The following is a 121,017-nucleotide window of genomic DNA, read 5'->3' on the forward strand; positions in this document are numbered from 1 at the left end:
TGATGGTGCCACGGTGCAGCTGTATCAAACCCCGGTGAAGGTTTCTTAGAGTTAATTAAGAACCTTTCAAAATATTCTTCCTTCCCTCTTTGACTCAAACCATACAACTTACTTTTTATCTTTTCCTGTTTCTCTGCGAGTCTCTTGACAGCCCTGTCTTGCTGCTGGATTTTTATATAAGAATCCAGGGTTTTGCAAAATATTGCCTTCCATTCTCGTCAGCCTCTTTGACTTACTGTGTGAGTAAGTTAGTTTTCATTCCAAGCATGTAAAATTTATGGCTTTAAGTAATAGCAAGAGGATCTGTCACTCCTAAATCGTTACATATGAACACTTGTTAATATATTTGTTTTTGGTAACACATTGGGTTAGTGTTATCTTTCCACATCCACTCTTCGTGCTGAGAAAGGAGCATATTTCAACCCAAACCACAATGTTTTCCTAAAGCTAACCAAGTAAAGTAAGAATTTGTTGAGGATTTTATACTAAACTAACATAATTTATATGTACAGACTTGGATGAAATTCCTTTGTCTTCACTGATGAATGCCTGGAGTCTGGAACCCATGGACATCCCAAAATGCTCCGTTTTCCATCCCTTGAGATGACCTGCTAAGGCTATAGCCACCTTCAGTTGCTGCTTGTTTATGGGACTTTCTGCATTGATTTTTGTCTTCAGTAGCTGGAAAGCATGCTGTACTGGGTTGAGATCAGGCGTCTGATTTGGTCATTGAAGAAAACCCATTTGTTTGCCTTGAGAAACTCCAGGTTGCTTTTACAGATTGCTTTGAATCAATATCCATCTACACTGTGACGCTGTGGCTGATCTGTTCTGCAGCATTTGGCTGAATCTGAGCAGAGTATAACTCTGTATACATCAGAATTCATCCTTCGATCTGTGTCATCCAGTTCCATGCAGCCATACATGACCAGTCCATAATAGTTTATTAACACCATGTTTGACAGATCATGTGTTGGGCCGTGAGTTGTTCCTTTCCTTTTCTACACATTTTCCCATCATTCTGGTACAAGATGACCTTGGTTTCATCCCTCCAAAGTATTTTTTTCATGACTGGATGGATTTGGTTTTCTGGCTAGATCTGATCTTATTTCCTAATCTTGAGTGTAACCAGCAGTTTGCAACTTGTTGCTCTTTTTAAGAAAGTACAACATTGCTGATTTGGCCACTTCTAACATTTTTGCTGTCTCTTTAGTAGGTTTATATTTTATCGTCTTATATTTTCAGTCTCAATACAGAGACAATTCCTTAGGTTTTCGTATGTAAAATAACACAAATTCAACAATTTGAACCAACTCCAGATTTATTATCTGCCCAGTTTGCCACTGAATGATGAGGGAGCTGGTCTCACCTGACCATGGAACTGCTTCTCTGTCAATTATCCAGGTCCCTTTGAGCCTCTAAAAGTGGGGGACTACGATTCTTACTGCAGTGCTTTTCAACAGAGGTGGGTGGATCAATAAAACAAATATAGATAGATAATAAAATATAGATATGCATAGATAGGTTTATACTTTTTGTATGAACTTTTAGACACATTCTTTTGAACAAAACGAACATTTTATGTCACTTTAATGTAAATTTATTTTTTAAAGTCACATAATAAGAGATAAACCAATGATTACACTGGGAATAGATGATGTTTCTTCCAAATTCCCTACAAATGTCATTAGCATGGAGAACAAAAAGTGCATGTGTGTGTGGGAGTGATGGGGCGACTCACCTCACAGCTAGAAAATCCCGGGTTCAAAGAGCAGTTTGTGGGTTTTCTCTGGGTGCTCCAGTTTGTTAGGTTAATTGGTGATTCTAAATTGGCCATCAGTGTGGTTGTGAGCGTAAACGTTTGCCTATTTGCGTTTCCCCCGCAATGGATCGGCAACCTCTCCAGGGCGTCTTATAATTCAGTTTAATGAACTCATTATGAATTAACTTCACGTCTATGTTTGTAGTTAATAAAATGTAGGTGTTACTGCTTTGTGAGCACACATTCTAACATCCGTTCCCATATTTCAGTTCAGTTCCATTCAGTTTTATTCATATAGCGCCAGATCACAACAACGCTGACCTCAAAGCCCTTTATATTGTAAAGTAAAGACCCTACACCATTACAGAGAAAACACAAGAATCAGACAGCTCTCTATGGCCAAGCTCTTGGCAACAGTGGGAAGGAAAAACTCCCTTTTAACCAGAGCCAGGCTCGGGGAGGGGGATGCATCTGCTGCCACCGGTTAGGGGTGAGGGGGGCAGGATACACTGTGGAAAAGAGCTCGAAATCAAACTGTCAGGTTCCTGGATGCTGTCTGAGCTCATATCCTGAGGAGGTAAATGACATACATCCTTGTGGATTTTATTATTCTTTTTATGTACCCGATCACTGTCCACCGTATGGAGAGTGATTCATCTCTCCTGACTGTCTCATACTGCATGATTTCACAGCAGATGCGTTGAAGTGATAAAATGCATTTAAAAGCAACACACAAACACATGTCATTCGCAATTCCCCAGCTCACTCAGAAAAATTATGGTTATAGTTTTTACACAGAAAAACATCCACTTCTGTGTGCGTTCTTCTTATTTTTGGCTTCCGGGACCTGTCTAAAAAACTACATATGAGTTAATGGTAAAACAGGTCATTCCGTCAAAGTACATAGTAGCAATAACTAAAAAAGAACCCACATGAAACCATAAATCCACTTTTCTTAATATCTACCAGGGTTAGCGCGGTAATCTTAATGATCAGTCATGCAAGTCAAGGTCAGAACAATCGCTCTCAATACGGATGCCTACTTATTAATTTAAAAGAAAAGCACCAAAAAATGTTGCTGGGCTCCAGTTTCACATCTGCAGTACTTTTGGGGTTTTAGTTTTAAGTTTTATTGTGAAAAATCAAAGTCCCAGAGGGCACGATTCGACAATTGAGCGTTCCCTTTTTTCCACTGATGTTGAGACACAAACATGTGGTTCAGCGATTCTTCCTGTTTATCCAGCAGCTTGTTCTCTTTAATCCAACATGTGCAAACACAGTCTCAGCACATGCTGAACTCGCTGGAGCGATGCCGTGCCTCCGAGGATCGTCACACCGAGCAAAAAGATGGAAAAAGTTGGCCATGTTAATGTAGGTCAAGTACATGGTTTTTGTGTGTGTGTTCTTTTTTGGCAAGACGTGAATGAGATGAATTCTATTGTTATGTGTCAAATCTCATATAGAGGCAGTATCAGTCTGCTTGTAAATATTGGCAAGCTGAGGTGGAGTTTCCAGACTTATCGAGCAGGTATGACCATTTTCGTCTCCATAGTGAGACAGCATTGGGATCGGCAGCGCTCGCAGGAAGCAGAGGAGCCGCCTCCTTATCAGTTAATGGGTAAGTGCACCGGAATGTCGGCCTCTTCTCCACGCTGACATTTAAACTGATGAGTCCCTCAGTCCAAGCCAAACACTGGACTGTCAAACCATGTGGGGAGGGGAAGAGCAACACTTTCATCCCAACGATAATAAAAACACATGGAGGTAGCAAAACAGGTACGTGATCAGATAATCTCCAAGGAGTCTGTGATGCTGGTGGTGGGGCAACCCAGAATTGATGCTATATCTTATAGTTTGCCTTGCATGCCACATTGTTATCTCCTATTAAAAGAGTGTGCACGGAGATTTGTACCCAGACATAAATCAAGAGGCTTGGGTTCGGTCAAGCGTAAAGAGCTTGGAGTCATCAATTATACTCTACCAGACACAGAGGGAGAGGCTGAGCTTGCACCCCTCATTATCATAATCATCCCTCATAAGTGATGCAGACTGAAGAATGGAGACGAGAGAGATTCATGAACTATCCAGACTGACTAATAATACAAACTGAAGACAGCACTGCCAGTTCATAAAGGAATTTTAAGTCAGTCTTTTTGTGATAGGCTACAGAAGGGAGGAACATGTACACCGATAAGGCACAGCATTATGACCGCCTGTCTGCCCGCCCCTTTTTGCTGCCAAAACAACCCTGTAGCTGGCCTCCAAGATGATAGCAGTAAATCCTGTAAGTTGTGAGAGGGGCCTCTATGGATTGGACTCATTCGTCCAGCCCATCCCATCCCACAGAGGCTCGACTTGATTGAGATCTGGGGAATATGGAGGCCAAGTCAACACCTCAGGGTGAACTATCCTGCTGAAAGAGGCCACAACCATCAGGGAGTACCAATGGTAAATAGACTTGTTCCTTTATACTGCTTTTCTACTGTTCTCGAGCATTTCATACAAGCTTCATTCGCCCAATCCCTCCAAGCAATTTTTCTATACCTGAAGTCCTCACACACATTGATGCCGCCAATGAATGCATCAGAGAGCAACTTGTAGTTCAGTATCTTGCCCAAGGATAGTTTGGCGCTACTTTGGAGCTGCCAAGAATTGAACCACCAACCTTTGGTCCTTGTCAAACTTGTTCAAATCCTCACGTCTGCACATTTTTCTTGCTTTTAACATGAGATTTGAGGACAAAATGTTCATTTGCTCCCCCATATATTCCCCCACCTCCACCAACAGGGGTCATGATGTAGAGATAATCGGTATCATTAGGTTGTATCAGTATCACCATGATGTGCATGTTTCTGTTAGCTTGACACACTGACTAAGCAGGGTTTGGCAGGACGTACTATGGGGTATATATGAAGTTTTGGAGCTTGACGAATATTTGATCCCCTAACAAAAAGAAGATATTACAACCTTTGTTTGCAGTTTTGAGCACTCTTTTATACATATTTGTTAAATCTCTTGGGACCAGCACAACAAGCTGAATGTTTGCATATCTAAACCCAAATGGAAGAAATTTCTTTAAGTTATTGTTTAGATGAAGTCTCCTCCAGCTGCTTTGACTGTGCCAGAGGTGTCATAGCTTTGGAAGAAACAGTGGCGAAAACACACATACTCAGTATTTTTTCTAAATCATGTAGTCTACGTTCATCAGACAAGACTGTATGTTTATTAGATACTTGCTGCACAAAACAGCTTACAACTGAATAAATATCTACATTTTAACAAAGCGAACAGAGTTCAAATGGCAGGAAAATGGGCTCTAGTATTCACTTTCAGACCCTACACAATAATTAATTGACCTGCTAAAGTAAAAATATCTACATATTGAATGTCCAAACCCTCAAATTGATCAGTCTTTAAATGGACTCATCTGTGAGTAAACACGTTAAATGCATGTTACTCCTGCCCTTGTTGTTGTCGTCTCATTAAAAAAACAACGGTGCACTGAACAACTAAGGTGACGACAAAGTGGATCAGCAGAGGGTGAGCTGCTTTTGTCCTCGGTAACGAGGCGCTGAGCTGATAATTGAAGGATCATACGGGACTGAGGCGACAAGGTCTCTGTAACAGATGGTAGGAGTCCGGCGTCAGATAAATAAACCATCAGCCCAGCATGGGGACATCACCATAAGACAAAGCTTATTGCCAGCATTACAGACAGCGTGAAACGACCCATCAGATCTGAGCTACGAGCTGATGGACCACTTTTCTTTGGCTGAGGAAAAGATAATGGAGGGAAGCCACTGTGAGATATGTAGAAAAGGCTGTCAGTATGTAAATCTTTGTTGTCAACCTTGAGCCCTGTCAGACTTGGACAGCAGGGATCTCTACTGACTGGACTGTTTTATGTTAATGCCAGCCTGTCATGCTGTTGCCCTACTTGGGTTCTGATATGAAACGCAGACACAGCCAAAACACTTTTTGCCTCAGGACTTCTGCTATCATTACTACTGGCTGGCAGATTAATGGATGCTTCTGTGATACCAGTAAGACTTCATCCTAGATTGAAAAAAAAAAATGTATTCCAAGAGAGGGAGGGTGCCTTTGATACCACATGCTAAAATCAAAAACGTGTTACTCGAGATATTGAAACGGACTAAGCAGCACAGCAAAGAAATCTATTTAAAGTTGGATTTGAACTGAATGAAATTCAGCAGCGTTGCAGCCTGAGAGATCTGATGGATTATTAAGCTCTCCAGCCTAAATGCACTGCTGTGTGCCGTGAAGTTGAAATGTCTCTGATACTCTTTGTATAAACATCAAAATGCTATCACTATCATCGCTAATATCACAAGGAAAAATGTAAATTACAGTTACTGACTAACAGACGCATTGTTCACAAATCATTAACAACTTTAGTGAAATAGCTACTCAAGCTTTTAGGAGCAGATTTGTAGCAACATCACTCTGTACTGGTGAGAAATTAGGTTGGGCTGAGATGTTTTAAATAAAATAAAAGTCATGTGCTGTTTAAACAAACTATTGTAGCCTTTGTAGGTTACAGTCTCCAAACCAAAAAACTCAACTAAACAAAGAACAAACGTAGTGCTGCCAGTCAGACTTCTAGCCGATGCATGTGTGGTATAAATCTGAAAATCCTACGTGACTTCCTTTAACACGATTTTTGGAAAATGCAACCTCTGACCTCGACGTCACTGAGATTCAAACCTGTCTGAGATTTTTAGTAAACGGATCTATGGTAGGATTTTCAAAATCCTACATCACCTTTTGTTGAGTTATTGTTTTCACAAACTTTGATCTCCACACCACCAACCTGTCCGCCCGTGTGGTGGGGTAACGACAATACCCCATCAGTAAAAACCTCAAAAACTAAAAAATAAATGAATAAAATTAACAAAACATTTCTTGTCAGAGTGTTTTTGCTATACGTTATTAATTAGTGGACCTTTTAATAAAGAATATCACCAAAACAAAAATTCTTTGCTTCCACAAAGAGAGCTGTGTAGAGAACTGGCTCTACACAGGAAAAAAAGAGGGGGAGACAAAAACGAGCATGAGGACGGGAACATCCAGGCTCTAGTTTGAGAAAAAAGATGCCTCGTTAATTTTTCCAAATGGTAACTTTTTATTGAAAGGCACCTGTAAGAGCCAGAAAGGGAGTAGCACGTACTGTTGTGTGGAAATGTCCCGTTTTCTTTCATGTCTTTGAACAAAAACACTTTCTGTGCATTTTCAAACTTGGTTCAAAAACCTTAATCGACATGAATATTTTGACTGGAGTCTTGCACCATCTACTTTGGTCCAACCTCCCCTTATTGAGTAAAAATACTTAAATGCTAAAATGCCAGAAGGAAATAAACAACATTTCTTATAAATGACAAAATTCTCACAAGTTTTCAAAGCTCGTCATATATAAAACAATAATTTATTATTTCTCTCATTTTACAAGACATCAAATTGGGTGGTTAACTAAAGATTTGCTTAAGCTGTTATTCTGACCAATACATGAAACCCTACCAAAGCAACTACAGTGTGTGCTTGAACAAACAGACATTTCAGTTTCAGCAACGTGAGAAATGTCTTTCTCTAAATATACGTACATACATGGTGATATCACGTTATGATGTTCTCTACATTATGTAACAGACGGTACATCGCTGGTGGCTTTAAACTTTGGGAGATCAGCACCATTCAAGGGAAAGCAAAACAACAAAGTGAATTTGATACAAAAGTTGGATTTTTTTTAATTTACAAAAAGTCCTTTTGAAAAGGTTAAGCGTTTCACCTCGCAGGAAAATATTGTTTTGGTAAAAGCATTACGTACACATTACAGCAAAAATACTGAAGAGATATATAGTACGAACAAAATAATGTAAAATAGTGTAAATGCTGGCTTTTTAATGTATGGCACACTGTCTTTACACACTTTCAAAACCTTCCAAAAAGTCAAATATTGTATTTGTGTTTCAAAAAAATCTTCAAAAAAGCAGGCACAAAGGTAGAAGAGATTATTGAATTATGCTTCCAAAATCTTCCTCATACACGGTCTCCTAATCCAACTCACTCGAGGTCCAACCGTTGTTTCAGGAGCCCTCTTTTCACTGCAGTGGGGAAAATGCTCACACAGAAAAGGTGTTTATTTCCTATTTACACGTGTTGCCACCTTGAACGAGGCAGGAATCTGTACCCCAGCTGTTAGAGTCCTATGTACAGACCATTACACTCAAGTCTCTTCTCCTCTAGCAGGCCTGAACGGGACTTAGACCGTAGTCACAGACAGGAGGGAGTTGTACACCCTCGTGCCATCTGGTGACTTGGTACCATGGGTGAGAAGTTCTTGAATGGTCATCCAGTTGTCAAATATTTTCTTATTCCTCTTTTTCATCATCTTTTTGTGGCTGAGTTCGATGATGTTCGGCTCCTTTTTGTCCTCCAGGGTGGCCTGCTCCTTCAGACAGTCGGCTCGGCTCTGCTTCATGAACTCGCGGCGCTGCCTCTGCTCCTTGGCACGCACCGCGTGCTGCTTCCTCTCTTCCTTGCTCCAGTAGCGGCCCATCTTCAGCTCGCTTATGGCGTCGTCATCTGTGGTCATACCGCTGCGCTCCTCGTGAATCCGGAGGGCGCGTTCCCTCAGCAGCTTGTCCCGGACGGGCCTCTTGGTGATGTAACGTGTGCCGTCGCTGCGGATCTTCACCTTCCACTCCATCTTAGGCTCCAGGTCGCTGGGGGTAATGGGATCCCGACACATGCTGACCAGGCTCATCTGGCTCTGAGCGTACTCTACGGCTGACTTCTGCTGGATCAGCTGCATGTAGCTCTGGTAGTGCTGGGCATGGGCGGGGATGTGAGCGTGCTTGTAAGGTGAGTGCGGCTGAGAGAAGCCTCGCCCGCTCTTACTAGACTCTCCGGGCTTTCTCTCTTTGCCCTCTGCCTGCAGTGCTCCATCTGGATCCTTGGATGAGCTTCTGCTCCGGCTCGGGCTGCAAGCTTCCTGCACAGGAGACAGGAGGGGCTTCAGCATCCTGCCGCTGGAGCCCGACGGCCCAGCTTGGTTTTCTGCTACTCTACGGAGCGAATTATCTGGAGACAGTTCCAGAGTCAGAGGGGTGCTGCGGCAGCTCTCACCAGTGTTATAGGCACTGGAGCTGTCCTTGTCAGACTTCTCTGGCAGCTCCGTGATGTCTGACAGCTCGTGGCGGCGAGCATCTATGCTAGTGTTATAGTTGCGGAAGCCGCTGTTGTGCAGCATCCAGGATTCACGGCACTGCTCCCTCAGCTGCTGCATCTTGTGGGCGCGGACGATGTTCAGGCACTCCAGCTCTATGGTGCGCAGCTCTTCATTGAGCATCTCAAGCTCCTTGTCCACACCCTCCTGGTCCTGACCCACCGCTCCACCGCCCTGCCCATAGAGGCCCTGGGCTCCACTGCTCCTCATCTGGCACTTGAGCTCCAGGAGTTCCCTGAAGCGCTCGCACTCGTCAACCGGAATGCCCAGGAAGTCGGCGTCGGCGTAGTCGACCGACATGAACGACTCGCTGCTGAAGGGCAGGTCGGTGCTACCGAGCGTGTCCTGGCTGTAGGTCAGCTTTCTGCAGCTGCCCAGCGTGTTGGAGGCCGTGGTCTGGTCATCGCCGAGGTTCTCCTGCTCAGAGCTCTCGTCGTTTCGCGTGCTCTCGTCCGTGCGGCCGACGCCGCTGTCCTTCTCGTGATGGTTAGAGAGCAGCGTGGCTGTATCTGTGGTGCCCCCATCCTCCTCGTGCTTCTTCTAAACAAAACAAGCAAACAGCCCGCACAGGGGGAAGAAATAAGCGTAACTGTTTCACAACTGTTTTTCACATTTGGACAAATATGTGCAAAACTGTTAATATCACATCTGCTTTAATTATGAGCATTCACTGCACTTTTAGTCACAAATGGACGAATAACAAAGGCTGTGTCGCTGAGCCTGAGGTTCTCCATAACAAAGACAATTTCTGTTAATGGAAAAAAACAGTTGGAAACCGCGGAGCATCTGTTCACCTCGCCAGAACGGGCTCGGCCGACATAATCTATTGATGGACATATGTGTTAGTGGAGATTGATTGTGCGTGCTCACGCTCTTCACGCTGCGCACATGTGCGCGTACCTGCTGCAGCATGCTGGCAGTGAACTGCATGGCCTGATGGTGCTGCTGCTCCAGCATATCCATGTGGAGGTCATCCAGGAAGTCGTTCCTGTCATCATCCATCCAGCCCTCATCCAGCTGAGACGCGGCGGAGAGAAGAGACGCCTCATTAGATGCAAAGTTTTACACACACACACAAAAAAGACCATCTGCTATTCAAAGTCCAAGTGCTGTTTTCAGATTTGAATCAATTTGATGTGAAATCACATTTGGTTCCAAACTAAAACCTTTATTGAGTTGACACCAATAACAGTTTGTGAAATTACCTGGATCTCTGGCCTGGCCACCAGCAGGGAGATGTTCTGGTTGCTCTCACTGGTTAGCAGTGCCACGGCATCCTCTCGATTTTGGATCTCAACACCGTTGATCTTATTGACACAGAAAGAGCCATTTAAATTAAAAAAAGCTGTTTTTGTTCACTGTCATGATATGAGATCACAGAAACATGCACACACACACACGAAATCATACCTGTATGATTTTGTCACCTTCTCTAATTCTGCCATCTTTTGCTGCAATGCTGTTTGGATCAATCTAAAGAGAGCACACATTACATTTGTGAGTTAAAGTGAGCGTTATTGACGCCGACAGGCAAAGAAATCGCTGTCCGCCTGCGCCACATACCTCACTAATGTAGATCCCAGCCTCATCCTCATCGTCAGTCCTGTAACAGATAGTCAGGCCGAGCTTGTCTTGAATGTTGTCTCTGTACAAATCCACCTCCTGGAAGGACACATGCACAGATTAATAACCTACATAGCTGGAATTATTTTGGCCCATAGAGCAGAGAAACACTGTATTTATACGTCTGTGTCCCAGGACTATCTAAATGGGATCAAAACTGGGACACCAGAGAAGGAGTGATCCATCAATCTCTGTAATGAATCTTTCAGCTGGAGGCAGCAAGGCCACAGGCTCCTGACAAAGCCCTCTGACAGAATGAGAGATGATGCAGTGGACTGCATTTGCTGAGAGTGCCATTTTTCACTTGTCAACACGTGTAATCTCACAGATACAGATAAAGATATGAGCAGCGCTCGTTTTTGGGGGCAGAGGGCAGATTCTGAAAGGGGTTAGCACTCTAAAAAACTCGCAGCTAAAAAATGGAGACCATCTTTGAGGAAAAACCTCTGGAAAACACCAAGAATTAGATGATTATTCTTATTCAGTAAATATGATGCTATAGTGAGGTATGGTAAGCAGGGGTGATCCTCGTGAATGACTGAAACCGACACTAGAAGTTTAGATTGTTGCTTCTAGCTGTTTGTAGCAGTCTTTCTTCTGGAATTATTAAATACCTGCAGCTTCTGCAGAGGTTTCTTCCTGTTTAAAGGGAGTTTTTCCTTCCCAATGTTGCCAAGCGCAACATAGTGGGTCGTATGACTGTTGGGGTCTTCATCTTACGATACAAAGTGCTTCGAGGTGACTGTTGCTGTGATTTAGTGCTAAATAAAACTGAACTGAATCACAGGGATACCTATAGGATTCATTAATTTGGATTATATTATACAGGATTCATAACACTGACTGTGTGAATCTATTATTTTAACTAGCAAAAAAACAACTAAACAAAACAATAAATATGATTTGGGAAGAAAAGTAAAGTAAACAAAAAAGCTTCTGGTATTAATATAAACAAATTAGCGGTCAACCTGTCGGATTTGATTTAATCGCTAATTTGCTGTTGTGTGAATTTAAACATTATGAAGCAGAGTCATTCTTCAAGAGCACCTCCACAGATATTATTAATATCAGGCAGGTGGTCCCTGAGGTTTAATAAGAGGGGGAGCGAGGGTTGGCAGAGGTCAACGAAGGTGCACGATGGAGGTTTGATCGTGGCCTCTTCCAGCCTCTGTTAGCATCGTCAGATTCATCACCGCAGCCCTATTATCTTGTGCCATCTAATTATCCGCTGGGCCTCATCTCCACTGCGTAGGAGCAGAGGAAGACTTATTAGGCCCTGTCACTAATAAGTAATGATGTCACCGTTGTGCATCTGCTGGAACAAACCAGCAACTCGATTCCTGTCTGGCATGCATCTCAGTGTCTCCGCATAGGGAGACTGCTCCATCAATAAGTGCAATATATCAGGGCTTGGGGTCGCTAACAAGGCCATTGGAGCGGAGACGCCGAGACGACCTCAGGTCTGCTTATGGAGCAATAATGCACTTCTGCCCAAAAGTAGAGCTTCATTGAGTGGACGACTAAGAACGGAGATGGTGTTTTTACCTCATATTCCAGCTCCTCCCGCTCTATGTCCTGCTGTATACCCTCAAGGAAATCAGGGTCAAAGTACACGTGCCCAGGAGGATGCCTGAGGAAAGGAAAAAAAGAGAATACGATAAATTGGAAAAGAGTGGAAGTCAAATTGAACACACACATTAGGAAAGGAAACAAGAAGTAGTGACGCGTTTGTCAATCTGGATTTAATTTTGCCCCAGAGTTGGAAAATTAAATGGAGAAGTAGTGGGAAAGTAATAAGAATTCAATGAAGAAATCACTCTTGAATCAGATTCATTGAAACTGCAGCCTGAAGCTAATCACAAATTAACGCCGTGTTATTAATTTGTCTCGGAAATCAATTAAATCGCTATTATTCATTAAAGGGCGACTCCTGCTGCCACAGAGTGGAAAGTATAGCCAGGCTCCAGGGCTCACACACACACACGGAGTCAGAAACAAAAGATGCATTTTGAGAATGTGCAAATGAGCACGGCCATCATTTTAATGTGGCTGCGTGCCCCGGAGGAGCTGTTATCTCCCGTGAGTGACAGGGACATTTTCCCTTCAAACTTCCACACTGGTGTTACACGATCGCAGCGGTGCATTCTGCAGAGCAAGATAAGCTCTTTCAATTAGCATTTGAGGTAAAACGTTGGACGGTGACCAAAACTGGCATGACCTTTCCAACACTGCCGAGTTCTAACAACAAAGATTTCGACACTCTTCTCCATTTGGCAAAAGGAATTTCTGAACAAGCAAGTTGTGAAAAAGGCGTGAGGGGTCTTTAGCAACTGAGGGTGAGTGTGCTTAACTGCAGCTGGCCTTGCTTTAAACTAAGGAAACAGGAGAAGCTTAAGAAGCTTTTAAGAAGATGAAGAAACGTGGTCCAGAAAGGCTGGCGACACATAAAGGCTTATGAGACCCTTTCAAATGTGTCCTTTTTTAAAACCACTGGTAGACGGTTTAATTAACCACCTCAAATTTGAGATTAGTTTAATGTGTAACTTGAACACTTTGAATCGGTGACAGGGGAAGAGATTGTTAGCAACACAGTTTCATTGACATGTACAGTTATTTAATGTTCAAATGTGTGTCCCACACATAATTTACAGAATAAACTGCCTTCTCTATATTTAAAACAAGAGTTCTCTGACTACTCTTGAAATAGTCTGCCTCCAGTTGTTCTTGTGCCGTTCTGTGCTCACTAACTTGCAAGGTTGAACTCCTTGAGTAAAAAAAAAAAAAACCGAGCTGGTACTTACTCCTCTGGAAGCAGATACTCCTCCAGCTCTGAGATTGGGGGTGAAGAGGGGGGCAGATTGGTGAGGGCCATGATGTGCTGGAGGGTGATGTCCGTCTGGGTGCTGATGTCTGTGACTTGGGTGTCAACGGCAGGGTTGGCCACTTTGGGGTAAGGGGCCCGACGCAGAACCTGGACCACGATGGGCTCCTTGGCGGTGCGGAAGGCCTCCACCGCCTGGTCGTGTGTGGCCTTTGAGAGGTCCTTTCCATTGACCTGGAAGGAGGAAGGAGACACCAAGGTCAATAACCATGATAATAATGGAGAAGGTTATTTTTCTATTTGCCGAGCTCTCTCTGTGAAGCTCACGTCACACTATGCCCACACAAAATCAGAAGCAATGTTCTGTTTGAGAAATGACTCATTACCGCCTTCAGCTTGTTTTACAGGGTCACAGTTGGACCACGCAGAGTAAGACCTTAATTAGGAAGAGTCTCTCGTTAATTAATCGAGGTTATTATCCGTGGCTGCATGAAGAAGCCCTTGTTTAGCTAAGTAATTTCTTAGCAGAGGATAAATTTGACCTCCCGTCAGAGACAGTGGAGTGGGTGCCAGGCGCTAACCTGAGAAGATTAATTTGAGCAAAAAAGCTGCAGCGAGTCGCGAAGAAGAGGCTAATTAAGTGTGGCTGAGCCACTTAAAGTGTCTGAGTGCTGATGAGAGATGAGCACAGACCCTCAAAAGAACATGTCACCAGACCCAGTGTGATTTGCACGCAGATCTACGCTGTCCAAGAAGGTCACGGCTGGGTGTACAAATTAGATCTGTGGTTTATCGCTATAGGCTAAATCTTACAGGAAATTTACTGGAGGATCGACACTGGGAGCGAATCCAAAACAAGCGGCGGCTCGCTAAACTTTATTAACAGCTGAGGTTTCTTGCATGTAATCCGCAGCCTGGGTCAGTACACTTTATCGGGGTTTACACACAGCTGCCGTTCCGCTCTCAATCACCACGTCATGTGGAATTTTTGGTCTGTGATTCCCGGATGTGTTGAGAGCTTTGATAGAATCTGAGCCTGAGGGTCTTCTCATTTCACAGGTCTCCTCCTCCTGCTTCTCTGCTGCGTTTGCACACACACGCACACACATGCTCATTTCTACCTAGAATGAAGGTACTTTCTCACATCAGTATCTAGTTTGCAGGTCATTAGGCATGTCATGAATCTCCAGCATCCCTTCTTCACTCTTCTTCACATCTGACACACGTGCAAGTCCCCGTCTGAGGATTAATTTTCTGATAAACATGTAGGTGGTTGCTGTGCCTGCCCCCAGCTATAGTAGTCTCATTCCAATTCATAGCACAGTTTGCAGACTTAACTGTAGTCCGACACATCAGAAGTAGCAGCAATATTAAAACACCTCCAGGGGGATAACGGTGGTATATACACACAACCCGACTTTGACCCACAGAACGTGAAAAGTGAAGGTATATTTTTATAAAAGGAGGACGTATACCAAAAAGCGCTAGGCTTGAGTATGTGCTGAAAGAGAAAGGCTGGAAAACGGAGGAAACGCTGTGGGGAGAGGCCATGTGCCTGCTAATAACCAGAGCAGATTAATGCTAATCCTGGGTTTGCAGGATAATTGGATCATCACAGTGGACTTTAAACTTTTTCTACATTAAAACTTGGCCAAAAAAAAATTCTTATAGCTAATTTGGGTTTGCTCAGAATAATTCAACAGTGAGAAAAGTTTTATCATAACAGAAAATGCTAATGTAAGAAATTCAATCAGTCCAGACCTGATGTCTGGACTGATCTTTGTTTCCCACAGCAGGCCACGATGTTGCACATCAGCTGAGGAAAACAAGCGCCTTTGTGCCTTCTCCCCTCTGCACGCAGGCTCCAGCAGTTAAACCTGGTTGCCAGGAATCCCGAGCCTACTTGAAGGCAGTGAACCAGAGACAAAGCCTTTAGTCCCCTTCTTGTTGTGCCTACAGCATTCTGCCTCAGTGCTCTCAATGGGGGAGGGGGGGGGGGGGGGAGAGTGTCCTCCCAACTATGGAGGGGGTCCCACAGCCTCCATTCACTAGGCTCACCTCTGACACGGAGCGACCCTTTGCGGCACACTGGGAAAAAACCCACAACACTCTCCCGACACAATACACAATGCCTCGGCACCGCTGAGACCCCCAAACTGCGCCGTGTCAAGCCCCAACTCAGCCGCAGTTCAGAGCGCACAACTCCGTTTACACGCACAGCCAAACAAGCCAGACTTTAACAGGTTTAGCAGCTGCTCAGCTGCAACTGAAGGCCAAGTTCGCCTTGAGATGTGTTCTTCACGCTGACACCACGATGACTGACATGCAGAAATTACTCCGTCATCCTCCGGCGCATCCTCTGAGAGGCCTGGCTTAAATCCGTTTTAATGACAAGAGGGCGGCAAAGCCCCACTTAAAGGAATACTAATTAGTTTGAAATCAAACGACCGTTGCAGTGGTGGAATTTACACAGCTGTGGCTTTGTTATTCACCGATTTTCCTTCAATAAATGATCACATCTGAAGCAAAAGCAGAGCGGACGACCTGTATCACAGGACTTTCGTGCTCCGGAGCGCTCTTCCTCGGTGCTTCGTGTGGTAGCTGTGTCAGTCTTCAGCCTGCTGGGTAATAATAAGGGGCAGCAGGTGTGAGCCATCGAGCTCAGATGCTCTGGAAGGCAAATCAGGCTGGATTGAGATGTTGATGTGGGACTCTGTGTATTGTCTCTTCAGTGATTGGCAACCTGCTGCCAGAAATGCTTATCTGCCAGGCAGTGGGCTTCATCTCTTTGATTATTATATTCATATTACACTGCATGGAGCGAGGCGGCCTCTGTTTTCCATTTCTACTTAGTTTTTATTTAATCAGATATCCCCAGTGAAATCGAGCTTCTTTAAATACGAGAATGATTATGATGAAAAACAAGGGAAATAACTGTAATCAAGGATAATAAATGTAATAGACAGGACGGTTCTCTAAGCTCTGCTGTAACTCAAGCTTTTAGTTCATGCTTGCCACATGTGTACTGCACCACATCATCGCTCATAAGGTGAAATGGGTTATCTGCTAATTGAACGGTGGGTGCTTCTGCAGTCTAAGTGTTGCCGGGTAAGATACTAAACTCCAAACTTTCCCATATGCATCCATCAGTGAGGGGTGTGTGTGTGGGCTTAAAGACACAGAGTAAAAAGTGGCTTTATGAATTTTTGCTGTGGTGGAAAAAACATAAAGGGCACTCCACCGCAAATTATAGTCGTAGTTTTGAATCGGACACTGTTATCACTCATAATTTCAACTCGCCAATCATGTTGATGTGATGTCATAGCTCTGCAATTCAGGGAAAAGGCTGGAAAAATACTAAATGCTTGCTTGTCAGCGTTGCCTTCAGGGGTTTTCGCTTTAGGGGAGTCAGCTCAGGGAGTTTAAAGAGTGTCAAAGTTTGCATAAGGAAGAGGGCAAGGTGGATAAATATGTCAATAATAATATTAATGAGCAGCTTGCTCTAAGTGGCTGGTTGCAATGACATAAATACTGATGTTGTAGGAATGACACCAGTAGTGATGCTTTTTTTCCCCCTTCCTGCAGGCTCACATTACATTCAGCCGATTTGAGTTTGTATGTGGGAGGAGGAAATTGATATTATTATTATTTTTATTGCACAAAAGAACAGGAGTGTGATGCTAACTGCAACCTGCATCCAAGATAGAAACAACCGCATTAAGATGCTAACACGACTTTGGCTCTTTGCAAGCTTCTGCACAAACAGCATGCTAACACTTTGTTACTTTTAATAAAAGTAACAAGAAATGTATAATACATTACTTTTTTTTGAATAATAATCCCAACACTGGACACCAGCATGGCAAAGTCTACTGCAGCTAATGATAAATGGAAACGCTATGCTAACAGTATGCTAACAGGAGCATTTTGAATCAGCTAAAATGAGACTAAACCAGCCCGATACACTACAATGCCAGTAAGACAGCCCCCCTCCCACCAGTTCTAATCATCATCATACAGGAAAGGCTTTGCAGGATATTAAGTGAATGTAGCATTAGTCTTTGATATGGCTATTGAATCACCACATAATCCTTTAATAAAGAGGACAGCCAGTGTTTCTGTTCCTCGGGGAGATGCGGCAGGTGAGCAGAGTGGAAACTCTGCCAGACACACGGTGCCTTTGACAGTGTGGCAGAGGAAACCCTGGGAACTTCACTCTATAGTCGAGCATTTTCAAGCAGTTTGAAAGCCGGAGCACTCGTCTTTCTGGTTGGGTACACTTCTTAGACAAATTCTTCCAAATCTCTATTTCCCAACAGAAAGGAGCGCTGACATTATAGAGATCATGAAGGCTTATATTCAGTGGGGCCTATACTACGTTTGAGTGGCAGCCTGAATGTAGGTCATTCTACTCATAAAGCACAGCTAATCCCTCTTTTATTTCACTTTAAAGCATCTTCATAATAATAATAATAATAAATTTTATTTATGAGCGCCTTTCAAGTCACCCAAGGACACTTTACAATAGAATAAAACACTTAGTAAAACAATGGCAGAATAAGAACAATAAAATAAAGCACAAGATAAAATGAACAAACAGTGGATTCACAGTGAATATGCAGATTTGAACAGATGAGTTTTGAGTTGGGATTTAAACTGGGGGAGAGAACCAATATTTCTTATTTCAGGGGGCAGAGAGTTCCACAGCCTGGGAGCAGAGCAGCTGAAAGCTCTGCTTCCCATGGTGGTGAGGTGGAAGGAAGGTACAGTAAGCTGGACAGAAGAAGAAGAACGAAGTGAACGGGCAGAACAAGTGGTGGTTAACAGGTCAGAAAGGTAAGAAGGAGCGAGGTTATGAATGGCCTTGAAGGTGAGCAGGAGAAGTTTGAAAATTATCCGGAATTTCACAGGGAGCCAGTGAAGTTCCTGAAGAACAGGGGTGATGTGCTGGTAGGAGGGGGTTCTGGTGATAATGCGAGCAGCAGAGTTCTGAACCAGTTGAAGCTTATGGAGGGATTTTTGGGGGAGACCATGCAGAAGAGAATTGCAGTAGTCAATACGGGAGGTAACAAGACTATGAACAAGAATGGACGTAGACTGGGTGGAAAGAGAAGGAAGCAATCTGTTAATGTTACGTAGATGGAAGTAGGCAGAACGGGTGAGGTTATTGATGTGTGATTTATAAGAAAGTGTACTGTCTAGGATGACACCAAGGCTCTTAACCTGAGGAGAAGGGAAAACTGTGGAGTTATCGATGGTAAGTGAGAAATGGTTTGCCTTCAAAAGGTTGGATTTGGTGCCAATAAGGAGGATCTCAGTTTTATCCTCATTGAGCTTTAGAAAATTAGGGGTAAACCAGGATTTTAACTCGGATAGACATTCTGTAAGGGAAGAAGGTGGGAGGGAGGAATCAGGTTTGCAAGAGAGATATAACTGGGTGTCATCAGCAAAACAGTGAAACTGAAGATCAAATTTGCGGAAGATGGTACCTAGAGGGAGGATGTATATTATAAAGAGAAGAGGGCCTAAAACTGAACCTTGGGGTACACCAGAGGTAACGGGGAATAGGCGAGAGCGGAATGATCTTAGTTGAATAAACTGGGAACGGTCGAGGAGATATGATTGAAACCAGGCGGGTGTGTCAGAGATGCCGAGAGAGGAAAGTCTGCTTAGAAGGACAGAGTGAGAAATGGTGTCAAAGGCAGAGCTCAGATCTAAAAGGACAAGAATGGTGAGAAGACCAGAGTCAGCTCCGATTAAGAGATCGTTAGTGACTTTAAGTAGAGCAGTTTCGGTACTGTGACATGAGCGAAAACCAGATTGAAATCTCTCGTAGATGTTATTATTAACCAGGTGTAAATGAAGTTGAGCTGCAACCACTTTTTCGAGTATCTTAGAAATGAAGGGTAGATTGGAAATCGGACGGAGGTTGTTAAAGTTGTTAGGATCTAAAGAAGGTTTTTTCAGTATAGGAGTGACTAGAGCAGTCTTCAATAAGGAGGGAACGATACCGGTGGTGAGAGAAGAGTGAATGATAGCACAGATGAGTGGGAGTAAAGAAGAGAGGCAGGATTTCACAAGCCCCGTGGGCATGGGGTCAAGATGACATGTGGCAGGCTTTGATTTACATATTAACTCGGAAATATCAGATAAATCAGGAAGATGAAAAGTGGAAAACGGCTCAAAAAGGAGAAAAGGTTCTGGAGAGGGCGTAGACACAACATTCGATCTGAGTTGCTGGTGGATGTTATCGATTTTCGTAGTCCAGAACAGCATCAAGGAGTTGCAGGTTTCAGAGGAATAGAAGTGCGGTGGTAAAGCGTTGGGGGGTTGAATTAGTTTGTTGAAAACTGAAAACAGAGTCCTAGCATTACCCTCACAAGAACTGATAATACCAGAGTAGAAGCTTTGTTTGGCCTTGTTAATGGAGTTTTTATACTGAAGTACGTGGTATTTATAGATTTCTGAATCAACAGTTAAACCAGATTTCTTATATTTACGCTCTAGCTGCCGAGCTTTGGCCTTCAGAGCTCGGAGGTCAGAGGTAAACCAGGGAGCAGAGCGAGTGAAGGAAACAGAGTGGGTTTTTACAGGAGCCAGAGAATCAAGGACAGTGCGTAGACAATTATTATAATATAACAACAAATCATCAGGAGTAGAATAGAAGTCCGGAATCTGAACATTGTCCAAACTGGTAGTGAGAATGTCCATATCAATGTTCTTGATGTTGCGGAACGAGATGAGACGGGTTGGCTTGGTAGAAGAGCAGCAGAGAGTGAGGTTAAATGAAAGGAGGAAGTGGTCAGTTATGGGGATTTCAGTAGCAGAAAGATTCAAGGGAGTAAGACCAGAACAGCAGACCAAGTCCAGGGTGTGTCCTTTAGAGTGAGTGGGGAAGTCGATAAATTGTTTAAATTCAGAGCCTTCGAGACAGGAGGAAAAGTCTCTGGTGAGCAGAAGGTCATTATTGTCCATGTGAATGTTGAAATCTCCCACCAAGATCACATTTGGGGAGAGAGATGAAAGATGGGTTAGTAGATTAGCAAAGTCACTGAGGAAGACAGGGTTAGGTTTGGGGGGGCGGTATACAGTAGCTATGATAGTGGGAATGGGTCCAGTCAGCTCACATGCAAGGACATGACAGCTCACATGCAAGCACATGCAAGGACCTCTTCATGAGAGGAAAAACCTAAAAACTGAGAAGCAATTGATGATTTTTGTGCACACTTAGTGTTTTTTTTTTTTTTTTTTTTTTAAGTCTTTAAAAATCTGCATTTTGTTTTTTAACTGACCAGGCAGGAAACTCTCCACAGCAGGAGGCTTAGAAACACAGCAGTCTTTATTTACAGCAGCCTGTGAGCTTACAGAGGATTACAGAACAAACAGCTAAAAACTTAATGCTGGCTGAAAGAGATACTGCTGTTTACTTTCACCTAATCTGATTGAAGCATGGGACATTGACTTCTTAACTGATCAGCTGTGGATAAAACAGATTACTTCAGTACGCTTTCTGCTCCCCATCTCAGGCCTAATGAGCCCAAATGAAGGTGTGATGTGTGTCTGATGGAGATGCTGAACTTCACCGCACTCCATTTGTCTTCTGCTTTCAATCTCTTTATAATAAATTCTTTTCAAATAGACTATTAGACATAATTTTTTAAATAGCTTTTGCACGCCTGTATCTCCCACTGTGTGCTTGTGTAGCCCGGCCTGCCTGAGCAGAGTGTGGGGAACATCGCTCTCTGCCCCTCAGCACATGTATGAAATTACAGGTATAAGGCAAAGTGAAGGGTCAGGTTCACGGGGCTGCTCATATCAGCAGTCAGGTTGAAACCTAAGGATTGTGCCATATTTCATTTACGCACTTATCTCACACCAGTGCCTCAGGCGCCCCCTAACTGTCCAGCTACACAGATGTCGACCCACACTATAAACACACACTTACCCCATCACAGCTCTTTGCCAGGGCCAAGTCTATTTGTCCATGGCAGCAAAGACATTTTTGCTCTTAGGGGAGAGGAGGGGGTGGGGGACAGAAAAGTAAATACGAAAAGCCACAATCTGCGTCGAGATAGGACATACTGGAGCCATCCACGGCCATAACTACATTATACTAGGACACTAAATCAGAAAAAGAGCTCTTAGTCAACGTCATGCTGGGAGAGGCCAGATAATGAAAAACACCCAGAAATCAAACATCTGCTTCCAAGGTCCTGGTGCTGGATACCAAGACACCTCCAGAGGATCTGCGTGACCCTGAGGGGATCAGAGCTGTTTTGGCTAACAGCATTAAGTGGGTATTAACTGTTGTGGCTGAGTGCTGTATATAAGTACATGAATAAAGCTCTGCTTACAAGGTTCATGAACACTTATTATATAATCACCAATCTTTTAATCATGTACCCGCTGTGACAATCAGGGTGAAGCACTGCTGCTCCTATAAAACAACAGCTGAGTGAAACTAATTAGGAGACCTTTACTATGAGCACACACACCTAACTAATTAGAAGACAACCTATTCAAAGCTGACTAGGACCTATTCTATCGTCTTATAATGGCATCGGGTCTGTGGCTAGTGTTTGTCCATAACAATGACGACAGTTTAAGCCAGTTCAACTTGGTAGGTTTTACTTTAAGTCATTATTGAGTGAGCAAAGACAACAGTCATTTAAAAAAAAGAAAAAAATTACAAAATTGTTAAACTTTACCTGTTTGTCAAAGTCAGTATCAATTTTCTTTATAGAGCAAACGTCACTGTACTAAAACACAATGTGCTTGAAATATAAATCTATGTAGGTTTGTGTACTCTGTTATATTTTTATATAATGTGTATAGGTTATAGCTTTTAAGTACCATATGGAGTTATAGTTGTGAGGAATTTGTCGAAGCTTTTGGTAACTGGTCCTTGTCTTTTTAAATGAGAAGAAAAAAAACATCATGCCACTAAAAGAGAAGAGTATTTTTCTGCAATTACAAACTGTGTAAAAAATCTTTGTATCAAAATAAAGCCACACTTGTGAGACTTAATCAGAGGTGTAAATATTATAGAAGATGCTACTCTGTCAAAGTAACTGAGGATGGAAATAAGATTTTTCTTGCCTAACTTCTTTTTTTGGATTTTATAGCATAAAAACTCTGAAAATATGCTGCGGTAGACAGTAAACTCCAATAAAATTGTGAATCGACATATTTACACTATCTGTGCAAAGACTGATGCTGGTGAAGTGAAACACGGCAAAGTTGCAGTGAAGACATAGCCTGGTGTTTTGCACGACACTCGCAGTCAATCAGTCAATCTTTTAACTGTAACTGGGCAGAAAATGCTGATTTTCTGACAGGAAATAGATCTAAGCCATTGTGGGAGATGGGAGTTTTTCAGGAAATGAGACATAAGCGCGATTTTTAAAGTTTTGGAAGCCTTGCTACCCTGCTGTTCAAACCTTCTGTTTGCAAATGACAAACAAATAACGTATACTTGCTTTAAGGCATTCAGAAGGAAGCTAAAATGGGCTCGTGGCTGAAATGAGAGACTTCACCCTGACTGCAAATAAGATAAAAAAGGATTATTCTGAACTGTGAATCACACAAAGCCACTCTAGTAGGGGTTGGCAAAAGCATAAGAGCATGACTTTAATTAGTACTTACTTGTCAGTTATTTCCACTGGTGGAAAAGCTACATCAAAGTAATGATAGCTTTGTAGGGGATTAGCTTGTAGGTTCAGTTTCAGCTAAATCTGAAGTTGGCAGGCTAATACATCCCTTCTGGTTTAGTCAGACCACCAAGAAATCAGCTAACATAACAACGATATCAGGTTAACCCAAGACTGTGCGTTTGTTGTGCTTCCTTTGACAATTGCACCTAAAAAACAAAAGAAAAATTGTTTCGGCAATTGTGTGGCAGAGACTGGTTGAGTTAATCTCTCAAGAAATATCTAACACCATCTCATGCTACACCTATTAAGTGTGCCAATATTCTGTCAAAGTCCATTAAAGGTCTGTTTGAGAGACTCGCAGCTGGCTCGCAGTGTTATACTGCTGTACTGTCAGCATCGTGTTATGTCTCTGTGATCCCTCTCTGCCATTTGCTTTAGGCTCACACTAAGTACACAGGCTCCTGTGAGCGCTCCACCGTGGCAGTCAGCCACCTGCTCCAGTGTGTAACAGATGTGACGGCACACCGGGACCGATCTTCGCCGTTATTAAAAGCCGGCCATGCTCAAGCGCTGGCGGTCCCTGCTTTGTCTCTGCACGCTGTCCGTGTCAGGCTTCGTTACGGGGTGCCAAGGAGCAGGCAGAGCTGGGTCTTTGAAGACAGAGGGGGTCTCTGACAGCGGGACAAGGGGGGCGGAGGACTGACTGGATGAAGAAAGTGTTTTGTACAAATATTTCCATCTCATTTTTTTGTCTGCTTGGTGGAGAAGATGTCGCACTGAGACCATCTGGCGCTATGACAACTTGGCTTCTTGAGCCGAGCGTGACATCTTAGCAGCGTTCAATCAGAAATGTGGCTAATTAGGCAGCGGTGCGTGGAAAGCTCCGGATAGGAAATGTTCCAGCGGACTCATTTGCAAACTTCTTTTGCTCAGCAGATCAGTCGCTTTTGGTTTAACATGCATGGAACAGAGGAAAATAAAAAAAATACAGAAAGCGAGAGCTAAGAAAGCAAAAGATTTAGCAGGAAAACAACAGTCCAGATCAGTTCAGCATGGATCTGAGCCACAGTGGGCAGTTTGTGCTGAGGCTCTAATTAAGCTCGGGTCTCATAAGAGCTGCTGCACGGCGCCACAGCCATTACGGAGCGCTTCTGAGAGATTAAGTGCCGTAGGACTGTCAAACAGAGTTTCCAAGGCCTCTACCTTCTAGTCTCTGACAAAAGCAGCTGAGCTTACATCTCCACACGGCGCTTACCTTGAAGCTTTGAAGAAAGGGGCCGAGGGTTCAGCGCTGTCAGAGGGGTCAAGTTGAAAAGGGAGCGCTGAGCCCACTGCAGCTCAGGCCTTTAATGATCGTGACGAAAAGGGAAAACACTTCTACAGACTGCAGCGTTGGCTGCGATTGATAGACCCTAACCGTGTTTGATCTCCAGAATGGCTCTATTGACAGTCAGCACTGTAAACAAAAAAAAAAAATCTGCAATTCCTTGGAGACGGTAATGTATGCAGATCCTCTTAATGAATTCTTCCCAAACAGATTGCTCGAGTTACCAAGTCAACTGAGTGTTTCGAATCCTGCCAGGACTGCTTAAAAATGCCTCGAGGTAGGAAAAAACAAACAAACAAGCAGAAAAAAAAAGATGTGCAACTCTGCTGACTTTTATAGAACAGTGCAAAACCATATTTCTCATACTCCCAACATGGGATTTAGAGCTAAGGTGTTTAATGAACTGGAAAGATTTCAAGTGTTCATGGATTATTAAGTCCTTGGAGAGATGACGAGCAGAGTGGAGCGGGCGCCGTGCCAGGGCCGCTGATCAAGAGGATCTGCCTGTGTGTTATCAGTGAGGAGAGGGAGGAAAAAAACGGCTTCCCAGAATCGCCCCCAGAGGTACAAGCTGAGAATTTGCTCACATATAATATTTCACTCATCGCCTTCTACTGTACTATGAAAGAGCATGCAGCGCAAACATGCACTACATATTCATTTTACCGAATGGTTTATGCATGAGCGCCAGAGCTATGTGCCCGCCTTCAGTGAGACTAAGCTCTAATGAGCTCGCAGCCACCATCAGACTGCAGAGACAAAACATTCAGAAACCAGGCTTCAGTGCAATCTGCACACTTTACATCAAATATTGCAATAAATAAGTAAATAAATTGAAAAAAAGAAAAGAAAAATTAAACAAGTTGCACAGCAGATAATTATTTCAATCAAAAACAAAGTCCACTTGTGGTCTGATCCCGGTGGAGATGTTTACCAGAGGTATCATTACTCTGAGGAGAGGAGCTGAATCACTGAATCAATACCGAAGCAGTCTGAATCACTCGTTTTGACAGCTAGCGTTTCTCAGACCGCCTTTCGGAGCTCATCGTCTGTGACAGACGTAATTCTTCTCCGCCCGACAGATTTTACCCTCTCTTCATTTCTGCAGTAAAGGCGTTTCAAGAAGCTGTAAACTTGTTTTTATTAGCTGTGAATTGATTTACTCAGTGGAAGCAAAACAAGTCATACAAGCCTTCAGGAAAAAAGCTGCAGGTTGAAAGAGACAAACACAACACCATTTTAGGGCCTGAAACGCTCGCTTTTAGTCAACAGACTGAAAACACTCTGATACAGCGACACTCTCTCCTTCCAAAAGTGATATCTGATGTTGTAAACCTGACATTTTCTGGGCCTTTAAACCTAAGATGACACTAGATAATCTGATCTCACAGCGAAAGACGAAAATGGTTATTACAGGGACGCTGCAAGCATGAAATACCATTCCATTACCAGTCTATGCATCACGCTGGGTAGGTCTCATGAGACACTGTCACACTAATTGGACTGACACTAAAAACTAAAAAACACTGTTAACCACATGAGGTAACAAGTGACAAGTAAGCTTAAATTTACAATATGTTTTGAAGAAAACCAAAAAGGACAAAACAAGCCCCCCAAAAAATCGTGCATTCTGACAGTTTAGGATTAGTGTGATGATCATTCATGCAGCAGATCATCACACTGATGCATATTTAATGATTTAACCCCTGCAATAGCCTGCAGTCAGGTAGCATGTGTCTCAGCTTGGCTATCATTAACTAATGCTAGAAGGAAAGTTAAAGACAGTGGATCCCCCCACGCCAGTAGGACACATGTAATGATTAAACACTAAATGTGTCGGGACGGGGGGGACGGGGGGTTGGACTAAGTCTGTCTGTACTGTAAATAAATACTTGACCCGATCACAATCGACTTTTCTTTAGTTTCAGGACAGACAAGCAATTCTTCTTAAAAGTTCCTTAAGTACTAATGATAGAGGTTAAAGCATTTACAGTCAGTGATTGTTTAAGCAATGTTGGCACTGTGAGACTTGGCTCTTTTTGTCTGTTGTAGGTGAAAATAAAACTAATATTTTTGACATTGGAGCCACTGGTGAGGCAACACGAAACACAAAAACATGTATTTTTTCCCCTTTTGTTTTAAAGTTGCAAACAACAGTAACCTGTAAAAAGCAAGCAAAGTCTCAGTACACCACAGAAAAAAGTATTCCTCACATTTTAAAATATGATGTACACCAGAAGAAGGAGAAAAAAGGTGAGATCTGTGCTGTCATGTGAGGCAGCCGATTGGCTTGTTAGAGGCACAGACGCCTCAGTGAAACAGAGATGATCTGTGCTGCTGAAGCCGGCACGCCGACTTTCTCCACAGACTGACTCACAGACATGAGAGCCGTGAGTCGGAAAGGTGGGTGAACGCTCTCCCGATCCGGAGCAACTTCCAAGCAAGATGACACAAGGATGGAAGTTAAAGAAGAAATAGAAGTGATGCACATTTCCATAAACTGTGTTTTTGGTTGGTGGGCTTTCTGACCTCAGTATTAGCACTCATAATCCATTTATTATACCCCTGAATACAACCCCCCCCTCCTTCTTTTTCCTTTCAGAGAATCAAAACCTTTTAGTCTTTTTTCCCCCAGAACAGACCTGATCAAAGCCAAACTATTTGCAGGCACAATGTAAGACTCCCTCCTGTTATCTAGCCTGGGAGCTTTTTTTTTTTAAAGAAAAAAAGAATTTAAAAAAAGGCGAGGATAATAAGTGAGATCCACAGAGAGCTTGATCATTACATTCATTTAAAGCAGCCGCTAGCCACCCGGCACCCTGTGCAGTAAATGGAGATGTAATTTGGTGTGATAGGAGGATAACACTTGGCTGGGCTCCATTATAGATGAAAAGACAGTCAGGGAGGGAGGAAGAAAAAAAACACAACAAAAAAGCAGATTTGAGTGTGTTACAGAAAGCAGCGCTCACAAAGATGTTCAACACAGTCTGTCAGAGTCGCGCACTGTCTGCTGTCAGATGGGTCAGTGTTTTCACTCATTAGAGCAGACTGACACTTGAATCCAAACGCTCTCACATGAATACACCAGCACTCTGGATGTGTCGTCTCAATTGAATTCGACACCGCAGGAAAGCTCGCGGGGATCAGAGAACGGCAACATGTTGTAGGGTTTTGTCCCGAAGCGTGAACAGCTTCTCTGCTCAAAGAACAAGCAAACACACTCACACGATACATCCGGCTAAATTTCACAACGGTACTGTTTTTGTTTTTGTTTGTTTTAATGCCGCAGACGAGCAGAATTGCTTAGATCACTTTCAACAAAAAAAAAAAAAAAGTTATGTTTCGCATACTTTTTCCACATGAACCCAAAAAACCAATAAAAGTTTAACACTACAAAAGCACTGAGGCAACTTTATTTTCTTCATCGATTCTTCCCTTTTCTCAGCCCAACAGCCAAAAAATAGATAATTTACAACATTATGAGATGGAATAAAAGTAGCATATGCTTATTTTTTTGGAAGTGATACTTAAGTGGGAAAATCCTGAGTATGTTAAGGAGCAACTTGGAGCCATAAAAAGTGCTAAAAAACAGACAAGTTCAGGGCTCTTGGGAGAAAATGCTCTCCCTGCTTGTTAATGATGCATCTGCCTGGTCCAGTTTCTTTGGTGGGAAGAAAAAATGCACAACAAGCACCCGAGTGTTAAACATAAACTTTAGTCAAAGTCAAACTGGGGTTAAAGCTCGGAAAGCTCCGAGTCAGCATTCAACTGACAATGAGGAGGTGGGTTAGCGATCGACACACACTAGCAGACACACCGAGGGAGCCGTCGCCTCTTCGTCACCCCCTCCTCCTTTAAACCACAGCGCGCCACCTCTCACTGACCCCTGTGACCGGCGTTCAGGCTGCTCAGCTGCGAGAGCTCCGGCCGGCAACAGCTCAGCTCCACTCCACTCTCTTCCAACTCCCACTCAGCCAGTGACCTTCCCCCAGAGACGCAAACTAACTGAGCTGCACTTCAACAAAGTCTGGGAGCTACCAAACCAGACTGTGGCTCTTAAAGAAACTGCAAAAAACAACAAAACAAACTATAAAAAGAAAGAAAAAAAGAAGCAGCTCCTCCTGAGGCTTGCAGAAGCTTGGTCACAGTACCTGGCACACTTCGTAGAGTAGTTTATATTGCTCCTCGGGCTTCTGCAGGGTACAGAGGCTGCATCCCATGGTGGAGGAGATCACACCATCCACGCTCTCCCTCGAGCCAAGAAGAAGAGAAGCAGCAGTTATCTTGTTTCTTCTTCTTCTCCTCTCTGAACTCACTCCCACGCCAGTGCGATGTGTCTTTCTTCCACAGCCACACGACAACTTGGGCTGACAGGATTGACTTCCCCCTAGCTTGTGGCTCTATCTCGCCACTCAGCCTCGTCCTTCACACACACACACGCGCACACACCACACACACTCATGCACACACACATACACACTGACCGCCCCCCTTCCTTCTTGCTTCACATGTCTCCCTCCCACTCCGTCGCTCTCCAGCTTCCTGCTCAGCTTTTGGAGGCCAGCAACTGAGATCGGCTTTATACGACCCTCATGTTTATTAAGCAGCTGCTCATTGAATATTCATGAAGGGTGGGGCTAGTTCATGAATGTGAGGAGGGGAGTGGTGGTCATCAGGCTAGATAAAGTCTTAATTAATAAGCATAGTTGGATCCTTTGTGTAGAAACAAGCTGAGTGATGAAAAGCATTTTAATATCCCGGCAGGACAAATATACTAAAGAGACTCCAGGAGCTTCTTTCTAGCCAGATGTAGACTTTTAATTTGAAATTCAAAGCGCTTCGAGAAAGCCTTCATCTCTGACAGCAGGATGTACACATCCAGCGCTGCGCTTTGCAGCTTTTACCCTTTCTGTGCCCCTTGTCAAATTAGCACTTGGTGACCTCTGGTATACTAATCCAGCATTCTTTCCTCGTGTTTTTCTTTCCATATACACAAGGCCCACAGCCAGTGAAAACAAATAAACCAGATAAATATTTATGCTGGCCCTCTGTGGCGCGTTTGGACAAACTTTACCCAGCGGAGCATCTGAAGCGTAGCGACATACAGTTAGTTCTCGGGGTCCTTCACGGTGTCCGCTACCCTGCCAGCGCACGGCGGGTAACGGCTCCATAAGCCAGACCTGGCATCTGTCCTGCTGTTTGCTCGTGTGCCACGCAGCCAAGCACAGATAAATGCTCACAGGGGGCAGCAAGAGGGGCAACCAAAGCGTTCGAGTGTTATTTGCAGGCATCACAGTGGAGAAAAACATCATGCGTGTGATAAAAACGATCACTGCAGGACTTCACTGTATGATATCGTCACCTCTTCACGATCTGATCGCATGGTTGATGTGAATTTTCAAGGACTGAAGCGCTAAGCCGCAAGCCTGGATAGATTTCATGGCAGTAGTTAGGGTTTCTCCTGTAAGACCTACCACTAACTGCTGGCGGTTGAAGGCATTTCCTCCAGCCAGATGTGTCCTGTGATCTCTATCAGCTTCACCACTGCTCCAAAACCGCTGCAATACAAGTGAGCAGACGCTGGGCTTGTTTAAAAAAAAGAAAGAAACAGAAAGTAGCTACTTTTTTTTTATTTACCTCCTGGAGAAAGTAATTTGTTACAGTACTTGTTGCATTACTTTTGCAGATTTTACTTAGCAGCCTGTTTAGCACAAAGCAGATGAAAACCAGCCGATAGAGGCCGTCACACAAAATGCACTGTATGTCTCTGCTTCTGTTACCTGTAGAAAAAGCACGTTTTCGCTGCTTAGTTGTGGTTGGCATACACTGCATTTGAGATTCAATCTCTTTCCCTGCTGGCTTTGTGTTTGTAACATACAGTAATTTGGATAGAGAAGAGGTTAACGTGGAAATACTGTTCCTGGACTGGGCAAAATTTGCTCTTTATCAAATACTTTTTCCATTTGTGCAATAATTCAGAAGTAGCAGTGTGGATATTGCCACACCTTCAAAATTTAGATTCTGCTCAACTTTTGTCTCGTCTCCCACATGTCACGCGACTTATTTTGGAAAAGTGTGCATACAAAGTAACATTGGATGATTTTTTTCTAATCCAGGCGTCCTGCAGATATAACAACATACACCTTGTCAGGCATAACAATATATCAGATTTGTTCGTCCAGCGCGTCCCACAGATGTTCGACAGGATTGAGATCTGAAGAATTCGTAGGCGTTGTGAGCACCTCGCATTCGTTGTTGTGCTCCTCGCACCGTTCCTGAACCAGGTTGTGTTATCCTGCTGAAAGAGGCCACAGCCATCAGGGAGTACCGTTTCCATAAAAGGGTGGGCATGATCTGTAACAATGCCTAAGTAGGTGGTAAGTGTCAAAGTAACATCTACACGAATGGCAGGACGCAAGGTTTCCCTGCAGACGCAACACCGAACTTACATCCAGCTGAATGCTGCATTTTTTCCATCAACTAATACAAAAACTTTTCAAAACAATAAGAGCATGCAGCAGTTTTCAAGGTTTTCATCTTTGACAGTTTGTTGCTACAAGCAGACTCACTGTATTGTGTTAAATGGTACGACTGGTCTCGGCAAAACCGTCTCCAGCCAACCTCACATTTTTGTTTTTACAGAATTTCCCATTTTTATTCACTTCCTCTAATTTCTCATTTACATACGACCACTTGGAGGGGAATCTGACTAATAAGATTTGACTTATCCATTTAATCTCCGTGTTTGTATTCCTTTCCAGCGTCTTCCAAACAAAGCCTTGCGTTAGATAAATTCCTCTTTCCCACAATCTTAGCTGCACAGAACTCTGGACAACGTTAAAAGGAGTTCCTTAAGGCAAGAGACAAAAACTTGCCTCGGGCCAACCAAGAAGGTATCTGCGTAAATTTGACAATTGTTCATCATCACTGCAGGCTTTTGCTTGTCTGGGTGCTATAGCTCTCAAAACGTTGATCCAGAGAAGCATGAAAACTCATTCTACGCTCACATTAGCTGTACTGTTGTGCCTGGGGCTGGGATCAGTGGAGGGTTCAAGCCGGCGCTGTTGCCTGGATAATCTTTCTTTCACACTGAGATTATCCCATTCGCCAAGTCAAAACGAAGACAGCGCTCCGCGACGAACAACTGCGCTAAAGGTTGCGGCAGCTGGAGGAGAAATAAAAAATGTGCATATTAATAAACAATCAGCAGAGGTGAAATATAGAGTTGGGAAGTCAACTGAGAACCTGTTCAACCACAGCTGGCAGGAAAAGCGCCTGCACATCGTCTTTGTGTCTGAGATTTAATTTTGTCATTGCTGATTGAATTTCTCGCCCTCTCTGGCAACAAAGCCGTCCTCCATCCGTGTGCGGTGGTCTGATCAGTGGGCTCGGCAGGCAGACACACACATGCACGCGCACACTCTTCAGCTTTTATTCATTACTGGCCTAGACATGACACGGTATCAGAGGTTCTATCTCAGCGGGGTCGAGACCAAACAATAATAATGTCATACGGTTTGTTATAATAAACATCAACATTTTTTCATGGCGACCAGAGGGCTCAAGGTTACCACATCCCCTTCCAATTACCAGCGTGCTGCTTTCATAGTGTGCGGATGCTGCTGTGCACTTGATCAATGCTCAGTTGAGTCATTCATATTCATAGAGGCTGCCTGGCAGTGTGTCCGCGTCCCACTGGGCCCAGTTTAAAAGTCATGACTTTAGCCGGAGCCACCGAGGGATCAGGTGGCGATCGCTGCAGCGTGCACCATCCCTATGTGCTTTATACCGTTCTAATGCGTCGTCTCCTCCTCCTCCTCCTCCTCCTCCCCCGGGCCACTTTATTCAGCTCACATAACTTCAGAAACTGACAATTTTTCTTGAAGTCACAAACTAAAGCTTACACAGCTACAACTGCAACTGCTAGCATTTTAATGTAGCTTCACTAATAAACTCTATCCCTGCTACTGCCATTAAAATTACAATCCGATGACAACGACACATATGCGATTTGCACAGGCTGTCCTTTATCTTTGGTCTTGTGATGCACGTCTCACAGCGTTAATGAATTCTACCTCATCGTGTTATAACTGAAACCACACTCCTTTCCTGCAACTTGACCAAGTAGTGTCTGGAGAAAAACATAGTGCAAGTGAAGCTGAATATAAACCATGCTCAAGTCTTGTGATTTAAGCACCCACCACATCACCTGCTCTTAAAAAACCCATCAATTACAACTTTATTGTTGTCTTTTAGATGACTGTGTGATCAGAATGTAATGTGCAGTCTAGGGGGTCAGTAAATACTATATAAATCCAAGTACATTGCATTTAGATGCACTAAGCAGTATTCTTTAACCTCGTGCAATAATCCTTCAGATAATGTCCATAGATTAGTTCAGTCACGGTTACTATAAAGTGAAATGAATGACTGCTGACATTATTTCCTTGTTTAACCACAAAATCTAAGTAAATGGCAACTTATCATTAACTTTCTTCAAGCAAAACTAAAACTACTTTATGACCTTCATCTCATTTTTTAGACATTAGTACATAAACTAAAAGCCTAACGCAGCTTTGCACTTCGTATGACCAGAAGCTAAGCAATTTATGCAGTATGTAGTGAGTCAGACCTACTGCTGTACAAAAATGCACACTGTAGTTTTAACCTTTAATCCCTTTACTGTCTGAATATTTACTGTACACTGTAGTTGTCACACATGCACCTTGGTGCTGAACTTTTCACGACTTTAAACAAAGACATGCAGGTGACAACGTAAATGTCTGGTTTAAGTGGACATTAAACTGTTTCCTTGAGTGAGACAACGTCCAGACCTTTTCCGCCCAACGCCGTCTCAAGCTCATACGTAAAAACTGCATCTGACTGAGAAGTAACGGCACACAGTGTTTCGGTTCATATGCAGGTCCACTGCTGATCTATTTAAAATGTATGTAACCTGACCACATGTTTCAGCCTACCTCACCAAGCCAATTTATTGGCCATTTATCTTTCAGTCATCAGAGAAGAGAAAGGATTAAAGAAAAAAGAAAGAAAGTGGAGGTAAGAGGGTGCGGAGAGGAAATCTACAGAAGGTGACGACGTGGCAACATGCGAAGTAACTGGAAACTGATGGCTAGGAGTGATAAGACAAAGGGAAAAGGCATAATAATGTCCAGGTCCTCTCACACCACTCTAATGTGCTGTCCAGACAGCAGGATGAGGGAAACAGAGAGAGAGAGGAGGGGTGGAAGACTGGGAATGATAGATTGATGGAGGGGAAAACTAGACTAACGTGGCTTTCTGTTGTATAAAGTGTCACTGTTCTGTGCGGCGATGGAGTCTGTACTAACGTCACTTCACGTCATGTTGCTCGAGGTCAGGCGAAGACTTTCCGCTGTCTGTAACTCCTCGTGTTTTTGTGGTGAGACGCCACAAATGCTGACTAACATAAACAGGAAGACACTCAAGTTTTCCAACAAGAGCGGATAATGAGCTGTTTGGGTTGCTTCTTACAGGACACCACTTTCTAATAAGCACACATTCAAATCCTTGTGCACACCAGACAAAGCAGTACCGATTCATAAAGACATATTTTTATAAAAGCAGCAGTGGTCAACGATGCTGCACTGTACCTGATATGGGATATTTAAAACACCTGTTCTTTATACGGCAAATGGATTTTGCTTTAATTACCATGCAGCCCATCGACAGGGAAATTAAATTATATGAAGCAGTCGTATATCTAGTGGAGGGTTCAACAAGTGAAACTGAATCTGTGTTTCTCACACTGACTTAGCTGCACAGGTATGTTAACAGGGAACCGGCTGGACATTTTATCATCAAAGTTGATGTTAGAAGCGGGAAAAGTGGGCAAGTGGACAATTTGAGCGAGTTTGACAAGGACCAAACAGTTATTACTGGAAGACTGAGCATCTCCAAAACTGCAGCTCTTGTGGGGTGTTCCTGGTCTGCAGTGGCATCTATCAAAGTGATCCAAGTAAAGAACAGCGGTGAACCAGGAACAGGGTCAGCAGCGGTCAAGATTCATTAATACAGGTGGGGAGTGAAGGCGGTCCGATTCAACAGATGAGCAGAGGTAGGTCAAACTGCTGAAAAATTTAAAATGGTTCAGGAATGGTTTGAGGAGCACAACAATGAGTTTGAGGTGCTCACTCAGACTCCAAATTCCCCGGATCTCAATCCAATCGAGCATCAGTGGCATGTGCTGGACAAACATGGACTTACAAACTTACAGGATCTATTATTCTCTTGGTGTCGGATACCACAGCACACCTTCAGGGAAACAGAGTTAACGATAAAAACCCTGAAACCATAAATTTCACACCCGAGCTTCCACTCTCGCGGCCCGGTACCAAACGACGGACCGGTCCATGGCCCAGGGGTTGGGGACCGCTGGTCTAGTGGAGTCCATACCTTGATGGCTAAGGGCTGTTCTGGGGGGACCACCACAACATTAGTCAGGTGTTCATGATATTATGGCTGATCAGAGTCGACGTCTGTGGGAAACACTGCTTACTCATCATAATTAGTGCTGCTCAACCAGTGAAAATACTTTTCTAACATCTTCCAGTCCTCTGGATAAACCGCAGCATGGCATGAGCATTCCCAGGTATGGCAGCGTCATAGAAAAGCTGCCATTTGATTGATTTTGCAGGATTACATGATTTTGTAACAATTCCCTTTTTTGAAAAGATTACTATGAATAAAGTTCAGGCAAACGCAAAACCATGTTATTAAAATTCTATACTGAACCATGAAATTTCTCTGTCAACAGGTTTGGCCCAGCATAGATGGACTCTACTCAGTGGATTTTGGCCACGGCTCTGTAGCCCACCCCCTCCACCCCCACACTCCATTTGGCTGCGGCCTGAGCCCTCATATCAGCCCTGTAATCTGCAGAGGATATGAGAGGAGAAGGGAGCTATAATACCACCGTGTTAATGGAGATGCCAGATGAGCAAACAGGAGTGCCAAGATGGAGCGAGAGCTAACACGAGGGACGCTAAAAGAAGGTGTGAAGAAGAGGAAGAAGACAGACACGCGAGACAGAATCCACAGAGGAGGGGCAGAAACAAACTAAATGTGTGGAGGAGTTTAATGAGTCTCCAGATCCTCTCAACAGTACCGCTGGGGCCTAAGCATGCGAGGATCAGTGTGTGTGTGGGTGCAAGAGTGTGTGTGTGTGTGTGTGTGCCTGCACCTCTGAAACACAGGGCTGTGCATAATTTATCAGACAGCTGTCAGCTTTGTACTCCTATTTACTTTGCGAGCCAGATCCCGTGCCAACAGGGACCCGAGCCAGCGGGAATGACAGCCACCGAAACGATTTAATTGGAGACTTAAACAATTAATAATGCCATCACTATCTCTTCAGAGTAATTACTTAAGTATGGAGGGGATGTTAACAAGACTGATATGCTAAAATGCTATGATAATGCCCCTTTCATACACAAACAGCCGTGACACTGGATGTTTTTAGGATACAGTTTTTTCCCCTCCTTCTCTTTTTTTTTTGTTAACAGAAGATATAAATCTGTAAACCTGGTGTCTTCTTTCCAGGCTGCCCAAGGCGGTTTCCCATTATCAACAACTCGACAGTAAAATGCACATAATTTTGCTCCAGGTTGGTTAAAGTCACCTTCACTTTCCAGGGTTTGGAAAACAGCTTCAGGCAGGCATTCGTTGGTGCGCTGCACTCACTGAGATGGTTTGAACAAACATTGCGCCACAAAAGCAATTATCAGTTTTTTTTGTGTGGCATCGCTGGAGTGCGACAAGTGTGAAAGAATCCGCGTTTTCCCAAAAAGATTTCTGTCGAGCTATCCCACAAACAACTCTGGCAAAAAAAAAAAAAAAGAGAGCAAAGAACAGCTTTCTGGTTCTCTGAGCAAACAAGTGCCAAGTGGATGCAGGCATGGATTTGAGTGTAAATTAATTGGTCTCAGTGCAGGCAGTGAATCTCTTGGCTTGGTCCCCTCCCAGCTGACTGGCCTGTAAGCTACCACCACCACCAATGAGAGACCTGTACTTGGCTCCACAAGAAGGCTAGTAAAATTACCGCCTAACCTTTGCCACTATAAAAACGTCTCCACCGCTGTGTTATAGCAGGGTATCACAAAATTCTATTTACGTGCTAATTATCCAAATGCCACGACATTCCTGCAGAAGGTAACTCACGGCGCTTGTCAACACAGTTATTAGGTGGGATATTAAAAGGAGTTCATATTTCATCCCCCTCTCCTGCAGAGAGAGCAGGGCTTTGCGGCGACGTGACTCCGCTCTGAGGCTCCCTGAAGGGCTCTGCCAGCTCGGTGGTCCTCACAGAGTTCCTGTCACCAGCTAATTCCCCCCCAAGCCTTCATCACTCCTGGCTGTTCCAGCATGTTGGCAGCCAAAGTCACCAACAAAGGCCTCCAGCTAAACCGGGTGCAGAGTGAGACAGTGTGGGCAAACACAGCGAGGATACAGTAGGCAGAGCTGGGAAGCTGACAGTGAGTGGATTGGTTCTGGACTGAGGTTCAAAAGAGACAAGCGGATGAGTTGGACAAAAAACCCAAAAAAACAGTGTCCGTGCAGATTTAACAGCCTTTCCCTTTGGAGATCAGTTTCACAGCATCAGAACTGGATTTGACAGCTGAGTTTCTCCAGTAACACATTACAGTTGGCGCTTAAAAGGCTGAGGAGATCCTCCATTACCTGCAGGGCTGGCAGGTAGATCATGTGTCCACAGCTGTTGCTGATGGTTAGGTCAGTGTTGTAACTCATAGCAATGAGATGCAAGCTGCAAAACACTTTGGATAAGGGATATAGAAACACAATCGAGCCTTAGGGGATTGAAAACTTCTTCCTCGTGTGCTTACAATCACAAGCTCTGAATCTGAGAAGTGCTTTATTCAGCAAGAAAATGATTGGCAATGGGAATAATAGTGCCCACTCTCACATTGTTTACACGTGACAGTAAATGTGTTTGGGTTCCTGTACAGGAAAGGGGGAATAAATCAGCCTCTCTTAGTGAAAGGTTCTGAAAAGTGACTTACAGCCTACGGCCTTATCTCATTACATTACAGTGCTCTCCCAAATGAAAGGCTCTGAGTGGGAGCTGAGGTCACTGAGAGGTAAGTGACTGACATGTTGCTTGACATCACTCACATGTCTCAATACCCAGAAGGACAGCTGAGTTTAACAGCCTGAAGCCTGCTGTGATAAATGAGTCCACTACCCTGGAGGGGAAAATATTAGGTTTTACACACACTGCAGTCTTTAGCAGTAGAAGGAAATTGAATGAAACTACGAGTGATGCTAACTGGATGTCTTGGCCAGTCGGTAAATCTCTTTACAACGTGACCTGTGGCCCATTAGTCAGGCCGAGGCAGTGACCTCTAAGGCCTTGGGGGGGAAGCGACTCGCAGCCTCCCCGATGTTCTCGCCGAACGAGTGAGCAATTTCAAAGTGAGACGTCTGCTCCTCCTCAGTGTCAAGCTCCACTGGCTGCCTGATGGCACATCTTAAACATCACTTTGACTGATGGTTAGCGCTTCACATGTGGCTGAATAAACCTTTCTATAAAAAGGTAATACACAGGAGAAGAACAGTTTCTTATGTTACAAAAGAAGAAGAAACACCCGGGGCCATTTAATTCCTGGGCCTTTCAATAACAGAACACATTTCCCATCCCACAGAAAGACACGGAAATAATTATATACAGTAAAAGTGGGCAACTTTAATGTGATGGCAGGCACACTATGGCTTAAATGGGCACTGTCTCTTTAACCATTTTAGAATTTTCAAGTGGTGTGAAATGACAGTGAATGTTGTACACTGAAGATCATCATTAACGAAGAAATCCCACAGGGTCTCTGAGACAATCTGGTTTAATGATGAAGGCTGACCTTTTGGATTAGATGAACTACAAGATTCATTTTCTTCGTCATGGCTACTTTGAAAGTTAAAACGTCTTTGAGAAGCACATTTACTACAGACACGGTGAATTCTGCTCTTTATCGTTTATCCTATCCGTACGGCCGTATAGTTATCCAGGTTATCCAAAAGGCCGATTCCACAGCTTTGCCTGCAACTGCTTATAAATGAAGGAAATGTTTAAATCTGTCAATTATAGAACATTTTAAAGATAACCAAATCCTAGCTCAATGTTACCGGTTTTATCAAAATCAGTTTAACAGCAAACTTGTAAAACATACTAAATATCTGGTTAAGGACTGAAGATGACACAATTTCAATGTTACAGGATTTTCCATCTCTAATTATGTAAAACAGTCATGAGCAGTGCTTGAGGCTTCCCATCACACATCTGCTCATGACAATACAAACCAGGTTTGCCCAAAGTTAATTTGATTATCAACTTCTGAGATTTCCAAGTGTGAACAATGCCCTGATTCTCCACTGCTTCCTTGGTGATTACCCAAAACAGTGAGGCTTTTAACAAAGGAAATGCTAATGCCATTAGCACTAATGGAGGTTTCATTTGTGACACGTGTCAATTAATGTACTAAAAGGATTGTGTGGAAGGGTTTCGTCAGCGCAAAAAATGTGCATTTAAAGCGTTGGTATAATGCTTAGCAAGTGTCCTAATGCTGTGCAACGCATGCAGAGTTAGAAATTAAAATGAAACATGAATGGAAACTGCAAAAAAAGAGGCCTGTGTGTCATTTTCCTGTCTATTTTCCACATAAACAAAGCTATTAGCACCATTATTAACCAATTCAATGGATCAACATGATGCCCTTTCTTAGTGTGTGCTTGTTCAAAAATGCATTGGAAAATGGGCCCATAGTGCAGGTTTGTCTTTCATGCTGAAAGCATCATTAACCCAAATATAATTTCTTGAGCAGTGTTTCCACTAAAACATCTTTAGAACGAGTGCATTTGATTGCAAATAACAAAACCTCTCTGAAAATTCAGCCTCCTGCCCCCAACCCTTCACCGCCATCCCCATTTACACCCCATCCCCTTCCAAATGGAAGGGAAGAAAAGAATGCTTTTAAGGAACCGAAGCCTGTAATTTCCATCTAGCTCCAACTTCATTTGCGCTGAAGTACCCCGCAAACGCTGCCTTTACTGAACATAGTGCTATGGTGATGCTGAGCGGACCAAGTCCATTAAGGAAGACGGGCAGACAGAAGCATGCTCTCTTTTAAGAGGAGCAGAGAAGTGGAGAGGGACAAAAGAGCAACAGACAGAGGGGAATGGTGGACAGCGACAAAGCAGGAGCTGGGGCTGGAATCACGTAGAAAAGGAGGGATAAAGACAAGGCTGTAGTTTAATGAGGAGACAGTGATTTTAGGAGCAAGCAGGGGGATGGTTTGATCTCTGACCTCTCAAATCCCTCGGTGTGTGTGTGACAGGCCTGAGCTCAGACGGCGGATTAAGGTAATCAAGGGTAGTAATAAAAACAGAGCACACATTCATGAGAGCGGATACTCCCTGAAAGCAACAATTATGCACCTCATTCCCCCGTCTACTCCTAGACGGACAGACGGTGTGTCCTTATACCTACACACTGATGTTGCCTGCAGTGTCTTTGTACCGTGTGACAGAAGGGGGCCAACTACAGACAGATACAGATGTGTGAAAAACGCCCAAGGAAATCCATCCGCACATTAATGGGATACGCAGCCTTTGTCCCACTTTGCAAGAACATTTCTTTCTTCTACCATCGTACAGACAGCACTTCAACCAAGCTGTTTGAACAAAAATGCAAACTTGAAAACAACAACGTGGCAGCTTTTTTTGGTTTCAGTGGAAATATTGTATCTAAAATTAGACAATAATAAACCGTAAGAGATGGTATGACTCAAATCTACATGGAATTGTGACGCGTGTTGATCTGGGATGCTGGGCTTTCAACCATATTGCTGAGTAATATCATAAACAGTTCCAAGTTCAGAGCGGAACTGTCAAAATAGGTGAAAAAAGAAGACTGGCTACATACTAGCTAGCTTATATCCATCTGTTTACTTTATCTGAGTTGAATGTAAGGATAAATAAAAAAACAACAAGGTATCTCCTCCATAAAAATGTACGAGCTAGTAAGAAGACACTGTAGTCCTGTTTCCCAGCAGACACCCTGACAAGGCCAAGAGGGAACTTAAAAGGTTCTGCTCTGTCTGCAGCAGACTGCTGGAACATGACTTCATTTTGAGGTCAACACAATCCCCTTCAACCGTATCAAAGAGCCCGGCTCCACTCTTAACACCTTAACAAAGAGATGTTTAAGTCCTCATAATGAGGATGCCACATGCCGATATCATCTTTCACAGGCTCTGACTGTTGCTCCTGTTGGATGGAGTCACGTTCACTGGTGCAAATCCCTGCCTTTTTTTAATCACATGTTTTCAATTACTTTGAGAGTGCACAGAACCAACTTGTCCTGTAATTCAATGAGGACACAAAGAGGCAGGTCAGGCGGGTGGGGCAGCCCAGCATTGTCCTGTGACAGCTGAGTGGCAGGGGTGAGTTTAGGACCTATGAGCACACAGTGGTTACTTTGTACCTGCCAGTCAAGCTGTGACACAGACAGCCTGCTGGGGGATGCCTCAAGAGGCGAGTGAGGTGAGAGGTCCTCAACCAAAGGGCAATCCCCCTCTAGCAGGTGACTCCCACCCGCTGTTTTTGAAAGAAAGAAAAAAAAAGAAGGCTCACAATGACAAAACGAAGGGCAGAGCTTCTGGCTCCTTTAACGCAACAGCTCAATGTGTACGGAAAAACACATTATAGAAACTGAGGTTATGAAATATGTCAGAACTCTTAAACTCCAATCTATTTTCTTACTCCTCCAGTTCAATCAGTTCCATATAGGCCTCTTAACACCGCTGCCATTCGCAGCATCCAAATGCACAACTCGATGATAGAGTCTGAGCTTTTCTTTCCACCAAAGTTCACACTCTTTCAGCCCCATCTATCTCAGTCAAAGCCTCTCACTACAAAGCACTCCCTCCTCAGTCCTCCACTGACTACTTCCTTATCTGCGAGCCAACACACCATCATTCAGACTGCTTCCGAGCCAGTGGACGTTCCAGGCTCGGAAAAAAAAAGATTGATTTTTGCAGCTGAGTGGTAGAGGTGAGGAGGTATTATGTGCCAGTCACGGTTGGCTGTGCTGCCAGCTGAGTGAATGCCTGTGGACAGCTGATCACAAGAAGTATTTTATATATAACCTCCACAAAAAGAAAAGAAACCCAAATCAAAGCATGCTAATCAAAAAAAGATACCCCACCACTGTCCTCTCTCCCCCCTCCCAGCAGGCTATCATTAGCTATCCCAGGGTAATACTCCCCCCTTCCCTCCGACAGTGAGCCACAGGTTGACATGGTGCCTCACTAACACCTCTGCTTTGATGCTGCCCGTCTGACCACAGACAGGCTCCTAATGGGAGAACCAGGTGAGCAGGGAAAAACATTAGCCGACCTCAGTATTGGCATCTTGAAAGACAGATGGAAATAAGTAAAGAAAGGCTGGCTAGTTTTAAACTAATAACAGAACAAAACATGGTACTGCAGCAGGCTGGTAATGGTGCTGCAGTTTGGTTTTTGGTTCGAACACTTCTCTGCCTGTGTGTGACTGTGAGCAAGGCTGCATATGAGAGGACGGTAACAATGAAGCTAATGCGCACGCTGGGCAGGACCTTCAGTCACCAAGGAAACAACCTGTTTCCGACTGTCACCATGGCAACCTTTATCCAAAAAGTGGTGAAGGCTCCCTCTGAGGGATGACGTCCTGTTGGTGAAGATTCCTCTCCAGAGGCTACAGTACAAAACTCAAACATGCTAGGATTATTATTGTTATTATTTGCAGTAATTGGGTGAATGAAAGAGACTGAACCAGCCTTCCGAGGTCATAATCTGCATTCACTTTTTACCCAAAAGAACAAGGGAATGATTCAAATGTGCCAACAAATGTTAGATAACTGTTTCTGCTCCTAAAGTCATGCTGAGATCTTTTAGCCAATAAAGTACAACCCTGCCTACGTTAGCGGCTTGTCCAAAAGCTCTAGTTCTGGTGATGGTTCAACCAGTACGGCTACGCAGAGCCATGTTATGCAACCTGAGCCGGGTCAGGAATGTGATTTCGCCATCCATTGGGCTCTAATGCTGCTCTTGATGTGTAATGAGTATGAGGGTTCAGGTGAATTGGAGGCTTTTGCTCTCTTGCTTTGGTAATGGGATTAGCAGTTCAGCTGGGAGTTAAAGGGGCTGAAGGATGGCAGAGCTGCAGATGCATGGAATGTGCGTGGGTGTATTTCAAAGGTGGGGCGGGGGGGTGCATGCACGCCCGAGTTGCCATGCATGCCCCTGTGGGGCTGATCAGCAAGCAGCAGGGTAGAGATTAACTCCTGATTACATCACAAATTTGCTCCAAGCTCCTGTCCGCTGCCAGTGGACGTAACACGGAGATTTGGACCGTGGAGTCCACCTCCCATGGCACACATAGCCAACACACACACGCGTGCACATTCTCTTACACTTCCTGATCGATGGGGAAATAACAAACCGCTTCCCCGAGCAAAACATTCTTGCAGATAGAGAAGGAAGTGAGCCTACTGAGACTTCAGCCACAGTCCAGACCAAATAACTCTCACAGAGCTGTGATCTAGGCTACAGAGAGGGACGGATAGAAAACCACCTCAGGGTTATATCCACAAGGTCAGACCTTTAACAGACAGGAAAAAAAAAAAAAGAGGAGAAAACTGTGGCAAATAATGACAGTAACATCCCCTTCACAGGCTGATTCCCTGAGCCTGGTTCTGCCTGACGATTCTTAGTTTTTCCTTCCCACTGTCGCCAAGTGCTCGCTCTGATTGTTGGGCTCTCTGTTTTTATTGTAGGGACTTTACTTTACAACATAAAGTACCTTGAGGCAACTGTTGTTGTGATTTGGCGCTATATAAAAGATCTGAACTGAACTGAATACAGGCGTCTTTCTCAAACATATTTGACTTGAAATGTTTATCTTGAAATAGATTCTAAAATACCAAAAAAGTGATCCGCCTTGAATATCCAGTGAGGCAAAAACCTTATTCTCCCATCAGTGCAGTTAACCCACTGATGTAAATAAGCTACGTTTTTGAGAAATCTGCTGTAAATATAACCGTGCAAGCAATCTTGGCAGGAACAATCTTCTTTTGTTCCTGCCTAAAAGGGAGCAAACCATCATTCATCCTTCCTGCATTATTTGAGGGTGAGATTCCCTAAGCATTGTACATGCCCCACTATCGAATACATATTCATGTGTCTCGTTAAAAGTAGACGGCTCAAAGAGTCAGAAAAAAAGGAAAGCGGTTTGAAACCTCCAGGTTCCTTTCTTACGGGGGAAAAAAAATATCACACTGCAGTAACGAGACATTGTTTTGCTGAAGGGATGTGGGATCAAATAAGGCCATGTAGGAGAGGTTATTTATTTAGGAGATCTCTGAGGCAGCTTTTAAAGAGTCATATCACCACCTACTGGTGATATTTAAAAGGCCATGAACATAGTGATGCTGAGGAGCAAAGGAGCTGCACGTTCAAAGCACAGAAACACTGCAATGACTTTCTCAGGTGTCGAGCAGGAAATGAAAAAAAAAAAAAGAAAGGTCGGTAAATAAATAAATGAAAAAACATGTAAACAAGCTGAGACAAATGAAGGGGTGGTACAAGAGAGAGTGAGCGTGACGTTTAGCAAACAGGAAACCTCTTTCAACAAGTGGCTTAATCCCAGAGAAGCTCTGTGTGGGGGAAGAGGAGCCACACTGGTGTTTACCTGCTAGATTCTACAGCAGCTCATCAATCTCAGTGTGGGCCTCTCGCACCGGCTGCCCCTGTTCCTTCTGCCATTTCATCACTCCTCCCTCCCTCTGTCCTCCCATCAAGCACCTCTCCCAACATGTGTTGGGTTATATGTGTGTGTTTGGATGCATCAGGAGCCCAGCTGGTTGTGTCAACAGTGGGAGGAGAGTGAAGAGGGAGAGGAGCTTAAGGAGCCAGAGCTGTGGCTCCAGTCTAGCATGACTCAGTCCGGGTGTATTCATTGCCTTGGGGGGAAAACACAAAGCATGTACCAAACACGGCTCTCCCCTCTCCTCGCCCTCTGTAATCAGAACGTTCAGATGCTCACTTTCCCCCATTTAACGAGCTCTTCTGTGTCTCTTAGCCCAGCTGTTTTGGAGTAATAACAACCGAGACAGGAGGGCGATTGGAAAAGCATTAGTCTGTTTAGGCTTCCCTGTGTGAGGTTGTTGCCCTGCGCCGTGGACTGATGAAAGCAACGGCCCGAGCTGGACAACACGAGAGGATGCTGGAGCCTTTATATCCCTGGGGCTGTGGGGGAGGCGGCTCGCACACCTGTTCAAACAGCCAGAGCTATCCTGAGGAAATGAAGAAATGAAAACTTCCATTTCTGCAGAGCTGTGCAGACCCTGCACACCAAATCCCTTTCACTTCCTCTCCAGCTCGCTCGCTGTCTTCTGTTTCCACAGCTGGCTGCAGGAGTGTCTCTCCCCCACCTATCTGCACATCTAGACCCAACACACAACCAAATAATACATATCTTAAAAAAAAAAAAAAAAATCAAACAAACAAAAAATACCTCTGTGGATTCAACTGAAAAATGAAGGTCATGAATGTCACTGCTTTGTTTCCTCCTTCCTTTTTTTTCTGAATGCCTGTATGTCTGCAACAGTCGGGCTATGTGAAGAAAACTTAAAAGTGGCTGTCTGTTTCAGTGAGTCTGTAATTATTCACCAGTCCCCTTCACCCAGAAGGACACTGAAGCTTTGAACTGGCTGAACCTCGGCGAGTGCTAAAGAGCGCCATGCATGAGTGGCAGCCAAGGGGGACAGAAACAAACGTGAGCAGGTCTCACGCTGAAGTGAGGGATGACTCCTAAGGTCAAAGCTGGGTATGATCCATCTTACCTTAAAGTATTGCTCTCTATTTAGACAGCCAAGAAAAAGGTTATGCATAAACAGAGAGGAAAAATGTGCACATACATGATGATTTGTGACTTGACAGTATTGCGCACCGTGTTCATGCAGTGAACTAGTTCATAAGTGTGGAAGTACAGTAATTTGCCCTGCTGCCGTTTGTCCAACAGCCTAACAAAGCTGCTCTTGCACAACATTAGCCTAAAGCAAAAGCAAACGTCTCCCAGACTGTGCACATTAACCTTGAGTCTGTCTCTTCCCAGCCAGTCTCGCTCCTTATCAGCAGATGCAGACTCCTGGCGTCGTACGAGGGAGACTGCTGTACCTGGAAATAAACACCACCTTAACTGCACCCAACACTATGGCTGTACCCTAAGGGAGGAGGGCCAATGAAATGCTTGACAATGAAGAGGAAAAACCTGCAAGCAAGAGCCATCTTTTTTTTTCTCCTTTTTTTAAATTTATGAGCAGCTAATGTACTTTCATGCCTGTGTCAGGGCTGCCCATTATTACCTTTGTACACCTAGACTCATCTGATGACTCATGCTACAGAGCACAAGGAAGGTGAAGAAGAAGAGTTGTAATTAATGTATTCTGTTGCCGCTTCTCTTCACCACAGGTTGGAAAACCTGAACGTCTGTGTGGGGGAAGAGGGTGCAAACAATCACAGCTCCGTCTCTGCATGATATGACAGTTGAGAGATATCCAGTGGGGGTTTTTTCCTGAGCTCCCACCTTAAATTACAGCTTTTGGAGGAGTCATAAATCAGAGTTTGCTGGTCTGTCTTAAGCGTGACAGGAGAGTCTGCTCACAAACAAAGACAACGAATGCAACTGCAGTGGAGACTACCTGTGACGTGCTCCCCTCGCTGTGGCTCCACAGCTGGCTCTGAAGAGGGGGAGAATATTTCTGGACCTGTAGGTGCACACGGCAGCCACCAGGGGTCGCTCCATCCCTCCACTGTTTCACAGATTAGGGCAAGGGCAGCTAAATGAAAGCCTTTATAGAAATGAGCCCCTGTCCAGATTCAAAACCCAGGCTGCAGCTCCTGCAGTTTGACCTGCGCTCTTTACACAGACAACAGCTCCAGTTACATGTAAAACGCAGATTTTGGGGGGAGCGTATAAAAATACTTTATGGAGCTGCCACAGCTGCCACTAAATCTTGTAAATCCTTTCTCATTTGGGAAAATATCTGCCAAAGTATTCCTTTGTCTTGGGATTAAGACTGGAGTGCACCTCTAGAACTCCTTTGGAGAGCAGTACACAAGTAAAGCAAACAGAATAACACGCTGTCAGGCTAAATTAGTGTTTGAGTATGAAATCTGCTTGTTTTGCCAGTGTAACAGGCCACACCTGAGAGGGGGGGTGCATAAGAGGAGAATTGTAAAGCTCTTTGCTTAGGATTTAAGTCTCTCTGCAGATGTTATATTACAAGAGATTGAGAACAGCAGAAACAGAGGGAGCTCAGGCAGTGGAAGACTGGAAAAAACAGTAGGATGTTTAAAGCCTTTCTGCTGGTCCCACAGGGCACGGTAGGAGCAGCAACAGCACAAGGCTCACGGCTGACTCGGCCTATCACGTGGTTATTCGTACTTTTCCAGCAGGCAGACAGGAAGCACCTGGGTCCGAGGGCCAGAGAACGGCAGGGGCCACCGGCTCCACCCAACAACACCTCATCACTCCGAGCCCGGGGGTCCTGCGCAGCCTCGGTGGCTCTAAACTGGACTGCCAGAGAGTAAACAAGCATCCTCTCTCTGTGCGTGGCACCGGGGGGAGCTCTTTCATTCTACGTCAACCCTCAGGCGCAGAAAACGCAGAGGAAAGCAGCATGTGGTAGAACTGTTGGCTCGGAGACCTGCCTCTTTACACTAAACCATTCAATAAATTAAATGCTTTTCCCTCAGCTGGGCTGGAAATGCAAACTGTAGTGAGCTGCCACTGGAAAGGAGGAGGAAAGGGCTTATACTGGGAACATGACTGATGGAGTTCTGTGGCTTTAGGGGCGGAGCGTGCGTGGCTGGGCGGGAGCCTGGGTGTGCTGGGCACTGGTCACATTTTGGTGACTGTGCAATTGCTCCCACTGTGCTCGGTGGTGAGGGGGGCGCAGCCCACACCAGCCAGAGGCAAGTGGCCAAATGTAAACAGCTCATTCTGGCGGTGAGACCAAGAAGCTGCTGTAGTTTTTGCTGGTCATGAGATGATGAATAGAGATTTAGAGAAAGGGAGGAGAAGAAGCAGCAGACCAGGAGGGAGGGAAACAGGGCCATGAGGGCTGGAGCAAAGGGCCGGGGTGGGGTGGGGGGCAGGTTTCCAACCCTCACATCGATCTTTATCTATCACATATTCCCAGGGAAAGAACGCCCGGAGCAGGGAGCGGAGTTCACGCCAGCGGTGCACTCTCAAGTCAAACCCTTCTTGTTACATTCTCCATTTCAGAGGCCCTTGGCAAATCATCTCCAATGCTACTGAGAGCCAGAGAGCTGAAAATGAAGTTAGAGGAAATTCATTTTCCTCTTACAATGGAATTGCATTAAAAAGAAGAAGGAGAAGAAGAAATCTTATCCAAGTTTTATCTGCTGATATCTCTGCCTGTGACCTGAAGTGCCTGAAAGAAAGCTCCGTGTGAGCTTATGGCTCATACCTCTTCAAGTATTCCCCATGCTAACCTCAGGAAAATAAAACATCTCTGGAAGGCAATGGAAATATGTTCCTGTTAACATTAAAGCTTTGTGGGCTAGCCTGAAAAAAAGTACACCAACGTTTGCACTTCTTCTGTTGTTGTTGATTTTTTGTTGATGTCCTCCTTCGCACACAACAAAGGCTTTTTAACGAACCCGACTACACCAACCAATTTTTCCCCCCTTCATGAGCATGCAAACCTTGACCTGAAGTGAGAAACCAGTGAAAACCACTCAGGGGGGCTATTATTTTTGAAGGGCGCCTCTGCAGCAGTGGATAGATGTTACTCTTTAACTCCAAGTACAACTTCTGTGTAAATGATACAAGAAGCCCTCTGTCAAACATTTCTCTGAGTGAAGAAGTTAAAAAACAACACAAATTGCCTCGCTATTGTGCCAAACGTTTAGTCTAGAAAAGCCCGAGATGGTGTTTGGCTCAGGATAACTGACAAGTCACATTCACGGGTTTTGGTATATTTTTAGCAAATGTTTTGTCCTTTTTCAAACAATCTGAGTAAATGTGCGTCTCTCTCTGCCACATATGCCCTCACGCACAGGTCAGAGGTACTGACTCCCCCTATAACTAACATCTACTCTGACTCATCCTCTGATCCCTGCCAGGCCTTCCCTCTGACCCGGCTCCAATTAACAAATTAACGAGCTCGGGAACTTATCCAGGCTTCGGGCAATGGTGCACGAGTACATGACCCGACTTTCTTAGGATTAAGGCTCCTTTATACCCAGATTATGCAACACTTAGCTCCAGTGGTGGGGACGGGGTCGGGGGTAGGTAACAGTGATTCAGGGGAGATTGTGGGTTTGAGGGGAGGGGTGTCAGGTGTGCCGCTTCAGATTAGTGCAAAGCTTCGGGTAATGAAAGAAAGGATGACTGCCACTTCCCGTGCTGCCTTTGAAGTCTGATCGGACTACGGGAATGAAAAGCAACTCTCTAACTTCGCAAAGAAGAGACTCTTAAAAGATTCTCACACACACACACACACACACACACACACACTGATAAGGAAGACCTGGATTGGAAACATCTGACCTTGATTTCTCTCTTCCCTTATGTCACTCAGTCATATACAGAATTCCCGCCTTTATGCCAGCTAACTTCATCTGATTTCTCATATCGGAGCAAAAAGAAAAAGGTCAATAATGGCATGGAAGGTCTTGTTCTTTACCTTCTTTGCTCTTCGTTGAGGTTTCTGATTGCAAAAAGGTCAGCTTAGACCACTGGGGTTTCTCAGCAGTGCTGAAGGAAATAAAAGCACTCGGGGTGTGTGAGAGGAAAAGATTCAAACTTGAGCTGGATTCGTCATTTTTGTCAGTTATAGCAAAACGGGAAGAGAAGGTCAGGAAAGGAGCTCCCGCTGCATGCTCACAGGCATTAAATAAGCATTTTTTAAAAAAGGAAAAAGACACCTGTGAAGGCTTTGTGAACCCGGGGATGCTTTATAATCAAGTTTACCTCGCAAGGCAAAGACGAGGGGCCAGGACACAGAGCGAGAGGCAAGACTGTGAAGATGGGAAACTCGGAAGGTAATTGAAAAGAAAACGCCTAAGGCAAAGAGACAAGGAGATGGGGGTGAGGAGGTAAACATGGAGAGGAGGGTGAAACGTGCGCCAGAGTTGTGGCTTGGGGCGCGCCCACTGAGCGGCGAGGGATGCTACTGATGGACGTGTCTGACATTGCACTAACAAGCAGCCCTGAGAGTGCACAGTGCACTTATATATAAAATCACATGTGAAAACATATTGCACAGCACACAAACAATTGACTGTATTTATATCTCTGTGAGAACCCTACACTGCACGCAGTCTGGAGTCAGCTTGATTTGGTCAGTTGAACAGTTGTGATCAAACCGGGCCTGTGGAAGCTTCAGGATGACAATTTGACAACCTTCTGTGTTTGAACCGGTCCTGTTGTGCTCAGTTCTAACTCCTTATGTTTAGCATGTGACTCTTCTAGGGTAGCTTTGCATGATTTACAGCCAAAAATAATCTTTACTTGACTTAAACTGAACCCTCACTTCATCTGCTATTTGAAAACAAACAGCTTCTATTTCAGCCTTGCCGTTGTTTAAAGTCGTTTTGGCTTTTTGTGCATCTGTTAATTTTTGTAAGTGGCTGGCGAGGCTGGATTAAAGAGTGGGTTGGTCTCCAAACTAATTTCAGTGATAGAGTGAGTCCAGGACCTCTGTTGGATGTTTAAACAGCATATGGGTGAGGCTTCTGTCCTCGCAGCCAGCAGCATGAAGGATACCCCTTTTTAATGTCATCACATAGCGCGAGCAGTAACAAAACATATACATGAAGAACGAGCTGCTGCTGCAGTCTGAAGCCTCAGCATTTTGCTCACAGGGATTGCATGTACAAACTCTGACCTCATTTGAAAGTTTGGCCATGTTTAATAGAAGTATTCACCAGCATAATAACCCACTTTAATGCTTTGATCAGAAAATTACCAACAGCAGTCCAGACAGGGAGGGTTTTTTGTTTTTTCTTTCAGTTTTCATCTTTCCATCTGGTTCTAATAAAGACAGGCAGCGAAAGAAATACAGAAACCAAGAGATTTTTCTCTCAGAGCAACTTCTACCTGACTCAAAGCTTGCATCAACTCGAACATCAAGGGCTTCAATAGGGTAAAGGATCGTCCAGCCAATCGCCATCCTGGTTAAAGCAGGAATACACCACGGTGTGCGAGCCACTCTGGAGGGGGTTTATGCAGTGTACGAGCAGAGGATTTGTATCCAGTGAACGGGGTTCCCCCTTCAGCTGTGCAGAAGTCCAGTGGGGTTAAACTGAGAGAAAGCTACACAGCGCTCTGTGTTGGCACGCTTGTTAAACTCAGGATCTCCCAACAACCTGGCTCGTTTCTGAAGTGATCGTATCCCTGATAAATGTCAGTGACCCCCAAATTCATTTCCATCAGGCTTTAACGAGTGACACGTCACGGGCTCCTGAAGCTGGATCTGGAAGTTTTTGAAGGGTAAAGTGGCATTTTAGCCAGTAAATGTCATCGTGCTGCCAGCCAGTTACAACATGCCGTCATTTCACCCCCCCCCCCAAGAAGCGCTGATGCCAAGGCTCTGCCATCATTCTCCCTGATAAGCTGGAGCTGCTAGCTCATCATGTGCCAGAGCTACAAGTCATGTACTCATGACCCCCGGGGAAAGTCATCAGCTGATCTCAAACCCTCTTCACTGCCTCCATCTGCAGATTGCATCCCAAATGAGGCCTTTTTTTGAGAGAGAGAGACGGATAATAAAAAGGAAGAAAAAGAACACAATAGGTGAAAAGAGGGAAGCTGATGAAGAACACATGCTCACAGAGATGACCCAGAGGAGAGAGGAAGGGCTGCCAGCCACTTAGTCAGTGGTAATGTAGATGAAGCGCAATCAGAGCAGCAGATGGCACTGATAGCATGGCAGCGATGGGGACATGGGGGGTGTGGAACAGTAAGACAAAGCTTATTTGCACCTCTCTGCATCACATCACCCACTAACTACCCTTCCACCTCTCGCATCACCATCTAATAACAAACAGTGACTTGCTCCCCATGTACGGCCCCACTGTGAGCAGAATGGATCTCTAACGCCAGCGAGGAAGACATTGTTGTGTCTTTTATCTGAAAGTGAATACTCCCATCTGTTTCTGACTTTACACAGCATTCGCATCATAAGGAAATCTAAGACATCAGCAGGATCTCTGTTCGTGCCCTTGACAGGCACTTTCATTCTCTGCACAGAAGGGCCCAAAACAGGCCCCGGATATATCAGTGGTAGAAGAGCCCGGTTGCTCTCTACCGACTGCCCACATGATCCATTACGGCTGCAGCGGCAGCCCTTTGTAACCTCCTGCTCAACCCCATCCACTCTGCATTTCCACTGGCAGCCCAGCCAACAGCAAACCGCATAAACAGCACGAGTTCAGAACACGCTGTGCAAATTCAATGTACTTGTCAGACGTGTTTCTGTTGACCTTCTTAGAAATATACTAATTTCAGATCTTTTCATTGAGCAAATGCGATCGGTGTTTATAAATACTGAGGGGTACCTCAAGCTCAGCTCGGTTGTAAACCCTAAATGCGACTGAGGGTAGTTAGCAGCCAAGCGAGGCTGAATGTGATCCCTATCTGAGGTCGTGACTGTGTGGTTGTGTGTTCAGGGAGAATATGAGCAACCCAGCAGAACTATCGACGTTTAAGGATGTGTGGTCTGGCCAAAGTGGATGAAGGTTTGGAAGGGAAATGAGGTTGAATGTGAAACTGCACAACGCGCTCCGTTCCCCAGCCCCGGCGTTCGGCTTGGCTGCCTGCGCGAGGAACCCGAGTTCAAATGTTCTTTTTAACCGAGGAACCGAAATACACCCTCAACACGGTCTCTGGGTGACGCAGCTGTTTCTTCTCAAGAAACGCGAAGCTAATGGGCAAAACAGTGATGATGTCAGTTATTGGAGGCAATGCAAGGATAGGGTTTGATCGTGAGGAGAGGTCAGCGGGTTTGAAATGTGGTGAAAATCAGAGGTTAAAGCGATGGATCTCGAAGGGTTCTTTACAGCACAAGTGCACTGCTGCTGCTCCTGTACTTGGCACCCTAAAGACGTGTATAGCCAAGCCGTAATTTCCGCTTCTGCTCTTGAGGTTTAAGCGACACACCTGCACGTCACTACTGTGCACCGCAAACTTTTTTTAATGCCAGTTTCCTAACGGATTCTTTTTCACTCTTGTCCTCTGCTACTGCACTGAACAAAACTTCAACTGAGAATAACATCTGTGTAATATACGGACATCTTTACAATCATCCTCTGTTTTGTTTTTTTGCTTCCCATTTTCTTTAACAGCGATTCGAGCCGTCGATAAAAACACAGCAGCAAAAAAAGCATTAAAAAAAAAAAGAAAAATCTATTGTTGACTTTGTTCATTCTACGTGATCAGTGTGTCTACAACTTCCCTACAAAGTTAGAGTAAACACTCTTATCTTTAACAGCCCCCACCTCCGTCTTACACCCCTCCTCCACTCCCTGTTGCTCCCAGGATGTGGCTGAGGTCAAGGAAAGGCAGGTGGGTTATGTAAGCAGGAGCCATGGGCTTAAGAAGAAGTGTGTACCTGTGAGTGTTTATGTGTTTGCGTGGGAGGCGTGTTTGAGTCTAAGATTCTCCGCGGTCCAGTATCGCGAAACTCCCACGCCCTCCCCTCGAGACTCCCTTTCCACTCCATCCTTCTCTTTTTTCTTTTAGATATTCTTGCAGATATTCTCTTTCGTCTAGAGGAGGGATGTCAAACTCATTTTGCAACGTCGGCCACATACGGCCCACTTTGATCTTAAGTGGGCCAGACCAGTGAAACTCCCCTTTCTGTCAGTGTAAAGAAGTTTAACTACACATTGAATCCCTGAGATATCTAATTAGAAGGAAAGGAGGTGCAATCTCAACAGTATGTCTCAGTTTTTCTACACGATAAAGAAATGCTGATGTAGTAAATGAAAGAAGTCAGCATGACTCCTTCAGCTTAAACTGTAACAAATAAACTTGTAAAATCACAGAAAAAGGTCTGTTGGCTTACTCCTGTAATTATAAAACAGGACGTTTTGTCAATTAACAAAAAGAGTCCTATTTCTTCACTGTGGATCTATTTTAAAAGGCATAAATTTCGATAGTAGATTAAAAAAAAAAAAGTGTTACTTAGTTACTTTGAAGCTGTATCAATAGCCATGGGGAGGTCTTTATCAGTAAACAAATAAGCAATGAAAGTTATAAAAATACAGTTGAAAGTCCAAAAATGTACGCCCTCCTTTACATTTCACAAGACCGCCCAGTGGAGCCGGATTGGAGTCTTTGCCAGTCCAATTATGGCCCCTGGGCCCTATGTTTGAAACCCCCCGTCTAGAGTAATGCTCACCATTAGCTTTTTGAAGAAGTGACCAAATGTCGCTCATCTGTTCAAATTGCCACTTGCGACCGGAACTTACTCTCGTAGTGCTGGGATTATGCAAAGGACTGAGTCAATACAGGTTAAGTCACTATTATCACACAGCCAATACTCTCCCTCCTGGCGCTGAACGGCCAACAGTAAGTGGCTCCTTTTGTGGCGCCTGCACTGTAGTAGAAGGGAGAGAGATAGCATCGGCTCACGCCTGCAATCAGCGGCCAGGTTTGACTGACGCGCTGCATTATTAGCATGACACAGGCTACAGGAATGAGAGCTCCCAGATCACAATTTATGCATTATCTTCTAACGCTGCTCAAGTCAAGAGCCTGTCACAACAATAGGTACCCTGGGGATAACTCTCTCTCTCTCTCACTCTCTCACTCTCTCACACACACACACACACACACACACACACACACACACACACCAAATAAAGATGCATCCAGGAAAGGGATGTCAGGAAGTAGGCAGGGGAGAAAGGATAGACAACCTAAAATTGTTGGCTTTCTTTTTTACTTACTTGGCAGATCACAAAGGTTTCTGTAGCACTGAAAAATCTTTCTTACCTGCAGAGAGAAAGAAAAAAAAGAGACAGAGACAGATCATGTTTAGTGGATTTCTTTAGCACAGAGGGTTCATGTCACTTGTTGGCCAGTTGGATTGGGTTCATTCCTCTTTCCCCTCACAGAGACAGAGGATGACTGGATGTCCATATTTGGCCACGTGGGCGCTCTCCTAGACGGTCTCTGTTTAATAATACAGTGCCTGGTCTCAGCTGGTTGGGGTGATGGGCACAACCCCCCCCCCCAACTCTCTCCACTCTCATCTTCAACAAAGCTGTCCACGCAGTCACCACAGGCCACAGAAGCATAATAAACACAAATAAAAACTGCTGTCAAACACTATTGTTGCTACTAAAGTGATGGTTACCCATAATGCTTTTTGACACCACTACTGTCATAAAACCACTGCACCACAACAATTACACTGATACTGCCAACATTATGACTTCAATCACTTCTATTCCTGCTCTTGTTATCCACAGAGAATTACTACTAATAGTTTTCTACGGGTAGTAATGCACTATTTGAAAGGACAGATATTGCTCCTATCGCTTACATCCTCCATTCTAGTTACATTAAAGGTCATTAAAGACTGCCTGCTACGCTCACTTCTAACTCCATGTACTGTAAGTCTTTCTCTGAGCAGAGTTTATCTGTCTGAAGTCTATTTTCCATTACCATTGACTGGGCTTGGCTCTACTCAGTTTTTAGGGTTTCCTATTAGGGGGTAATATCTGGTACCAGGTACTTTTATAGTCCCGACTCGGCCGATGTTTCAAGCGAGCTGAGTCAAACCAAAAACTGTGACGTCAGACTCCATGCCATTGACTGGCTAGGGCAGGGGTGGGCAATTCCAGGCCCTGAGGGCCAGTGTCCCTGCAGGTTTTAGATGTGTCCTTGAACCAACACAGCTGATTTAAATGGCTAAATTAGCTCCTGCAGTTCTCCAGAGGCCTGGTAACGAACTAATCATGTGATTCAGGTGTGTTGACCCAAGGTGACATTAAAACCTGCAGGACACCGGCCCTCGGGACCTGGAATTGCCCACCCCTGGGCTAGGGACTCGACAACAAGGGAAAGAGCAGCACACAAACTTTTTTTTTTTTAACCTCAAGTCTGACAAAAAGCTATAGACCGAGTAGCAGGTTGCTTTAATGTCCTCTATTGTTGTGTTGTGTTGCATACATGGCTTTCGGTCCACCTTGCTATAACGACCACACCCATATTGAGGTGGTATACAGTTGAAATAGAGTAGAGTAGAGTAGAGCTGGGTAGGTGCTGGTGGAAAAGAGGACTAAACCAGCTGGTGCACGTCTCTTTAAGCCAGTTTTTTGGGTAACTGGTTGATTCTCATAAAGAGAAGGTAGGCGGGGCTTGTGCTCTGTGTGGTGCGGTTTTCTAGTCTACTTGAACACTCAAAGCTTTGTATCACACATTCACACATATATTCACACCCTGATGAACACAGTGTTCAGTCTGCTTGCCCAAGGATACTCGAGCAGGCAGACTGGAACAGCTGGGGATCCGAACCACCAGCCTTCCGATTAGCAGACGACCTGCTCTACCTCCTGAGCCACAGCCACCGGAAATGACATGTGTAATGAAGCCGAAATTATGACATTATTAGTTTTTTGTTTTTCAGCAAACAAGCTCTGCGACACTAACCGAGCCACTGCAGATGTAGTAGCTGCGAGAGTAAGCAGCTGTCTCTGAGGACTTGTTGAGAGACCTGAGCATGACTTGAAAGGAGAGCAAAGATTGAACATGTGGTCAATATCAAATTTTATAGGGCGATAAAATGTCAATTCTGTGTTTACGGCTTCTTCCGTTGACTCACTTTGCCAAAAAAACCAATTATGTTGCTAAGACACCACCATTTTCTCCTTTAATTCAACATTACGAATGCAAAATGGTAAAAACAATTCCACAAAAACACAGCAGGCGGTTTCCAATGCAGCAGGCGTACAATTCATGAGAGAAACAGAGCAAGGGGCTGGGCTTCCTCTTAATTCCCTGTCTAATTACTCGTCCCCGGCTCACCCCCGGTCAAAGACCCTGCAGGTCCCACTCTAATCCGTCTCCTCGGCCCACTTCAAAGGGCCCTGATTACAGGGAGGAGAAGAATGAAGCAAGAGAGAGCGAATGAGAGAGCGAGAGAGAAACAGGATAAACGGAAAGACAGAGGGATAAAAAGAAGGAAGGAGGGAAGGAAGGTGGACAGAGCCAGAGTGGAAAGTAGGGCTGTGCAGTACTTATTTACTCGCTGATACCGATACTTTTAACCTATAAAGGCAGCCCATGTAGGGGAGCTTCCGGGGATCTGCTCATCTTCCGACTGGTGCTTCTTCACCGACTTAGCTCAGCCCTTTAAAGTGCAAACCATGTGAAACTGTGCTCAAATGTCTCGCCTTTGAGGCTACGAGCATATACACTCAAAGCCCTTTTTCCATCATAACATGAGCAGCAGACTGATTCTCAACGTGGCAATAAAACCACGCAGACAAATGTAGCATAATAGAAGCACTGTTTCAGCGAACATCTGCCTTTCTGAGCATTTTCCAGTCCTCCACCAAGACTGTCTCAACTCTTCCATCTATTACATGATTTGAAGAGCCGGTGAGTTCAGAGAAGCGATAAGGAGAAGCAGCACAAGCACATGAGGGACCATGAAACAGATCAACAGACCGCTATTATTATAACCCTGAAGAAGTTTGTGTCTACTTACCCAGCAGAATAAAAGCTAAAAAGCCTGATTGTTGGATTTTCTTTAGATGTCATCATAGATTGTTTTAGAATGACAGAAACAGCAACTGTGAGATTATCCACTGGTTTCTGGACAGGACATATCAAACTGTTGCAAAGCGCCAAAAACATTAAACAAGTGGTCTAGTTCTGTGACACAAATTAGCAGAGGTGGAAGCCTAGCATGCAATTACAGTAGGGGTTGCAAGTGTACACCCCAGCAAAACTGCCAGCTAGTAAAGCTGTTCCGCTAATTTTAATGCTCATCAATATACAAATATTTGGGTTCTGAAAATATTCACTTACTGTACAGTGATTATAAATGCTTAATCTAGCAATAGAGAGCAAAGTTTGATTTGACCAGTCCTTAAATCTGTTAATTTATACTTTTAAGTTGGCTGTTTTAGCATGGTAGCTTATGGGGATTGACTCACTTCTCGAGCCGGCCCCAAGTGGTCATCAGAGGAATTGCAGCTTTCACCAAATCTAACTTGGCTTCATTTTTCAGCCCTTGTAGTTTTTCCAAACGTGTACCAGTCTATTTGCTCTCCAGGCACAGTGTCAAACACTTCTGCCTCTTCCTCGTTTTATTTACTTCTGTTCCAGACAAACCAATTGTTGAGTTAAACACTATAAAAACACACCACTTCCAGTGCAGTTTAAACTGGGAACATCACATTATTTCCCTGTACCCATCACAACAAAGAAAAACAGCTTTGCTTCAAATTAAATCGCTTTGGAGTCACATCCGTCAGTAGCTGAAAGAAGCCAGATGTGACCGTTGGAGAATTTTGTGAATAATTAATTAAACCTGACAAGTTTTCAAAGCAAAAAGAAAAGTCCAGAAGGGACTGAATAGCAAGCGAAGCCTGTCGGTTCCACTATATTTCACCTCAGCGATGCTTTAAGTACTCTGATATATACAAGTGTCTCACCCACTGGTAGAGGGTCGGTGAGGTTAGAGATATTGTAAGGTATCGTATCAAAGCAGGAGTTTAAAGAAAGTAGAAGAAAAAACAGATGAAGGAGGTGAAGGAGACCAGGGCAGGGAGTGAGAGGTGTGGGAAGACGAACTTAAAAGGCCTGAGGTCGTCTCTCTCTCTCTGTCTTTGTCTCTCCGTGATCAGTGGCTGGAATGAGGCTGGCTGCTGGCTAGACTCGTCTGTCCACAGGTTTAAATTTAGGCTGGATCAGACGTGACGCCTCGGCCCTCGCAGCCAGCCAGCCAACGAGGAACTTGTGGAAGTTCCATCGCCGACCGCACTGCCGTCCCCCCGCCGCCTCACCTCTTGCTGAGAAAGATATGACCACCCAACATTAAACTTGACTGGGTGCATGAAAAACAAACCTCGGGAATTAAAGAGTTCTATTCATAAGTCGGTGCATTGATGTTACAACGCAATAGTTCCCACCTCTAAATCCAAAACCTTAGCCTCCTGTATGTATTCCACTCTAAAATTCCACCTTGTGGAAAACAGTGGCTCATTTTTTATTGTTATTGTTTTTACTTTGACAACAATAAAAACAAAGTTTTTAAAAAGAAATGAGCGACTCACTCTCAACTTGAGGCAGTGATCGTAGTGAGATGTCTTATCAGCGCTTCTGATATTCGGATATTCGAATCAGCAAATAAGGCATAATTGCGGACAGTCTCATTCTCTGAGGTGCGCCATCTTTTCCCATCAAAAGTGCGCCGGCAGGAGAGGATCTGTTTACAAGCTATTACTCACTTCCTTTCTCTTTCCTGCTCCTTGTCCCGGCCGTGTTATCGTTTCTGTAATTGTGCCTCATTTTGCTGGCGCGATAAGGGGATGATGAAACAGGGACACCGCCTCTCATGTAAACATTTGGATGTGATTTTTGCCCCGTGCTATCTTGGCTGTTTTCTCTTGGTGTCTAATGCCTGTGTGTGTGTGTGTGTGTGTGTGTGTGTGTGTGTGTGTGTGTGTGTGTGTGTGTGTGTGTGTGTGTGTGTGTGTGTGTGTGTGTGTGTCAGGGGGGTGTAAAATTGTGACGGAAGAAGAGCCGCCGTGGCCTTCTCCACAACAACTGAGGGGAACAGACAGCACGGAGTCTGTGCAGCTGTTTCTGCGCGGCCACAGAGGGGGAGCTTTTAATTGAACGTGAATGCAAGTTGCCAAGGCTTTTAATTTGGCCTTGAGAGACGCGCAGACCCGAGGCAGGTGGAGGGGTTGTGGGTGGGTGCAGGGGGGGAGGATTGTCAGGGGGGGTTCATCCTTACCCACCTCACCTAACATCCACTCCTTTTCCATACCTCAGGCCTTTAAAATCTCTACACCGGGAAAAAACAGCAATGACCTATAGCAGCAGCTGAAAATCAAATTAGAGAGCCGAGGCAATAAGGAGGATAAAAAAAGAAAAGAAAAGCTGTGCACAGCTGTATGCTTGTGCAATGAGTAGAGGGGTGTACACATGATCGCTACGATGAGCTGGGACTGAGGTCAGAGCATGGCGGCTACATTACAAGGCCTGTCTATGTGTTTAAAAAGCTATTATTGTGCGATAACTCCGTCGGGCTGCACGGGGGGAGTGGTGACGTGGAGCAGACGACCAGGGGCCTCCGCTCCTCTGTCTGTCTCCCCCACCACACCCACCCTCATCTGAGTGGGAAACATTGCATGAGGAATAGATAGGTCTGTTTTGTTTTTTTTTGAGATTCGGTAAGTCACACTGCCTGTTCGATTGGCATATGGGTTTCATTCTGAGCTCTGCTGTAGGTAAAAAGACAAAAGGAAGCTGGAGACTTGCCTGACACAACTAAGCTCCCGTCACCGATCTTTGATTCTGGATTGAGTGTCCTTGCACGGTGGGGGAGGAGGGTTGTTTTTAATTTTTCTGACTTGCAAACGCAACAGCCAGTCCTGTTTGACTTCTTCCTAAAATACGGGGACTGTTTAATGTCACGATGAGCCCAGTTTGTTGTTGGAGCATGCATAACCAAACAAACACAAGCAGACAAGTTAGGGGTGGAAGGGAATTGGAGGGGGGGGACGTGAGCCTTGTGTATCCATCCATGAAAAGCACACATAGACAGCGCCTCTCCACACCGCTGGGCCCTGAAACAGAGCACCTTTTCAACACAGCACTAACTCATGGGTTTTGCAGTTAAACTGCCCCGGGCCATGGCAGTGGTGCGAGGGCCAAAGGCATGTAAACACCAGACAACAATGAGCAGACTGACCAGAGTGCACGCTTCTGTCATTCAAAGCCTCTTTACAGCCCTGTTCCCACAAGCCGCAGAGCTACGCTGGAAAACAATACACTGACTTTGCATCACTCACATTTTGTCAGGTTTGTGCTCACTAGGACCTGAAGGGATAGTAGAGTCCAAAACTGGAGGAAGGGGGAAGAGAGAGGGGGAGAAAAAACTCCTGAACTCAGTGGAATGCTGCCCTGCTCCACAAAGACGAGCCATTGAGAAGTTCTGGGGTTTTTCGGTGTCAGGAAAACAAAAAAAAGGAGCAAATTTACTGTAAAGATTATCTCTAAAACATGATGCATTGGTCTGCTACAAGGAGGAAAAATATCATCTTTAAAGCATCACGAGGCATTTGTTTGGACTCATTTCAAATTACATCTGGAGACGTTTAAATGTCATTAAAATATGCGCTGGCTGAACGGAGCCGGGCTCAAATTACAGCCCCGAAATGGCTGGAGAAACAAGCGAGTCAAGCATCTCTCCTCCTCGTCGCAAACTTTTCCCAATCGTTCAGACTTCGTGAGCGCATTCGGCGATTATCAGCAAAATACTCAGGCTCCGCAGGTGTGAAAACTGGTTTGGCGGCAAAGCTGATAGATAAAAATAAATACATGAATAAATAAATAAGGCCACGCTTCCTTGTACGTTGCAGATGAGGAACAGAGGTGGAGGGAGGGAGCCGGGGAACGACGGTGGGGTTGAAATTGTTGGGGAGACTCGGTTCTGAGAGTGTCTGTTTGCAGCTCTTGCCAAGAAAAACAAGGCCGGAGCGACGCTGGGATCTGATTTCAGCATTGGAGGCATGGCAGGAAACTGGTTCCTCTGGGGTGAAGGGGGGGGTTAAACATCAGAAATGGAAAGAGGACAGTCATCCGAGCTAGGATGGCTGACGTGTAGATGGATCTAGCTGTTCCGCGTCACCTTTTGCAGCGTTCACAGAGGTGGGCACGAGCCCCTGATGCATATCCTTAATGCCACACGGGGGTCAGCTCAGTTCAGTGATTTGTATCTGCATCTGCATCACAGCTCGGCTGGGGAGCTGGAGGGATACTACTCAGAGCACATGTGCAGGGAATTAGCTCTGGATACGGAGCGTTCAGAGGCTTAAAAACCCTTTGTTACTTAGCCTCCATGTAACACGCTACTCTGCACATGCACAACTGTCTTGATCTTATTTGTCACTGGCTCGGTTTTTCTACTGCTTCTAGGCAGCTTCGCAGTGACATCGACTTCCAATGCGCTCTGCGGTAGCAGCAAGCTGCTGGCACTTCACTGCGAGGGTCGAGTTTAGCTGTAAGTGGAGGTGGGGGGGGGAGAGATGATGGAAAATAAAGCTTTTTTGTGTCTCAGAGGGTGTGAGCTATGATGAGGTTTTCTTAGAAATGGAGAAACTCGTGTGAGGGGGAACGAGAAGCCAGTGTCAAAGGAAAGTCATTTCCTACATAAACAAAACAAGTAGTCTCTTGCTTTTGTTAGTCTTGCACCACGTTTCATGTAAATGTGCTCACAGAGAGCTGCCACGGCACAAGAACCGTTCTCACTATAAAGAAAAATTAAAACAAAACACACAGACACACAAAATGCACCATTAAGGCTGTAAAAGGTTTTGCAATACTAGTTGCAATTTGACAGCAATTACATTCAACACGTAACAAAAAGAGTTTCATACTGGGAAGAGATAATGGATTAAGGATGGATTTCTATAACAAAAGCCTTTTGTTCGTTTCACATGGAAGCCGAGCTTCTCAAACGCTAAATGTCTAAACAACATGAGACCAATAAAGAAAATAAAGAACTGGAATGACAAATTGTCCCAGTATCACACATGTTCATGCCACGTGTTTGTGTAAGAAGGTATAGTCCCCGCTCTTTGTTGTACCTACCTCAGAATTAAGTGAATATCAATGCCAATGACCATGCTCCAGTCATTTTTAATCAACATTAACAGCATATTGGATGTTTGTCCAAACATAACATCAATCGTTCTGTTTGTGCATATTATGAATTTGAGTAGAACTCACAAAAGGATCAGTTAAAAATATAAAAAACATGAAACAATCCTACAGATCCAGTGGATACTCACTGAAGTCTAAACGATGGTAATATTCGGGTAAGAAGTTATCTCTTCGTTAAAGAGGGTTTGTGCCTAGATTAAGGTAAAAGCTAAAGCACATTCTGACCAGAACTTTCATTTGTTTCATTGAAGCCTTTAACACTTGGCAGTTTTCAATACTACAGAAACATTTTGGCACACACCAAATATCTTCTGATGTCCACTAACCAGTCCTACCTACTGCAGCTGCGGGTATCTACTGTGGACTAATAGGACGTTTTGCATTATTTTCACCAAATTGGCAATTCCCCCCCCAAACACACTGTGTGTATGAGACCTCAGGAAGAGATGCATGTGAGTGTGAGGAAACTTGTGGCCCAGTCTGCTGGAAAATCCTCGAGGGCACGGAAGGCAAAAACAAACAAGGGGGGACCAGCCAGCAAACACAATCAGAGCCATGTTGCTTTTAGCTAAAGCCTTACATCCAGTGCCATGCCCCTGTGTGGGTCTAACCCTAACTCCCCTTTCCCTGCTCCCCACCGGACAGCACAAAGGTGGAAGTAATGACGCCAGATGTGACCAATCAGGCTGATAAAGAGCAGGGTCTGCTGTGGACCGACGCACAGCTGTAGGTGCAGCTGTGCATGGCTGTCAGGCCAGCTTGCTTGCTCACAGAGAGAGAAAGTGAGAGAGGAGGGGAGCTGGGGGAAAAAAGAAGAGTTGGAGAAGGAGGGAGATGAAAAAGCCATACTGTCCTAAAATGATCGACTGAGATCAAATCACAGACATCACCCGACAGATTCATCTTCCACCCTCCTCTAATGCTGAACCCAGTAAAGACTTTCCCACTGGGTCTCAAGTCTCCTTTTTTGTTGTGTTCTCCTTCTTTTTCCTGTCCCTTTCTCCCTCCTGCTCGCTCTCTATTGTGCCAGGACTGGGCCTGCTCAACACATTAGCAAGATATCCCGTTCTGACAGCAGCTTTACCCAAATCCAGCCATCATGAAGAGTTATGCCATCACAGAGAGCTGTGCATTTGGGAGACGTAATACAACTCAAACCTAGAGGGACCTGGTGGGGGTGATGGAGGAGGAGGAGAAAAAAAAGCTACTACTCATAAAAACAGCAACAAAAAGATGGAAAATTTGGAGGCACGGTGTACGACGTGTCGACTGCATTTGCGTGCATTTGATCTCGATCTGATTAAACGGCGAGGCGACATTTTTTCTGAATAATGCATAAGTTTGTGGGAAATATGCACGCGGTATGAACTGCGACAGTGTTTCTCAGAGTTATTATTTTGACATTCACTCCCTCTTACTTTGTAAATCTTTGCGAAAAGGTCAAATAATTCCCTCGCCACGTATTTCAGGGATTCTCTGGCACCTAGGGAGCTTGAAACCAGGCAGAGGAAGCCAAACGACTTCAGTTGTATTAAGAAAATGTCACTTGACTCGAATAAGTTTGCAGTTTGGTGGAATTTTATTTTTAATCCCCCTCCCCTGCCCCAACTCTCTAAAGGCAGCTCTTTTCACTTGTTTTGTTTTGTAACTTTCTCGCAGAGGGCTCATATCTTCCCTTGGCCTTCGAAATGGAAAAGTAGCACAGACGGCTTGCTTACTTTTCCTCCCGTGTTTATTTTCCTCTTGCCTTTGTCCATCCGTCTCCCCCTGCCGCTTTCCCTTCCCCGGCCATCTTAAGAGCAATCTGACCAAATTAAGATAGAGCTGCGGCAGACTGACACAGCGGCACGTTGCCAGACAGTTTAGATAAAATGATGTGATGTTTCCTCAGGCAAAAGGAGATGCAGAACAGAAAAGATATTAAATCTCGCCCTACTTTATTTAGGTCAGCCAAAAAACAAATGCTACTTCCTGGACGAGATGAGCCGAGTGTACCTATATGGACGATTCTGCACTCTCTCAACTTGTACTCCAGCCAAAAACGGTGGATATTTAAACCAGTGTGTTTGCTACAGTGCACTGTTTTCACTGTGTCGTTCTCCCAGTGAATTAGAGAGTGGGTATGTACCTCTACTTCAAGGCAATTATGGTAAGACTGTCGCGTCGGTTCTTTAATCCAAGTAAAATCCACCTGATTAAAACATCTCATTTCGACAACATTTTTCCTGTGTAATAATTACATAATTACATTTATTCATTTTTTTCATGTTGCATTTTTTTTGGACAACACAGTAAGTAGAGACGACAAACAACTCTGCTGTGAGAAATCAGTCTCGCCAACGCAAGGGAGAAGCAGTGATCGATGGCGCATACGGGTGAGAGCTGCAGCAGCTTTTTGGCTTCTTTAAAAACTTGAAATAAAAAATTAAATGCTGTCACAACCTAATCGATGGCAGTAATGACCAGCACTGCATGACCGCAAGTGTAACGAGCTATGCACCTTCTTTTGTCTGTAAGGAGGAAGAGTAGGTAGGGAGGGATTTTGGCTACAATGGGAAGTTTTTAATAGCTGACCAAAGCACTTAATAAACAAACATTGCTACTTTGCTCGAGGCTGTTGGGCCAAATCTGTGCAAACGTCACTCAGACCCACTGTGATCGACTTGGTATCATCGCACTCCGGGCTTTGGGGTGGACTAATTCTTGCAGAGAGAAATTGGAGTCTTGACAGAGGCCATTTTTTAACGTCTCTCCCCAAAGGAGCTGACGCAGCTTCAGACCTATCACACAACAGGCACTCTGTTGTGCACTTGGCCAGCTCCTGGCCACCACTGAGCCTGTCTGGATGAATGTGGACCTTTAAAAGTAAACCCCACACACACACACACCCACCCACACACACACACACACACACACCCACACCCACACAGGAATGAATGGAGGCAGAGAGGCACACACTCTGTTTGGAAGAGGAGGAAGAAGAAAAAAATGACAGCTACGACTTTTCATAATTAAAACCCCGTGTCACACGGAAGATGTTTGAATGTGCGGGCAGCACGCCGCTCATGAGGAACACATAAACAAGCAACGCAAGCAGAACCTGAGCCGTGATGGGAGAGAGCAACCACACGCCGCGACTCCAACTGGAAGGCGGCGTGGAAGAGAGAAACACTTCAAACGCTTAGACAGAGGCCTCTCTCACTTTGAGCCACGCCGCTAAAAGCGGGCCTCCGAGGTGTAAGGATACAAATGACCTAATCCAGGATAAACATATAGCTGGGAGGTAGAGAAGAAAGTTTATATGTCTGCTCTACGGGGCGAACAGCAAGCTAGTGTTTTAGGAGGCAACACTACCCAGAATACCTCCTGGTTGCTCCAGCCCAATTACACTGCAAATACCTGAAAGACCTGCCTATTAATAAAGACCGTTTATGAGCCGTTGCACAGCCTCTTGGATATGTGTTTTTTATGCACTCAGCACTAGTTTATGCAGGTAGTTATCAGCGTAAATCCACACGAAGGCATGTGCAGGCTGGAGGATGAAGTTACATGGCTGCGTGCTCATCAGTGCTATTAGTTTCCATCAATGCTGATTGCTTTGACACTCTGTGCCGTCCAAGCGTGGCATTAAACGCAGATCAGTTTCTCTCGTGCCAAATTAAAGGCTGATATACAGCTACTCGTTCGACGTGAAGTATCGGTGCTCGCCTCAGAGCGTGCGAACCAGCCGCAGACATGTAACTTCAGGATCCGAGGGAGATAAAGCTGATGTCTTGACGGCGGCGAAACCGCACCCAGGGCCTGATAGGGTGCTCTGCAGTAACATGCAAGGCTGGTCACGATGGAGCGAGAGCACGCTGAGAATAGCAGCCGCACCTGTTGGTGGGTGGGGGCAAATTCTGTGTCGTTCCCCCAACCAAAAGGCCTCGACCAAAAACGGAACAAGCTTCCATGCCTCGTGATAATGTGACACTTTAACTGCTTTAAGCCGCCTTTCAAAGATCACAGACGCTTTAAATGAGAGAGCTTTCCAAAGTGGCTAATGTTTAGATAGATACCACTCAATGTCCAGGGACTACAGGTGCTGGTGTTAGGCTATCATTCTCTAAATTGCTGTTTTGAGCCCTGAGTGCTTGTTTTTCACACATCATCTTGTATTTTGTTTTTTTGAAGATTAGCTTAATAAAAAAAACAAATAAAAGAAGTGCATTCAGTCCCGCAGCCAGGATGACTGCCAACTAGAGCAGGCATACCAAACACGAAGCTGCACTAATCAATATTTTTACATCAACAGTGGATCAAATGGCCGTGTGTAACGTGAAAGGTGAGAAGCCCTCAGAGAATTATCGCCAAACTCTGTAACTGTGTGGGGCTTTTTAGTCATATTTAGACTCTCTTGCAGCATGCAACAGTCCAGACAAACCCACCATCCACCCCGCCACCCTCAGCAACAACACAGAGCTTGATATTTCACCCAGGAGTTGGTGGAATGAATATCGGGCTTAGGCAGATGTGAAAATGTTCCAAGTTTCAAACAGGATGGTTTTAACTTCAGAGGAAAATTGTACTTTAAAGTAGGAGCCCATCATTTTTTTTTTCTTATAGTCGTGTTTCAAAATCCTTCACTGACACTCTGAGAGTCCAGATTTGTATAAAGCAGCAAAGTGTGCTGGTTTTATGTTTGTTGTAACGAGCATAATTTGAAGGGACGGCTGGAGAAACACTAGAAAGAGATTTAGGTCATTGCTAACAATCGCTCTCCCTAATCCGACTGATGATGCCTAACTTCAACAATGTGACCACACGGGGCAGCGAGCTATTAACAATGTCTGTAAATACACCTCTGCCTAGTGTAGTCCCACACATGCACGCACACACAAACACATCATCTGCTTCTTTACTCAGACCTGAGTCAGACCAAGGGGATGAGCTCAGCTCCAGCTGGATGCTGAGGCAAGCTTTAACTCAGTCAGCCATTCCCTGAGCCCAGCGCAGCTCAGCGCAGGCCTTTACTGCCAAGTTTAACATGGCTGCCTGCTACAGTACGTAAAGCAGAAGCCCTCTAAATCAGCTCCCGAGAAGATGCAATAATTCACTGCATGTTGAGTCCAGCGGGATGGGCAAACGGAGGGGGAAAACTGAGGCTTTATATGCAGTCTGCTAATGAAATTAGAAAGGTTCATCTGTGTGGACGTGAACACAGCTACAGTGCACGGATCTCGGCGAGCTGCCCGTGCTCTGACTGGGCCGGTTTTAAGCAGATTTATGGTCTCCAGAGGGGGAACAGGGGGATTTTTGGTCCGGACCTAAATCATGACTGAAGCTACGAGGAGCTAATTAGGAGAGCGGTGGAGCAGCAGCCTGGGGACTGTGTGGTTTTCAGTAGGTCCACCACCACTCAGCATTGTGCCTCATACGACAAACCTCTCCCTGCCATGATTGGTAGCTAGCAGCAGTGCAAAGCGTGCCGAAATCCACGCTGAGCTTGGTTTGGAACATGAGTGCAGACTCGACTCCAAGTCAAATTCTTCTGGTGATAGTGAAGTAGCCATCTGGGCAAATTTCACTAGGCACAGCGCTACCCGGAGAGCTCTGAGCTACTATTTGTTCATGGTTTCGACAAATGTGTGATGTGAACTGGGACTCATGTGTGCATAATGTTAAATGGCAGTTCTGCTATGCTACTGAGAGCAGCAGAAAAGTGTTTTCATCCGCACTGCGGCAGAATGAAGGACGCACTGATTTTCAGAGGAAAGAAATCTATCAGCCAATAATTATCTTTCACTCTAGTTTATTGAGGCGAGGAATGTTTATTTGTTTAGCAATTTTCATCTACAAGGAAACACAAAGATTTAGAAGGCATGTCAAAGAAGTGACATTAAAAAAAAAGGAAATCAAAGACGATACATAAATCAGTTCAAGTTACAGTGTGTAAAGTTTTTACCGCTGGATCTCAGATTGCAGTCAAATGAGTTATTTTTTCTATGGTGGTTCCTACAGGACAAACTTGCTTTAGTCACCCATGAGAGAACTGAAAACCTTTTGTTTTAGACTGTACCGCTAACGGCCATGCCTGGCCGGCATGTTTCTGCTACTCTTTGCATCAGATCTGCACCAGAGTTTTTTTTCCTGTCTGTTGAAGGCTGTCAGTCCACTGTTGACCTCAGCTGTCAATAACGGGTGAGAAACGTCTATGTTTATTTACTCTGAAAATAGACTGTAAAACTTTGTGAAAGAGTCCAGTACAGCTTAAGGAGTCAAAGAGGCTCTTTCTGACTGAAGGCTATGGTGCTGAGGTGAGCTGCTGAGGATATGTTGAATTTTCCTCTCAGTAAGAGCTGCTGCTTTTGCTGCTTTTAAGTCTGTGTTAGTTGCTGTTAGCTGGTGTTTATGAAACTGTGTTTGAGGCTGTCTTTTTTGGAGACTGGCGCTTTGTAAATAAGCTCTCATACAATGAAGTATGAGTTTTATAACAATCAAGCATTATAAAAAACACACAAATACCTTTTTTCTTTTTTAAAGATGAAGATGTAAGATATGAATAAAAACTTGTTTTACTTTACAAATTTGTTTTACTTAAAAACAGAAAGAAACAAAGAAAACTAAAGCCCTGTTCTTTAAAACAACCAACTTTGGAGCCCAACTGACTGCTGCTTCTCCAGGATGTTTGTCTTGACACCAGGGATTGTCAGAGTTCCGGTTGGCTCATAACTGAACAGCAAATCAGAAATTAAGTTTAACCCTAGAGTTTAAAAGAAAAGAAAAAGAAAGAAAAGACAGATAACGAAATACAGTCCCACCCTGCAGAACACACATTAGTCAGTCAGTCAGTCTACATCTCCGGCACTAAGCTCAGGCCCACAACCTACATTAACCAGGCAGCATGTGTGGGTAATTTGCAAGCAGTTGATGTTGATTAGCTAGGTTATGACACCCTGCAACCTTGGCTCTAGCCAAGCACACAAACGCACAGTCTCCAATTAGCCCTGTAGCGTTTGGCTATCAGGCATTACAGGGGCCATAAGAGGGGGTGATGTGTAAAGTCTACAGGGCTTCACTCAGGCCCACACACACAACACACACACACACACGAGCAGGAATAGACAGTTGCACATGTAAAATTAATGTGCAGAATAAGTAATGCTGTGATCTCTCCTGTCATTTGCATTGCTGAATGTAAGCAGCAACTCTACTTAAATTCGGAATTTCACTGAAAAACTCCATCCACACAGCTAATGATGTGTACAGCATAATGAGTGTACAGCGTTCCTCTTTTATTACACCGCTCCCCACTGAACTGCTCTTATCCCCTACATAAATGAAATATGAACTCATAACAGCAAAATTGTTCTGAGGGAACCTTATTTTTCCAGGCACGCTGTTGCTGGGAGGGTGAAGTAATTCAATCTGCCAGTCAGAGTAGTGGTGTGAAAAACAACAAGAACACAAGGCTAAGCAGTACCTGATACCCCTGCTTCACAGCTTAACTAACTTTTCATTGCGTGGTAGCGATTATGCTCCAATTTGGTGAATGTTAAAACATCTTCGGAAAAAATGTCTGCAGTGTGGAAACACAACTGAGTTACACAATTTAAAAAAACAACAACTGCTTAGTAAGTGTGTAGGTCAGCACATCTCCGGTAACGAGTTGTGGTTTGATATTGATAAGCCTTTGGGTCCTGCGGGTAGCAGGGCTTGCACCTCTGTGGTTATTGCTTATTATCACGTATCCCACAGCTGCCTAGTCGGGTTTCGATGTTTGGAGGCTGGGTCAGCATCCTTTGTCATGTTTACTGCCATCACAGGGTTGCCACGGCCACAAATCGAATCAATTTATAATTCTAATTATGATAGTTTTATGTGTCAAAAGTAACAAGATGCCACAGGAAACCCAAGATTTCCAATCAGAACATTGCATTTTAACAAGATATTCAATGCTGATTCATTTATAATGAAACTTATTGATTCATCCAGGTTCATGTTGATCATCCTAATAGTTTCACAATGTGCCATTATTTTTGTATTAATTTCATGACATTGCCATGCCTGTGGTTCTATAAGCTTGTATTTAGACAGAGGAGGCATAGGTGAGCTGATAAAGCTATTTTCGGTTACTCCCTTTCCCCTGCAGGGAACAAAAGTTACTACAACTCATCAAATTCTGGGGGTGACCAAAGTCAGTAGGACATATCGTCTGTGAATCCTGGATGTCTATACAGATTCACTTTGTAAAGCTTGTGGCATTTCACTGGGTAAATGACAAATCTGACCTGCCAGTAGCACTGGATGAGAAGGCACTCTCATCAATAAAGCTATTAGAATTCATCTTGTGGGAGTCAATCAATAGCCATCTAAACATTCAATTGAATTCCATTAATAAGACTCTCTCAGACCAAAGGCTGGTCTGACTGAGCAGGAAACAAAGTGGAATTTCCATCCTCACAGTCAAAGAGCTAGTGAGCTTGCAGCTTAAAACGTTAGCCACGGTTTTGCCAGAATGTTTTATTCTGATTGAGTCGGGATAATCCAGCTGGAGTTTTTCTCGAGATATCTGGTGAGGCCAAGAAAAAAAAAATACAAGCAGATAATATTTGCTAGCATGTGTTGAGATAGCTACCAGATCAGATTAGCCAATCAAACCTTATAGTCAGGGCCACCAGCAGTAGACTCCCTACCTCGATTAACATCCTCGAAATGACTCCATTACCTTTAAGGAGGGTAATAATCTAGCAAAGCAAGCTCAGTGCTTTCTTGGCATGCTCTGCAGACAAATGACAGATTTAGTGCTGTTCTTGGATCCTGTGCGGCTGAAATGGCTTAATAAAGTGAAGTTGACATTTTGAGTAGAGAAGTGGAAGCCCGAAGTTGAGGGGTTGGAGGAGAGATGCCTCGGCTGTTTCCTATTCAGTCAGACGTGTTTGAGAGTCTCAGAGCTGCTTAAACCACCGGCTCTGATCTACAATTACAGATGAAGCAATTGTCAGGACCCCTCTTCTAATGGACGGGGACGGAGCTGTTACTATGGAGACGATCTTGCCAGCCAGTACAGAGTTCTCCAGCGAGCTTCCAGTGCGGGAAAGCCCGGGGCGACCAGAGAAACCAAATTAAAGATGGGATCGTTGTCCACAGGAGCCACCTCAACCCAACTGGAACCTCAAGTTTTCATCATGATGCAAGAGCTTGCTCGTCGGGGGTTGACATTAACCTTGAAAGCTGTTAAATGTACGCTTGAAAACAATACTTATCGAGTTCATTTCCATTTCTGTGGTAAAACTGCATGTAAATGAAGTCCTGAACCAAAGGATTAGTTCTAAAATAGGAAAATGTTGGGAGTGGGAACCGGCTAAAATGACTTCACTTCATAAAACTCCAACTCAAAAAAACAGGACTAAAGCTCAAACTGGCTCTCAAAGATATGGAAAGACAGGAACACACACACATGACTGAAAGCACAGCAGTAACAGACACACAAACGGACCAGTGAAACAACACTGAGCCAGTCCTGTGAGTCTCCTGAGCTCACCGACAGGCTAGGCTAGTTTGTGTGTATGAGATACCACCACTCCACCCCCTCTTTTGTCCCCACTACTCTCTCCCTCCTCGACATGCTCTGATGGAGAGATAAGTTGAAGGTCATCCCGAGAGAACAGAGACTCCGCTCAGGAATGTGAGGAATGACACTCGTTCTGTGGACAAAAAGCACACAGAGGCACATATGGGAGCATATGGGCCCGTGTCATCACTGCGGTCTCTGAGAATCTGAGACTGATGTCTCGATTATGCAGAGCATGGAGGGTGACACACACATTCTGCACCTACTAACAACCCAAAATTTCCTTTGATTATCCCGTTTTGCTTTAGCGTCCTATGAGAACAATTTCAAGAAATACGTGAGATAAGCCTGAGTCTGAGGTTGGGATTACTGGACTGGCAAAGCTTCAGTCTGAAAGTTAAATAATTTTAAAGGGGTTGTTGCGGTGCTGAAAACAAAGCGATGCTGCTAGTAAATAAACTGGAGTGAAAAACTTGGGCTGAAGTTCTGAAAACAGATCTCTTTAAAGAATCTTGTAAAAATGAAGCGCCTTAAACTCCCTGCCAAGCTGCTTCTTTTCCAAAAATGCAAATTCCAGATCCTGATATCACATGAACTTATCAAGAACAGCTGACATCAAACTGATGAAATATGAACAGACTGCAGCATATCTAGTATGAAATCTGATGTTTAGATAGGCAACAGAACTTGATCCCCCCCCCACAACAACATCCATTAGTCTCAGGGCCATTACTCAAAACTATAAAGAGATCCAGCTGATACATCAAGGATATGGACACAGTGATAACTGAGATCTCCATTGGCAATGTGAGTTTTGCTCTGCTTGTACACATTAATAATGTGTTTGGGACATGTGAGCCTCCCAGCTGCTCCCATCCAGAGCTGTGGAGGCTGGATGAGTCAGCATGTGTGCTGGAGGAAAATGAATATGGCTGTGGATCTGTAACAGAGCATGAGAGTAACCTTGCCAAGTACACTGCTGACATATTAAGATCCAATAACCACCAAAAAGTACAAGCATGGACATTATTATGGAAATCAGGTATGGATGGCTTCAGGCGTAGGAATTAAACATGATATGTCATAGATTATCTACAATGTTTCCATTAGCAAGGATGAACTACTTTCCTGCAGTTTCAACTTTGATTTACAATAAGATGGCTTTACTTTAATGACTTTTTAATATTCTCTAGTGTGGCTTCAATGAACCAAGTTAAATCTTCGATCACTAGGGGTGCAATATGAAAACAAATGAATATGCAGATGACATGATTTGTAGACCTGGCCAGTGTGGTGCAATCTTCCCATAAAATACGGGAAATAATAAACAATAACCCTTACATTAAGTGCTCTGAAAAAGTCTTAAGCCAGCCCTCATTTATTTACATTTTGCTTTGCCTTTGCCTTGCTAAGGAGCCAGACTTTCTTCATATTTTAAGGGGTCTTGAGCAATAGTTCTCCAGGCTTTGTCAAGACCTCTTTTCTGTGGGCATTGGCTGCTTTTTTCCTCATTTTCAGTCCAGCCATTGCACCTGACAATTTTCAGTGAAATTATTTAAGCCACCTAACACTGACCAATGAATCATTAAAGCATAATAGATGAACCAGTATTGTGTCTACATATAACAGACAACTTAGCAAAGAACCAGTTTTAAGTTGGATCTTTGTTACTAGCACACTGTCGCAAAAACTCATTTCCCCATTTCTTTGCCAAAGACATCACAGTTTGTTGGTGCACAAATACTGCTTTATGCCTGTCAATGTTATTTCCATTCTGGGACATTCTGGGAGGAGTATAAAAAAATAAGTTGTAGGCCCAAGTAAATCCAATTATTTCAAGTTGTCCTCAATATATATGGCACATGTCCGGCGAAGGAGTATAACAGAGCTACAATAGCATTTAAAACATGGTGGAGGCTCTATCATGGTTTGGGGCTGCACTTCAGTGGTAATGTCTTGCCAAAACCGATGGAATTTTGAACTCAGAAAAGTACTGTCAGATTTTAATCAAACATGAAACACCATCTGGAACATGTCTAATTGGCAATGTTTTCATTTTTCCACATGGCAACAATCCCAAAGACACTGCCAATGCAGTAAAAGCATATCTGGATACAAAAACGAACAATGGAACACAATCAGTCATGGATTGGCGTTTACAGAACCCCGACCGCAACATTATTGACGCAGCGTGGGATTATCTTGACACAGAACAGAACAAATAGCAGCAAATATCCAAAGAAGAGCTTTGAATGTCCTTCAAGAAGCTTGGACAACTGAACTTTCCTATTTCCAAACCTTGAAAATCCAGGGCAGTATAATTTCCCACAGTTGTTGTAGCTCTGTAGCAAACAGCAATCGTCCACTTTGTGGTTGAGGCGAGGGAGCTGACTGTATAGAGTGTGCAGGAGGCAGCTTGCCTGATAGCCACTCCCAAGCAGTAAATGCACTGGAATATTAGCTGCACTAATTGCGGATTGGTACTATCAGATATCCAGTAACAGACTTTGTCTCAGGGGGCTGGTAGGTTAAAGACAAGCTAATGTCGGATCGCATTGCATCTGAGATTTGTGTTCTCACATTCCCCTCTGCAGGGCGATGTTTGGAAAAGTTCATTGCTGCAGTGGTCATTAGTCTGTCTTCAGCAGGTCACGACAAGAACCGAAGACTCAATGTTTACACATGTGACTTTTAGTGGTGCTCTCAAAATCCCAAACTACAGCGTGGTATCAGATACACTGGATTACATTCATGAAATCATGACGGGTCCCCATTAGCTGGAGAGAGTAACAAGATTTGTTTTGGGTGTTTTTTGGTTGTACTTACACATGATATACGATATCTGACCAGAACATACGAAGCATAATCGAGGTAGATATTTTTTGCTAATAAATGCTGACTGAAAAAACAGAAAAACTGTTAAGTGCACCTTTCAGTTTATCCAGCACTAGTGGAAACCCGCATATTAAGGCGAAGAGGAAGACAGAGGACAATGTTCAATATTGTCACATTTGGTTTTAGGTGCAGGCCTGCTGACACAAGCCATAAGGCTTTTCTATCACTTTGGTGGTCTCTGTGCTGCCAGTTCTTTAACCACACTCACAATGGACCACACATCCAGCTCAAAGGAGGAAACATCAGGCCTGAAAGTGAGCAGCGGGTCAAAAACTGGACCAGGCTGGATGTGCTTAGATAAGCGGAACCGGAGGGGATCTGCCCCTTAGAGCAATACAGCATAGCCGGGTGCCCAGCAGACAGCCCCGAAGAAACGCAGCTTTTGAATTGACCAGCTGGAACTGGAAGAGTTTTAATTCCACTCCCTTCTTTGTCTCCTTCATATTTTCTTTCGCCAATATGGTTCTGCAGTCTTTTTCCAGATGGGAACCTGTGCAGGAATGTTTTCTCAAGCCTTCTCTACGGTGACCAGACATACACTATCCCCTCCTTTGTGCCTTCTTGTTTTACAGTGTACAAAGCTCCTTTCAGTGCTTCAACACAATCTTTGTCCACGCTTGACAGGAGAGTGATGTCACACTTGCTAATCAGTGTACAACTTTGTGCAATCTTTCACAGCAGAAATGTTGCACCTTTAAAAAAAACGAAAAAGGGAACAGAAATGAACATGTTAACAAGTTGGCTCTTTCCAGTCATCAAAACGCTTTCAGCCCTATTTTTCATTTGCCAAAACCCAAGTCAATGTATATTCTTTGTTTAACCTTTTAATCAGATCTTTAAGATTATCTAAAGAAACAAGACTCCAGTGGATCTACAAGCAAGCAGTCCATGTTTTACACCAACAAATCCTAAAAAGCCGAACAAAGAGCACAAACTTCTGTATTCTGTACTTCTCAAAAAGATTGTGACAAAGTTTATCTTACTAATAACTTCAGAAATCTCGGTTCATCTGTCCATCTGTTCTTTGCCTGTTTTGACAACTGCTTATTGGATCTGCTTTAGACTTGACAAGTGTGATGTTGGGGACCCAACATCACAGCGCCATGCAGCGCCAAGTTTTAGGTTGTTTGGATGAGCAATGCTTATATTTTGGCTAAAAGTTGCTCTCTGTTGCCAGTGTTTCCCCTAGAGTAACTACTACCTGCTCCACTATATATGTAAATGGAGGGAGGCATTATATATACATATACATGTTACAAATATGAGTTCCCAAACCTCTTACCCCTACAGTTTTACCATTAAAGCTAAGAGCCAGAACCTTATACTCACTTAAACCTAATTCAAAGTCTTTGTAGGGTGTAAAAATCATGAGGGCTGGTGAAAAAATTCAAATTTTTAGAACCAAATCATCCCTAATTTTATTTATGTTTTAAACCTAATTTTAATCATTCTTGCGTTTTTGGTTTCCTGTGACTAATAACATCAGTTACTCACTCGCTCATGTTGTTTGGACGAGTGGTTCTTGAGAAAGCCGCAAGCCACAATCACACTGTTCTGAACAGCCATGTTTTAAACAGGCACACACACATTCATTGAGTACACCCTTCTAGATATCCTCTTTTCAAAACAGTAATTTCTTGATTGTCTGCATGTGACCATATATTACAAACTGAAGCTATGAAAAATGAAGCCGGGCTACACTCTCCCACAATGGCTTCTGCACCAGTGCATTATATGCAGGGAGCACAGTGAATGTTATGTGGCAAAGGAAAGGAAAGAAGAAACAGGTTTGTGTTCTTACTCATTTGCTTGAATATTAATTTTATGACTATAATTATTCTCAGGTGCTGCTGGATCTTTGCTGAAACCCCTTCAGCTCCTTGATCACTTCCTCCTGACATGCCTCATTCCTTTGCAAGGTTATTGCTCTTCTCCTTCAAGACACGCTTGTTTACGATTTACAGATTAACCTCTGGAATGAAGTGCACAAAGGCTGGATATTTTCTCGGAGGTATAAAAAGCTTTGTTGAGCGAACAGGCTAATTGACTAAAGCGAATCATGTGTTTGCGGGCGAGCGTTCCTCCTCCGGTTCCAGCTGGATGACTCTTGTTCTTGTGATGAGGGGAGTGCAGTTTTTCCTCTGCGTGTTGACTTTTCCTCTCTTGTGTAGGAGCTGGACAAACAGCTCAGTCAGCTGTGAAAGCTCGTCTAGCGGTTTCCTCGGGAGACACGACAACAGCGAAGTGACACTATAGCCAGGTGATGCGGGTTGAAGCTTACGGTAACCCCTGCTTAAGGGAATGCAAATGACATGCAGCACACAAGCCGGGTGTCTCCCCAAATGAACTCTGCCTTTGGAACTTGAATCTCGAGTTGGCTTTTCTTTCCCACAATATGTAAAAAAGTGAAATTCATGGAGCGTTGTGAGGTACTAGCCCAAGCAACTCCAATGTAAGATTACAGTGCCATCATTTACGGTTAACACTCCAAAGTGATGACACTCACACACCCCCACCGTGAAGTCCAGACTTAATATTTAGCCGTAAACATTCCATATTTGGACTCTGACACAAACTAAGGCATCAAAACCACCGAGTTGCATATTTTCCTCGACGAGTCATACTTGATTAATCAGAGGTTGTTGGGGGGTGGGAATAAATGTGTGCTCAAGATGAGGAGTGAACCATCTGAGAAAACATTTAAAGAGACACTAAAGGCTGGAGGAGAGAGAGAGAGAGAGAGCACGAGGCTCTCAAAAGCAGCCACTTGTCATTTCAGCAAGATGGCAGAGAATCCTGCTAGAAAAGGCAGACCAGGAGAGTTATTTCGCCGCCCCAGTCACCGCTGAGTGAGTGGAGTCTCCAGTCTGGCCCCCTAGAGTTTCTGCATCATGTAATTTCATTCATGGGCTGTGAAACACAAGCCCGAGTGAGGCTCAAACAGGACCGAGAGAGTCATAACCGCAGCGCCTGTTCACAAACGGCGGTGATTTTCTGCTTTTACTGCCAGACAAATGGGTGCAAAAATATTGGAGGAAACATTTCCAGGGATTCTAATAGTGAAGTTAATCCCTTTCCTAGTCTATAAACATGGGTTTCTAGAATATGAGCTGCAACTACGGCTTGCGGTGAGAGCTTATATTTAGGCTGTGCCATACCTGTACCAGCGGTGGCCGTTTTTATAGCCCTCGACTTCATCAGGTTGGCATGCTCGTTCTCAACGCAAAATGGTGAAGGATTTGTTTCATCCTACCCGTTTTAATGGCGTTATAGTTACAGAAAAATAGCTCAAAGACAGCTTTGACAAACTACAGCTATCTAGATGAATCATTTATTTAGAAGCATGTGATGGCCACATGGACAAACACAGTTGGAAATGTGAGCAGAGCCAAATGTCCTCTATGGATTTGAACGTTTCAATCCTGCCAACAGTCTTTGTCCCTTGTCATGTTCTAAACACTGAGAGGAATTTAACTTCTGTCACTGCAATGTGTCACGGTGAAGTGAAATGTCGAGGACGGTCAAGCTGAACTGGAAAATCTTGCGAGGATCATGTCGGGACATTGTCTGCAGCTATCTTTTCTCACACGCGGCAGTTCTCAGGTCTGAAAATACTCTGTTTGGTTTAAAGTCCCGACACAGTTGTGCATTTGTAGTCTGTAGGTGTTACAAAGTGAAAATAAGTTGAACTGGCAAATGTGGGCTGCTATTGTTCATTTTTCTGCTGGAGTTGGCTCTTTAAGCTTAGCTCTTTCCTTGATGAAAACCTAATTCACCATACATAAAGAATATCTTTGTAGTGAAGTAAAACTGACGAACATCAGTCCCACATTAAGCAACGATGCTGTCTGGAATAGACCACGGAGGAGGGCAGGACTCGTGACACCCACTCAGTTCTGTGAAATCTCTGAACAATTGTTCCTTGGCTGCGATCAGACATCACATGAATTTTGTACCGAGAAGCTGGCAAATTGAAAACAGTTAAATGTCCCAATTCAATTGCCATTGGATCACATGCACTTCTGCTGGCTCATGTCTAGAAAAGTTCAAAAGGTACAGTAAGTACTATTTAGGTTATTTAACAGAAAACAATATTGTTGTACTCATAAACATATATTGAGTAGAGCAGGGGCGGGCAACTCCAGGCTTCGAGGGTCCTGCAGGTTTTAGATATCACTGTGGGTCAACACACCTGAATCACATGATTAGTTCTTTACCAGGCCTCTGGAGAACTTCAAGACATGTTGAGGAGGTCATTTAGCCATTTGAATCAGCTGTATTGGCTCAAGGACACATCTGCAGGACCCTTCAAACAAACTGATAGATATCAGTTTATCATAAACTTTGAATTGATTCATTAAAAATTCTTAGGAGTGGGCACCTGTTTGTTATGTCACCTACTGTTCGACTTAAGTGTCCTAAAAATCATACTTTGGTGTCAAAGTCCAGCAATGTTAGCAGAGGCTAACAGCTGCTAACAGAAGCTAACGGCAGCTAACAGGGACTAACAGACTAACAGCAGCTAACAGGGACTAACAGCAGCTAACAGCCTCAAAAACAGTGGGCACTTACCGAAAGAAAAGTTTGGTAAGTATATCTCAACAACTCACCTCAGTATCAATGTCACCAGACAGAAATGAGCATCACTGACTCACTTACTCTTTTCAGACCACAGCCTCCTTAATAAATAGACGTGGAGACCTGGCTGTGGTAAACAGCTGACTGACAGCCTACACTCACTGCAAATAAATGGTGGCCAGAGTTGGCAGTAGCCACAATAGCAAGAATTGAGCACTTGAATTGCTCAGGAGTAAAACAACAGAATTCAGCTGCAGTCTACAGAATCTAAGCAGTTATATCTCTATGTTGTATCGTTATAGTCTACAATGCATTTGGTTCCCTAAGGCAAGCCAATGATGGTAATAGTAGTGGAAAGGGGTGGGTACATGCAAAAAAAAAAAAAAGTTAGCATGAAGTTCACTTTCCTAGCAAACACCCAGAGCACTCCTGATTACCCTCAGCCTGGTTAAAGGCTTCTGTGAGTCTCGTCAGAGGAAGGTCGCAGATGAAAGATGTTTGATCAGAGATCCATCTGTCTCCCTTAAATGTACACTCTTACATAAATATTGACAAGGTTTTTTTTCCTTTTTGAAAGGGCCAAGTAATTTGTCGAGTGGTAGAAAACTGCTGGGATAGCTGAAGCATGTTTGGTAAATTCCTCTAGGCTTTAAACATGTTTGAAAAGTGTTGACTTTCACCAGTTGATGAATTACTCACTCTCCAAAGAAACCCCCTCCCCCCAATTTAACGAACCAAATTTGTCCACTTGAATGGCAGCGTACATGCCGATGTCCGCTAGTTCCATGCAGCTGCGGGCAACATCAAAAAAACTAAATCCACTTACTCAACACTTGTAAATGCCCAGTGATCGATGACAAAGGCATTTGTCTGGACGCATTTTGAAGGAGCCTTCAAATGTTGGCTCAAGTAAGGATTTGTATATTTGTCTAAAAACCTGCCTGATAACTCCCTGACAAATAGCGACGGCACATAAATGTCAGTGTGGAGAAAGCCAGGTTTGTGTGCGGCACCATTCTCAATGTTGAGACAGTTTTTGGACAGAGAAAAGTTTGGAAGGAGAGCGACTGTGGGGGGAAAACATACAAAACAAAAATGCCTATTGTTGCTCACAGTCAGCTACTCTGCACAGTCAATTTTTCAACAAAGTTCACAAAGTGCAGCACATTTGGTTCAGATCAGTAAGGTCGTGACCCACATAGGGTTTATTTGGACCTTTGCACTAAAATAATCACACTGTGCTGACTTCTGCTGTGACAGACATTAAAAGTCTGGAACCACTTCTCTTTCTAACCAAGCCCTAAATGAAAATGTGAACGTGGGGGGGTGGGTGGTTGCCTGAATTGTGTGAATTCTGGACGTGGAAATGTTTCTCACAGGAGCTGAAATGCTTTCCTGGGGACGAATGACAGAGTTAAGAGCTGCAGTTGTGGTCCCTTACCTCAAAGAAGCTGACTCGCAAGATAGAGATTTTTTTGGTGAGGGGGTGTTCATTTGAGACAGAGGAGCTTTTAGTTTACCTTTATGTGCAAAATGCAGACAGACATGCGGTTCTTATTTTCACAGCACCAGGCAATAATGTTTGAAAAATATTACACCAACCATCAAATCTGGTAGGAACGTGGAAAAAAAAAAAAAGTTGCTGCATGCCAAAAAAACAAAAGTGAGGACAGCAAAATGCTGACAGAGAAACTACAGATGCTCGGGGAGTTTTGTCTTGGGAGGCCGTCCCTGCGGCATTCGCCCTGTATTGTGCAAGCCTGTTGTCTCTGAACAGGCCGAGTGCTCAAACAGCACCAACTCTCCAAAAATCAGATAAAGGCCTTGTCTAGATGTGCCAAGGGACAGCTGGAGGAGGGCTTACATTTCTTTGGCTCCGATTCAAGGAATTTGAGTTGAGGAGCACAACGCATAGCCTTTACCTGAGATACCTTGTTTGAATCTCAAACTCCAGGCTACGACAGCAGCTATGCAGCACAGCATAACCTGTCATGTTGAACATGAACAAATGCTTTTTTTATTTCTTCTACCGAGTCCGGGATCGAGCTGGGCCTCTGTGTGTGTGTGTGCTTTTTCTAACTCATAAGCCCAAAAATAAAGGGCCTTGTGTAAGATCCGCTGTGTATGGAAGCCAAGCTCCAGCAGCCAGCATGCCTTTGCTGAGAGACAGCAGCTGTTGGCCTGATATAGCATGGCTAGAGAGGAAAGAGGCCACGGTGCTACAACCAGCCTTGTTCGTTCACAGGCTTGCCCTCCCTTTCCCTTCAAGGGTCTTCTTTAACGACAACAGCAGAAAAAAAGTTAGCTAGCACATTTGGCGTACAACCAAAAAATAAATAAATAAATAAAACTAATTAAAAAATGATTTCTTATTTCCATGCAACGATTTCAAAGCCAAGTAAAGTGAGGCAGTTTCCCCCTTAATGTGGCCCAATTCTGCTTTATCTACATCAGTCCTGCTTCTGATGGCTGGATTCCTGAGCTCTCATATTTTCCTTTTTTTTTTTCTTCTGTTATCGCCCAAAGTGCATGCCCTGGCAGAATAAGGCTTGATGATGCTGTACGATATGAAAACAAAAGAGGTATATATAGAGGTATATCTGGTATAAATCTAAGCTGTGTCTGAGATATGGCGGGTCCTTATGCTTAGCAAAGCTAGAGAGAATTAAAATTCCCTTGCAGACATGCACTCCCTTAATCTGACAATATGTGAACATATCTATTCCGTATACAAATGCACTCATGCGGTATTTTTCCATAACCCTGGACAGCCATCTTGCCAGGTCAGACCGAGTGTCTGCATGTGTCTCTCCTTTGTCCTGAGTTGGTCATATTGTTAAAGTCCATGTTTTTTTCCCCCTTACACAAAGGATATGTATATTTGTCATTTTCTACACTTCAGTATCATCGCTGGTCACACAAAATGCCGAGACATCTTTCAAGTATCATTCACTGAGCTCTTATAATTTCACACTGATAAATCAAAATGCCCATAACATATAAACTATACTAAACCACACCACCACAATATTCACAGTGTCTCTGACAGGCTGCACTAATGAAGTTTACCAGTAAAGACAAGTTGAGTGTTGACAAAATGTTAAAAACCTGAAGTTTGTTCACCGCTTCCGTCATCGTTTCTGAGTTTACAGCAGCATTATTCATAAATGGCAGTTTCCAGCAGGGTTATCCAAAAACTTTACTCGATATACTAAAGTCACTAGTAGCTGAACACATTAACAGTAGCTGACAACACTGAGCAACATGTTATAAGGAATTCTGAGAGTTCAGTAAAGCTCCCGTTCAACAACACTAAAACATTTAAAGCATTAACATAAATGATAACACTGCTGGTGCATACGTTAGCATTAGCCATTTAACTATTAGCATTTACCCTTCTATTAAGTTCTCATTAATGTAGCAAGAACTGGATATAGCTAATGGCTAACAGTGTTAATGTGGAAGCTAGGCTGCAAATGCTATCAGTCCGACCTGTCATTAACAAAGTCAGTAATTTAACACGATAACACAGTTAAGTGCAACTAACAATGTTTGTTTTTACATGCACTTAAGTCCCAGATCTTGTCACTGGTTGACTTTTATAAAAATGAATAATGACTCTTTTTTTTTTTTTAACGATTTTTTTCTCCTACGGGTATCAGTATCGAGTTTCAAACATCATCAATTGCTTTTAACAAATGATCCCTGACAATGACAAAGGATAAATGAATCTCTAACAGTTATTTTATATTCTTCATTTGAGAAAGGTGAGCTCTTAAAATCTACAATTCCTAAACTGTGTATGGATCCACTGTCATGACTACATATGTGCGTAGTCTCTCTAACTGTGTGAGTAACTTAACCAACGAGTACTGTGGCTCTTTCCATTAGTTTTGTGGAAATGCTGTTAGGCAAGTTGCACTTAACCTTTGCATAGATTAAAATGCTAAAGACTTCTTAGAGAAAAACTAACATTCTGAGTAGTAGACATAAGCGATTCAGTCTTCTTCTGAAGCATATCCAAAGATCCTGTGGCCTCTTTAAGAAAATACTATCTAAAGTAAAACATGATTTCATCCCTGCTCAATGTTCTGGACTCACTGATGTACACATAGACCTAAATACTTCAGAACACTGCAGACAAAAACAATGTCTGCCTTACCCTGCAATAGTTTTCCATCTTCCCTCTTGGCACATGCAGCCTCCTTCCATTTATTTTCAGGGTAAACCTTCACAGATTGAGCAAATGTGGAAACTGTAGTGACAAAAGGCTTAATATCCCAGTATTTAAAAGTAAGCCCAAGGCAGCTGGGCTTATGGTGTTATGAGTGTTAAAAGAGCCTACAATGGACTTACAGAGGCCTATTGTCCAAGCAGAATTGGCATGACGTTAGAGACATTACACATTAAATTACACTTCTTTTTCCTTTCTTGGTCTTTCTGACTTTCTGCTGTGAGACTACTGTTTTCATAAGATGGTTTAAGAGGGAAAACATTCCCTTTCAAGTTAGCTGGGAATTCTTACCCAGGGGAATATGCTTTACCACCTGCATATATCAATCACACAGCGAGAATATGGAGGGAAGAAGAGGGGGAAAAAAAAAAACTGCTTGGATCTCTCTCCAACAAGCAGACAAAATGGCTGCGACTGCACGTCTTCTGGCATGTGGCAAATGCAACATATTCTCGCGGAGGTTCTAATCAAAGAAGCGCTCTGTTAACACGGAGTAAAGGTATTTTATTGATATCTTGGCGTTGACCTTGGCACGGGGCTCTGAGCTCTCAGTCGGTGGTCCGGGCCTTCTCCTGAGCTTGCCGGTGATTTTCTCTGCCTCAGAGCTATCGTATGTCATAATCTACAGGAATTTGTGGATACAATCTATTCAGCCCCAGATACACGGTGCACCGTTTTCAGGAGAGCACAGAATCCGTAGTGGATCAGGGTTAACAGAAGAGACGAGTTATTAAACATATGCTTTTAATAAAGAAGAATAACAGAAGTGCCAACTCAAGCCAACCCAAATTCCTTTTTTTTTTTTCCCTCCCCCAACTACATAACTAAACACCTTTTCACAGATGAGCTTTGAACATTGTGACTAAGTTAAATGTGCTTTTTTTAAGCCATCACTAGAAATATATTACTCTGTGATACAGAACATGTGGGATATATATTACAGCATAAACACAGGTGGAATCAGAGCACAGAGAATTGTGCACTTGGAGGGAGAGCACCTGTACTTTCTCAGAGAAAAGGGGAGTATCAAGAGAGAGCACACTGTACTTCCCGCTATAGAATAACTCATCCTCTTGAGAGCAGGGAAGAAGTAAGACATAAGCAGGGATGTGTGAGGGAGGCGCCTGCAGAACATCTCTCTCTCCCCATTTCTCCACGTCCCTGAAAAGCTTGCTCAATGAGCCGGTTCCGACCATTCCTCCGGGCTGTTTGTCAAAAAAGGAAAGAGGAAGTCTTGAATGAGACAGAGAGGTAACACTTGAAAGGGAACATCTCTCTCAGGGGAACAAGAGAAAGGCCAGAGCAAAGCGGCGTAACTGAGATGGAGAGCCACGCCGATGAACAATGCTTTCTATTTGCACACATTTGCATAAGAAAAGGCAGCACAGCAGCCACCAGTTCCCCTAGTCGGCTGGTGAAAGGATGGGCACGCTAGACCTTCTAAAGAGGAGCTGGGGAGAATGGGAGTGGTGAAAGTGGGGCGTGTTGTCAGGATTAGCTGGTAGAGTGAAGAAAACATTTTGATAAGGGACGCCAGGCTTCCACTTCTCAACTACTGTTGTGAGTCTAACTGAAGGCATGTTGTACCACAACAAACTGCTGAACACCTCACACTGAGGGGAGGTGCCAAACATGTTGAAGTTTAAACAGGTGTAGGTGTAATGCTAATGTTGCACTGCATGACTGCTGTGCGCAAAAATGTTATGGTAGGTATTTGCTATTAATTCTGTTAAAGAGAAAAATGATTCCACCTAAAGTTTCATGCTTACACTCTTGGATGAGAATAAATTGCAACCATTCAGTCCATCCTCTGTGTGAAGCAAGCCATTTTAGCTTCCTTCACTCTCGTTTTAAACCAACCATCTTGCAATTGGCTGCCCCTCGTAATCAAGTTTTAATCAGGAGGTGGGTGGGGCTTCTAGGCTCCAGAGCAGAGTTCCTGAGATGGCCATATTAGGGATATATCCTTTCAAATAATCCCTGGGATTATTAGCTCATTACTTGAAACTCAAATAATGTTCAACATGAGCCTCCACTTTCATAACAGTACATATGTGACAAAGTATAGGGGGGGAAAAAAACAAAACAAAACAGACAATAGGTCTCTCTTTAAGTTGGCATGTGTTGTTATATCCCAATTAGCCCAGATATTACAGAACATCTGTCTGTACAGGAGGGACAATTATGCACAGTGATGTCAACCTTGTGTGTTTTGCATCTGTTAAATCCTAATGGAGCCTCAAAAAAAGAAAAAAAGGAACCTAACATCTGCTGGCAGTGCTATCAACGGCCCCTAGTGCCGCAGCAGTGTGCAGTGCCTGATTAGGCTCACTTCAAAACAGCTTCAGACAAAGTTGTTGTCATTATGCAAGGAAATGTTATGTAGTGTGACTAATGTTGGAGTGACTGAGTCGATCTGGTGGGTTAATTAAAATGTAAGCAAATTTTCGATGCAATTTGGAACATGAGAATAGAAGTCGTGAATATGGCACAATATGAGAACTGTTAAAAAATAAATAAATAAAATCACACACTGCAAGCTTACTCTGACATGCTCCTGAATACATACTTTAATTATTGGCAAATGCAATGGTTTAATCCAATCACATTTGATCTGGAATACCAAGACTGACAGCATGACTGACGCACTTGATACAGTGCAGGCGTGGACTACAGCTCGCCACGCTACATTCATCATGCGCTGCTGGCCGTTATCGGTTGAATGGGCAGCCACCTAAGGCACGTCCCTCTCACCTCGCCAAGAATGTAAAGTCTCAGAAAGCCAGGAGGCTTAATGCTAAAATCAATACCTCTGACCCTGGACTCCTCCTGTGTTGTCCTTGCTGATGGTCAGTCGTGGACCTTTTAAGTTCTGGGGAACCATTAAGTTTAATGATTTCAGGAGTTAAGAAGAGATGAAGTGTTTCAGAACGTAGGGAGATCTTAAAGGCAGGCAGACTTGGAGACGCATGAAAAACATCTCTGATGTCACCACACAGAGGGAAGTGAGCATGATTAACAAGCAAGTTGAGATTAGAGTCCTACAGAGCTGTGGGAAAAGAAATGAAGTCCGCTTCATCATCTCGCTGGAACGACGACTGTAATCCTTCCATATGAGAGGAAGACAAGCATACTCTGGCACTTTGATTGATGAGCAAAATCTATAGCCTATAATCTGCAGGAGGACCGACGCTGGATCACACGGTGCCACACAAACCATGTTTAAATCACTGTCAGTAGCAATTTCCATAGAAACAAATATACAGAGTGTCTGCCGCCAACAAACAAGGGATGGAATCCATGTCATAAAACAGGAAAGTCCCTGTGTATCAACGCACCGGTCGTAAAAAACAGACTTGTGTCAGGCAAGAAACAACTGCAGGCACCGTTCGGCTCAATTTCTACTCTACAAAATGGAACAAACAAAAGCTGCATGCATAGGAACACCTTACCATGTATTCTTAAGTTTGCTGCCGGAGCTCAGCAGCCTGTTTCTCCACTTAATTGATTTCCCTGCAAGGAGTACTCCCTCCCTCGCCAGTCCCCGTTTATTTTATTATTTATTTGCCGTAATGCTCCTATCACAGTTCACTGGAGTTCACTATAGAGGCCTAATGTTACATGTTACAGTAAGTACTTTCAGTCTTTTTTTTGTCAAAGACTTCAAGACTTCTGGCTTCTTTGCAGCAGAAACCAAGCAGAGAGATTTACAACTTCTTAAAAGTACTAACAGTAAGTTTTTAAACTGTGGTCTGCACAATGAAGAATAAATCTGCTGACGACTGTCATCGCTTTCATTAGGCTGATGGTTTTAGGACTGTGCCACTGTTTCAGATCTGCTCTCTTGTGAGATCCCTGCTGTGATCATGTCAAATATTGAGAAAGCTACGCTGACGCGTGGCGCTATTTTTGGTGCAGCTGAATGGATGACGGGAGGACTGAAGTTTGAAGTGGCAATGTGCGTACTAAACTGTGGTCTTGCAGTCTCCCCGGGGAAGGAGTTACATGTTTTCTTGAACTGACTGACTATTTCCAGTTTGGAGGGGGAGCGCTGCTGTTTGATATGCAATAGAAATGATTAAATTGTCGTGCTCCAAAAGGGAAGAAAAAGGCAAATCACAAAAAAAAAAAAAGAAAAGTGTGTCGTCATGGTATAATTACTGTGACTCGTGTGCCTTTTTGTTGCTATTTAACAAGGCAATTTCATTGATAGTCTCTACTATGGTAGAATGCGAGCGTGAGAGAGAGACATTGGCAGGAACGGTGAGAGGGAGTGGGCGGTGATTAACATGCTAGAGTCAGGATGCATTTCAGAGGGGCACTGGGAGGAAACGACGGGCCATTACAGCACAACTAAGGGTCTGTTAATCAGCCTATTAGGGTTTAATTGAGGGTAGTTAATTAGGAGTCGGTGGGCAGTCTGTGCTCGGGGGTCAGGGGCTGACATGAGAAGCAGCTGACAGAGCAACCGGAGCTGATTGTTGCTGATGTATTTGCACAACGCCAGTGATTGATTGACAGGAAAATTGGTCTAAATTGCACCTATCTGTCCCTACCCGTTCTTAAACCTTTTAGGAACCATAAATTAAGCCCACTGTAGCTGTGAGCGAGGGAGCCAGTCGGGACTGTGTCGGAGCAGAGTGAGCGCGTTTACAGTGTGCCCCAGACTGTATGTCTCCACAAAAAATCATCACGCGCCCGCTCGCCTTTAAGGGCAGAAGCTGTTTAAAGTAAGTGGAAAATACAATTAATAAAAAAAATAAAATATAAAAAAAAAGCACACAAAGAGAGCAGCTTTCTGGCTACAGTGAAGTTTAAGCACACCTCACACTAACGCTACACTGACATGACTCCACATCTTAAAATCTAATTTTTTTCCCTCTCCCCCAATATGGAGTAGTGGAAACAAAGATGTGCTTGTCCTTGTTTCTTAAAGCCAGCTCTGCATAGGGCACTGGCTACTACCAGAAGCTGATTATGGACTCTTTTAAAGTTAGATTTGATTTAATGTCCTGCTCTTGCCTCAGCTGGACCACGGGGGCACAGGAATGCGGCCCGCTGCTAGGATTGGCCCACGTAGCCTGTGGTGGATTCATCCTGTCCAGGGCCAGTCAGGAGCAACAGAGCAGGGCCACATTCAGCTCGCCTATCTGGGGAATAAACACGTCGTTCCCGCACAGGGGCCCAAAATCCAATAAAGGGCCGGACAAAGGCCCGTTTCTTGCCTCAGAATGCCAAACAACATGTGATCCCCTTAAGGGAAATAACTATGTCTGCTCCTCATAGGCCTCCGGGTCAGAAATAACGCCTGGGGAACTTCTTAACACATGTCCTGTTAGAGAGGCCATGTGCAGTTTCAACTGGTTAGAGACAATAAGGGACAAGCCAATCATACCGGTCTGTCATAAGATGGCATTTAAAAAAAATAAATCCAGACATGAGCAACAAGCCAACAAATCCCACAATTTTAATCGCCTACTACATCAACTCCAATGAAACCAAGCTTTGCCAGCAAACAGTATCTGAAGGGAAACGAATGACAGGGTCGATGACAAAAGGCAGCATTTTGCTTTTGCTGGTCCTCACACCAAGGAGGAATAAAGGGCCATTGACAACCGTGCTTCGAACTCACCTCCAACAGAGCTCACTTCACATTTCATGTCAGTCACTGCTAAATGCTATCTGGCTGGGTTTTATGCTCTCTCTGACCTGGTGACTTGATACTCAAGGAGCTGCGGGGAGGCTTTAGGTGTTTAATGCTCGACTGTGGGCAAGCACACAACTCATACAGTGTCAAGGCTTAAAGCAAGGAGTGTTTCTGTGGCTGAGATATATTTGTGGTGCTGGTGGTGGTCAGGGTATAAAACAAAGACGTTTTTCTTTCAGACACTGTGTGCACAACAGAATGTGACTGAATGCTTGAATAAATAAATAAATCAGAGTTGAGGTTTTGGAAAAACATATAATTTGCTTTCACTCAATTAAAATAAACCAGTTGACACATATTACAAATATGTTAAAATTGTCTTTATAATTGTAAAGAACATCACAAAATGAAGACCAGTGCTGATTTTTTTTTTTGTAGATTTCAGTTTATTGTTCTCTTTAGTGTCCTCTGCTTTGAAAAATTTGCTCAAAGCACCTACTGGTGTCAAAGATTCATTCATTCACTTTTAAACTTGCACACTTTGATAGCTGCAGAGTGTTTCTGTGAGATTTCTGGACTCGTTCCAAACTATCAAGTCGCATCTCTTCGTCTTGGGTGAGTTTTTAATGGAACAATTTTATCTCAACCTCCTTACTGAAGCCAACCAGAAAAAAAAGGGTGCATAGCCTGTTAGTTTAATTAGTAAGCTATCAACGAGACTTCTAATCTAACAAACCCCTACTGGGTCATGGCCTACTTGGTCTCGAGACTATAAGATAAATGATCCTGCTCCACCTTCAACCTAATCGCTCGGTTACTCTTGAGTGATAATAGGAAAGTAAACTGAACTGAATTTTTTCACATTCGGTGACAGACTGCAAGTAGTTATGGTTGCCCAGAGATTGAGCGTGCGACATCATCACCATGTGGGCAACCACGTTCGATTGCAAGGTGACTGGGCTGGTCCAAACAGTCACGGTCTGACCTGACTGACTGTAATCACTCTGGTGAAGGTTTGCAAATAATCGCTGACTAATTTATAACCACAGACAGATTGAGTGGAACGCGTTGGCAAAGAGACAGTCTGCAATAACGAGCGCAACTCATCTGTGACGTGTCTTCTTGCAATAGGGGACTACGCTCCACAGGTTGCAAACTGTTTGGGTTGCTATCGAAAACCCAGGTTGCTAAGAGCGTCTGTAATTTAGCAGTTAAATTGTGGTTGTCACCATTTCTTTATTAAGAATTTATTTTTATTTTTTAAATATGGATGGACTCTGAATGTAAGCAGTTAAGTGAGTTTGTATTTTATGTATGTAGACAGTAAACAGATTATCAATTTTTGCTGCACAAACAACGTAATTGCTAACTTGAGCTCATTCAGCTGCAAACTTGTAACGGACCGACTCAATCCTTATCGCCGTCCCGACACACCAAAATCACTTTGAAGACAGAAACTGACTGCAATTTGTCACAGAACTGGACCCATTTTGGAAACAACCATTAACAACGGCAACAAGATTACAAGTTCATCATATATGATGACAGTAATGTTGGTGTAAAGGTGTGGGAGCTGGAGGTGTGGATGTTTTGATCGTTAGACCTAAGCATCAGACTAATATTGTGTTAGCTGTTCCTCTCCAGCTAACACAATATTTATATGAATGTGTAGAAGCTTTGCTTTGAGATTCTGGTGCCTTTTGGATCATATTGTGTTTATTTTCTAGTGAGTGACACTCTAATGTTTTATTAATCTGTTACTAAGACTACAGTAATTAGCCGCCAGTTTATGACTTCTCCATCCGTCCACCTCCACTCTCTCTTCTGGTCTTTTTTAATGTTATTTTTATTTGTTTTAAACAGGACTTTATAATTTTCACAAAATAAAGACTTCCTGTTTTTATACATAGACAAACAGCCATAGCATAGCTGTGGGAAAGTTAAAAAAACATAACCAAGATTTACCATAGAAATAATGATCTACAGTCATATATTATACAACCCAGTGCCAGAATTCTGGCAAAGTGTAGGAGACCTTTGAGCCCTGCAGCTAGTACCAAGTAAGAAGCTGCAGATGTGCTGCCTTAATAAGCACTACAGTTCTATATTCTAAATATTGAACTGAAATTAATTCTTCAAGCTGTAGCATCTACGATGCAGTTAACTTCAGCTCCAAGGCCAAAGCCCATCGATTATTCCAACCTGAAGTAACATAAGCTTGTGTTGAACATAATAAATATGATACGGGTGTTTTAGGACTAGTGCTCAAGTTTACACATTGTTACACATTCATATAAATATTGTGTTAGCTGGGACACATTCCTGCAGGCTAGCCACTGCTCTGATCAAAAACACAACAGGCGTAACACGTAGAGGCGGATATGTCCTAGTGTAGGGCTGTGCGATATGACCAAAATCTCATATCCCGATATAAGAATTCTATCGTCCCGATAACGATATAAATCACAAAAATGTAACATTTTCTGTAAATTCTGTGAATCTCGTGCAGCTCTACTTGCGGGAAGTGTTTCCAGCTGCGCGTCCTTTACCCGGAGTCGAGTGTTTTAACCGATGCATGAAACAATACATTTTTAGACATAAGTTGTAACGGCTGCCGTTTTCTTTGTGAGTATTTATTACACGGAGTTACACGGCATCCGATATATATCGTTATATCGAACAACCCTATCCTAGTGTCTGTTTATTTTAAAGTAACTGTTTCTGTTCACCTTCTGACCTAAACAAACAAACAAACAAAAAAAGCCTTGCTGAGGTTTTACAAGGTGACATTTACAACAGCAGCCCAGGCGTCTCCGTTCTCTTCCTAGCTTCACACTTTGGAGCCTACACAGAAAACATCCCGTTCACCCTGAGAGCTCAGGGGCAGCCATCCTGGGATTGTGACACTGGCTTAGTCACGTTGAATAGCAAAGAGGCTTGAAGAGAGTGGAAGTTCATTTATGTAGGAAAACGCACAGCAGCAAGAGGCTCTTTATCTGTGTGAAGTGAGGCTGAAGACAAAATGCTGGGATTACATTTACACGAGAAAAACATTCTTAATCAGATCTAAAAAGTCAACTCATGCCCGAAGACATGATTAGGGAAGTCGGGTACCAGTGCGAGGTTCAATCAGAACTTATTTATCAAATCCTGGCACAATCCCAGCAGATCCTGACCAGAGTGCTAAGATTCTGCAGCTTGCAGAGAGGTGAGCCAAAGCAAACACAACTCAAGGTTGTTTTTTTTTAAAAAAGAAAAAAAAAAAAAAGAAGTGTCTGAACAAGAAGGTACTCGTGTGCTGATTCATACCAGCCTGCAGCTCGGTTAGAGGACAGCCATCTGCTGTCGCACTCCCCCGCTAAGAGCCTGTTATAGCAGGACAAGCCACGAATCATCAGGTACATGTTACATCCATATAGATTTACTGGAACTAACACTTCTACTACAGGTAGAGAAAAACAGCGGGGCTGATGACAGCGCTGCCTCCACAGGTGCACGAGCATTTCACTGCTCCGTAATGTGATTGGTCCTTTACAGAGCAGTTGAGCCCCCATGGCAGGATTTTGAAGGGCTGTCAAAACGATCCCATCTATAGGCTTGCAAATCAGATTTCATGAGTTAGGATAAAAAAAACCAAAAAAACCCCCCAAAAAGCTATTTTTTTCCCCATTTCCACTATAATGGAAAATGAGGGCACTGATGCTAAAAATAAAGGATTCCACATTTATTAATTATTTCTTATTAAAGCTGTATTAATCAATATTTTTTCCCCTCTTAGGGCAGAGGAAATGTGCAAAGGTGCATTATGAAAAATCGTTTATAGTTACAACCCACTGAGAATGACTGAGGCTTTTTAGAACCTCTTATAGCCCAGAGTTTTGATATTCAAACTCCAGTACTTTGTTTTGCAAGTAGCTTATCAGACTCGCAAACAACACATGAGAGTGTTGGTTTGTTGATGAACACAGCAGAGCATCAAGCAGTTAAAAAGACCGATGGCAGAATTAAAAGGAAAGCAAATGTGAGACTTATATTCTTAAGGCTCAGCCAATTAGAGTAAAAAATAGGACGGCAGCCTCCTTTTGAAATAAATTAGCGGTTGCCTGGTGACTGGGCTAATTTGCTTTTTGCTGCTCTCGCCGACTGAGAGCCAACCTGCCTCTAAACAACACATCCCAACTCAGAGTAAGTGCAATCGCTCTCAGACAGATTGGTGACGGTTTGCAATCAATCTGAGTCAGATTCTTGTTACATTCCTCTGTAAAAGTAATGTTGTTGAGCGTCATCGTTTTGCAGACATGTAGCCATCCTCTTCTCTCTTATTCCATTTCAAATCTATGAGGGGCTGCTTGGACTGTGAATGAAAAAGTTAATGTCAATTTCTGTATGTGGGCACAGCAACAGGTTTCCATCAGATGGCAACAGGCAGCTTTTACCAGTTTATCACAGTTAGTTACCGTGTTAACACAAACAGATTGCGTCTCACTGCCAACTTGATTCTATTCAATTACAAATACACAGCAGAACGATAGACAGACTCATTCTTATTGTTGTTCCGTTGCCATCGTCATGCATCAAAACGTGCTTTGATGCAAAGTTATCCTTGGACCACTTCAGTCAAAAAAAAGATTGTTAGTTTGTCGTCTGCTTTTCACTTTTCCATCTACTTGTCTAAGAAAAACGAGCTAATTTCAGAAGTAAGAACATGGATTTAAAAACCAATCTGAAGATATCACCTTGGCCTCGGGGAACGTTCGGGCAGGCAGGAGGATTAAAAAGATAAACTGGAAAATTACTCGTAAAAATTGAGCGCCGATGATTAGCTGTGGGCCTAATCAGAAAAGGAAACCTCACAACCTGCCTGATATTTACACATCCTGCAACCATACTGAAAAGCAGCACAGATAAAATTAAACAAAGGTCTTAAGCAAGCATGATTTCCACTACTACTACTACAAAAAAGGATAACACAGCAGTCACGGATATCATATTTTATGTGCATGAAAAACAATCTCTGGTAAAACATGAGATAAACCAGGTTTGACTGTTCCTGCAATTCCAGCATACATCACAGGATGCTAAACAGGACACAGTTACAGGCTGCTTGGTTTCTACCAAACACCGTGAAACTGCCTTCAGGCACTTAGGCTTCATCGTCTTTGATTCTTGACAGCGAACAAACAAAGTTCACAGACCCAGTCACCTCAGGTCCAGAATAAAAGCTGTGCAACAGCAAATTGTGTTTTGATGTCACATTTCTTATTGTGGTCCAGGAATCCGTGACATTGTACTTTCTTGCTTCAACCAGTCAACCAAAAAAAAAAAAAAAAAAAAAAAAAAAAAAAAAGCAGCCTTGGAAATATAAGCTGCCTCGCTCTCAGGTTTCCCTTCCGATGAATGGCGTAAATGTGAAGTATCGGCCTTTAACGGTCTATTAAATCTGATGATTTATTTGCTGGGTATTGTATGGCAATCCCTCACTTCTCGTCAAGAAAAGGTTACTTTATAGGAACCTGTGCTACCTCCTTAGGCCTTTCCTGCACTGGAGAGATTCTGTGGCTTCACCTACAATAGCGCGAAAACAATATGAAAAACACGAGGGAAGCATTATCCTATAGCAAATTCCGTCCTCTCCGCTCCGGATTGGCTATCACAGCATTAAACCCCATAGATACACCTTCTCAAGTAACCAAATACAGCGACATCTGGCCCATTAACGCATGCATCCTGTGCTTACACGCGCCCAGGCAAACATGTGCACGCAAACTCATAAAGCCAAGCAGGGCAGATGCTCGCAAAGACACACACTTGTACACGTTCGTGTGACATATGAGCTAATCTCCCCACACATCAGCTAGCAGCCCACGGCAAGTCCCTTTAGGTCTCGAGTCGCTGATCTCTGAGTGGCTTTTTTGGTTCAACCGGCCCTCGTTACGAGGTCTTAAGTTGCAGAGAGCACCAAGACACTTGACTGTGTTAGCTCAGGAGGTCTAAACCAAAGACAAGCACATCATAACCTCTCAGTCACGACGTCGCCAGATTTACAACCATATTATTTGGAACAACAGCGTGAGGCTTTCTCCAGAGGACTTGTGGCATTTTTTTTGCAAGTAGTTAGCATTCGACTGCATAAATGACAGGATAGAGCGATCAGCGGAGTCCAGATGTTGGGAGTCTTCTTTTTTTCGTGTGTGTAAACACTTTCCACAAGCGTCTCTGTGAGCAATGAGCTGGTCAAAAATGCTCCGGGGGCAATTTCACTGAGGTTTAACAATAAAGCCAGCGACAAGCCATATTTGTCATCTTGCGGCCGGCGGTAATACACACTTGCAATTGACATAAACGACTCATTTCAAAGCAGCCGTTGTGAGCGATTCTGGTTGACAACCATTCTATAAAAGCAACCTTTGTGATGCTGAGTTTTTCAATGGATCCCTCAAGTTGACCTCAGGGTGAGCTGGCCTTTCCACATCAAGTTCTGTTTAGAGACGAAAGGGGGACGCTTCATGGCTGCTCTGTCGAAAGGGATTTATTTGCTGGGACGAGAGAAGTAAAAGACATCTTTTCCTCTCCCTCGCTATCAGCCAGCAACAGTAAAGACAGACAGCCTCGCCTCAGGTTTATCTCGGCCTATCTGCAATGATGCCCTACTTGACATCGCCAATGTCGACTGGTAGAATCGTATCAGAGACGTTCACCGTCTGCAGGATTGACTTTCGGGAGCGCCAACAAAAGGCCAAAATGCTAATTCAGGTTCCATACGTCACGCATTGCGTTCAGCTTGAGCTCAGAGCTCAAACATACACAAAGATGGAGTGATTCTTTGGTGTTTCTCCCTCTTTATGGTGCAGACAGTCATTACATCAGTAGTTCCCCCCCTCCCATTTACATGAAGCATTACAGAGGAGGACACACATACCTCTATTATTCTGTCGTGGATCTGAAGGCCTCCCTCTTTGTCTGCTGGACCTTTCTCCACGATCTTGGACACAAAGATTCCTTCATTCGAAGTGCTGTCGTTGTCGTCCTGCGGGAATAAATTGCAGGCATGTTCAGCGGATTAATGGAAGCACAGCGCTCACAGGGCTCGTTAAGGAAAGGAAAGCCTATAGAAGTCTCAATAAATCGCGCAATAAAAGTACTTTTAAAAAACACTGGAAACACTGGGTTTGGTTGTTGTGGGCAAAACCACATGAGCGTCTGTACAACGCTTTGCAAGCCTACAAAGTTGAAGGTTTAGTTCACCCAAATAACAAAGAAAAAAAAAAAATCCCAAGCAAACTATTGCTGCCACCCCTATAAATGACACAAACAACATTTAGTTTGGCCTTGAGATTTAAGGGAGATTTCCAGTGAATCCACAAAATTTTACTGCCAGCAGTTTCTTTTACTGGCAGCAGTAATTTCCAGGCAGATATCTCAAATCAGGGCACACAGAAAACAAAAATATCTGGAAGGCTCAACAGCAACAAGACTAAGTGAAAAAATATGGCTTTTTGCAATTTCTGTGAAATGCCCTTTTAACCCTACCCTTGAGTGTGGACTTAGGGATAAGCTTTAACTTCACATGCTTCCCAGGCCTTAAAGGGTTGACCCTGGTCTACAGAAGGGCCTAAATGTTGACACGCGGACATGCTGTAGGGGCATGAAGTAGCCTACATCCGACTCTGTGGCCGTGACCCCAGAGTCAGAGCTAAGTCTGGGTTAACAGCTATGTTAGTACTCTCTTTAAAACCACATGTAAATGTGTACCACACTCCTGCTGGGCTCTGTGACACAACTACATTTTACTAGGTACTTAAAGAAACCCCAGAAGTTACAGAACAGATGCTAATTAATAATTTCTGGTCTGCTTCCTCTTTCAGGGACATCGTGTACAGTGTTAACACTGCAGTGCTTTTGCTGCAAGTTCCACAACATGCCTACTACTACTTTGCCTCACCGCTATCACATGAGCTGCAGACAAACAAGCTCATCTAGGAGACCACAAATCCTGGCAGTTGATTGCGCTCACCATGCCATACCAGTATAACAGCCACATGAAACACACATGTCAAAGGCTGCTAGGATATTAGCCACTTCCAATTCTAATGAGTAGCTTCTTACACCACCTGATGATTTGAGGCTCACTAGGAAAGCAAAAGCCAAGTATTATCTCCGCTGTCGTACAAGTTTGATGCATGGCTCTGTCACAGCAACTCCACGAGCAAATCTACGGTTAAATGTCGATCTTTTTATAGCTTCCTGCTATAAAAAGTTTTACTGCGATAATCTATGTCACTGCTGAAAAGTGCGTCACTGTGGCTGTGGAAAACCAAGTCTGCAACAGTGGAAGTGAAACAGATACGGCATTTCAATAAGACCTCGGCTGCAGAAAGAAGCTCCGTGTATGGGAGATGCCAGCGTTGAGATATTTTCCAACCCTTCACTCGGCAGAGCGCGTGGCATCATTAATGACTTTAACTTCAGGGGCCTCGAGGCAGAAAGCGGCTGAGAAAAGTTCAGTCTGGGTTTAAAAGACCCTTTCCTCTCCTCTGTGTTTACCTCACCACCAAAATCCCCTCAATTAGAGACAAAACAACTGTGGTGGAAGCCATAATCCCAGATTTAACTCCCATAAAAGTAATTATAGTTTTTTTTAATCTGTAATGCCAAATCCGCTAAACCAGACCAATATATAAACACAATAAAACTTGATAGATGCGGTCCATCTATCCACAGTCAAAAACAAAACCAAAAAAAAAAAAAAACCATGCACGACTGTCTAAGTTGCGGCAGTCAGCACAGAGGAGGCTTGTGGTACTTCCACTATTTGCCATTTGACACTTGGCTGATCACCGGGGAGGGGGTGGGGGAGACGGAACCTCCAAGTTGCTCAGCTTTCAACCTACCACGCATGGCCTTCCTCCTATGATGTTAAAACCCAGAGAGCCGCCCTCACGAAGAAGGACAACGGTCACGCTTTTAGTCTCGCCTTCCTACAAACAGACAGGAGAGACACACGTGAGCAAAGAGATGGCAGGAAGTTATTCAACATAGACAACAACTCAATATTAATCTTAATTAATCTTTTTATTCTTTTAAATTCAAAGAGTGAAACTTTCAAAACACAGGGGCTATATTGTACTCATATTTTGATAGCATCTGTCTAACTTTCAGGTTGTATTCACCAGCTACAACTGCTGCAAGCAAACAGATGTTCCTAATTCTCTGTGGTAGCCCAACAACAAAATAAGAAACTATTGACTGCTCTATTGTCAATAAACTCTCTTCATGCCGTGTTTGTCATTAACATCCAGCCAAACATGGTTTCTTCAAAAGAAAATATCACTTGCTGCTCAAAATGGCCAAATACTCACTACATAGCAGAAAGCAAACAAACACTGTTAGCTTAGTAGCCAGATCTTTTCAGCAGTTCCTTGAATCTTTTGGTTAGACATCTTTGTGTATTATGGTACTGCTTCTGCTGTGTAACTATTAAAGGAAATCTTACGTGTAAAAAGTTCAGCACATGACCAAAAGAACCGGGCTGTCAACACATTACACCATGAAGCTCCCAGCGCACCATTTGTGTGCTGGTGTTAATGACTCACCAACCTCGCTCTGTAATTTTACAGAGTCTGCCAAAGCTGCTGGAATATGCATGTCCATCAATCTGCATGTCAAAGTACCCTGAACCTCAAGCTGCCCCCAATGTGCCATCAAAGTGTGAGTGTCTGCATGAATCTTAGGCTACATCCACACTAGCCCTCCGCTATCTTTGTTTAATTGGTCACATGACTGCATCACATGACTAAAACGTGTCATCGTTTTCGAAAAGGCTCCGGGTTCACTGTCACTGCAATGCCAAAACGGCGTTTTCAAATGTATCTGCTTTGGAGAGCGTTTGAAAACGCTGCGTTTTCCTTGACCGAAAACGCTGTCTCAGTGTGGACGGAAGGCCAAACCGGAGAGAAAAAGATGCGTTTTCAAATGAAAACGTATTAGTGTGGACATGGCTTCAGGCAAAGCACTTATGTGTATGTATATGTGTGAATGAGTGAATAAAGACTTGTACTAGAAAATGCTTTGAGTGCTCAGCTAGAGTAGAAGCACTTCACAAGTACCAGTCCGTTTACAAATTAAGCTAGTCATTATTCAAGTTAACTCTGAATTACTTATCATAAATGATTTGATTACAAGTAACAGTTGTGCATAACTAAAAACAGACAACTTCAGTCTCAGGCCCACAACCATTTTTTAAAAAAAATGCCAATCCAGTGCTAGCCAGTGTTGGTGTAACATATGAACTACAGCATCCATGTATATAGATTACTTGTTCGTTGTAACTTTAAAGTCAAAAGGTCAGCTTTGTAATTCAAATACTGTTATTTTATTCCAATGAAGGAACTGGTTGCTATTGAAGTGTTCCAACATTTCCCTGCTCCTTTTGTTGTGCAGAGTGGAATCTGGCCATTGAGCCGGTCAGCATGTGAAGGTCATTTAGTGAGATGACAAAGAGATTTGCAGTTACACAGTTGGAGCATTCGCATTGTCCTGACCCAGGGTGATAATAAGAGTCTGTCAGCTGCTACAAAGCTCAATTCCTCTTGTTGAAGAAGTACCTGCAAGCTAAGCACAGCTCCACAACGTCGCTGCTGAGGAGGACTAAGATGCTGGTGCTACAGTTCAGAACTGCAAAACTAGCAAAAGCGAGTTTCTTTCTAGTTAGGTGGTGGACAAACTGCTGCCTATATCAACCTGTTATGCAGTGAGCTAAAGTGGACAAACTCGGGTAAATTTACAGTGGGTTACACACCTTCTGGACAATATAAATGAGCACAGGATGGTACAAATTTTTCGCTACAACATAACAGCTGGTATGTAGTTTCTAATGGCCGGAATCTTGTAATGTAACAAGTTACTTTAGCTTCTTCAAATTTCACCATTCTCCAGGGCTTAGCCAGCACACCCAGCCTGAAATGATGACCAGGTCAAAGAAGAGAACCGCTCTCTCACGAACCGTTGTCCTATGTAAATGAATACACCAGCGGGCCTCTTGACTCAGAAGCTACATGACATGAAAACCTCTGGGAAACTCGCAGAGTCAGCCCTTAATCTGTTTTTTTAAGGAGGACTTAGAGGGGAGCTATGAGGTAACATAATTTCAGCTGCCGCTCCAGTATTCTGCGAAACACTGAGACTAAATATAAAGCAGATATTACTGGCATGTACAGCATCCTGACTGCCATATAGCCTAAAAACACCAGCATGTGCAAGTCTGGCCCTGCAGGAATGTGCGCTTCTGTCACGACAGCATTAGTGGCACATGCTTCCGAATTATAGTGAACTACAGCCGTCGCTGTCAACAAGAAGACAGTTGGGCATTATGCTTGTTGAGACAAAGTGGAATTAATATGACAAATGAAAAAAAGGTACAAAGCAATTGGCTTTTCCATCCTCTTCACTTATGCTGAATGTGTCACAGGCCTCAAAACAAACTAGTCTTCAAATTTCATCCACAAGAACCATTAAAATGAACAATTATGAAGCTTTTCTTCCCCCCCCCCTTCCCCTCTCTTCCCTTCTCACCACATCTGCAAACACTCTAACAATGATCCAACCCCCCAAAAATGAAGTAAACGTCTTCAGGATGAGGTTGCAAATTTACTAAAAACATCAGGTGTGCTTGAGTTATATTAAAGACTAAAAAGAAAAACTGATGTGCTAAACACCACCAATTCAAAACAAAACCGTGGAGACACAATGACATGGGCGCTACAGCAAGTAAACAAAAGCTCCGTGGGGAGAAAAAAAACAACAACAAAACTTTGTTGGTGAGGTAAGAAATGGCACGCTGGCAGTGAAACTTTAGTCTGCTGCTCACTTGTGACTTGGCACACTCACGGTGAGCCTTCACCTCAGCACTCGTCACACTTTCCGAGTCTGTCCTCCATCAAGCTGCCTTCCCCCTGTCTAACTCTTAATATAGTTCACCTAATTATAGTGTAGGTACTGTAATACAGAACAAAAAGGGAACATATTGATTTATAAACTACTGGCATGTGGTCAAGAGACAGAAACTCAGTGACCTTGTAAATGTAGGGCAGTTTACCCCATTAATGAGGTAGTGAAGTCTATTTCAAATCAATGACAAGGATTATCACTCAATGCTAATGTATATACACAAAGGAACCAGCAGCCTAATGCATTTTTATTAGACGAAATGGGCATTTTCAATGAATACATGATGGCTTTTATTAATGTGATCTGTCATGTTCAATTGATAGCCACGCTTGTGAAATAACTAATAGCTTCCTTTGTTCTGTTAAGCTATCTCACAGAGCCCTGCTTTAAAAAAAAAAGTCCACAATTAGCCTAATCAGTTTGAGGTCACAATTACTCCAATCAAATTCAATGCAGGATCGATCAGTTTGATGTCTTGTGATTTTAAAAGACACTTGTTATTAGATCAAGAACCTTTAATGCTGTCATCTGCAGCCAAAGGGGATCTTGGTTCAAAAACACAGATCCAATCTTTTATGGAGAGTGTGACAACACTTCTAACAGCCCTGCAATGAACCACAGTAAAGATCTGAGCTTTTTGTTCATTGATTTTCCATCAGTTTTATTTGTCTTTCTTGCATTTAGTATTAAATAATCTTTCTTTTAAATACCAGTCAGTTACTCCTCATCTCCCAGTTTTTGGCATTAAAAGACATTGAAGTTGAGGAGTGGTGGAATCTCTAAACTAAAGTAAGTTGCCAGTCAGCTGTAACAATGGACTTGCATTCATCCTTTGGTAGTGATCTGATGATCAGTACTGAGCAAAGGTTTTGAGCCAACACTCTGTTTGCTAGGACATTGGGAAATAGGAGGCAGCGATTTATTGAAACATGTGCAAACATACAGGAAAACACAGTTTATAAGGCAAGCACAGAGTTAGCGCAATTCTAACGAGCTTGAAAACTCGAATTTGCTAAGACCACCTTTATTCTTCAGCACACCCTGAACTAGTTCTCCAGGCTCCCTGAACAACATTCAGAGCTCTTCTTTGGATGTTGGCTGCCTTTTGTCCTGTTCTCTGTCAAGATGCTTCAGTAATGTTGATGTCTGGGCTTTGGGGTAGCCAATCCATGACTGACAGTGTTCCACAGTATGTTTTTCTATCCAGGTATGTGTTTGGGAACACTGTCATACTGAAAAATTAAGTTGTTGCCAATCAGATGTTTTCCAGGTGGTATTGCATGGTTGATCAAAATCTGACTGTACTTTTTGGAGTTCATAATTCCATCAATTTTGACAAGATCTCCAACACCACCAGCTGAGATGCAGCCCAAACGATGACGGAGCCCCCAGCGTGTTTTACAGGTAACTACCGGCACTCACTGTTATACCTCTTTCCTGACCTTTTATTTTTGGTTCAATAATTTGAAACAAAATTTTCAAATCTGAATTCCACAGCCCAGAAGATGATTTTCAGCTTTTCAGTTGTGTAATTTAGCATACTTCAGTCTTTCGTCCCCGTTTCCCTTCCTTAAGAATGCCACCCTCCACTGAGACCATTTCTGATGAGGGTTCAATGAACAGCAGATGGGTTAACTGCAGGGCCAGATGCATCTCTCAGGTCCCGTGTCAGGACTTGTTATATTTTTAATATTTTTTTAAGGGCATGATTTTCAGCTGCTGCTTGGTTAGTTTAACAGGCTTCCCACTTCTCCCTTTGTCTACTTTCAAAATCTCTGAAAATGGTCAAGTGCAGAGTTGAAAACGAGTGAAAATACCACAAATATCCAAAGAAAACTTTACAAAGCCTGGACAGTGCCAAAAACTGCTTTAAAAAAGAAGAATGCCACAAAGGTTGCAAGAAAGTCTGGCTTCTTTAATATAACCTAAAATATAAAGAAATATCAGGTAGCCTGAGACTTCTGCATAGTACTGCATGTCATAAAACTGCATTAAAACCTTTTTCCCCCAATGATCTTTTGAATTGTGAAATGCACCTCCCATTGGATGCACTCCATTTAGCGCGTTCCAGGTCCGTGGTATTGTGAATGCTGGCTCACTAGCATGGCTTCAATGGAGTAGGTCCATCAGACAAGTCATTACCTGGGCTTTTGCTGCTTTGGCATGTCAAAATATCCCTTTTCGGAAATTACCAATAACACACTGATGTAATTAGGCTCTTGATTACTGAAATCATGAGAAAGAAAAAAAAAGGGAGCAAAGATTTTGGACAGACTGCCTCTAACAGCTAATCCCAGTTCGTATTCACATTTGTGAGAGAACCTCATTCCTGTTCACTGCTTGACTGGATCCAATGAAAGGCCTTTCGAGATAGAAAGAAATAAAGAAACCTCTTCTAACGAGTTGCAATATCACCCACAGATATTAAATCTCATCCTCAGAAAAGTTCTCAACCATTCCTGTATCTCATACATATGTTCAAAGCATGCCTCAAGTGCAGATGTTATTCCTTCTGTTTTTACGTTAGAACAGCCACAATGGCAATAACACACTTAATGTAGAGCTCAATGGCAGGACTGAGATGCCGCTGTCAAATGAGCTATGATAACTTGCTGCGCTACAGGCCCAGGAAGCTTCTTTATACCAGCATGAGCGATTTCCCGATTTGCCTGCATCGGTGCTTTTGATGCGCAATTTACCAGTCTACTAGAACACATTTTACTGGGAGCTGAGCCCGTAATGAACAAATGAAAGCACTCAGCAAAAGCAGGGGGAGGAAAAGAGAGTGAAATCTTTGATAGGTGATTTATTAAAGAACTTCTGGGACATAAAAAGGGTGTAATTTTTTTTTTTTTTTTTTTTTTTAAAGGCACATCCCATTCATCCATATTTCTACTAATAATTATTTCTCCTCTAAAACAAAACCCTGACCACTCCCATTTGCTAATCCCAGCAGCAGTGCAAGCACCATACACTAATTCAATTCATTACCAGATTTATGAACTCCTGCATCCTTTATGATGTTGATAATGGGCCACTGGGTTTATAAATTTGAACCATAAAACATCCTTACATCAGCTCTTCCTCAGCCCCCCCCCACCTCGCAGGGGCCTTGCACAGATCAAGCTTTACTGTTTTTAAGGCCTTTTGGGACCTCATAAGCCCTTACTAGCTCATTCAACTTTGGTGCCAGCAACTCTGCTGCAGCCCTGATTCTAATTTGTTATGATGCTCTCGGGGGAAAGGGCGAACATCCGATGACAAAAAGCCTCAAACAAGCATGCTGTGAGGGGGTGAGGCATTATAACTGGAACCTGGTTCTTGTTGTGTACAGAACTGCAGTAAATATTTAGCCCTCCCCCCACCCCACATTTACTGCCAGCTGGCCAAGAGGCACAGCTGACATCCATGTCTCAAAGCAGGCAGCCAAGGCACGAAGTTCTCCTGGAAACACCAGGGGGAAAAAAGAAAAAAGCAGAATCGCCAACAACATTGACTTCCTTTTCCAGTTGGGTTGAAGTTAAACAAAAAGGCAGCCACCCAAACAACAAGGAGGCCCAGTTAAAGTAACATTTTAAGAACTCCCATAGTGCCGACAAAAACATGCTGAGGAAGATATTTTACTATAAAAGTTGGCCTTAAGGCAATTGCCTTATGCGCAGCGCATGTCAGGATCAACTTTAAGTTGCAGTGGAATTATTTTATTCTCACAGAACACAGATTTTCCAGGCGTCACACTGTGGATGACAGCAGGGAGAAGCTACTGGGAATCACTCAGAGCAAAAACTTTTCCTGCTTACCTTGCAGGAGAAAGCCACGGTCTTGGTGAGGGAGTCGATCCTCTCGCTGTATTCTGTGAATTTCTTCTGATACTTGAGCGCTGTCATCTGCAGCTCGCTGTGCACGGCGGAAAGTTGTGCCAGGAGAGCCTTCTCCCTCTTGTTTGCTTCTATGGTCTGCTTCTTGAACTCCCTATCCAGGATGATCATTCTGCACTGCAGCGCGCTGTTGTGCGCCTTCAGGGCTCTCAGGCAGCAGTGGCTATTTGATTTCTGCTCCTTTTGGGTGAGCATCAGCCCGCAGCCGCTCTCGCAAACCTCCACCGGTCTGTAGTCGCACGTCTCCCGCATGTGAGCATCCACGTCCCGCAGGTTGAGCACCTCGCTGCATCCTCTGTTCCTGCACTTCGCCGGGGAGTAGTCGCACATCTCGGCGTGCTCGGCCAGATGCTGCAGCTTCACCACGGCATCGCAGCCCCTCGTATGGTTATCGCATTTAATCTCCAGCTTCAGGATGAGGTTCTTTAGAGGCAGGACGTGGTTCAGCTCTTTGGTGGAGATCCGCTGACATTTGACCGGGCAGCTGCTCTGCTGGACGACCCAGGGCAGCACGCAGCCAGAGCAAAAGACGTGACCGCACGGAGTCGTCAGCGGGTCCTCCAGGACTTTATTGCACAAGTTGCATTTGAAATCCGGGTCCACAGTCCCCTTGAAGCGGTCCAACTCGAATCCCATGGTTTCCCTAAATCCAGAGACAAACTTGTGGACTCCCCACCCCCGCAGATCTAAGTCGGAGGAGCAGTGGGGCGTTTTTCTCTTAGCTGGTCATTGGTGGAGCGTTCGCCGAGACCTACTTGCTCCGAGCTCTCCTCACTGTCTAAACTCTACTAATTGACCGAGACTTTTTGGTGCCTTCAGGAGCGCCTCGTACGCGAACTCTCTAAAGTTAGAAGTTAGAAGTTTTTCACCCTGAAAAATAGATATATTTCGTTTCCTTTGCACGCAAAAAAATGTTTTTTGTAACTGCAAAGGAAAAGGTGAAATCAGGAAAAGGTGACAATTTTTAGGGCCGTTTATGACACGTAAAAGCAACAATTTCTGAACCAAAGTGTGAGAAACGGCAAACTTCTTTTATTCCGTCACAATTCAGCCTTTATTTCTACATTTGGAGCAAGTTACAGGTGATCAGTGCATGAAAAACATCAAATTCGAACGCATCTTCACTTCGTTTGCGTGACTTCAGCTTTTAAAATCTACACTTCTGATAGTCAGTGAAGGCGACATTCCGAAAGTTTTCTGCCGTAACTACTCTACTAACGGCGCACAGAGTACTCAGCCACTGGGATAAAAAGTAGCTTGCGCATTTCTTTTCAAATAGAAGAATGAAATAAAGATGAGATGTCATTTGTTTATCCATGTAACCAGTGAAAATATTTTTTTTCTTATTTATTTCTATTTATTTCTGCAAAAAATAGAGTCTGACTAATAGTTTTGGGAACTAAAACTAAAGTTTTCAAAGTTTTATTGTCATATGCACAGTAAAGAAACATGTTTTCCTATACGATTACATTCTTCCTTTGATATCCGTGACGCTAAACAGCAAAAGAAATCCCATATAAAATAGGTAAATAGAATAAATGATCATTTAAAACAATACAAAGAATTATAAAGAACTATAATGAGTAACTGTGCGGTTATGAGTTCACCTACCAATGCCTTTAGGGTTTTTTTTAGGTTTTTTTTTACTTATATACAAAGTCTGAATTGTTTAAAAAAGAAAAAACAAACAGAATATATCATTCAAATGTTATATAAAAACAAGGATACAATGCTTTATAAAATCCCATAAACCTATAAAGTCTACGGCTGTATATTTAGAGGATAAACAGCCATTTCATTTCATAAATGTTAGTTTATGAATGTTACTCACCACACAGAGGGTGAGCGTTCAGGCATGCACAACACTTGTGAAAACAAGCATCTTTGGAAGGACATTACCCAGTACAACCACAAGAGAGACTTCAAGTTACAACACACTTTAAGAGGGGGTGAGATCAGGTAAAAGTTGGGGAAATCAACACAGATCACAATGCGAGGTATGACAATGAATATCTGAGGCGCCGCCGAAGGATTCGTGTTTGAACACACCCCTCACCAGAGGCCTTACCTAAAGAAAGCGTGATATTGTTTTACCACTTTGACACTCTGATCTGAGTCCACTTCCAATACCAGCAGGAGGGCATGTAGCTCTGAATGCGTTTGAATTTTAACGTAAACTCCAGTGGACACACTGGTTTCGCCCTAGAGAAGGAAAATAATAGCCTCTGTTGCTAAAGCAGACAGTCTGTGTCGGACCTGACCCTGCCGTGATTAGATACCCATTCCTACTGGTTGCCTCCTCTTTCGGAAATCCAGTTTTATGCAATGCCATGCTCAATAAAACCTTTCCATATGTGCGTTATCCAGAACTAAAAACACGGGCTTATCAAAGACTTCATGGACAACGCGTGATAGAGAGAGTCTGAGCTCGTGGGTAATCCTACACTGATGTTATGGGATGGCTTAGATGGAGTGGAATAAAAACTCCCTGTGCAGAACACCTCGAAGATTCTTGTACTGCATATACTACAGCATGTGATTATATTATATATTTCTTAGCCAGTATTCTTCAGGTCATGACTTCATTTTTTTTTAAAAAAGATCATCTTTTTTTTTGATTATTTTATTTTAAATTTCCAAAATATAACACAGAAACAAAAACAAAAACAACCTCCCCCCCCAAAAAAAAGAAAAAAAAAATATATATATACACACACACACATCTACACATATATATACATATATACATACATACACATACACAAAAACCTGAAATTAATGAAAGTTTACAAATCTAGTTTAGCCCAGTCTGGCTTTTGCAAAGTGTTCCAAAAAGGGGTTCCGGACAGTCAGAAAAGAGTCTTTTGAGTATTTACTGAACCTTTCCATATGTATTATGAACATCATGTCTGTTACCCACAACTGAAAGGAAGGAGGGGTGGGGGACTTCCATTCCCTCAGTATTATTCTCTTGGCAACAATCAGGCCTAGTTCCAGTGGCCCCTGCAATCTAACCGGAAGTAGCTCTGACGTCGGAGAACATCCAAAAATTGCAAGTTCAGGTTCAGGCTGTAAAGGTTTCATATATGCCTTGGAGTACCAGTCAAATATTTTAAACCAAAAGCCTCTTAATGAGGGACAAGACCAAAAGGCATGAAACAATGTACCTTCTGCTCGTCTACACCTGTCACACATTGGGGAAATAGAAGGATAAAACTTGTGCAGTCTGATCTTAGAATAGTGTAACCGGTGGAGGATTTTAAATTGAATTAATTGATGTCTACTGTTTATAGAGCAGGAATGAATTTTGGACAGACGCTTACTCCACATAGATTCGGGCACCCTCATGCCCGATTCTTTCTCCCAAGCCTGCCTAATCTCAACGGTATGCACTACAATAGAGTCGCCAAATAATTGTACAATTTTTGTGATAAGATGTCTGGAATCAGGTTGGCTCTTGAGTATTTCATAGATTCATAGAAAAAAGATCATCTTTAATACACTTAATGCGTTTTGAGTAAAGAAATGTTTAGACAGATGTGGAAAAATGAATGGATGAGAAATGAAAAATAGAGGGCTGGGGTTTTACTTTAGCACCTGTTTCTTTAGCAAGTTTTCACAGAATAATTGGATTTTTTTCCCATGCTGTTACACATCAGCTGTATAAAGCCATATATTATTTCACAGTTCGGAGCTTGAGGTTGCTATTAAATCTTGTGCTCGGAACTCTGCAGAATTTAACCAGCAACCTGCCGGCCACGCTCGGGGTTTTCAACCTGTGGACCAAACTACAGGCTGTGATTTATTATTTCAGTCCGGGAACAAACAACCTGCCCGTCTGTGCGTGGATGTTTACTGTGAGAGGTTGTTTGGTCTGCCTCACTGGCAGGAATGTTTGCTCTCAAAATGGAGTGAGAATAAATTAACAGTTGTTTGTATGGGCTTTTGTCGGAGCCGGGGCAAGCTCAACTTCTGGAATTTTCATGGTACAGTATGTTAAAGAAGCTGCTATCTGGAGGACTTGTCCGCTAAGGAATGCTTGTGAATGTGAAGTGGCAACAGGGGCGGTTTAAACGAGTCCATGTTAGGCTGCGCCAAAAGACAGACCTCATCCCTGTGGAGATAAGAGTTAATCCCACTCCTCCAAGCTAAACTGTGAGTGAAGCATCAGGACAGACTGGGCCTGAATGCTCCCACCAGGCCTCCAGGTTAAAATAGTGCTGGGAGATAAAACCCAAGCTTACACTTGCTTGCCTCTATTGTGACCCTAATTCCTATATAAAGAAATAGTTTTTGAAACATACTCATTCTTATGAGAATAAGAAAATAAGCAGGCAGCAACTTTTTTCATGCAACTCTGGGCTAAGCTACAGCTAAGAGTCAGGTTAGCTTAGCAAAAAGACAGGAAGCAGGGAACCTTTCTAATTTAGCCAAAACAAACAAACAAAAAAAAAAAAAACAACAACAACCAAAAAAAGCATGGAAGTTCAAACAAAGATAGAAATCAATAAATGTACATCAGCAGAAATAAGATAAGGGTTTATACAGCAAACAAGACAAAAATACAACAATAAGTAATCAGAATACTTATGGTAGAGTTAAAAGAACATTAACTAGCATAATAGGAAAGCTTTCACTCACCTTTGAAGCTGAAACAACACAATACACTTATACAGTGTGTAGACACACACAATACATTAGACTGCGGTTACTTTTCAGGTTCTTATTGTTTTTATGTTAAACAATAACTTAATGTGTAAAGATTTTATATGTAATGTTTTAGCTAACTACTTAGCAGGCTAGCTGTTCTTACAGTCCTTAGGCTAAACTAAATGATTGCTAGCTGTAGCTCCAAATTTAGCTGCTATTAACTATTAGCTCTCAGCAACCAAGGGAATAACGCTACTTCTGAAGATGACATTGGGCAGCACTCACAATGGTCGTGGCAGTTTTTTTGTGTGTGTTGTGTATTAATATTTCTCATTGTTTATGTTAGCAATGATATATGTGTACATTGTAGATTTGTATTTAGTGTACAAACATGAGGCAGCAGCAATATTGCCAACTGCTGTCAAGATAACAATAAGCCCCAAATGTCAAATTAGTAACTTAAAATAATGTCACCACAGTTTTGTTCACAAAAAGCCACAAATAGTCTGAGCGGGGAAATAAATAAAAAAAAGTGTACAGAGTAATGCACACTCTGAGTGCCGTGAAGAGTTGTCCTGGTGTCATTGTTAATCCTCTGTACTCGAAGCCTTTGTTGTAAAGCAACAGAGGCATGTAGGTTTTAGCATGTGAGATGAGGGTGTTTTGTGTGTGCTTGGGCTTTGGAGCCGGGCCATTTAGTAATCATCACCACTCTCCCCTAGATATGTCAAAGACATGAGGGCCATGTGGGAGACTGCAAAGATGAGTTATTGCACTTCGGGATGCCTTTTCATGTTGCACTGAAACATGATGTTCCTACAAAAGGAATACACTATCCATCTCGCTGTGGTTTCATATATGCCTCCAACTCCCCTGGGAGTCGGTAATATTGTCAAAACTGAGTGTAACCTCCAAATGATTTATACATCAATAGTATGGTTTGTTTTTCTTACAAACATCAGGAACGTATTGAGCTTTTTGCAAGGGTTTGCTGGAGCTTTGTGGCCCCTGGACATTGAGTGGATTAGTAACTTTAAAGGCTGTTGGAAGAGGTCTCACGGTGACCCCATGAGTAGGCTGGGCTTGTGGCTGGGAACCAACAAGGCTACAGTTGCCTCCACTTCTGACAGATGGCATGAACCAAACAACAACTCTAGCCCCGTCGAACTGTTATGACAGAGAACAGCAGCTCAACCGTCACAACATCCTCGCAGGCATAAACATGTAAATGTGCGAATGATTGCACAACACAGGTGTCAGCGGCAGGGTGGTTGAAGTTAACTCGGAGCAGTACGCGGACACGGCGCTCCCGATTGATTGTTTACACGTCATGCCACATGGCCAACTTTTGGCCAAGCTAAATCGATCGTGAAATGGGGAAAAAAGGCTAAACAGATCTACAGTAGAGATAACAATGTGCAAAATATTTGCTGTTGCTAAGAAGATCTTTATCACAGATGGTTATGTGTAAATGAAGAAAAGCCAATAAATGCTTTGCTTCGCTTCTCACAGCTGCCTGTTTTGAATTCTCTCAAGGAGGTTAGAAACAGGATGTGGGTCAGTGGAACCCAGATTTACACAAAAGCAAAACTGCACAAGGAGAGGAAAAAAAATCCCCATTTTATATGACCTCAGTCAAACTGCCAAACTAAATCTGCTTTCACATACAGTAGCTAATTAAAATGTCATGGCAAAGACGTGCAGATAAAGTATAAAGACTCTGTGGCTTTGCCCTTTGTGGCTCGACTTATCTTTTGGACCAAATAAAAATAATAATTTTCTTTATCACACGATGTATTGGCTGCCAATATGGCAGATGCTGCTATTATTATTATAATCATTGTGAGAAAACCTGCCCCCCTACACCTCGGTTTATGCATGAATGAACATGTAGGTTTCTTTATCACCGTGTAGGTGCTGTTGGTTGGCGCTTTGTTATAGTTGGTTTCCCAAAGACTAATTTGACTGCATGAAAGGTAACATTGCTAAACAACAGATTTTCCCAGGATGGGGAAAAAACCAAGAGAAAGAAAAGTAAAGGGGGCTTGATAAAGAGCAGCAATTCATCATTTTACTGCTAGTTCTCACACAATCTATCTTTACTCTGTTTGTCTCTGCACCCAGAAATATTCAGTCAAATGTTAACGGTATTTTAAAGGTTTACCGGGTTCACGGAAAAAAAAATCTACATGGAAAATGGCGTATAATATACAGATGTTACATTTAGCATGCAAATAGAGAACTATAGGACAAATGTGCCCCTAAAGTCAGATTTAAAAAAATAAAAATAAATACTTTGAATAAATACAGCCTTGAGACTTGTACTACTAATGTCACGTAAAGAGAAGCACTCAGACAAAGGGTTCTGTGGCCTTTACCACAGAAGGGCCAAAAAAAAAAATCATCCTTAAAATTCTGACCAAGTTTTGATTTGCTCCTGTAAGGTTACTAAGAAAAACGGTGTCTGCCCAAGGGTAAGACTTTATAACTTACTCTTGAAAGAGCCATACTTTCTAAGCTCATGTAAAATGTGTGGCCATCAATGAATAATGTGAATTGAATAGCTATCCCTTATGTAGCATCAGAGCGCATACACTCAAGGACCGAGAACGTGTAATCACAAATTCTCTACCTGACACTATCTGCAGACCGTGTTTCGCTATAGATCTTGTAAAAAGCCTTCTGCATTTTTTCAAAAGGACTAGCATAATGCATTAGTTACAGAGGTTTCCAAGGCACAAGTGTGCAATATTAGGAACAGATGAGTCGCTCTGCAGGGGAGAAGAGGGGAGGAAGGCACTTGAGAATCTCCAATCAAATCTTCCTTTCTGAAGCCTGTGAAGTACTGCTGATTTTCTGGAAGCTCTGTTCCCAGTGAGTCCATAAATAACATTTAAAATATACTTGGCGTATCTTATCCCTGTGGCTTATTAAAGAAAAAAAAAGCTCAACGAAGGAACTTTAAAGATAAACCACACAAAGTTTAAAGGTTCTGCTTTTACATCTATAATAGACACATTTAATAGTTAATATCTTTCATTTATTTTGCACTCCGGAGGGCCTAGCAATTCAAAGCTTTGTCCTTTACTTGTTCGGTCCATCCATTACTTTGATCAGTACAAATATACCCTGGCAACTTTGCCTTAAACACATTTGCAAAATTCAAGGAGCTATACAGTCGTGGAAAAAGAAAGTTTTCACTGGATTTTTATGAAGCCCTGTGGAAAACTGAGTACACCATTACTGCTTCCATAGCAATTAAGAGGGTAAGTAGCAGCCAGGTGCTGCTAATCAAATACTCTTGATTAATTAATCATCAGCAAGCGTTCACACCTCTATAAAAGCAGATGTTTGGGCACTTGGCTGCTCTGGAGCATTCAGGTGTGTGTTAATGCAATGATGCAATCTTCCCAGGAGGGGGCGTCCCAGCAAATTCAACCCACACTCAGAGAAACAGCAAAAAACCAAAGCGATAACTCTCAGTGTGGCCTCAGTTAGCATGTCAAATGTTAAAGTTCATGAGAGTACAACTAAAAAAGACTGAGCAAGAATGGCTTTCTTTGAAAGGATGCCGGGTGAAAGCCTCTGCTCTCTAAAAAGAACGTGACAGCACAGCTTAGCTTTGTAAAGTTGCATCTAAACAAGCCACAAGACTTCTGCTAAAACATCCTTTAAATATACAAGACCAATATGGAGCTGTTTGGCTATAATGCTCAACACCATATTTGGTGAAAAGTAAACACAGCACATCAACACAAACACCTCACACCAGGTGTCAAACACGGTGGTGGTGGGATGATGATTTGGGCTTGTTTTGCAGACGCCTTGTAGTCACTGAGGCCATGCCTACACTAATAAATTCGAAAACATCGTTTTCATCTCGGTCATTTTCATCCACACTGAAAAAGCTACCTTGCTGTACCGCGCATGCATGAAACGTAAGACGATTCGACCGGCGTCATTTCCGTCTGCCGTTTGTTTACTTGCCGGCTCTTTGAAACGTTGCAGCAAACTTTCAAGGAAAATTGCCGAGTTTTATCTTGAGCTATCTGGACATTGTACAAACTGATATTAATCTTTAATAGGACTGTTAAAATTGAGATCAAACAAAACAACTGCTGTACAATGCTGTCCGCCGTCTTAATTGAATTGGTTGGTTTTTAAATTTATCCACTTTGGAGAGCGTTTTTAAAAAAGCTCAGTTTTTCTTGACCAAAAAAGCCATCTCAGTGTGGACGGAAGGCCAAAACAGAGAGAAAAGATGCGTTTTCAAACAAAAACCTATTAGTGTGGACATGGCCTAAATCGACCATCCGCTCTTCTGCATGAAATGCTGTTTGTAGCACTTCATGCAGAGGAGCAGGTATTGCCACATGATTGCAACCCCAATGGGATTTTAATCTTCTTCTGGGATTGAACTGGGGATTCTTTTTATGTTAGGTGTATGTAAAAACTACAACTCCATAGACTAAAAAGTGAGGTCTGACAGTTAAAGTTTGGCCCAGACTCAGTCATGCAACATGACAGTGATCCCACGCACACCAGCAAATCCAGAGAACTGCTGAGGGAAAAAAGGAAAAAGAATCAAGGTGTTGCTAGTTAAAGTCCAGACCTCAGCCTGATTGAAATGACGTGGCAGGACTTTATGAGAGCTGTGCAGAAATGCATGCCTGCAAACCTCAATGAACTGGAGCAATGTTGTAAGAAGAGTGGGCCAAAATTCCTCCACAATGATGTGAGAGACTGATAAAATCATACAGAAAACAAGTCCTGCTCAAGCTGGTCTTACAAGCTGTTGAATCATGGGGTGTATTTTTTTTTTCACAGGACTACAAAGAATCTGGTGAAAACTTTGTTTTCAAGTATTTTGCTCATTTGTCACTAGAATTCTCGCTTTCAGCATTCACAATCTCTGCCTGATCTTTCCTGCAGTAACAGCATCAGCCAAACGTTCTCAGCAAAGCAAACATTTGGCTGATGCAAGAAAAATCACATTTTCTAGGCGCAGTTAGTTTTTTAGAAGAAGGGCAGCTTTCCACTTTGCATACTCAGTGAGCTTTCCTTTTTGTGTAATGCAGTGTTTTTGTATTTAATGATCCTCATATCCTCTAGGGGGCACTGGAATTTACTCAATCTTTGCATGAAAAGTCATCTAATTAAACAAATTTCAACACCAAACATCAGACACATCAGGTGAATATAAGGGAGGTTTTAGCAGCCAAGGAGACACATATTTCCCTCAGGTGTTGGCAGAAATCAAAAATAGAGTTAAAGTAGTGTGGATATCGCAAAGACACAAATTACTGGTAATGTTGAATGTGCAAATTATCAACTGTTTGCTAACACAGCTGCCATAAAAGGTGATAATAATACAGCAACGTAGTCTCCACACCTTTAGCCCCGCAGTGGCCACAAAAAAAAGCAAAAAGAAAGACTGTAATAAACTTAAGACATGCTCATATTTTTCGGCGAGTGTCACGAGTGTTGCTTGATTTCACAGAACTTCTCTGTTGAGTGAACAATGTGTGGTGTTGGAGAAGCTGTTCTTTGCTCTTGCCTAACACCTGAAGCAGGGTGACAGCAGGGCTGGAGCTGCAAATAAAAGCTGCTATGCTGAAAGCTTGTTGATAATGAGAGCAGCGACCATGAACCAGCAAGCTGTGACTATAGTGTTGACAGGTCGTCCAACAGGCATAGTTCACACTTGCACACTCCCACAAACCACGCATTCGTGGAGCATGAACAGGATGTGAGCTTTTTTACTTTGCAAGTGAACTGCTAGGTTCTTTTTTAATTTTTTAAATTTTAACACCACAAGTTAAAAAAAAACTTAATTATGCACACAAGAAGCCCAACTAACAAGGACTTCTTGCATTGCTGCAGATCGCATTTAAAAGCTGTGGGAAGGGTTAAAACTGATAGTGGAATCCTTATCGGTTGCTTTTGCTGATCCAGCGAGAGTTTGCTGAGTTCCAGCAGAAAGTGAAGCCAGATTTCAACTCAACCGAAACAGACGATCTGACGGCATGAGAGGAAGTCACATTTCTCTGGCACTTGTTCACTGCAAACACTGCAGGCTCTCAGTTCAGTGGCCATTCTGCCTCCATTTGTGTCACATCATATGTGGGCCAGTGCCGATGGAAGTGACAGTGTATCCTCTCTGTAAAGCAGCTGCTGGTAGACAGGATCGGACACATGCAGATGCAGTTGAGTTTTAGCTCAGGCATGCAATTTTAAGCAAACACAGACAATTCTGAATATAGTAGCTGAGCGCTGTCAACATTTCTAGTCCTTTATTATGCAAATCTACAAGTAGCTCATTAGATTAGCTATATTTGAATAAGGCAGTATATATGAATGTGACAAGACAAACACTGCATATAAACAATTGACTGCAAGCTTCTGTTATTTATATCTTAAATATTAAATCTACCACAGTTGCAAAAGAAATTATTCACATTTGTTTCTGACGGTGCATTAAAGGCCTGTTTTGGCTTGAGTTTGCTTCACATTTATCTTATATCCCAGGTGTATAGTGCAATGGTGTTCCAAATGGGTCAGCTGAAGATGAATATTGGGATCCCATTAAATTTAGTGCACCGATCAGCTTTTCACTGAGTTGAAAGGGGAAATAAGGACACACTCATCCTGCTGGGACCTCTTGCTCAGTATGTTTTGTGGAAATATAAAGCAGTTTTCCACAACAGTAACAATGTGTCTTTTACATTAATGATCTATGCAGTCTTCGTGACCCTGAATTGGATAAGGGGAAGAGAACGGATGGTGTTTCTAATGGAGAATTCTCCTGCCAAACAAAAAACATTCCTTCTTTGTTCACTTAGACGCCAAAAGTCATCAAAGTTGGCTTTTTTTTTTAATTGAATCTTAACTGTTGTTTCTCATAAAAAAATGGGCATGATGCATGATGTTGGAATAATTTATTATAAATTCAGTCCAAAGATACTTTGCAATGCAAATGCAACTTCAGCCTAATGCAGGATTTATAGTCCCCCAGAGAGTGTAATCATGAATGCACAACCATGGGCAAGAATAATGATTGTACATACTTTTTACACCGCCCCCTGGTGACAGCTCATAGCTAAGACATCTAGAAAAGACTTTGAACATCTCTGTTATCTGTAAGTTGGCAAACTAGTCCTGCCATCAACATGGCAATAGGTGATTAAACCGGATTAGACTATGATTCCTTGGACTCTGTAGATCCCAACTTCCCCAGGCTGTCTCTTTTAGAATGAGTAGTGCATGTTGCAGATGGTATATTTCAGTGAAGTTTAAGGACACATGGGAAAGTGGGTACTGAGCAAGGACTGGATGTGACTGAGAAACCGAGTGGCAAGTACACTGAACGCTAAAATTAGACATTTACAACCAGAAGAGTCAAATTCTGCTGCCTAAAGAATGCATGTTTAAGGCATTTCTGCACTGACTGCACTTTACAGACCTGGAAGCAACCATCTTTTATTTACAGTCTATGGACTCATTGTAACTGTTAAAAACTCTGGCAAAGGCATATCATGAATTCCCACTGCTTAGTCACATAGACCAGCAGTCCCCAGCCCCCGGTTCATGGACTGGTACCGGTCTGTGAGTCGTTTGGTACCGGGTCGCCAGAGTTGAGGCTCGGGTGTGAAATTTATGGTTTTCAGGGTTTTTATCCTTATTAGTTTTATTGTTTTTATCGTTAACTCAGTTTCCCTGGGTCTTTTCCCGTCTGTTATGAATAAATCTTTTTTTGGTACCACTACTGGTTTTATTTTGTTGTTTTATCTGCGACACCTTAAAGGCTGATCAGTGAAAATATTGTTGGGCATAAACCGGTCCGTGGTGCAAAAAAGGTTGGGTACCGCTGACATAGACAACAAATTGGTACCAAAATCAGTGGTTCTGGGTTCAGTATAACTATATTAGTGAAGAAATGTGATTCAAAAACTATTTGGTACTACAGGAGGTGAACAGTTTATTCGAATAATGAACTGCTCTACAACAAGACATGAATAAATGGTGGGTGTGGAAAGTGGAAATGTTAAAAAAAAGCATCAATAAAAGCAGGATGTGAAGCAACCAACACAGAGGAGGTCAGCAGCTTTCCAAAACTATCAGCACTTATGGCAAAAAATGTTAACATACAAAATTTATGACTAAATTCAAAAGATGAATGTGTGTACTTGGACAGAAAGTACTTATCATATATTAAAAAATTATGAAAATTATTCTTTTATACTTTCATTCTGAATTATTCTATCTGACTAACTGAAAAAGAAAAGGTGGTGCCCCGGTGCCCTGTAGGAACCAACAGCCAGGGAGGTGGAGACATTCACTCCGATACTATCCAAGAATCTCCACACAACACTGACTGTATTAAAGCACAAAGAGCATCGTCTGAGGCAGCAGATTTCTGAGAATAATATCCAGTGGTCAAAAGAACAACTGATAATTACTTTCTACTTGGTGTAGATGTTTAGTGGAAGCTGATGATTGCAGCAGTACTGCTGCCTTTGAATCATGATAATTGTTCCCTAAGTAGTTTCAGTTGCCTAAACACAACCAAACCCCAGTCATAAAGGTGGCGGGTCTGGTTTCTGTGACAGTCATGTTTGGGTAGGCACTGATAAAAAACAGACTGGGTGCTAGATCATAAGTTCTTTTGGAAGACAGTGATAAATCCGTTAGGGAGGAGGTCCCACTTATTCTAAAGATTTACTTCTATTATAGTTTCTAATCGCCCAGTAAAGAAAATAACACGTAGAAACGGATGCAGAAGAACGACTTGTTCGATGATAAGCCAAATCACACTTTGCCAAGAATAATTTATTCCCCCGGAAACTTCTCAGGATCACTTCAGAGAAGTGATTAGATTAAATGAGAAACATACATTAAAACACAAGGGTTTGAAAAGCAAGAATAATGGACTGACAGTGTCATGATTGCGTATGTGATCAAAGACATAAACAAACAGCCTGATTGGAACAGTCAGACCAGTTATTCCTGTAGCACAGCAGCAAGGGGGGATAACTCAATATACACGGAAACAAGGCAATGGTCTGTGTAAGTAACATTAGGAGCTAATCGGAAACAAGCCCCCTCTAATTAGCCATTACCAAAATAACAGACTGAGGTCATAGTTATTGCTTTCCCTTATGGGGAACACTGGTCTGGGTTTGACTCAACGCCTGCTGAAATTAAGTATTTTTAGACTTTTACTTTTAACACATGCCCACATAATCAAGTGATTGATGCAGTTTTCTCTGATGTTACTCTCATGAGAGTTTCATAAATGCACATTAAATAGGTAATTTAAGGTCATTCTGGTGTTTTTATTGATCCATTCATCAAAGACACTGTTTGGATTTTCTGTTGATTAAAAAAATCCCCAAGGACCTATTTTCTCTATCCACATATTGTATGATTGGCATAATCTCGCATGGACATAGAATATTTCAGCAAAAATTTCAGCAGCTTCCTGTTAAATGAACCGATGCCACATATTTGAATTCATCAAACAGCAATGATTGCATCCACATGTGGTGAAGCTGTTTGCTAATGTCCAATAACTGTTAATGAAATCTGATCAAATTACAAAATTGATTCCCGATTTGTGTTTCTGATAGCATAGCTCAATAAAAATGTTTTATTTATTTATTTATTTTTTGAATTATTCAGTCAAGATGTGAACCACACAAGAAGATTTTGTTTGCCCAATCCCACCTACAATAAAAAAGATTGTAAAGATTTTCTACTACCAGACAGCTATAACATATGGAGACTTATAACTGAATATGATGAATTCTAATCAGTGATTACCTTAAATTACTCTCCTCTGATGGGGAATGTGTTAATTTAGCAAAGAAAGGGCTTGATTGAAGGAGCTGCATACACACCTCTCACTGTCCTACTTCAGATGCCTTAGAGGCAAATACCTCAACTCCATTTGGTCCAGAGGAGTCTTTGCCTGCCAACACTTCTGCTGCAGCTTTACCTGGCCAGATCAGATGGGAATGGAGATAGTGTCTCTGCTTATATTCTTTGGAGCAGTGTGAAAACAAACACACCTCCACTCCACAGCTGAAGACAGCCTTCTTGTAAATACTGTCCAAGGGGGGGGAAGAACCACTCTTTTATTTGGCTATTTTAGATTGTTGTTCTGCAAGATAAATCTCACAAAGGAGCAGTGTGTGGGCCGGTCCCGAAATAACATGCTGTCTCTTTGGTTTAAAAATATTGTGTGAAAAAATATGTAAATTCTTTTTTTTACACAAGTATCCTATTTAGCATTTCAGCGTCTGACCTACTTGGTACATACAAATGAGACAGACTTGAATTCTGTACTTTGCAGAAAACAAATCTGAAAATATTAACCTTGAGGCTGTCCAGCTTTGTGGCTCTAAAAATGCAGGGCATCTATTTTGGCTGATGTAATACAATAGTGTAGAATAGATGTGCAAACCAAATGACAAATAATAATAATAGTGCAAAAATAACACAAGTTGTACACATGAATGGGAAAGAAGACAATGCTAATTTTGCTCCCTGAGGACTGTTGGTCATCTTAGAGTTACAGGCACAGTTAGTCATTTTTTAGGTTATTTAATAGAAAAAAGAATTAGTACTTTAGAATGTAGATTGATTAGTGTGTAATTATGTCTTCCAGCATACTGATGCATTCTTATAAAGAATTAAATACACAGGAGCAGGTGCTCATTTGCGAAAGTATTGCCCAATTATCTTGAATACAGTGACCAAGATGGACATCTGCGTTCTTACCTAATGGTGTTTTATGTATGTGGCTAGAGACCCATCCTATATATGGTACCCAAAGTCAGAGGGACACCAAGAAAGTGAAAACACAAAGGAAAGAGACAACACGTCATTCTCTTTCCTCTCACCTGAAGCTGTATTGGTGTCAGGGCTCTAACACACGAAAAGGTGCATAAACATGCTAATTTATTCCCCACATCAATGTAATTATTGTCAGCAGATTAGACATGCGACCCTCCTTTCTCCTTATGTGCCAGTTAATGTTTGGCTCAAGTCACACTTTCCCTCTTATAAATAGTTGGATTACTTTGTCACATGGTATGAGAGATCCACTTCAAAGAAAATTTCATTAGCACTGGCTAACAGCAGCTAACACTCGCTAATAGCAGCTAACACTCGC

The 121,017-nt window shown here is 43.2% G+C and overlaps 1 protein-coding gene across 4 annotated transcripts; it reads right to left on the reverse strand.

Annotated features, from left to right (window-relative positions):
* Window positions 1-7,173: 7,173 nt before the first annotated feature.
* Window positions 7,174-105,982, reverse strand: pdzrn3b (PDZ domain containing RING finger 3b). Of its 4 annotated transcripts, XM_082532724.1 has the most exons (10): window positions 105,114-105,982; window positions 98,259-98,345; window positions 96,287-96,394; window positions 13,430-13,683; window positions 12,174-12,258; window positions 10,569-10,667; window positions 10,416-10,478; window positions 10,211-10,312; window positions 9,906-10,022; window positions 7,174-9,545 (listed from the first exon to the last, which is right to left on the reverse strand). In XM_082532724.1, exons 1-10 carry the CDS (start codon window positions 105,825-105,827, stop codon window positions 8,040-8,042), a joined length of 3,135 nt encoding a protein of 1,044 aa, XP_082388850.1. In that variant the 5' UTR covers window positions 105,828-105,982; the 3' UTR covers window positions 7,174-8,039. The 4 variants fall into 4 exon arrangements, with proteins under 4 accessions (XP_082388850.1, XP_082388851.1, XP_082388853.1 ...); XM_082532725.1 differs by lacking the exon at window positions 98,259-98,345; XM_082532727.1 differs by lacking the exons at window positions 96,287-96,394; window positions 98,259-98,345; window positions 105,114-105,982 and adding an exon at window positions 54,501-54,516.
* Between the last annotated feature and the right edge of the window lie 15,035 nt (window positions 105,983-121,017).

This window comes from Aulonocara stuartgranti, assembly GCF_965226115.1.
Source record: "Aulonocara stuartgranti genome assembly, chromosome: 5".
In the NCBI taxonomy this organism is placed as follows: domain Eukaryota; kingdom Metazoa; phylum Chordata; class Actinopteri; order Cichliformes; family Cichlidae; genus Aulonocara; species Aulonocara stuartgranti.

What these genes read in the sequence shown, in the direction of transcription:
- pdzrn3b (XM_082532724.1), bottom strand. Translation starts at nt 105,827, where the DNA reads ATGGGATTCGAGTTGGACCGCTTCAAGGGGACTGTGGACCCGGATTTC. An exon ending in GAGTATCTGCTTCCAGAGGA is followed by an intron (nt 12,259 to 13,429) that starts GTAAGTACCAGC and finishes TCCTTTCCTCAG; the next exon opens with GCATCCTCCTGGGCACGTGT. An exon ending in CTGCCAGCATGCTGCAGCAG is followed by an intron (nt 9,546 to 9,905) that starts GTACGCGCACAT and finishes TGTTTTGTTTAG; the next exon opens with AAGAAGCACGAGGAGGATGG.